Consider the following 140,831-nt stretch of genomic DNA (forward strand, 5'->3'; position numbering starts at 1 on the left):
CCATTTCCGTCCTCCCCATGCTCTGCAGCTTCTGCTCCCCTCCCTGCAGACCCAGAGGCTTCACTGTGCAGTCCACACATATTTGTGAGCACCCACTATGTGCCAGACAGGGGATATGACAGTAACACAATCAAGCCCCTACCCTTCCACTATAAATAAAAAAATAAACACACGTGTGAGGTGAGAGCGCTGGTGAGAGTTATGGAGAGAAATTAAGCAGGTAAAGGAGAAGGCATTAGTGGGCTCTTATACTGAGTCAGCTGGGCTCCTCTGAGTAGACAGCTGTGGGAACAACAGATTGAAAAGGAGCCTGGAAGGTGAGCATCTCCAACAGAGTAACTGTGATGCAAAGGCCCTGGGGCAGGTGTAGAGCCATGGGATCTAGGAACAGCAGTCTGGTTTGTACGGAAGAGAGAGAGGCCAGGGGCAGACAGCAGAAGAGGAGAGGTCGTGAGGGGGGTGTAGCCGAGCCAGGTCCCGTGGGCCATTCAGGACCCCTGCTCTGCCCTCTCCCAAGCTTGCCTGTCACACACACTGTCTTCATCTGACTTTCTCCATCCACTGGATTCCTTCTCCCGTAAGAGCCCTGGAAACCGCCTTTTCGTCCTGCCTTTCTGCCCTTTAACATTCTGTTTCTTGCTCCTCCTCTGCACTTCTGTGTGTCCTCTTCACTTCTGTTTTACTCTGTAACTTTATTATTAACAACTTTATATCCTAAGTGTCTTGGCCATCGCTCAGTTCCTGGTGAAATTCCACACCAGCGGGATGGGGTGGCGGGCGTGGAGGGAGGGAGATAGCGTATTTTTTGGAGTTTCAGGGCTCAGAATGAGGGTAGAAATCCCAGGTGGGAAAGGCCATCTCTGTGGGAAATCTTGTCATGGACACCTCTGCACATGGATAGTTAGTTCCCAGTGCTCACCAGGCTCAGAACTAACTACCTCTTTTACAAGTGGGCCCAGCCCTGCCCTACCCTCCCAGCCCCCTCTGGCAGTAGACGCGTGGGATTCCCTGAGGCTTTCTCAGTAACTCTCAGCAAGGAGTAAAACCAGCCATTTCTCCCAGCTTCTCCTGCCCTCCCAGCGCCAGGGCCTCCCTGGAGGGGACGCTCCAGCATGGAGCTGAATAGCCATGTGTTCAGGGAGCCTCTGCTCATCCACGATGGACCAGGCGTGGGGTCCAGGGAGCAGAGCAGGCCCAGGAGAAGCAGCGTGGGGAGCTAGACCAGCACCGGCCTTCCACATCTGCCTCTGGTCTAGTTCACTGCCTGCTGGCTGCCAGCCCTGCAGCACCTCGGGCCGTCTGCCCCTTCCTCACTCCAGCCCTCCACCTGCCAAGCATCAGGGGCTTCTAGAGACCTGCTCCTGCTAGTTTCCAAATCCTTATATCTGGTTCCCCTGGCTTAATCCCCACAACTGTAAACTTATTCATTTACTCAAAAAAGAAAAAAAAGAAAAAAAAAAATCACTGAGCACCTACGATAGTCCAGGCACCTTCTAGGCATTGGAGACACTGCAGTGAGCGAGACCGATGTGGGCTGACATCCCGGGAGAGGCAGGCGGGTGGGGAGAGGTTTCAGATAATAAACAAGAGCGTGTCAAGTTGAAACAAGCAGTATGATGAAAACAAAACAGTCCAATGTCACACAGAGTGACACTTTACGTTGTGTGACCAGCAATGCTTCACTGGAGGTGATATTGCAGCTGAGGCCTGAGTGAGGAGTGAGGGGGGGCCCAGCATCCAGGGAGGAAAGTGTCCCAACAGAGGGAACAGCAAGGGCAAAGGACTTAACGGTAGGAACAGACTAGGTGCCTATCGCCCCCACTTACAGACGAGGAAGCTGAGACTCAGAGGGGTTAAATCGCAGTCCAAGGTCACACAGAGGGAGCAGCAGAGCTGGGATCAACACCAGGCCCATCTGACTCCACAGCCTATTCTCGTCCCACTCTATTGCTCCTGCCCAAGAAAGGGCCACAAGGACGGTGATGCCAATGGAGGGCCCATCGTCCCGGGCACAGCGGCACCCCTGGATTCGGCCTCAGCCTTCCTGTCTGCCCCCATGGGTCATTCTAGCATCTTGAGTTTCCTCCTATTGCATGAGACCTCTTTGCGTTCACATGTGCGGTTCCTCTGCCTGCAACACCTTCCTCCTTTCCTTGATCAATTGTGACATTTTCTCCTGGCCTTTGAGGGGGAGCTTGTCACCAAAGCAAAGCATGTCACCAAAGCAAAGCCTGTCACCAAAGCAAAGCCTTCTGAAACACTCCAGAAATAAATGCTTCCTGCCCCGGACTTCCACAGCACGTGTCATTTCATTTCATTCATTCATCAAATATGTATTGTGGACACACTGTGTGCCAGAAGCTGAACAGCAATGCCAAAGCATGGAGAGAAGTGCCACAAGGCAAGGAGGGTGGGGGCTGTGGGAGCCACTGTGGGGACTGTCAGGCACCCAGGATCTTCCCCAGGCTGGGTCTCACTGCCTGAATCATCTGTCTGCTTGCCGATCTCCCTGATTCGGAATTTTAATTTCATCTGCACCCCTAGCACCTCAGCACAGTGTCAGGCACGCAGCAGACATGCATTTGGATTTTTATATCAATAAAGTAATTCCTTTTCACAGAGCACCTTCTATGTGCTCCGCCCTGTTCTAAACACTGGAAATACAATGTGAAGAAAGCAGACCCAGATCCCTGCCTTCATGAGGCTTACATCTAGTGGGGCTACAATGGAATTGAATGAATTATTTATCGATCTAGTTTATTAATTAATGTGCTGAGGAGAGCCCGAACAGGAGCAGGAAGTGCAGAGGCAATAGAATGTAGCAAAACTAGGTATGTGATGTAAGCAGAGTTCTCAATTCCTTCACTCCTCACACCCCGACACCCTCCAACCTGCTTCTCCCTCAGGGTGCCCCGTCTCCGTAAGGGACACCTATGCTCACTTACCTCCTCCCCAATCTCCCCACTGCCACACACTGGTTCGGGCCCCACTGTCTCTTCCTTGGAGCCCAGTGATGTCTGCCGTACTGTCTCTCTGCCTCCGGGTTTGGTTTTCACACCCCACATTCCACCAGCCTCCTCCAGGTTGTTTCTGATGCTCTGGCCTCCTTTCCGTGGCTCTTGTCTTAAACCATCTCCCATCATTAACTCTATATCAGCCCTGCTTAGTTAGCATTTCCCGCTAAGACTGGCCAGTCATCCTGCCCACATGCGCGCACTTCTGAACCTCTGCACATGCCGCTCCCTCGGCCTGGAATGCTCTTCCTCTTCTCAGCCCCCCTCCACTCGCTCACCCCACCATGGCCTAGCTGACTCCTTCTCATTCCTACATCTCAGCGTAACTGTCTAGTCCTCCCGATGTCCCTCACTCCCTATGTTGGGTTTGGTCTCCCTGCTCCGGGGATCCATAGCATCCCTCACCGAACTGTGGCTATTCCTTACTTGCCTGTTCCTCCTGCTTATCATCAGGTCCATGGAGAAAGTGACCATGTCTATCCTGCTCAGCATCCCCAGGAATCCAGATGGTACCTGACACATAGTAGTTGTTCAATTTGTTGAAACGAAAAAGTGACCATATGAGTAACTATGGGACTTGGAGCTTATAGAATTTAAAGCAGTGCAAAATGTTCAGATCGCTGCTGTTTCATATAACTTGATATATGACCCTCAAACTTGATACATGACCTCTCTGAGCCTCTGTTCAGTTATCTACAGGATAAGATAGTAATAGGCATTTGCAGGGTTCTTGGAAAGGTAGGTGTGAGAATCTGTGTGAAAACTCCGGGCACCTGGAAGTTAGTCCCTGAATACTTGCCAGATCTGTGGATGAGAAGGAAATAGACTTGGTGTAACACCCTTATTCAAAAAGCTCCTGTCTTGGGCCCAGACACAGCGGTAAAGACATGGGCTCTTAAGCTGGGCAGCTCCATTGGATGCCCAGCTCTGCCACTCACTTACTGGAAAACCAGTATTGGAGGAAGGGCCAATACTTGAAAACCATTATGTGACTCCGTTTCCTCATCTGTAAAATGGGAATAAAGATGGGATTCAGCTTAGGTCAGTGCCTGGAACATTAGTTATTGTCATTGCTTTTAACACGTAAGACAGACAACTGCACTGTACCAGGGGGTCCTGCGTGACAGATGAAGAGAGATTGTCAGAGAAGTTAAGCAACTGCACAAGGTCAGACAATGAGGAAATGTCAGCCTTGTGCTTCAAGGCCAGGTCTGCTGCTCCCAAATCCCATGTTATTTCCACTCCATCAAAAAAGGAGCTCAAAATAGGTCTGTGGCATTTCAGCTAATTTCCTCTAAGCCCTTACCAAGTAACCAACTGAGGGCACACAAAGCTGCTCCCCTAAGAGCATCCATTCAGCACTGCTAAGTAGGTGTGCCTGGTGGATCCAAACCGTCTAATGGGACTTGCACCAAGCCAGCCCCTCCCAGGGGGGCCTTGATTGGTCTGCAGAAGGGACCTAAGGAGCGGATCCAGGTTGGGAAGGGGAAGAGGAGTGGTACATGAGTTAGGTGGAAGAAGAAGCTGGAGACCAGTGTGGTCATAAGTGGGGGAAGGAGAAATGGGAGGAAACCACATTTATTGAGTGCCTACTACGCGCCAGGAATTTCACCTGTCTCCTACCATTTAACCTCTCTGTGACCGCTCAGCTGTTGTTTATCAAGCATCTGCCATGTATCAAGCCCTGCATTAGGTCCCAGAGGTATGATGGTGCATAAGACACAGCTATTGGCTGCAAAGGGCTCAAAAGTCGGTAGGAGAGATGACACATACATACACACTGAAGTGCTGCACGTGGAGGCCTGAGCAGGGCAGCAGCAGTGACAAGCAAAGAGCACCCGGGCATAACTTCAGGGGGGGAAAAGAAAGCAGGCACTAATGTGCCCGTTTTACGTGTTGTGAGACGGGGGTGCTAGGACGTGGATGCGTCTGCAGCTATGCAGTTACCAAGTAGCAGAGTCAAGCTACGCCCTCGGGTCTGTTGTGTCTCCAGAAGCCTCTTTCTCTCCGCACTGGCAGCCTAAAAGCTTTCACCCTCCTCTCCAACCCCCTTTCCTTTTCTTAATGATTATCTAGCCAGAAGATTAATCAAATGCTGCTAAAGCTGTGGCCACTGTCAGTGGCTAAGATGTCAGCAGCTTCTGTGGACAAACAGAAGCTTCTGAGCCTCTGTTACTGATTTCACTGGAGCCAAAGATTCGGGGGTTGGTGTGAAGGAGATGGGGAGATGAGAAGACGGTCTCTCTCTCCAGTTGGAAGGAATTTCTGGGACAGGTTAAAGGCAACCAAGGGGACAAGAGTAAGTGAGGACAGGCTTCCCAGGCTTATGTGACTATACCCAAGTCTGTCTCCACTGCCCCTAAAAGCCCTAGCCAACCTGAGACACCTTCCTGCTTGCCCCGCACTCTTTTCTCAAGGACAGGAGCCAAAATCACCCACCTGGACCACTGGCTGACCTTGCTAGGTTCCCTATGGAGTGGGATCCAGAGATCCGCCCCTCTTCCATCCCCATTCTCACAGCACAAGAAACGAACATGGAAGACACGCTGCATCTCCTCCACAGCTAGGATGGAATGCAACTGTGTCAGGACTGGAGACAGCCTGAAGTTCCAGAGGGTCAAACTGCATGAAAGTCCAGCAAACAAAGACATAAAGAAGAAATACTCATCCAGGCAGGTGGGAGGAGTGGAGCTGGGGCGAAGAGGACCGGCGTGGCAGCGGCAGCGGCGGTGGCGGCGGGCTGTCAGAGAGCAGTCTCGTGTTTTAGAAAGTCAGGAGGAACACCTGGGGAGTGTTCCCAGCTCCTCACCAGACCTCGCAGCCCACGTTTCCAGCACCGGGGAAAATCAAGCCTCATTGCCTCTGACTGTGCAGACCATTGGGGGTTGGGGCAGAGGAGAAGACTGCCATTCTCAGCCGAGTCTGCTTCTCTGGGGGGCCCGCACGGTCCTAGAACATCCACAGGCCCACCCGCTCTGGGAACAATGGCCAGGGCAGCGGCTAGAGGGGCACCAGTCCTGTGCAGAATTGGGAGAGGTGCCTGGAAAAGGGGCGAGTGTTGAGCAAGCGACATTGTTCCCTCTCAACCCCTCCCCCACATACAGCACCACAACATGGTGAAGCAGGTCGCCCTCTACTGACGAATCCCTACGGCCCCGCCCCTTACAATGCAACAGGAGCGACAGCTCTACTTGGGACGCGGAGGCAAACAAACACAGGAGCCTGTCAGAATGAGGAGACAGAGAAGTATGGCCCAAAAGGGGAAACGGGTCAAGGTTCTAGTGGGAGAACTAAGTGACGAGGAGATGGCCAACCTAACAGATGAGGAGATAGACAACCTAACATATGAAGAATTCAAAACACTGGTGATAAAGATGCTCACAGGCTTGACAGATATGCTTGTGTACAGCAAACGCATAAGAGAAGAAGTGAAGGCTATGCTAAGTGAAACAAAGGAAAATCCACACAAAACCAATGGTGAAGGGAGGAAACCAGGGTTTAAATCAATGATTTGGAACATACAGAAGAAAAAAAACAGTCAACCAGTGCAGAATGAGGAAGCAAGAATTGAAAAAAATGAGGAAAACTTCCCAAATTTTCCGAAGGAGATAGACATACAGGTCCGGGAAGCACGGAGGGTCCCTGGTGAGCTGAACCCAGAGGGGACCACACCAGGACACATCATGACTGAGATGCCAAAGGTGAAAGATAAAGACAGAGTCCTGGGGGCAGCAAGAGAGAGGCAGAGAGTTGCCTATAGGGGGGTGCCTATAGGACTATCAGCTGATTTCTCAGGGGACACTTTGCAGGCAGGAAGGGACTGGCAAGCAGTATTCAATGTGATGAAAAGCAACCTGCAAACAAGATTACTCTGTCCAGCAAGGCTATCATTTAGAATGGAAGGGCAGATGAAGTGCTTCCCAGACAAGGGAAAGCTAAAGGAGTTCATCATCACCAAGCCATTATTATATGAAATGTCAAAGAGACTTACTTAAGAAAAAGAAGATCAAAACTATGAACACTAAAATGACAACAAACTCACAACTATCAACAACTGAATCTAAAATATAAAAACAAAATCCAACGAAGCAAACCAGAATAGGAACAGAATCATAGGTATGGGGATCATTTGGAGGGTTACCAGCTGGAAGGGGGAGGGGGAGAAATGAGAAAATGGTGCAGGGACTAAGAAGCATAATCAGTTAATACAAACAGACAGGGGGAAGTTAAGAATAATATAGGGAAGGGTGAAGCCACAGAACTTATATGCCCGACCCATGGACATGAACTAAGGGGGGTGGGATTGCTGGAGGGAAGGGGGGTACCGGGCAGAGGGGAGCAAAGGGGGGAAAAAAAGGAACTACTGTAACAACGTAATCAATAAAATATACTAAAAAAAGAAAAGAAAAGAAACCAACATGAAGAAACTCTCAGTTTGCTAATGTAACTCTCTATAGAGCCTAAAGGTACCTCAGTAGGGGTTGCTGAAATCTTGGTTCTGTTCTCCAGACACCTCTCCGGGTGCCAGGAACACAGCAGTCACCCCTCCCAGGAGTCCCTCCCTTCTGAGAAAAGAACTGAGCGCGAGAGAAGAAAGTTTTACGCAGGGTGAAGAAACAGGCAGTTTTTGACACACACACAAAGCGAACGCACTGGCCATGTCTGCAGTTCAACTCTGAGCTGAGGGAAAGAAGTTAGGCAACACCAAAGAAAGCCTCATTTTATTTCGGACGTCTATTATATACTCTTTGAAAAATCATCAGATCACTGAGAAAGTGTCAAGTAAGAAAAAAAATGGAGAGAGAAGAAAGTATGGAATAATTGAATAATGAAATTACAACATCTCTAACCCCCAACTGACCCATCAGACTCACAGCTCTCTCTAGGCTCCTCCCCCCACCAAAAAAAATAAATAAATAAAATAAAAACAGCGCACCCTCCATCATGCCTCATGTGCTCTAACTCACTTCACTATGAAGCTGATCAGAGAAAAATGGAATCAGTAGCAGCAGGAATTTGATGTGCTTCTTTATCCAGGGTTCACGTTAAGGAAAAGCTGCCCATAGAGAAACAAGAAGTGACAGTGTAATTAACCCAGGATAAGGACTCTGCAGAGGAGGAGATGTGTTATGATGTGTCTCAGTGTTCACAGCAGGGAAGATTTTTCTCTCTTCCAATCCAGTTTATGAATGGCATGGGAAACTTAGGAAGAATTCACATTTCACCCACTTCCCCTACGAACATGTTTATCCTTAGGATGAAAATCATGGCCCAAGCCCCAGCCACCGGTCACCCTCCCGCACCTCTTCCGTGAATAATCTTTCCAAAATGTCTGCTTGTAGGAGGAAGATTTGGAATTTCACGGAAAACTACAGAGACACACACGGTGCACTGCACACGGCCACTTCGCCAAAGAGAGACAAAGAGACGAGAGAGGAACAACCAAAAGGAGACGCAGCTGATGTGCCAATAAAATAAAACCCCCAGCACAGCCAAGTGAAAGAGATGATTTGAAAAACACAGAAGGATCGTGTTTGTAATTACCCATCCACGTTATATTTTCCCCGCTCCCAGGCTGAGAAACGGCTGGTTGAAGTTTGGTGCCCATCTGATTGCGATGGGAGGGTTGTGTTTGAAGCTCTGGGCACGTAGAGATGGAATGAGAAAGAGGCTGAGCTGGAAGAAACACCACGGGGGAAGGGAGGGGAGGGGAGGGGGGAGGAAAGGGCGCGAGCTATCTCTAGCTACGCCTTCCTCTAAGCTCTGGGAGCCCAGGAGAGCGCACATTTTAGGATCTGGGAGAGGGGTAGAAAGAGGAAAGGCGGCCCCCGCTCTGCCCTGGCCTCTCTGCCCGCGAGGGGAGGGAGGACTCTGGCCCGCGCCCCCGGCCTGGCGGGCCGCCCTGCCAGCCCGGGCGCGCGCGGAGCGGGAGGCGCGGGGAGCTGTCCAGTTCAGCACCACCCGGTAATGCAGTAGGTGGGAGCGCCTCCGCCGGGGGCCGGGCCGGCAGGGAGCGTGGGGGGGCAGGGGGGCGGCCCTCCTGCAGCAAGACGCCGGCTCCCTTGTTTCCAGGAGCTTTGCAGATAGGGGGAGGGAAACCCGCCTCGAGTCTCCGGGAGAAACCCCTTCCCTCCCCCACTTCGCCAGCACTACCCCGCCGCCAACAACAATAACCGCCGCCGCCGCCCGTCCTGCCGCCGCTGCGCCCGCCCGCCCTGCTGCCTCCGCCGCCGCCGCCGCCGCCGCTGCCGGGGCAAAACCATGGAAGGCGAGACCCCCGCACCTGTTCAGCTGAGATCAAGGGCTTACGGAATACTGGGAAGTCTGGTCTGAAACGAAAGCGCCCGAGACCCCCCAAGGAAGAGAACTGGCGAAGCAAAGGATTTTCATGGCGCAGGCCGCAGAGACGGAAGGTTGCATCTCGGCTTTTACAATCTCTAACTGTCTAGGTCCCGACCATGCGAGATTGTGTTGAGAATGCGGCTGTTCCCTGGTTCCCTGTGGAAGCCATCGCCAAATTAGCTCTCACATATGGAAACTGGAGACCAGAATTTTAGGAAAAGAGATTAAGGCATCTCACTTGGGGGGGTGGGGGGTGTCTTTTTATTTTTTTCCTTTTTTAAAAAAAAAAATCACTGCAACTGGAACAGTTTCTGATCTCAAAAGGCAAGCCTCTCTTCCCGTGTGATCTTTATAATTTATACTCTTTTCCGTGAGCTTTCTTACCTCCCTTTTTTTATATCTCTCCACATTCTCTATTCACACATATATCCATTATATTAGTAGTGGAATTATTTTTATTTTATTTTTTTGCTTTAGTACTTGCACCCTCACACGCTCTCCCGAGAACCAGAAGTCGGTTGGGTGTTTATATAATGAAGAATTATGGGGCTGTTTGATCGAGGTGTTCAAATGCTTTTAACCACCGTTGGTGCTTTCGCTGCCTTCAGTCTGATGACCATAGCTGTGGGAACCGACTATTGGCTCTACTCCAGAGGGGTTTGCAAGACCAAAAGTGTCAGTGAGAATGAAACCAGCAAAAAGAACGAGGAAGTTATGACCCATTCTGGATTATGGAGAACCTGCTGCCTAGAAGGTATTTGATTTCCCATCTCCTCCCCCTCTCCATCCCCACCCTCTCCTTCCCACTCCCCCTCCCCACCCTCCTCCAGATAAGTCCCCTTTACATTCCACCATTTTCTTAGTTCACTCCTTCCACCACTGATCAAGGCCGCTTGGGTTAGTTTCAGAGGAAAGGAAATCAATAAGCAAAAACCATTCTCAACTCTCAAACCTCCCCCACCTCCCTTTCCCCAGACCTCTTCATTGTAATCATCTATGATGTGATTAAAGCAACAAGAGATTGTTTTTAAAAGTCAAATGTGCTCAGCCTACTTTGGAATCATTAGGATTTGCCATTTGATGTAGTCTTGCTATCTACGGGGGGGGGGGGGGGTAATTGCCTCTCAACACTGCTCCTCTTTTTATAATGAGGAAATCAAAAGGTTCTTCCTTTCCTCCTCCTCCTCCCCTTACTCTCCCGAAGTCCCAAACACATCATCATCTGCAAATCTTTTAAAAAAAAAATTGTTGTTTCTAAGAATCCTTTTTTGGTAAATCCTAATTATTCCAGGATCTCAAACTGAGTTCAAGAGCATTTCGTAATGTCTATGAGCCACACATATCGTTGGAGGTGACTGGCTGTGTGTGTATGTGTGTTTTAACATTTACGAAGTCTAAAAATACATACGTCTCTCACAGGAAACAAACCCAAGTTCTAATAAACAGCAATTCACTTGCAGCTTAGGCTGAGAACCAATTCACTTCCATGCAGAGTGACATGTATGTTACCCAGAAGTGAGTAAAGTCAGCATTGCAGCCAGTTGGGGAGTCCGACGTTGTACAGGGAGGCCAGGAGGAAGGCGAGGGCATGGGGAGGTCGGCGGGGGACAGGGGGGCAGAGGACGGAGAGCAGTGGGGCAGGGGTGTCAGCTGTTTGTCTCGATCTTGCAGGGTCATTGGGCCATGTGTGCCGATGTATGTGCTGTGGGCAAAGGGGTCCCCACGGTGGAAAGCCTGGGTGATCAGGGTGCAGACGAAGGCATGTGTTTCTGAGACACACTAATAAGCACTGAAAAAGACTCCTGCAGGTCATAAAACCTGCATTTAGCCACAGACTTTAATGGGAAGGACTGCATTTGAATGGTCACATATGTCTGTGTGTACAAGCTACAGCCATCCACAGAAGGACGTGCACAGAGAGATACATGCTTCCATGGGAAGAGAAGGTTTATGTGCTTTGCTTCTGATTTTAACCAATACCGAAGGCTGTTGGAGGCAGTGTCGGGAAGCAGGGACTGCAGGATTGTTTGTTAAGCTCAACATGGGATGGTGATGCAGGGAGTGGAAGCCAGGAGATGGGGGAGAAAAGAGGGAAATGGACAGGAGAGGGTGAAACGAATGCGACCCCAGGGTCTAACCCAAACCGAGCAAAAGCCGCTCTTTGGAAAATGGTTGTGTCTGGGAAAGAGGAGCAATTCTGCGCCCCCCCCCCCCAACATTCTTGATGCAAAAGGTTGAGTGATGGCTGAACATGTTTTGAATAGCTAAGTGACTTCATTGAGCGATGGTCTGTTTGACGCATACTGCATTTGGTGCCCTTTCTCAATCCAAACTGCTGCCTCCAACATAGTCTGCATAGCAGCTCTGTGCTGAATACTATATGCTCTTCCCCAGCCAGAGAATCAATATCAGGAAATTAATAGGGACTGTTTTAAACACACCCCTCCTTTAAAAAAATGAAGAGCTTTTCACGCAGCTAGTCATTACCGGCAGAAAGACTTCCATTTAATTAAACATTTATGGCAGACTTTTATTCCAAAGGAGAAGAAAAGCCAAGTGAATGAGGGCTGCTTTGGGGAAATGATCATAGTAGCAATTTGCCTCCCTTGGATTTTAGTCAGATGGATGGAGATAGGCGACCAAGAGAGGGGAGGGAGGGCAGGACATTCTTTTAGGAGAAGGATACCCAGAAACTGGTGACTTGGTATACATATACTTTCTCAAGAGGGTTATAGTTGCAGATTCTTCATAGTACGATCTCTTAAACGTTTAATAATCCCCAGAAGGCAAGAGGACTAGAGGGAGCTTTGGATCATTTGTGCATTAAAAGGCTTAAGTATTTTCATTAAAATTCCATCTGTTTGGTGTCCACATCCCCAAACATGCTGCCCAACCCCTCTGACGTTCTCTCCAAGCCACACACCCTCTCTTTCCCTGAATCATCCCCGAAAAGGTTACAATTTACAACACTTCCCAAGGATTGTGTGATGCCCACGGGAGCTGTGGGTTTGGCCCCCCGCCCCGGGGCATGGGGCCTCCAGGCAGTGAGGGGGCAGCTGGGCCAGGCTCCCTTCAGGACCAGAATTCCATTTTCACTTGTAGCCAAAGCCCAGGCAAGGAAGGGTGAGTGTTCAGGGCCCCCATTCAACCTGACCTTTAATTTCCACAGCCTCTGTCTATCTGGGGCTTTGAAGGGCCAGGACCCCCTTAGGAAGCTGGGCCTTGGCCACTTCAGCTGTGGTTTGGAGGTTTTAGGCCATTTATTTTCCAAGACTGCACTGATCTACGAAGACTGTATGTGCACTTATTTCTGGGGATGAGCAGAGACAGTTGTTGTGGGGCTTCTGTGCGCTTGCTTTTCTGAGCGTTTATGGTAGGGTCAGCTTTTATGGAAATCAAGTCATCCTCTTCAGTTTCCCTCAGCCTATGTTGTTGTGAGAAATCAGACTTGCAAAAAAGACCCTCATCACCCCTTTCTTGCACCTCCTGCCCATCCCCAAGAAGTTGTGAACAGATTTCCAACCTTCTCCCCAAGAGGCTGCCAATGACTCCAGATGAAAAACAACCCCGTCTTGCTTCTGATCTCTCCTGCTCTCTGACTTTCACTGGGCCTTTTTCTCTTGAGGGGGTTTTCTTTTTTCATTCGCTCCTTGATGAAAATAGGAGTCGGAAAATATTTCCTCGCCTCTCTTGCTTCTTTTGAAATGAATGAGTCTGGTGAAGAACGAGAAGGGACAGGACCACCTGTTAGGGGTAGACACGGTGGGAAGGGAGAGGAGTCAAGAAGAAACGACAAGCTTTATTTTCTTCCCTCTGCAGAGTCAGTAACAGCAGTGTCTCTGTGTGTGAACTTGAAACCCCTAGCAGGCTGGTGTCCTTTTGGGGACTGAGGGGGTTGGGGACGGTCTGCACGTGGATACAGGTAGGTGGCGAGGGATAGAAGTTATTGAACTTTTCACAAAAGCTGCGTAAAGAGCCTCTGAAAGGAGAGATGAGTTGGCTGTTTCAATAAGATCTACAAACAGGACCCTAGAACAGCTCGCTCCAAGCGAGGTGTCTGCGCTGCGCAGAAGCCTGCTGCCTAACGCTTTAACCTGTGTTGTTACCAAAAGGAATCATTGTCTTCAGGGGCAGCAAGGAACTCCCTCCTTGTGTTTCCTCTCTCCTGCCCCTTCCTACGCTGTCCCAGATGCGTGACTCCCCCCGAGGATTTTCAGCCCCGCAGAGGAGGAGGCTCCAGGGTACAACGTGGTCTGTAGCAGAAACGCACGTGCCTTCTCTCTCCCTCGCCCCCCTTTCCTTGCTGTGAGGCCCTGCCGAGACCGCTCTCTCTGTTCAGACTGTTAAATGCCTTCTGCTGATTTTCCGAGCTCCTCTTCCTTCTGTGGTCTCTCCCGTCTCTCCTTCCACACACTGCTTCTCCCGGAGGCTGCGCTGCCCTTCGCGTCCTGGGTCTCTTTGAGCAAGTCGTGTCTTGATTTTCCTAAATTGTCTTTTTCCAAGTTCGCCATTGCATGGCCTTTGCTAGGCCGGCGAAGAGGCAAGTGCTCCACGCTGGGTCTGGCTGCGTGTGTCTCTCTTGTTCTGAAGAAGGAAAGGCTACGTCTTGTATTTTGGGAAAGCCAACCAGTTGCCTTTCCCAGACACTCTTGCCTTTAAGTGTGGATGAGCTGAGTATGGAGTTATTCATGGGCCTTCATGCTGTGTACATATGGCTCTGTAATTCCCAAGATAAGTTGACCGTCTTTTGGCATTTTGCACACAGTAGGTGCATAAAAAATATGTATCAATAGATTGACTCAGAAGTTCTTCAAATTATTGAAATTAATTCAAACATCATAAGGACATGTGACTGTGACCATTGAGACTGAGAGAGAGGGATCAGGAAGTCAGGCTGATTTGTTTGTTCTTCCTGGAACCTTTTTTTATTTATTTAATAATAATGAGTCATAAGTTCATTATTGTAAAATAAGAGAATTCAAAAGGAGTCAGTCATTGGGGTTGCACAGCTCCTAATTGGCTGAAGAAAAATTACCAGTACATTCAGCCTCTACAGGGAAGGAAAAAATAACCCATTGATTTTCTTTCCTTTTCTGCTTTTAAAGTATATCAAAGGCCAGTTTGATCTTAATACTCACCAGAATAGACACTTCGGGCAGAGAGCAGATTTTCTGGACCATCCCTATTTAGCTTCCCCAGAACCTCTATCCTTTACCGAACTTTCCCACCGGTTCCCAGAACCCTGAGAGCACTTCCCAAGGTCTTGGATTCTGCTCAGCAGTTTTCCAGAGAACCAACATCCCAGCCATTCTCACCTTGGAATAAAGAACAAGATCTGCAAGTCCCAGGGTTCACGCTGCCCTCCCTGACCCGGCCTCCCTTTACAGGTGACCAGAATGAGGCACACGTGTGACACACATACCAGGGCACATGGGCAGCAAGCGGCAGGGCCAGCGCTTGAATCCGGGCCTCTTGTGCTCCACTCCCCGCCCCCCGCAAACCTCCAGCAGGCTCTGTGCACAGTCCCTGGCCTACTTGTACTTATCTTCATGGCTAGCATTGGCTGCTAGCCTGCACCCCATTGAGTGTCCCCACTGAGTGCCAGCCTGAGCATGTCAGGAAACCTGAGTTATGACCCACCTGACTCCCTGACATCCAGCCACCTGCATCATACAGGGTGACAGGTCTGTCCCCAATTCCCTCACTCCCATGAGGCTGAGAGAGTGCAACACTGAACTTCAGGTCAGACCCACCATGTCCCTCTTTGGCTTCACCCTTTCACTTTGGAAGTGTCCTCGATGTAAACCATCCACTGGTTTCATGTCTGCAGGCATTTTTCAGAAAATGGCAAATTTATGTCCCCTGTCTCTCATGGAAGTGTTCAGATGAAGCTTTGGGGAGTGGGGTGCAGTTGAAAGAATCCTGCAGCCATACAGACCTGGGTTCACGTTCAGCCCTGCAGCCTTCTGAGCTGTGTAATTAGGGGCGAGGCATTTCCCCTCCTCCAGCCTCAATTTCCCTTTCTGTAAAGATGAAATATAATGGGCCTTCTCACAGGGCAGTGGGCATTTTAGGAACTAAACAAAGGGATGTCTGTCACCTGCTTTCTGCTGACCACCTTGTTGGAAATTGCAATCAGCAACCCCCATCCCTTTCCCATCAGACACCCTCCTTACTGTTTTGCTTTTGTACAGAGTAGGCACCCTACACATTAACCCATGATCCTCGTGCACATCGGCATCACTAGGCTGTCAGCTCCACAAGGGCAGGGAGTTTTGTCTGTCCTGCTCATTGCTGTAGTCACAGCAACTATGACAGTGCAAGACGTCAACCCACCTTTGCTGCTGAATGAACAGATGACCACTGCCGGCCACGGGGTGGACGTTCAGAAATGGTGATCCCTTCGTATCCTCAAAGGATTGCTCTTTAAATTACATACAGTCAGCAGTGGGGGCAGAGGCCTCTTTTTCTTCCCTCCACATTCTAAAAAATAATGAGCCCAACACAGAGAAAGGGGGGAAAGAGGGAAGAAGGTGAGAACGGGACAGAAAGGGGGGCTCAGCACAAAGGAATGATAATTTAAAAAAAGATAATAATGATTAATAATAAAGGAAGTGGAGAGAAGATAAATGCCTGAGCAGGAAGTGCTGGGGGCTGCACATCCTCTAAATAGTTCCCGGCCATGTTTTTCTGCCTCCACATCATCTAGAGCGTCTGTCACCGAGATCCTTGGGGACAGCTCCCCATGAGTGTGCGCTTTCGGGCCAGGGGGGAAGGAGAAGATATACATCCAGACTGATAATGTGGGGAATTTTTTATTTTCTTTCAGAACCCAATATATTTTGGCCAAAAACCCATATTCAAATGAAATAGGCACTTTGAGTTTCCAAGTTCATTTACATCCACAAAAGCAGTCAATTTCTTCACTCATTTATTTTATTTATTAAATCTTTGCTGAACCCCTGTCAAGTGCCCAGTGCTGGGCCAGAGCCTGGAGTCACGATGGGAAATATCACCCTTCAGGGTCACTGCCCTCAGAGTCCTGAGAGCCTAACGGGAGAGACAGACCCCACTTCATGTAAACTCCCCAACGTATACACAGATGACACCTATGAGAAGCGCTCTCACAGTGGGGTCACGTGGGGCTGTGCGTCTATAATACTAAGATCGTATCTAGTCAGAGAAGGGCTCCCCGGGTATCTGAATGTGAATGCATATCTGGAGGATGAGTAGGAGTTAACTGGGTGGAGGAGAGACCAAGAAAGAACATTGCAGGGTGGAGGGCAGCAGGTGCAGAGATCAGAGAGGAAGAGAGTGAGGTCAGGGTGGCTGGAGAGTTGAGATGGAGGGAGGAAGTAGTGGGGGGTGGAGGGGTGTAGGAAGGGGGGTGCGGAGTAGTTAGGACCCAGAGGTGGGGACCTGTTAGTCTTGTTTAAGTTTTGCTGTTTGACTTCTGGCTTCTTCCTTATAAGCTGTGTGACCTTGAGCTAGTTCATTCTACTTCTGCGCCTCATTCGCAACATCTGCCTGATGGAGATGACAATGCCTGTGCCTACGGTGGTCGTGAGGCTTAGCGTACTGTCCCCTTCTCTTCCTTGTCATGCTTTCCACTTCCACCCCGGCCTGATGATGGCGGTGGTCTCTTTGGCCTCAAAGCTTCCCATGACAGCACAGAAAAGGGAGGAAATAGATTGATTCAGCTCCACTCAACAAAATTCAAAATATACTCAGTGGAAGTGTTTAGCCAATCCTGTGCTAAAAATAGGGAAGGCAGCGTTGCCCTGGCCAGGTGGCCCGGTTGGTTAGAGCACTGTCCCATACAGTGCAGGTCCATTCCCAGTCAGGGCACTAACAGCAGGCAACCAGCCAATCAATGTTTCTCTCCCACATCTCCCTCTCTGTCGCCCTTTCCCCCTCTCTCTCCCTCTCCCCCTCTCTTTCCTTCTTCCTCTCTCCCTCAAATCAATAAACATATCCTCAGGCGAGGATTAAAAAAATACAAAGAGGAAGTGGTGAACAAGCCCCCATCCTGCCAGCAGGGGGTCCCAAAGCACAGGCCTCTCACAGAACAGGTCCTCTTCATCCAAGACATGTGACTTAGCCTGTTGCCACCCTCCTCCAGATTCAGAGGGATTCCTGGCATCCTTTACGATCAGTTAGGATCACTGAGGATCCGGGCTGGAATCTGAATGAGGCTCAGTTAGATCCCCAGACTTTCTGGCAACGAGAATGAGAGCAGAGAATGAGAAAGTTTCCCGACGCCCAGAAATTGCATGTCAGCTTCTGTACGACTGTTGACAAGCTCCTGTGGCCTGGTATCCGGGTCCTTTCCCTGGGTATATAAAAACCTTTCTTCATCCAGTCCCCTCCCCTCTCGGTTCTAAGACACCATCAATTACAAAATGAACTATCTCCTGGAACAGCTTTCGGGAGAGGGGAAAATAAATTAATTTAATTGCAGAACACACTCTAACTTCAGAAACTTTGCAGCTTAAACTGTGTGCCTTAGAATCAAAGGAAGGTGGTAAGCTCTCTTGCTGGCAGAGAGAAATGCGGGCAGGGTGCTGAGGCAGCCCAAGGGATTCCTTTCGTGTGCAGCTGGCGCCTGTCCTGTGACTCAGGAAGCAGCAGGGAGAGGAGTGTGGTCTTCCCAGCACCTTGCTTGACAAGGAAAAGGGCAATAGTTGATTTTTGTTCAACAGCTGTTCCCTGAGCACTTGCCAGGTACTCCGTGAGCGTCTAGGACAGAGTCAAAGGCTCACTCTCGGCCCTCGAGGAACTCTTGGTCCAGTAGAGAAGACACAGCAGTGAACAGACGATGATGGTGGCACAGCATGAAGCATAAGCACAGGGGACTCTGGGAGCATCAAGGTGGGGCAGGGAGGGACGGCCGGGAAGAGGGAGTTCTGAAGGATGCACCACAGGGTGAGCAAGTAAGGAGAGGAAGAGCACTTCCGACAGGAGGAAGGGCACGTATGGAAACACAGACGCGCGAGCAGTCCAGTGTGGCTGGAATCGGGGAGAAGGGAGGCTGGGGGTAGCAGAGACAGGGTCCCAAAGGGGCGTAAGTGGCTCACAGAGCAGGATGTGTTTCAGCATGCGAGGGAGACCCAGAAAGCTGGTGAGCCAGGAAGGGTTACAGCTGGCTTTGCCCATCAGCAAGATCCCTGGACGTGAGGCCCTAAGGGAGGGAACCAGAGCCGGGGCTGGTGAGACTTACAGGGACAGGGCGACCGCAATCAGGAGGCTGTTGCAGTGACCGGGAGACTGGTACTAAGGCAGCTGTAGAAAGCGGCGGGTGAAGGGAAGAAGGGAGACATTTACAAGCGACGTACAATGGAGGTGCATCAGGACCCTGTTCTCTTCTCCTTTCCCTGCATAACGAGCCTCCGCTGAAACACAGCCCGTGTGCTAGGCCCGGGGGTTCAAAGATACAGAAAGTCCCTGCTCACATGTCACTTCCCAGGAGCCTTCCTGGCCACCCTAATCTATAGTTGCCCCCGGTCCCATTGCTCTCTTTTATTTCTTTCTTTAACATTGTGACATTGACTTCTTTTCTTTTTGGCATTTATCTGTTTATGATCTGTGTCCCCAAGCTCCATGAGGGCAGGGGTCATGTCTGCCTTGGCACAGAGAAGGCTTAGGAGCTACATGCTGAATGAATGACTAAAGAAAAAAAGTGGTATCTCCCCTCCCCTCAAGGAGCTCCCATCTGAGGAGGGAGGTGGGCTTTTATTTATTTTATTTTTTATCTTCACCCAAGGACATATTTTTTTTTAGAGAGAGAAACATTGATGTGAAAAAGAAGCATCAATTGGCTACCTCCCATACGCACCCAGACTGGGGATCGAACCCACAGCCCAGGCATGGGCCCTGACTGGGAATTAAACCCGCAGCCCTTCGGCTACAGGGCGATGCTCCAACCCACTGAGCCACACCGGCCAGGGCGAGGGAGGTGGGCTTTTAAGCAGAAACTGCAAGCAACCTGTTAACCAATCTTTCCTCCTAGGCTTGGCTGGAGCCATGTTCCTAGGAGGTGCAAGCGTTTCCCTTGCACCCCAAGTCTGGGATGCTTTCTGCGGGGGTCCCCCACAACCACAGCTTTGCCATAATGCTTTGGAAAGCCAATCAGCCACTGCAAGCCTGCTCCCTCCGGGGCAGCACTCAGCTCTCAGTCCAGACCCTTGTTAGTTATTGCCTGGCCCAGAGGTACTGACTTAGCAGGCCCTGGTCTGCCTCCGAGGGGCCACCGTGCCTTTTCCTTATTGACACTATATTTATTCACTCTTCCCTGAACTTCCCAGACCTTAGGTCGTCTTCCAGCTGCTAACGAGAATGCCAGGGATTGGGTACGAGATCCCAGGTGCACAGTGGTCGTGGCCTCATTGTATGGGGAATCGGCACTCTGCAATTTAAATACCCGAGTGCCAGCCTTGCTCTGGCCTTGCCCCCTGAGACATTTCTCCATTCCAAGTTTGCCCCATTGCCCTCCTTTCTCACTTTCTCTGCATAAAGGGTCATTCTTTTTTTTTTTTTTTTTTCTGTCACATTGTTCCCCCACCTGGATGTCTGTCTGCACATATCTTTTATCCTTCTTGAATTTTCCCAAAGGTTGAGAACTCTCCTCCTCACTATTCTTCCAATGTATTTTACAAAGAAGGAAACCCTAGAAAATGACCATTCTGACATCACTTCAATACTAAAAATAACTATGGTACTACTGCTACTACTACTACTACTACTACTACTACTAATAATAATAATAATAAATCATTTGTTGAGTGCTTTCTTTCTGCTAAGCACCCTTTTGGATGGCTTTCCAGAATTGGTTCTTAATCTTAACAATTCTGAAAGTATGTGTTGTGATACCCATTATCTCCATCTTAAGAGCTCAGAGAGGTTAAGTCACTTGCTCAACATCACACAGCAAGTGGCAGAGCTGGGGTTCAACCCAAGTCTATCCAACCCAAAAATCTGTGCACAGTCTTCTGTTATACTAATTATATTTACAATTTCCCCCTGCCCTCCAAATCTATCAGTAAATTTCTCGGAGAAGTTGAAGGCCAGGCTAAGCAGAAATTGCACTCTTTGCATGACAAAGTCTTCAAAAGTCTGAAGCTTGAATTAGGATATGCCCTTTACCCAGGACAGAGAGGGAAAAAGCAGAGGAGCTGCCGGTTTTCTCATTGCTATAAAAACAAAAGGATGCCTCAAATGCATGGACATCCCTCTCCCTGAAATTGGTGGAGAGGGAATGAGGGGTGAGAAACCACAGCCTCTGCCATCAAGGAGCTTGGGCTCTGGTGGGAGATACAGGGACACAGCTGGCATACCCAGGGGGGAGAGGCTGTTCCTGGGAGAGGTGGGAGAGGTGTGAGAGCGAGCGTGTGGGTGCTCAGGAAACCACACGAGGTTTCCAGTGCTGCTGGAGGAGCGGGGGTGGGAGGGAAGGGAGGGGAAGGTATCAGTACAGAAGGATGGGATTAGGCAGACAAGAAAGATCAGCCATGAAGACCGCATCATAGAGACAGTTACACCATGTAAGGAGGTCAGAGGAGAACGTGGAGAAGGAGATGATATGGTCAGTCTTGCATTTTAGAAAGGTGGCTGAGGAAGCCGCACGAAGTAGACATGGCAGGAAGAGGCGGGCGGAACAGGGGATCTGGTGAGGACATGACTGCTCTGCCCAGTGAGTGAGGAACCAGTGGACCCAGGGCAGCGGCCTGACGCCAGAGGATCCACAGGACCCAGGAATTGTCGCTTGTGTTGAGTAAGGTGTGACAGCGAGTGACCTTCCCAGAGACAAGGCAAAGAGGAGAAATTCAATCTTGGAGAGAGTGATTCCACACCTGAGTTCCCAGGGCCTCACCCAGTGCCTGGCACGTAGTAGGTGCTCAGTCAGTGTTTGCTGAATGAATGAATGAATGAATGAATATAGAAAAAAACCTTTGCATCTAAGATTAATTTTCACATTTAGCCTCAGGTTTTTCTCAGCAACATCAGGGTGAAAGTATGCGTTATATTCTAGCCAGGCTTGGAGCCCGTGGCCGCTTTGGTATCTGATGGCTTGGGTTCAAATCCCAACCTTATCAGTTACCAGCTATGTGACCTTGGACAAGGAATTTCACCACTCTAAGTCGATTTTCTCATGTGCAAAGTGCTTAGTAAGATGCCAGTCCAGAGTAAGCACTTGATAAATGCCAGGTGCTATTAGGACCAGTAGTGTGTTTATTACTGATTATACTACCAGCCGCAAATGGGGACCTGCAAGGGAGTTAGTTGTGTTTGGCCTGCAAATATTCTACAAATTGAAAACTTTCATATATATATATATATATATATATATATATATATATATATATATATATATTTATACATATAATCCCTATTCTGGATTTTCCTTGAAAAAAAAATTCAGATTTTTGTCACCCTGGGTCCCATTCCTGCTTGGTAATAATCAGCAGGAGTTGGGCAGCAGATGTCCCTTCAAGTGCGGCAGGTGCTCTGCAGCTGCCCAAAGTCCCCACAGCTCCTGAGGGTCTTACGTGGCTGCTTTCCTCCTTTGGCCTTCCTCTGGCCCCCGTAAGTGTCTGAGTTTGCAAAGCTCCTCTCTGCAATGACGAATTACAGGCGGAATCTTTGTCTTCCCAGGGCTGAGAACGTTAGCAGAACGACACCAGCCCAGGCAGGGCGTAGCAGCTAAGAGTGACTAAATCTGTGCGTCCGTAAATAAATGCACAAACACCCCGCAGTCCCATCCCTGAGCAGCACTTGTGGATAAGAACCAGTGGAGGGCTGGCTGCCTCCACTCCCTGGTACCGGGGAGTGCTTTTAAAGAGAGCCTCTCACCCATCTGATGCTCCCCTCACAGCTTCTCTGGCAGAGGCTGACATTTTCTGACCTTGACCCCAGTTTGGGAAATGCACCCTGTTGTGCAGAGCACATGGTGCTCTTTATTCAATAACTAAATGGCAGTCGCAGGAAGACAGTCTACACTGCCAGTGTCAGCTGAAGAGAAGAGGGTTGGGGGTATCGCTGGAAAATGGGGGATTCTCTACTCTGGATTTTTACCTCAGAAGAGCTCACAGAGAAGGAGGAATTTTGCTTTCTCGGTGGGAAAACCATTGGCCGCCAATTGCTCAGAAAGGATATGAGCTTACAAAATCGTGTAGTTTGATCGGGGAGAACGGTTGGATCTGATCCAATGTGACAATTTTTGAATGTTTGATATGGCAGGTTCTGTGCTAATTTGTGGGGCACAGAAAGAAGTCAGGGCTGCCCTGCCCCCGCCCCTCTCCAGCTGACATCGCTCATCCTCTTCCCAGGCTCTCTTGCCTGCCCAGTTGTTTTCTTCATCACACTTCCCGCTCCCCTGAAGACGTTTGCTTACAGTGTGCAGTGTTTCTCTCCCAGCCAGATTGTGCGTTCTGAGAGACCAGGGTCCTTGTCTGTCCTGTTTCTGCCATCGCCTCACGATGAGGCCAGCACCTGGCACGTGGTGGGTGCTTAGTAAGCGTTTGTCGGATGACAGAAGGCATGGTCCTGCTCTGAGGGAGGTCACGACCTAGAAGAAGAGACAGGCATGCACTGAGACCATTACCAGTGAGTTCAGCCTCTGAGAAGGGCGGGTGCCAAGGCCCGGCAAAAGCAACTCTCCTTGGACAGGTCAGCAACGGGCTCCCCCTGTACTGGGTTTTGGGGGATGAATAAGAATTTGGCAAGTAGAACAGAGGAGAAGGTACAAAGCAGACAAAGGAGATGAAATCACCTGAGGCTGCCCCCAAAAGGGTGAGGTCATGCAGGGAGCAGACCACTACAGGCCTGGAGCAGCACTTCCCAAACTTGAACGGGTACACTAGTCACCTGGGGATCTTGTTGAACTGCTGACGCAGAGGGCCCAGGTGGGACTGAGACTGTCTCTAGCTTCCAGGTGAGGCTGATGCCACAGGTGTGCGGGCCACACTCGGAGAAGCAAGGTTTTGGAGCACGGCCAGCGGGCTCTGGGGGATGTGGATTTAATCCTACCTCCGGGCCTCTTTCCTCGCCACTAAGATGAGGATGACGACCTTCCTCTCCCAGGTACTGAGTCAATTCAGAGCCCGTGAATTTGGTAAAGCCATTAGTCCAGTCCTGAGCACTTCCCACAGTACCTTTCAGCTGATATTGTTATTTATGGCTAACAGCGGTGACTACAGGTGTGAGGAAGGGACGATTTCCCCTGAGAGCTAATGTTGTTTGAAGGTCTCCCATGTATTGGGCCCTGTCCTAGGGCCCACATATATGTCACCTTCCTTAAGCCACACAGTACTCTAACATGGTGTTACCATGATTCTCCTTTTATTAGTAGGAAGCAGAGGGAGTGTATTAGTTTCCTGTTGCTGCTATAACAAACTACCACAAACTTAATGGTTTAAAGCAAACATAGACGTATTGTCTTACGGTTCTGTAGGTCAGAAGTCTGAATGGGTCTCACTGGGCTAAAATGGAGGTGTGGGCAGGGCTGAGTTCCTCCTAGAGGCTCTAGGGGAGACTTTGTTTCCTCGCCTCTTCCATCTGCTAGAAACGGCTTGTCCACCACATTCCTTGGCCAGGGGTCCCTCTCTCCATCTTCGGAGCCAGCAGCATGCGGCCGCCCTCTGACGCTGGCCCTTCTGCCTCCCTCCTCCATACTTAAGGACCCCTGTGAGTACCGTGGGCCCATCTGGATAATCCAGGCCAATCGCCCACCCAGGGTCAGCTGACTGGCAACCTTAATTCTATCTGCAACTTTAATTGTCCTCTGCTGTGCAGCTTACAGGGACTGGGCTGGGGACATCTTTGGCAGGCATTATTCTGCCCAGCACAGGAAGTGAGGGCTTAAAGAGCTCCCCTCAGGGAATTGAGAACTTGCATCAGGAAGGATTAGATTTGACTACAAGTAACAGAGAAAGAAAATTAAAGATGGCTTAAAGAAGACAAAAAGCTCCTCTCTCTCCAGTGAACCCATCTGGAGACATGAAGTGTGAGTCTGGTCTGGAGGATCCACAAACCGGCTAGCAGCAGGGCAGGCTCCTACCAGCTCCCTGCTCCACCATCCCTGCAGTGTGGCCTTTGTCCTCACGGTGCAGTGTGGCTGCCAGAGCTCCAGCTACTGCCTTCGCATGCCAGGCATCGAGGTGGAGAGGGCACAAAGAGACAAAGGCAAAGGACACCTGTCACCTGGCTCTTAAGGAGGTTTTCTGAGAGACGTCACACATTTTTGCTTTGGTCTTATTGGCCAGAAGTTTGCCACATGACCATTAACTATAAGAAAAGCTGAAAAGTATAATCTTTATTCCAGGTGGCCACATAACCCCTGGAAACTCAGAGGTTCTGTTGACACAGGAAAAGGAAAGCAAGATGGCAACTAGCTATTTACAGCAGGGTCCTTGAAAAAAGTTGTTTCATTCAAAGTGGCTTCATTATAACATCGATGAGGAAAAAAGCTGATCCTCCGCAGGGACCACCCCCTCTGGGGAGAACTCACTGAAACCCATGAGTAGTGTGTTCTCCCCACGTTTGCGTGGCTTTTCTCTGGATACTCTGGCTTCCTCCCACGTTCCAAAGATGTGAACGTTAGGAGCTTGGCATGTCTACGTTGTCCCAGTCTGAGTGGGTGTGGGTGTGGGTGTGGATGTGAGCGGCCCAGCGAGGAAAAGGCCTGTCCAGGGTAGGCTCCTGCCTTGCACTGTGAGCCGAGAGAGGCTCCTGCCACCCATAAGCCTGAACTGGAAGGAGCAGGTTGGAAAATAATTCTCTTACTTGTTTTTACTCATCTTTCTTAAATGTATATGTATGGTTTACATGTATCTCCATGTTTAATATCATCAAAAGTGTTTTGGGTCTTTGTTTAGAAGTTTGGTGATATTTTTGTGACCAGAAGTATGCCATAGGAATATAACTCTCGTTTTTATTAATTACCTGTGTTCAAACTGGTTTTGTTTTATGTCGCTTCACATAAAGTTGCGGTTTCCAAGAAGCTATCGATGACTTTAAGTGAGGACTTATGGATGCAGGGAGCTCAGCTCCTCTGAGCCCTCGCCTTAGGACTGGAGAACTTGAGGCCCAGAAAGGGAAGGGACTTGCAGGTGCTGTGGAGCCAGCTGGCACCAGTGCTGGACTGGAACCCAGCGCCTGCGTCCCAGGCCAGCCCCCAGCACAGTGCCGGAGACACAGTAGGAGCCTGTGGAACTCAGGGGTCCTGCCATCCCAGAGCTTCCCTCTGGACCACATGCTCTGCGGCTGCCCCTCAGGGCTGAGGAGATGCCACCCTTGCGCAGGGCCGGCTGCTCCCCTGGGTCCCTCTGTGCCCCTTCCTCCTGACTCACATCTCTGCTGGTGCCCTGGGCGGGCTCCCTGCTTCACTATCTGCCCCACAAAGTCACATAAAAAGGCAGTAGGATTTGGCAAAAGGGAACCCTCAAACGACACTGAGAAATGGGGCTTTTCCCTCCTCCATTTTCGCTCTGTGGCGGGACATCTGCTTTAGAGACGGGGCTTCATACCCGGGGAGGCTGTGGCAGGAAACAGTATCTATTGTCCTGGCGTCCACAGTGTTCACTCCGACCCGGTGAAGGGAGGTCAAGGCCGGAAGCCATGTGGCAACTCTTGCTTCTTCCCACAGCTGCAAAACCTGGAGAGCCCCGCCCTGGGGTGTCCACTGCCCCCGACAGTGCAGATGTGCACAAAGATGTGCACATCCGTGTGCTTTTCAGTTTTCAAGGCTGTCTCCTCAGCCAGCCAGTAAGGCCCCCGAGACAGGACAGTGTGAGATTTGCGCCTGTGCCCCACTGCCTGGCACACAACGGGAACTTGGTGAATAAATACTGGATTTGCCAATTCATCGGAATGAAATAACGATGGCACTGTCTGGCACATAGTAGGCTCTCGGCGAAATTGTTTCAGGAAAGAAGGCAGAAAAGATGAAAGGATGGATGGAGGAAGGGAGAGAAAAATTGGTTTGAGTGTTAGATTGCCTGGAAGCAGCGGCGTGGAGAAGGACTAGCAGAACCCCTCCCCCGATGACCGAGGTCACAGGAGAGCAGGAGCACCTGGCCTGGGAGGGCCGTTTCACAGGGCCTCCCCTCCAGCTTGAGAACACGGTGCCTTTCCAGCTTCCCCGTGGGCCTCATTGGTCACAGTACCCCGTACAAGGCAAGGATGTGGCCAGAGGCAGAACGGGGCGGGGGGGGGGGGAGCTAATGGGAGAGAAAGAGTAATGCATGTCTAAGTCATTGGCTTTTGAAGCCCTGGGAGAGCAGGCGACAGGGGTGGGAAAGGATGACCGGAGGCAGACGCTAAGCATAAGGACGTGGGGAGGAGGAGGGGTGTGAGCACAGAGAGGATGGGCAGAGGCTGCCAGGAGAGAGGGCAGATGCCTGGGCATGGGAGCCATCCCCTCTCGAAGCAGATGGAACGCGGGAGCCAGAGGGCTCGTGACAGTTGGTCAGAGCAAAGAGAAGCCGCAGCAGAATGCGGAGAGGCGACAGACACCCCCTTCCAGCCCCACAACACTGCCGAAGGAGAACTGGCTGAGGCCTACCAGGCAAGGGAATAAATCCTGTAGACGGGAGCAAGGAGGCCACAAAGCCTGTGGCCAGGACTCGGGCTAAAATTACAGGCTACGTGACGGGACCGCACACCCCAGCAGCCGGGACCATAGATTTTCCCTGGGATCCAACCACTTCCTGCCCTAGTTTCCTGCTGGGGTGATTGGGCAGCCCAATCCAGCAGAAAGAGCCCTGTTCGAGCATCAGATGGGCCTGGGTTCAAATCCCAACTAGCTCCGCAACCTCAGGCAGGTAATCTCGCTGAACCACCACTTCTTATCTGCCACAGAAACAGGAATAATGTTTGTTAAGCAGTGTGTTATCAAAATTAATAATCTGTATAAGGGACATGCACCCAGAGTAGGGGCTTGCTTGAAAGATGATTGCTGTTGTTTTAAATTGAGATTTCCCACCCTTCAGTCATTTGGCTGCCACCATCATTATTTTAGGCACATCCAGATACCACCTATATTGCTATTAATCAAACACATATCTTGAAATTGATCCCATTTTAGCCTCATCCTAAGCAATAACATTTAAGGAATCCCTGGTTTAATCTGTTAGTTCAATTTTTAACACACATTAAAAATACTCAGCTTAAATCTGTTTAAATGTTCATCCCTATGCCAGCTAGATTCATCACAGATACCACATGGTCCTCCATTCACTGTGCGAAAGCACCATTCTGACTAATACGCCATCCATCAGCTTTGAAAGAGATGGAGAGACGGGTGTCCCTCCATGGCCATTACTCACCAGCTTTCTTCTTTAGGTGATAAAGGGGCCCTGGGATGGAACTGAAGAGAGGGTCAGAGGCCAATCCACAGAAATCCCTTGGACTCCAAGAGTCTTTTCTGTGGCATCAGGAGCACTAGGCTCTTATAGTTAACAATTTGACCCATTCTTCCAGCTAGAAAGAACAGCGGTGTGGATGGCAGCCCTGGGACAGAGGGGGCATGAGGCTGCCTCCCTTGCTGATGTACTGGCTTGAACTAGAGAATTTTCCCTTTGTTTTCCTGCAGGGTCCTCAGGTGCCCCCCACTCCTCAGGACCACCAGAATAAGAGGAATTAGCTCTCTCCTCTGCATTTACCAGAGGTTAAAGGCTTTCTCTCTCTGCCCTACAGTCTTTCAAACATAGAGGAATTTGCCGCTAGTATGAAATGATACTACTTGGAAGAAGCTATGAGAGTTCTCAGTAAAGACTGTGCTGGGGGGCGCAGAGGGGGAGGGGGCGGAAAAACAGCTTCGTCCTAAAAATAATAACTGGCTCCCGTGGCAGGAGCGAGAGAAAGGATTTGGGGAACGTAGGAAGGGTTTGGAATAATGCGACCCACCAGCCCAAGAATGTCGAGGGTTAGGAATCCAGGGGTTGGGTCAGAGCAGAGAAATACAAGTATTTCCTTCTGCAGCTTTGGCTCTGACTTCCTGACTCAGCCACTTTGTTTCATGGGCTTCATGACCTGTCCACACCCCCCCCCCCGCCCTTGTCTATAAAGCACACGTTGAACTTGAAGTGTTGGACTTCACTCCAAGTGTGTTTCCAGCACTGTCTTGTTAGAACCTACACTACTAAGAAGAGACAGTTATTTCTTAAACGGTTAAACAAATCAACACATTATTAGAGATATAAACTAATTTCTGGGCATTAATGTGGGAGCCTGGAAATAAATCACAGCTGTGAACGGAGAGGCCAGGAGGCAGAGACAGGACGCCCGAAGGAGGAGGTGGGAGCGGCGTGCTTCCCCGTCGGAGGGGCCGGAGCTGTCATGAACTGGTTGGCTCTAAGAGCCCCCTTTGGGATGGCAGGCATGGGGGAAGTAAGCGATCTCGCAATGAAGCTGATGGGATTTTAATAGCCAGCCAGATGGCCTGAGGAAAAAAGGAAGATTTTTTTTTTTTTTCAAATGAGGGAAAACACTTCCATAGCTTCCCTTCAATTAAAACAAAGTGAGAACCCTCCGTGTCATGAAGACTTATCGCCATTATTAGTATTGTCAGTTTGGAGGTCTCCTTTTTAATAATTGCATAATTGAGCAACAATAATAAACGAGGGTAGTATTTTCAGATAAATTAGAGGGTGTAGCTATCCACTGACTTTCAGTGCAATTATTATTATTTTGGCTTCATTTGGTTCCACAATTTAATATTAATCCCAAATAATGGTGGTGGTGTTCTTATCTGGGCACTCAAGCATTTATCACTTATTGGATGTTTTCTCGGCCATCCTCCTAACAAATGCAGGTTCCATACAAGATGCCATGAGCAGCCAGCATTTCTCAAAATCTGTATCACAAACCATGGGAAGAAGAGGAAATACAAAGAGAGGGAGGCTTTCAAAAAGAAAGAAGATAGAGAGGGAAGGAAGAGAAGAAAACCAACGTCTATGGCACACTCTCCTATGTGCCAGTCATGTTTACTGTTACCTCAGAACTGTAGGCAGACTCTTTTAGGGCCCCCATGTTGCAGGTGAGGAAGGTGAGGAGCTGCACAGCTAACAGCTGCACAGCTGGGAGTCAGGTTTTAGACTCCTCCCCCGCCCTCCGCATGAGGCTTCCAGCCTTGCACCCCCTCCTCCCAGTATCACCGAGCTGTGGGAACCAGCTCCATCCGTGGAGATGAGCTGTCTCCAAGCGTTCCAGCTGTGAACAAGGGCCAGAGAATTCACCTGGGAATTCGGCCTCCTGTCCGCCGATGTCACACTTCCCTAATTCAATTATCGGATTCTCCTAGTGGCTGAGCACTGCAAGTATAAGCTGATGGTAGGGCAAAGGCTGATCCCCAAGAGCATGCAGTCTAGGCTTCCTTTGCCTGTACCAGAAATGCACACGGGAGAAAGACAGGAAGTGATATTGAACAGGAAACATACATGTACCGGACCCACGCCTTCCAAGGCTGGATGCTCCGGGAGCCACTATATGCACTTTGTTTTATCCAGTTTCCACAGTATTCCCTGTGTAGCAGTGACCCCCATTGCACAGCCGAGAGAGCCAGGCCCAAGAGAAGTTACATAGTTTTCTTCAGGTTAGTCACTGGTGGGGTTGGATTTAAACCCTGGTCCACCCAATGGACTCCAACCATTAAGGGTGAACTTTATGTCAGCGTCAGAGTCATAAATTTTGATAAAAGACAGAAGGAAGCAGTGGGAGAAATTAGGAATGTGACCCAAAAAGAGATGGAGAGTAAGTATGGCTGCCCACGGGCTGTGGGTTTCATTCCTTGCCTGCCCCAGAGCTGACACGCACATTCGGTAAGCATCCCCTGACTGGTGACCGCGCACACACGTCAAGGGGCCGAAGTGCCAGGTGCTGACCAGGGGTGCTGATTTACTGCCTTTCTGCCATTGGAGAGATTTTTGACTCTGAGTAAAGAGATGTACTCTTTTTTCCCCACGAAAGAGATAAAATAATTTAGTTGCTCTTTGCCGTGATGTTTCCAAATAGGGAAGGTCTGGTCTCTCTGTTGGGGCAGGTGGAAGCATCCTCTCTATTCTGAGCACCGGTTACCTTTAGGCTCTGAGCTCCACACCACCTGCAAGTGAGGGTGGAAGCGTGAAGAAATGGAAGAAGGGAAGAGCAGACACAATCAAAAATAGAATGAAAATGGCAGATAGATAATACATAGATTGATAGACATTGAACTTCTAGCTTATGAAGAAAACAGATAAAAGCTCTTATATAAAATAAAACATAGGAAATGACTTTCCCATTTTCATTCTTATTCTTGATAAAGGATAAATGTTTAAGGAGAAACATTGATAGGATAAGATTTGAAGAGGTAAAGGTCAGGGTCAGAGTTGTTCCAGTGCAGAGGTGGCGATGATGGTGTTAACATGAAGGCTGTGGGTGAAGGAGGTGGTGGTGATGATGATGAGGAAGGTGGCTCTGGCAGGGATGCTGCGGGTCACGTAGGTGAGGAAGAGGCAGGGATGAAGGTGAGGCCGTGGAGACAGTGATGACTGTGACGATAACAGAGATTGTCACCATAATAACTAACATATGGAACACTCTTGGCAGTGTCTGAAGCCTTTTAACTTGCATTATTTCGTTTTAGGGGAAAAACTGTTCACAGCAATGTGCTGGATTTGTCAAAACAACAACTACTTCTAATCTTAGCCCCACACCCTGCTGAGTGTCACCCCAGCTCAGCCAAGTTCAGAGAAAAGGAGGGACTGCCATGGGCCCTTTCTCCATCAAATGTAGGGGGACAGAGAGGGTGAAGGGTCACTGAGGAGACTAGGAAAGGGCTACAGAAGCCCTCTCCAGTCTCCCCTCAACCATTCACCCCCACCCCACGGTTACTCACTCAAATCAGTCCCCCAAATTGATAGTAGGCAATGCCCTTGTCACCTGATAGCTGATGAGTCGCTTCCATAAAATGTGTAAGCGATGGTAGTCTGGCTCCTAGTGATAAATAAGGGTCATTTGTGAGAACTGAAACATATTTACTTTTTAATTAGGTAGCAGCCCAGAATGAGCCGTCCACAGAGAGCGATCTACAGCCTCTTAAAGAGTCCACTCACATGGCCAGCGCGTGTCCCATGGCCGGTGCATTTGCTCTTTTCTTTGCTAATAAAGAACTTTATCCTTTGTCAATCTGCCACACTTCACCAGAACTACTCACACATCCCTTTTTTAAAAGAAAATTCAAAATGCTGACAGATAGGCTGCCCACAAAATGATTTCTTTAAAAATAACCTAATCACTGAATATCAGATCAAAACGGGCAGCTGTACATCTCCACTGGCCCTGTCAGGCGCTGCGGTAATTGCCTGCTCTGAGTTACGCTACGAGCTTTAATTGGCAATGCTGGCTGTGTCAGGGGGCTGGACATCCCAGCCGTGACACACACCGCGTGTCCTTGGGAAGAGGGGGTTGCGAGGAGATCGATGACCCCAGCAGGGCTGGAGAGTGAGACCATCAGGTCAGACTCCTGTGGATGTACCTGGGAAGGCTGAGGTTGGTTGGTATGCAGAAGCGAGGCTGCGTCTGCAGTGATTTTAGACAAGGAAGGGGCAGGTGTCCTGGCTGCAGGAAGAGAAGGTAACTTGTTCTGGCTCCGGTCCATCGGAGTGGCTGGCGGAGGGGCACAGGTGTGAATGACTTAGCATGGAGGTGAAAATTAGATCAGATCTGCAGTGGGGGGAGGCAGAGGGGGAATGTTATTGCATGTGCATGGGGAAGGATGGAGGCAAATTGGGTCACGTCTGTGTGGAAATGATGAGAGAATTGGGTCAGAACTGTGGGGGAGAAGGCTCAAGAATTGGGTCGAGTCTTTGGATAGAAGGGGGAATTGGGTCAAATGAGAACGTGTGTGGCAGGAGGGGAGTCGAAGGCGATAGAGAGAGTGGGCTGATTCTCTAAGATCAGAGCAGAAGGGGAAGGAGGAAGCTGCTTTGATGTACACAGGGGTTAAAAGTTGGGCTTCCGCATTATGGTCATTTCCCCTCAATTCCATTGACTTGCTGGCTCCCCTCATGTAAACGTTAGACAGATCAGGCTTTCTTTTTCCTGCCCCCAATTGCGTGTCATAAATCTCCACCAGGACAGGGTGTAATTCATTCTTCAGCACTTTGCAAGCCAACCCAAGTTGGCACTTGGGGAGGTAAAAATTCCGTAAGTTTGTTGTGGCCTCGTTTGACCCGCGCGACGAAAGCCTGGTGAGCAGCCGCCCTCCCTTTGGGTTTCAGCATGTCAATGAATTCAACACCCATTCTCTCTTCCTCCCAGCTGCTGGCATCCCTGCATGACCACCGCATGACTTGGAGCCTCAAAATGCATTTTGTAAATAAAAGCTGAGTAATAAGTTCATTTTCGCGGCCTCCAAACTGGCATTGTTCAAGTCCATGCAATCACCGGGCAAACCACAATAGTTCTCAGAATTGTAGCTAAAAGGAATCTTTTTTTTTAATTAATTTACTGAGCTCCTATTGGCTACATGGCTGAATACAACTATTCTCAAGGCAGAAACAGAACATGCAAGTCACAACTCTGCTGTGACAGACGCTCTACCGAGGAAATATATTAAATCCGCGGAACTTTATTATGCTTGAACAGGGCCACAGAATCAGTGTGTTTCTCTGCTAACTCCAGCTTCATTTATGCCCGTGTGGGTTAAGCAGGGCTTCTATTGATGCGTACAGGACATGCGTAACCTGCCGTGTCCTCTTGGGACCTACGTTGGAGTTATAATGAACCTGCTCACAAAGGGCCAAATTGGTTAAATCTGCATTTTGGCTTCTTCTGAGAGTTCCTTTCTATTGATACGGATCGCAGTGATTAATGAGATCAGCTTGTAATAGGCTCTGCAGTGTGTGGACCACTGTGACCCGCCCAGAGAGAGATGCTCAGGTAGGCAGTACCATGGTGAGGAAACCACCGTAACGTTCCCTGTGGACCAGAAAATGCTTAAGAAAGGAGTGACTGGCCAAGACATCAAAGCTTTCCATGCTTAAGGTGACATTTGGTGGAATTTTGGAATTACAGGGATAGATACCTGACAAATGTCCTTTTAAATCAAATGATTTGACTGGTTTTTCTTGACTCTTGGAATCTTTGAATGTCGAAGGATCTTGTAGATTCTGAAAGGTTTTGCCAGGAAATGAAGAGAGAGAGGAACTAAAAGGAAATCGTTCTCTCTGCAATTCAAATCAAACCTTATTTTCTTCCGCAGAGTTATTTTAAGTCATTCATTATGATTTTCCTCTGAAGCGGAGGCTGAGACTGTAAGATTGTTAGAACCAAAAAGAATGAAGAGGACACTGAAGTATTATTCCTGCTGCAATTTCAGATACATTTGGTGCTGACAAAAGATTTTTTAAAATACACACCTACACATGCACACACACTCACACATACTTCATATTACAAAAAGCAGGAAGAGAGACAAGTCTCCCACAGGCCTCGGAGGGAAATGAGGTCCCTGCCATTTTTCCAGGGCACTTGCTGAGGCTGACCCAGCAGATGTTCCCTGGGAGCGGGGTACAGGAAAGTATCGGAGGAAGAGGCAGAGAATCTGGGCTAAAGGTGGTCTGCGTCTTCTACTTCTGAGCTTTGTGACCTTGATCAGGGCTCTTCCTCTGAGCAGGCCTCCATTCCGTCCTCTGTAAAACAGAGGGAGCCCATAATACCGAACACTTGAGTAGCCAGCCACAGCCTACAAAGCCCCTTTGCCATAGCCCCTCTCATCCAGCTCTAAGGCCTGGGCTTCGTGGGGGACTGGGATCTGAGAGCTGAATAACTTAAAATGAGAGTGAGTCAGCAGGTGACTATAGGGCTGCCGCGCAGCCTCTCTGAGCCTCACATTTCTCGTTTGCAGAATGAGTGATGTCGCCCTTTTGGTGAGGTCCTGAGCTGGGAAATGGGCATGACACATGCCAGGGAAAATATAAATGATAGCAATTTGCATTGGGTACAGGTTACAGATACCATTCCCCTAAAGAGAGGGCCATGGTCCCAAGCAGAGAAAGATCTGTCACAGGTTTGGAGGGATTTCCAGGATATTAAAGAAAGGTCAAAGTGCAGACCACTGGTGTGAGGTTGCCGCCACATGGAGGGCAAGGTCAATGGTGTCTGTGAAAATTCATGTGGGGCAGCAACTATTGTGTGTCTGACCTTCTCAAGAGATAGTGTGGGGGAGCTCACTCCACAATGGTTGGGGTGGGGACCACACAGTGGTATCCCACAGGCCCAGTGTGTCCCATAAGCATCCCCTACTTACCAGCCACGTGAACACAAACCTACTTCACCTCTGGTTCTCCTAATATTACAGGTGGTGGCTGCACTAGCCTGTTCAGGTCATTGGGAGGATTCAGCTCCATCCATAGTGCAGGTAGCACACTATGTAAGAACAGTGGCTGCTACTGTCATCTTATTATTGTTGATCCTGACTATTGATGCTGGTAATAACAGAAATCAAAACCTGCCTTTCTCTCCCTCCCTCTCCCTCTTTCTCAAATATCTCCCTCCGGAAAGTGGAGAGGTGGGGCAGAATGCCACGTCACCAAAGGAACAGGTTGAAGGCAGGAGAGAGACCTAGCAGTGAGGGAGCTGTGAGTGGGCCCTTCGGCTCTCTGACTCTGCTGTGAGAGCCGGCCTTCAGCTGGCAGGGTGACCGTGGGAATCTGACACAGCCCAGCAGGCCGCATGGTTACCGGATGGGACAAATCTGAAGACCGTTATCCTTAGCAATCAAACTCGCCTTCTTAGAAGGTCTCCCAACTCTTTGAAAAAAGTCAACATAGAAAAGACAATGCGTGTCCTAGAAAGGAATTCACTCCCACCTAGCTTTAGAAACTGATCCGAGCTTACCTGTGGGGTTAGGGAGAAGAGGGGAAAGGACTGCTATTTTTTGATCCCTTGTCGTAAATTACTCTGTTCAGTCTCCCACCAGCTCTATGAGTAATGAGAGCGAGAACTGACTGAGCACTTCCTACATGCCAGGCACTGCTCTAAATGACTTACTTGTATGATCTCATTTTAATCCTCATGACAACCCTTTGAGAGAGTTATTATAATTAAACTTGTTCTGCAGATGAGGTAGCTGAGGCTCAAGGCCACACCCCTCTGCCCTGCAGCACAGTGGGGGGTTGAGGGGGGGCCGGGCGCTAAGAGCAGGGACCAGGCTAGAACTGCCCGCGTTCAATCCAGCTCTCTCAGTGGCTTGTGCTAGGTCTTGGTTTCCTCATCTGTAAAACAGGGGATGAAAAGGGCCCCTATCACAGGCGTGGTTTAAGACTCCAAAGAGAATGAGGTGAGTTTATGCCAGTCCATGCTGAGGAAGAGGTGAGGCCGCTTTGCCATGGTCGGCCGCGCCCGTGTGCAGAGGTGGCAGAGCCAAGACAGCAGCCTGGTCAGAGCCCACCATCCGGCACCATCAGCCAGGGCCAGCCTCAGCCTGCCGCTCTCAGCCGCAGCGCGGGGCCCAGGCAGGCAATCCTTTCACCCTCCAGGGCTGACTTGGCCAAACGCGGGCGCCACCAGGCCTCTTCCATCCGAGGGAGCGATGGCCGCCAGCTGCCCCAGCCCCGCGGACCACCAGCAATCAAGTACCATTGCAAAAGACTCACGGGGCCTCGTTAGCAGACCACCCTGTCCCCTCGCTGAGGGGCACCCCCCGTCCAGATGCACGCTGCCACCTCGCCTTCTTGCCTGAGTATTATCATTTCCGGGAAACCGCAAGTCCACACAACATATGCAAAACCTCTAGTCCTTCATAAGATGTAAAGCGAGCTGTTACGAGGGCTCAGTGTGGCGGCCGGACGTCCGCAGGGTCCAGAGCCCTTCTTTCCCACCTGCGCTCCCCCCGCTCCAGTTCTTTCCGGCGATGGTACAGGAGAAGGGTGGTAGCGCTTTGCATCCTCCCAGCACCTGCGGCCCAAACCTGCGCCCTCTCTCCTCTCCTGCCTCTCCGTCTGCTCACAGCGCCCGCGCGCGTCGGGGCTCTGCCTAGGAATGGGCCCTCCAGGGGGATGTCACTCCGACAGCATTAAAGAAGGCACACAAGACATGCGGGGCGGTGTTTGTAGGCGGGCTGCTGTCCACGTAGAAGTCTCCCCAATACTTCTGACATTGTTGGAGTTCTGAGAATCTGACTTCCAGGCTTTTCTATCTTCTCATCCCTGCAGCCTACTCAGATTGGCTTGCTCTCTGTCCTCTCACTGCACCCCCGGTCCCGCCCCGTTGTCTTTGTTTCCGTAGAGACTCGTTACCTCGCTCCTTCAACATACACCTATTAACATGCCATTGTATGTCCAGCTCTGTGGTTAGGGCCCAGCACAGACAGCGAGGTAGGCGCCGTCCTTAGCCCGCAAAGCCTGCAGGCAGGCAGTCCTCAAGTCTGCATCTCCGCCTCGGCGTGCACAAGTCACCTGGGGTCTGGGGAAGACACAGACTCAGATTCAGGAGGTCTGGGGTGGGGCGCAGCTCTGGAAAACCCACATATAAAAGGGCCTCTGATGGAGTATATTAACAGTGATGATGGGGGAGGAAGAGGGTTTGCTGGGAGCATGAGGAAGGAGGACTGGCCATGTGAACTGAAAACTAGACAGAAACTGAGAAACTGCTCCCAGGTTCAAGGTCACCGCAACAGGCTGGGGGGTGACATCCTAAGACCCAGCTAATTAGAGGAGCTGCCTCTGCACTGAGGCCGCCTGCTGGAAGACACCTCGGTGCTCTGGTTGCTCAGGTCCTCTGCTCCCCATCTGCCCTTCCACTCCCTACTCAGAACGTAGCCCGCCCTGTGCCCTGTCCTGGCTTCCCTTCCACACCTTCCCAACAGGTGTAGCTTCAAGGTCTCTGTTCCCCTTAGCTCTCTTACCTTGGTTCCAAGGAAATGTTTTTTACCCTTTCTGAGAATTTCATCTTTCTTCACGTCATTCCTTACTGCCCTTCTTTATGGCCTTTTGTCAAGATTACCTCTGTCTTAGATTCTTCTTAGATTCTTCTGAATCTGAATCTGATTCAAAGCTGACCCTGGCTGGTTTGGCTCAGTGGATTGAGCGTCGGCCTGCGAGCTAAGTGTCGCTGGTTCGATCTTCCAGTCAGGGCACATCAGAGAAGGAAAACTCTGACTCCAAAAAACCTCCGCTGCCTTGCGGCATACCTCTTCAGGGGAAAGGCTAAGGGAGTAAACCCCGACAGAAAATCCGGAGCCGGAGTCCCTAAGGCGGTTTGACGTTGTAGTCAACACCGGCAACTCCTGCGGCGCACCTGAAGTCAAGCTGTATTGACTCCGTCTTTCCCTTGGACCCTTCAGCTGCGAAGAGAGGGGGGGTCTGCTGCATGGGCAACAGCAGACCCTCCATATCACCCTGCCCAGGCTCTGTAGCTTCAGCTGCACTGGAGAGGACACTCCAGCGTCATCGCAAGATGTCGATTCAACACGGGAGGAGACAGATACCGTGTCACTCCCGAGTCGGACTGCACAACCATTCTCGGCGGTGCAGATAGACTCTTAAGAAGCTACACCATCGTCTCTCCAGACGGACGGCTGCCGACGACCTCTGTCTTAGCCCCTCCTAGCTCTGTTCTCCATCCCTGATCTCTTAGCTCCAAGAATATACTTCTTTTCTCTTCAAAAAGGCTGGTCACTTTGCCTACCAACAGAAGTTTCTTTCCTGGGTAAGGGGCTGGGAGAAACTGGAGTCCCCCCTTAATAGCAGAAGATCTAGGTCCCCTCTGGGCCTGGAAAGCTGATGGGGAGCTCTGTTCTGGAGAACAGGAAGTGGGGCATACAGCCCCACGGGGCATGCAGCTCCAGCCTGGCCTGTCACTTAGAGGGCAGGGGCTTCCAGGTATCCCAGCAGATACCATCAACCCTCACCCTAGGGTCCACAGAAAGGCTGGAAATGTATACATGTTCAGAACATCCCAAAAGCTGCATGTTGACCATTCAGGGCTTTACAGAAGAGTGAGATCCTAACACAGAGATTCACTTTAGATGCTGGGGGAGGTGACAGTTTTGAGCCTCTCTCTGGAACATGTCAGCCTGTAATAGCCCGTCAGTCACAGCCCTCATCAAGCAAATGCCAGTTCCAAGAGATAGGCCTCAGGAAAAGGTATGAATTATTTAAGCCAATCAGTTGTCAATGAGTGGAACAATTATGAGGGTCAAGTCCAAGGGGAGCACAGAGCGGTATTTTGCAGCCTGCTTGGAAACTGTCAGATTAATTTCTACTTATTTATTTCTGACCTTATAGAAAATGTATTACCACAAGGTCAAAACATCTCTCTCTTTCTCTGTGATTTTAGAACTTCAGAAGCAGAGGGATAGAGGCCAGCAGAGTAAAGAATATAAACAGTGGCCTGGCCTGACATTCTGTCTGCCTTGTCCTTTGGGCAAATGACTTAACTTTGCTGAGCCTCAGCTTCCCTTTCAGAGAAGTAGGTATGAGCTGTCCTGCTTGGAAAGAGTAGTCTGGACATTAAACCCATCATAAGGAAAGCCTATTACAAAAGCTCAATTACTTGGCATTACGATAATCATTCCTTTCATAATAGCTCAGCAAGACTGTCAGATTATGAAGATACAAACTTAAAAATAGATCCCTCTAAACCAGCCAACTAGTCAGAAGATGCTAAGCGCTATCACTGAATTTTATTTGTGATTGACAGTATAATTTGGATGGGAGGTTGGAATTGTGGAGCTTTGTGTTTCGAAAGATGAACTGGACCTGCTCTATCAGTTTTGCCCTTGATTCTCTTTTCGCCTTTGCCCTCCCCACAGCTGTCAATCAGGGTCTAGTCCACTATCCCAGTGCTGGTCATGGTATCTGGTACACAGTAGGTGTTTAATAAATGTTTCTGCTGCTTTTTTGAACTAACGAGGTTTGTAAGAATTTTATAGTTCAATGTTCTGTGGAAGCTGAGAGACAGAGAAGACTTGACCCCTGCATTCAAAAGTAGTTTTAATCTAAATATGGAAAGAACGTGATTGCATGAGCAGTCACACACATGCGCACACATGGACACACATGCGCGCCCACTCAACCACTGGACCGCCAAACATTCAAGCAGGTGGCATGGACTTTGCAACGGTTCAGAGAGAACTTAGTGGAAGAGTCTAGACAAAGCCATGTCTTGGAGGGTGCATGCGGGCTACAGACCTGAGGCAGGCGGCTGTGCTGGGGTGGGTGGGCACAGGGAGGACAGGAGCCTGGGTCGCCCTGGAGCTCTGGTTTGAGCCTGGGAAACCGCGTGCTCTGCATGACCAAAACGAGGTGCGAGAGTGGGAGGGGGAACAAGGGTGAGGAGGAAGACAGGGGCTGAGAGCCCAGCAGAGGCGGCAACAGCCCCCAAACAGGGAGCCTCAGCCCCCTCCCCTGTACCCTGGGAATAACGGTATCACCTGCCTCCTAGACTGGACAGAGATCCGAGGAGTCGTATACCTGAAAAGGTTAGGACAGCCCCGGGCATGGGGCAGGAGCTGGGCGTGCCTGCTGTCAGGCGGTGGTGTTGAACATTATCCTTGAAGATCTTGAGAGGTAATGGCGTGGATGAACTGTTTTAGGAAGCCCAGTCTGGCAAAGCAAAAAAACCCAAGATAATTACCAGATATTTAGGCCAGAAGAAAACTGATTAGCATAGCTCTGTAAGGCACACTTAACAACACCCAGTGACCTAATTTCTCGAAGGAGAAGCACGAACCCTTGTTTTATCCCTCCCGGTTCCAGAGGCGACTTGGTGGCAAAATGCCGTATTCCCTCCCCGGGTCTTTGTCCCGAAGGGTTTTTAACCAAGAAAATAAACTAAACAGCCTTTCAAGGTACTTAACATTTCCCCACCTCTAGGGATGTGCTTACTTTATAATAACAGGTCACGAGGGCCCCTTCTGGCTGGCACTTTTCTCTTTTTCTAACGGCTGGATCCATTCAGCAGCCACTGACTGAGGCATGCGGCTAAGTACTGGGCAGCCCTAGGGGTTCAGAAATGATGGGGCACGAGCCCTAACTGCTGAGTGGAGCCAACAGTCAGTGAACAGCTCCGAACAACGAAATCATGAGGGGGCAGGGCCAAAACCTAGAGGCACAAAGAGGAAGGAGTGAATTCTAGGGTGGACAAGGCATCAGAAAGTTCTGTCCAAGGCGGGAGCTGAGTCTTGAAGCGGATTCCATTGTTGTTTATGGGCGGGGTGGGGGTCCTAAGGGTGAAGGAGGACCAGCAAGGCCCAAAGGGACGGCAGAGCAAGGTGCTGGCAGGGGCTATTGATCACTGTGTCCGGTGAATGAATGTCAAAATATGCCTCTCCATTTCTCAGTCTGTGTGGGGATGCAGGGGTGGGCAGAGGGAGTGGTGATGCAGAAAACTAGAACTAGCAAAGAATGGACCGCAAAAGCCTCACATGCCAGCTAGGAGGTATGGCTTTCCTCTGAGGGCAACAGAGAGCCTGCACTCATGGGTTTTAAAAGGGGGCGTGGTATACACAGATTTAAAATAATGACAGAATCTCACATTAACTGAGCATTTACTATGTGCCAGGTGCTCTTCCAAGTGCTTTGTGCATATTGGCTCATTCAATCTTCATGACAACCATGAGTCTGGATATACTTCAATTGTCACTTAGAGATGAGGAAATGGATGTCCAAAATGGGCAAGTAATCTGCCCAGGGTCACAGAGCACAGGAAGGGCACACCGGGCTCCAAACCTAGGAAGCTTGGCTCCAGGGGCCCACACGCTAGTCACCAAGCTCCATTGTTGCTAGAAAAATCAGGTGAAGGTGGACCCTGGAGAGGAGCAAGGAGGTGTTTGAAATCAATCCAACAGGTCATCCAAGTGTTTACTGTCACTTGCTTTCACTACTCTCCTTCCTTCTAACAAATCTCTTCCCATCAGCCTCTCTGCCCCATCCTGGTGTCCTCCCAGTGGGACCCGCCCTCCCCTCCTCAGCAGCTCCTTCCGGGCACCAGCCTGATCTTTCAGGGCTTCCAGGCTCCCCATGCACCAGGCATCCCCTCATCAGAGCTAAGTTTTAAAATCAGGAATCACTTTTTCCTGGGTCTATTCTCTTTACCTTCCGGCCTGAAATGCATGCTCTTCTCCCTGGAAGTCCCTAGTTTAATTTTGCTTTCCTGTTCTGTAAACCCTAGGAGAGGATGCTTCGGAGAGAGCTCCGCGTTATTACAAGCCGTCTGGCAGACATAATCGAGTGAGGCGATGCTTTACCTGAGCACATTTCAACCGACTCTTCCCTGGGTTGCGCCCTCCCTCACAGCCCGGGCGTCTTAGCCACCTCTGAGCAGTCAGCAGAAAGAGAAGGGTCTGGAATGTAGGATCAGATCTTGGGTCCACAACCTAGTGTGTGGCCTTGGACGGGTTGACCTCCCTGAGAGTGGGGGGTTCCGGCGGTGTCCACGCCCTTTGCATGACAATACGGCTTTAGTGAGATCAGCCCTGTGACAGCCGGGCTCCGGGGGGGGGGGGGGGGGGGGGGGGGCTCTCCTACTAGAACACCAGAAGGAACCCTGGCGATCCACTGGCTCCCCGGCACCTAGAATAGCGCTTAGCACTGAGCAGGTGATCAAAAAGTACTTTTGAATGAATGAATGAATGAATGTCAATATATGCCTCTCCATGTCTCAGTCTGTGTGTGTGTGCGTGCCCCTGAAACTTTCTAGACTCTTAGGTCCTTATGGCAGAACTCTCTGTTCTGTTGCTCTCTCCTCAACCTGCCTTGTAACTCCCGACCTGCTCGCTTGGTGGGATTAGGTCTGCATAAAGTCAAGTCACAGATTATTTTGACCACCTTCATGCAGCGCCCGGCCATAAGGAAGGAGTGGGAAGAGGCTCCCAGCCAGGCAGCAGAGGAGCATGGTGAATGAAAGCGAGGGTGCTAGCTACCGGATGCTCTCCCTAATGAGCTCAGTGTGCCCCCTCCAAGGCTCAGCTTGTGCCTGGCCCTGCAACTGACAGCCTGGCTCCTCCTAAGCCTCTTCAGGGCATCGGTGCCCTTGGTTAAAAGTGGGCCCATGTGAGCGAGGCCCATGTCCTGAATTTTCCTTGTCTTTCAGCCCCTCCCCCCCCCCCCCCCCCACAGATGGGAGCTGGGTTAGGACTGCCTTTTTCTTGCCCAGGACACAGCAGGTCCCTGTGACGTGGCCCTGCTAGACTCTGAACAGTATCAGGTGATCATCTGAGGCGCCCAGGGATGCTGAGGACTGTGAGCGATGTGAAGTCTTTGGATGTCTGCTTCCCACAGCTCGCGGGAGAGGCCCCCTTGCGATGCATTAATAAAGATTAAAGGTCTTTCTAGTCCCTGTGATCTTCGCCATGTCAAAGGGAAAGAGCTGTTTTTCTATCCTTCTCTCTGTCATTTATTAATATTACAAGGTTTTGCTCTAAAAAGATTCAGGGTGCCTGGAGAAGATGGGTATTCTGCACACTTTAACATTCATGTCACTTTGTCATTTTGTTTCTTGCTTATATGGGTAACAGTCACCAGACATCCAATTTCCCTGATTTGGGGGAGAGTAGGTATTGCTCTTTCCTCCAAGAACCCCTTGGCATAAACTAAAGGCCTTGGAGTGGGGGGCCCCAAAGTAGATGGTTCATAGGGAGCAGAAGTAAGATTTAACAATTGAGGGTGAAATGCACCTATCGGTGAACTCCGGATTTCCTGAGCCCTCCCTCCCTCTGTGCCAGGTACCAGAACAGACGTGCACTGGCAGACCCGGGCAGGGGTCTCCTTTCACAGGGCTCACGCTTGTCGTAAGCCAGCGAGGAGGATGGGAACCTGCGATACTTGATTGAGATTTCCCCTTTTAAAAAAAAACTATTATTATTCTGGAAACACATTATGAGTGCTCAGGATTCATTCAACAACTACTGTTTGAATTCCTACATGGCATAGGGCCAGGCACCCCATGGCAGAATGTCCTGAGTTCAAATCCTGGCTCCTCGGCCTTGAAATGGAGGCTGGAACGCCTGTGTTGAAGTGCGTAGGGCACAATCTGAGTGCCTGGGTTAAGAGCCTCGTACGTGCCCTGGAGGCAGAAAGTGCTGAGTAAACTGAATCCACGATCACTTGTGCAGGGGGCGCCTGCCTGGGTAGAGGGGAGTCTAGGCTAAAGGGGTGCATGCCTCTGGTGTCTACACAGGAAGGAAGGCTTCCTGGAGGAGGAGACACCTGCACTGAGCCTTGAAGGACACACATGACTGAGTCAGGCAGAGGCCAGGAGACAGACGATCTGGGCAGAAAAGAACACAAAGGCAGAGAGAGGTGAGGATGGGCCTGGCGCGGCGGGCGACACGTGCAATTCAGTCAAGGTCCAGTTTGCAGGGCGGACGGGGGGCTGACTGCAGAGATGGGAGCAGGGCCCACGTAGGAAATGGGATAAATGCGTGACCCTGGGCAAGCTGCGCACCTCTGTGCCTCAGTTTTCCCGCCTGTCAAGTGAGGATGTCATAGCTGTAATTACAACACGGGGTAGCTTAGAATAGTGCCTTGTCTCCAAGAAGTAGAAGCTGTCTGGTCTCACAAAGACACTGGCAAGAGGGATGTTGCTGTCTCCATTTTCCAGGAAAAGACATTGAGGCTCAGAAAAGTTAAGCAACTAGGCCAAGGTCCTACAGGAAGTGAAGGTGGAAACAGTGCTCAAATCCAGTCACTCACAGTCCCAAGTCCATGAGGCCACTTGGGCCAAGGGGTTTGTGACAAGCTCTGGGCTGGGTTCCTTCACCCAGGGGACCATCGGTTTTAGTCCTGACATGCAGTGGAGGTGGTTCCAAAAACAACTCCTGCCTTGCCCAGAGATGCCACAGGCCTCCACAGAGGAGCACTCTGGCTAAATGTTAGGGACTTCAGGATGACATGTCACTGGTTAAGGAAGCTGCCGCTTAGGAACAGTACTCGGTTTTAAATTTCACACCCCAGGCCCCACGCTAAGTCCCTTAAACTGCAGACCACACAGGATCATCCTGACACCCGTGGGGTAGCTGCAGTTACCAACCCCATTCAGATGGGCGCTGGGGGAGTTGAGCGACCTGTCCCAGGGCCCTCCGCTCAGAAAGGGCAGGAGCGAATGCCATTGCCGCACTTTTTCCTCTTCATCATATAATCTCCACCTAGAGGCAAACTGTTTCAGTCTAAAATGTGTCCTCAGGAAGCCTGCTTGTAAATTTTGCTCCCCACCCTGCGCAAGGGGCAGGACAGAGCGAGCCACACATAGGCCATCATGTGTCCAAACGACTTGTCAGCCCAGCTCCTTGCTCCATTTCTTGACACTGGGTTCGGACAGGAGACTTAACCCAAGTCTGCTCTCAAACAGCGCACCTGGGAGGGTCTGAGCGCAAAGATCATTGATTTCACGGTCATGGGGCCTCTGGCCTAGGAGCGCAGTGCCCCGCAGAGGCCTGAGCTCGGAGCGTGGGTGCTGACGCAGATGCAGACATCAGCACATGGCCGGCAGCAGGGAGCGCTCCCCACGCACCTCGCCCTGTGCGGGGCTTTAACTATATCTCATTTAATCCTCATAACCCTGTGCTCTGTGACCATCTCCATTTTCCAGATGAGGAAACAGAAGCACAGAGAGAAGAAGTAATTGGCTCCAAGTCACACGACTAGTAAGAACTGAAAAGCGGCAGGTTTCAGAGAACCATGGGAGAGTGGGGAGCGCGTGGGCATTAGGATACGGCGGGCGTCTGGGTTATTCCCACTGGGCAGCCTCACCCCTGTGTTTATTTCCCACCCAACCCCTGGCGCCTCTTGTGGGTGAGAACTGCCGAGCCATCCGGGCACACAGCTGCCCCCCTCACCTGGGCGAGGTTCAGGGGAGGGGCCCCGGCTGGCAGCGGGAAGGAGGCAACCGTGCTGAAAGTGGCAACGTCTTTGTTTGTGTGGCAACTCTGTGCCATGTGCTCAATTCCGCTTGAATCGCGTTGGCAAGAATTTCAGGAGCAGCGTGGAGTTTCCTTGTGATTTTCCGAGACAGAAAGTGAGAATGGGCTGGATTAAAACCAGCAATCGAAAGCATCAGAAGGAAAACAATGCTGAGATGTGGCAGATGCTCCTGTGTGCTTTGCCTCCCAGGGCTGCTTCGGGGGGGGGGGGTGGGCTGCTTCCTCAGAAACTCGGTTTCCGGGGGTCCGGGTCCCCCCCGGCAAGTGGGGGATTTCCTCTTTGATTCAGAGGGAATTCAGCAAATATTTGCTGAGCAACAAATATTTGTTGTGCCAGGTCCCGCCCTGGGCACTGGGGAGCGGAGATGACTCAGGCACGTCCCTGCTGTGCAAGAGCTCACAGCCCAGGGAGGGACAGTGACACGTTCGCACACAATTGCATCAATAAAGCGGCCTGGGTGTGTGCTCGGCTGATCTGAGCGGCTAAGGCTTCTGCAGGTACCAGGAGCAGAGTCGTGAGGGGATTGTTCCAGTGTGTCCCCCAGAGGAGACTAGGCAGTCGGACCAAGCTGAGAGGTACAAGGCCACTAGGCCACTGTCCTCCCTGGAGCTTTGGTGGCAGGGAGCCAAGGCGAATGAGTCAGGCTCTTCTGGGGGACTGCTTACTCAGGCAGCCAGAGGCAAGAGAGCTGTGGGGGCCTCCTCTCAGGGGGGCAGGCTGGGAGAGGGGCTGCACGGGGGTTAGGTTACTAGAGGCATTCCCTCTACCTACTAGATTCCAGCAGTGGCAACAGCTGGAATTTCAAAGCAGGTCTGTCTGGTCCAGGAAGCAAAACCCACCCCAGGGCACAAGTTCCCTCCGTCCCCTCACCATCCTACTCCCACCTCCACCCCCTCCTCCAGAATCACCCCCACGTCCTGCTGCTTCGATCCCTCCCAGCTGAGCTGCTCCCACTCAGCCGGGTTCATAAGAAAGGACATGGATTTTGGAGTCAGGAAGACACCCTTACTCACTGAGCTTCAGTCTCCCCCTGTGTGTGATGCGGATGGGAGAGGCCTCTGGGAAGTAAGACGTGTGAAACAGTGAACACGGTGCTCACGGCAGAGCAGGTGTCCGACCAGCGTGGCCTCCCTCCCTCCTGTCCCTTTCTCCTCAGTGAGAAATGCCATCAGGATCCCTACGGTGGCCCGGGTTCCACCCCACATGGCCCCCACCCCACTTCCCACTCCCACGTGGCTCCGTCCGAACCTCTTTTCTGACGTGGGGCCAGAGCTCGTGCAGAAGGAAGACAAGTTGCTCGTCCTCAGGAGGATGGAACCCCGCCTTCCCACTTGCCTTAATAATGCATTAGGAACCTCTCTGCGGGCCTGTGTCTGCACCTGTTGGGGAGCAGCTGGAATTGTGGTTTCCGCCCCGACGATCTCTTAGCCTTTTGTAAGTTTCCTGCCCACTGTATCAGGCGGTGTTTCGTCTTCCGACTGGAATACCCTTTTGTAAAGAAGCCACGGGCCAGAGAGAAAAGGGTGGACGCACCTCCCCACCCAGCCCCTCCCACGCTGGGCTCCGTCTCCGTCTCTGGAGGAAGCCAGTCCTGACCCCCCCAACCTAAGGAGATCCCAGCCCCGCCGCCCCCTGTTTATTTGCGTCAATGCGCTGTCACAATCTGTGATTGTTCCTCTGCTTCGTTACTTGGTTCGCTGCTGACATCCCTCTCCCTCCCCCGCCCCACAGACTGGGAGCTGCATGAGAGCAGGAACATTCCTGTTTTGGCCCCTGGAGGACACCCAGGACAGAGCAGGGCTTGGCATGCAGTGGGTGCTGGATGCAAATATGTGAAAGAGGAAGACAGGCTTAGTTAGGTCTGAATCCAGCCCCACTAGACAGTAGCAAATTATCTCTAGTTTCTGAGCTTCGTTGTCCAGATGGGAGAGTAATAACCATTTCCGGAATTTTTAAGGTGCTCTCATATGGAACGCCCAGCATGTAATGAGTGCTCCTTTCTGCTCATCTTCCCTCCCCGAGGTCCCATAACAGTCTCCAGCAGTCAGTCCAGTGGTGCCTGCCCCTCTCTTCCCCTCTTTGGCAAGGGCAGCATGTCCCCTTAATGTCATGGGAGGAATCTGCCCTGACCTTGGGTCTTGGCCTGGTTTGAGATGCAAAGTCTAGGGCCCACCATCCTCCCACTCCAGGTTAGGATGTCTTCCCTTTACACCTGGCCACGCTTGAGTTCATGGGCAAATGTTTGTTCACTCGTGTGGCTTTGTAAAGCCTTTGTTCGTATTTGTTGTCCCTGTATCTGCTCTGTAAGGATTTTCCCCGACCTCGCTGGAAGCCTTATTGCAGACCAGTATATGCTGTAATACTCCGTCATGATACACTTATGTATGTGACAACCCAGAGGGATGTGCTGGACAGCCCCCTAGAAATGACAAGTCTATAGGCTCATCCCCCAAAACATGAAGTCCCTGCCAGCCCACGCTCTCACTGGACCTCTCTAGGGCCTTGGGCACACAGAACAGTTGGATGCGGACGAGGATTTGAGCTGCTTTGCTCCCCCCGGGGCGGCAGAACCACACCCCTCACTTTACCGCCTGCCTGGTTCACTAGGGCCCTGACCCCTCTGTGCCTGCCCAATATTTTGGAAGGTTGGGGCAGAGGGAACACACAAACCTCAGCATGTCCCCCTCAGCACAACACTGTCCATTCACAGGCTAATCTCATGTGTCCAGCAAAAAAAGTTTAAAGGTTTATAAAAATAAAAACTCTATACCGGTAAAAAGTAAAAGAAAAAGAAAAAAATTATAGGCACAGATCGTCAATCCAGTACCCAGCCGCACCCTATTTGGGAAGTAAAATCTTACAAAGCTCAGCTCCTCGGTCCAGAGAATATCCATCCAAGTGAAGGCAATCCCAGCCCCAGGTCCCCAGCCTGACTTCCGGACCAGTCTTCACACCCCTTCTCCTCCCAGGCAGAGGCTTCCCAAGCCCAGGCCCAGCTCCTCTGCCCTTGATACATGTGCCACATGAGTCTTCTGGGGGCAGTGACCCTTTTCCTTTGAGCTGGGTTCCGTAGGCCCCCAAGTCTAACCACAATGCATAATCTCCTCTTTGTCCATCCTCCGTGGCACTGAAGACATGGGTGTCCGGGCTGTCTTTTGCTCAGCTATCCTTCCATTCCCAGAGCCTGCCGCTCTCTTGTAAAGAAGGCAACAAAGCAAAAATTACACATTAATTCTTAACAATGAAGCGACAGACTCTTCACACGTAGACACAACCATCTCAGCAGGATCACAGCGAACATCAGACCGTGAGGCACGTGGCACATGGACAGGTCCTACCTACTATCTGTAAAAGCTCTCGACACATTCCACAGTGCCTGTCAAGCACTGACTTCGGGTGGCAGGTGACATGCCAGGTGCTAGAATGCAGCCACAGACAGAGCAAATCAAAAGCCACACCCTCACGAAAGGTCCCACGTCCTACTGAAGACCGCCAATAAACAAGTCAAAAAGCAGAATGGAGGTTGGATGGAGCCAAGTGCTATGGAGAAGAATGTAATGGGGCGGGGGTGGGGGGGGCAGGGAGGGGCAGGCAGTGGAGCAGCAGTTTGATCTGGGGAGGCCAGGGAAGGAAGGCCTCGGTGGGAGAGCCCAAAGCAAATAAGGGAAAGAGCCACAAGGATACCTGGGGTGGAGCCTCGCACAGCAGGAGAAATAGGAATGTGCTCTGTGCATTTGAGGAAGTCCAAGGAGACCAGGGCCCTGGAGCAAACTGGGGGAGGTCAGGTGGCAGCAGGGGCCGGAATGAAAGGACTTTCTTTGGCTTTTGCTCTGAGCGTGGCTGGAAGCCACTGGAAGGCTTTGAGTGGAGGAGGGTCAGGATGTGGTTGGTGGGTGGGGAACAGATCCCAGGGGCCGGAGTGGAAGTAGGGAGACCAGTCAGGAGGCCTTTACAACAGCCCCAGTGAGCAAGGATGGGGCTGGGGTTGCGAGGAGTAGAGGTGGTGAGAAGGGGTTGGATTCAGACTGTGTGCCGAAGGTAAAGCCAGCAGGCTTTGCTATGGGCTGCGCCTGGAGTCAAGGATGAGTCTAAGTTTGGGAGCCAACTTCATATCATCTGTAAACTCGCCAACGCATCCTTCGCCTCCCTGAATCACTTGTAAGAAAGAGAACTGCAAGGGCCCAACATCGTTTCCTGGGAACATTCATTTCCCAACCTAAATCAGCTCCCGGAAGTAATAACTCAGCGTCTATTTATTAGATCACTCTATTTTATACCGCCTAAATGTCTTCTGTCGTCCTCAGCATGAACCTATTAACGAAGTTTGAAAGACAAGTAAGTTGCACCCATTGGTAATTTCATTCATTGTCCAACAACACATTTCCTGAGTGCCTCGTGTGTGCCGGCGACTGTGGTCTTAGCTGTGGGCCGCATCTATAAGGACCAGCAAAACGTAGTTGGTTCCTATTCTCCGGAGCCTCATGGTCAAGGAAAGGAGCCAAAACACGTAAACTAACAAACTGCCGTGCAGGGAGGCGAGCGCTGAAATAGAACCGTGAACAAACTGGTGTGGGGACACCAAAAACCTAGACATTTGGTGGAGGAGTAGAGAAAGGCTTCACTTGATCCAGATTTTAATTACTTAACCAAGACCTCAGGTAGGATAGTTGATGCTCTCCTTACAGGAACTGTTTTACCCAAAGTCCAGTAGCCTGACCTTGTGTAACCCGGACAAATAATAGAACACTGCTCAGCAAAGAGTCCCATGTGAAGAAGCTAGTCAAAGAGTGATTAAATAGGAATTTAATCCAACCGCTACTCACGATCCCTAAAGAACACTAACGAGGACTCAACTCATAACCCACAGAAACGCCTCTCACTTCTGGAGCCTCCTACGCCAGTGCTGGAAATCTCCGGCCGCAGCCCCAGCATTCCGTTCGCTCCCCTCCCAGATCCCAGCTGCCTGTAGTCAGGATGCACTTGGGCTTCCTGTCCCCTTTCTGTCAGCCTCTCTGCTTCTTGCAACACTTTCCCCAATTCTGCACAACAAAGATCCGGACTAAGTTAGTCGGGATGAAGAGCAAGGTCCTCAAAGAGAAAAGTAGACTCTCCTTAGAGAATATGGGAAACACTGTTTATATGAGGCAGGTATGATCGCCTCTTGGCCTTATAGCTCGGTGCCATTACAATGCCCCTGAGGCTTGTCTGCCTCCTTGCCATGGGTGTGAAAACTAACAATCCAGTGAAGATCCAGCCTAAATTAATTGCTCTGCAGGGTATCCTGCCCCACATCCACTCATCCAGCAACATTACTGAGCACCTGGTACAGTGTTGGTGGCAGCTTACTGGCAACGGGATACAAAGATCTTAGAGGTGTGGTCTCTACTCTTCTGACTTTACAGCCCTGTGGGCAAAAGAGACATTAATCAAGAAGACACACTAATTACTGCCCAGTCACTGCCGTGATAAGTCTTACACAGAAGAGGCCCATGGCGGAGAGGATCCATGACATGAATAATGGGGAGATTTCATTGAGGGGTTCAGGAAAAGGGCTGAGGTCTGAGGTCTGAGGATGAGCAAGAGTTAGAGGGAGTGAAGGGTATTCTGGAAGCAGGGGTATAGAAGGATTTGCATGGAAAAAAACAAAAACAAAAACATCTTTACAAGGTCCAAAGAAGGCCAGGATGCTGCATTACAGTGAGGGAGGACAGGATGTGACAGAGAGGTGGACAGGGCCAGCTCAGGCGGGGCCTTGAGGTCACGCTAAAACTTTAACCTTTTTTGAGGTCTCTATGGGTAGAAGACAGTAACTATGGGGACTGATTGGAGGGGATGTACAGGGGCACTGGAGACCAGTTAGGATGTGCTTTACAAGGAGGCAACCAGGTAGCCTGGCCAAGGGCGGTGCAGAGAAAATGGAGAGGGGTGAAAAAATATATTTAAGAAATAAGCCCTGGCTGGTGTGGCTCAGTGGACTGAGCACCAGCCTGCAAACCGAAAGGTCGCTGCTTTCATTCCCAGTCAGGGCACAGGCCTGGGGTGCGGGCCAGGTCCCCAGTTGGGGGCGTGCGAGAGGCAACCAGTCAATGTTTCTCTCTCACATCGATGTTTCTCTCCCTTTCTTTCTCACTCCCCTCTCTCTAAAAATAAATAAATAAATAAATTTAAAAATAATAAATAAAATGGGTGGAACTTGAATATGGAAGTCCAGAGAGGATGATAAGGGTCAAGGATGACGCACAGATCTCTGGCTAGTTTAACTGAAAGAGCTCATTTAGTCACAAATATTTCTGAGTATCTGCCACATACCAGGCTCTGTGCTGGGCACCGGGGTTACCGTGATGGGCCAAAGAGACAAATGTCCTTGCCCTCACAGGGCTCGCTTTGTAGCAGGAAGAGACACAATTAACAACATACGTCCAATATATACCACGCTGCTTGGACCAGCTACATAATTTGTGGGACCAAGAACAGAATGAATTTGCAGAGTCCCTTGTCAAAGGAATATATTAAGAATTTTGAGACGGTGACACAGACCCTTGAGCCAAGCTCAGGGCCCTTCCAGACAAGGGGCCTGCGTGACTGCACAGGTTGTACACCCTTGAAGCGACTCCTATGCACCGCATGAAAACAAGTGCTGAGGAAAATTAATCAGGGAAGGGGGCTCGCCAGCATGTTTCTGGGGAAGGGGAGTTGCAAGTCCACAGAGTGGACAGGGAAGGTCTTAGTGAAAAGGCAATGCTCGAAGAAAAACCTGAGGAAAAGAGGGATCAAGTAACACCTAGGAAATGATAAACATCTAGAGAAAGGTGTCTTCCGTAGAGGGGACAGCCAGTGCAAAGGTCCTGAGGCGGAGCGTGCCTGCTACCAGGAGCCCGGGGTGGCTGGAATGGAGCAAGCAAGGCAGAAAGGAGGAGATGATGAGGCCCACGAGGTACCGGAGTGAGTGGGCAGCAGGTCGCATGGAACCTTACAGGCCACCGGAAGGATGTCAGCTTTGACTCAGAGTGAGGTGGGAGCCACTGGAGGGTTGGAGCGGAAGAGCTACCTAACCTGACCTGTGTCTTAGCATCATGACTCCAAATGCTGACTTGGGAATCTAATGAAGGGTTAGGGGTGGCAATGGGAGAGAGGATGAGAACAGAAACAGAGAGACGTGTTATAAAGCTCTTTCCATGGTCCAGGCAGGAGCTGGTGGCAGCTTGGACGGGGGCAGTCACAGGAGAAGCTGTGAGAAGGGGCCAGGGTTGGGCCATGTTCTGAAAGTAGGCCTGACCAGATTTGCTGGCCGATGGGAAATGGGTGTGAATTAGAGAGAAGTCAAGGGTGACTCTGTGTTTTCTGGCCTGGGCAGCTAACAGGGTGGAATTTCCGGAGAGGCAGAGGCTGAGGGAGGAACAGACTGGGGGCTGGAGGAGGTCAGGAGCTCAGCTGAGGACATGTCACATTTGAGGTGTCTGAAGTGAAGATATCCAGTTGAGAAGGCTCTGAGGTGCGTCAGTACGCAAATGAAAAAGGCAAGACCCAACCGGCAGAGAGTTTTGTAAGTCATGGAGGGGAGATGGGATATTTTTCTTGATAAAATGAGAAACCACAGAGGACTTTTAGGCACAATCTAACTTACTTCCAGAAGACTATACTGACAACTGAGGGGGAAATGGAGGGGAGGGTTGGAGGGGAGAAGACCTGTTGGGAAAACTTTGCACAGAAAATGATGGTCAAGATTAGGATGTTGGAGTTGGAAAACAGGAAGAGATTTGGAGCCAGACTTGCTGATGGATGTGATATGACTGGTATAGGAGAGAGAAGAAAAGCAAAGAGGGTCCCAGGGTTCTGTCCTGAGAGGATGGAGGGTGTACAGGGAGCACTCTACATTTTCTCCCTCTTTGCCCTCCTCTGCCCTTCCCACCCTCCCGCTCCCAGTCAGTCCCCACACTGTCGTCCGTGTCCATGGGTCATTCATACACGTTCTTTGACTAGTCCCTTCCCTTTCTTTCCACCATTATCCCCTCCCCTCTCCCCTCTGGTCACTATCAGTCTGTCCCGTGTTGCCACACCTGTGGTTCCATTTTGTTTGTTAGTTTATTTTGCTCATTAGATTCCTCTTGTAGGTGAAATCATATGGTATTTCTCTTTCTTCATTTATCAGTGAAATCAATAACCCGGAATCCACCCATGCGGAATGTCCTAGACCCCCATTGCTCTTGGTCACATGAAATAAATAACCCTTCCTCCCAAGGTTCCTGCTGGCATGTCTGCCTTGTCCCGCCATCACTGTTCACCTCTTACGTACCAGGACAACCTTATTCAGAGTGCCCCGAGCAAGTCCGCACTGGGAACATGTGCTTCCCTTTGCTTCAAGCTCTCTGCCCTTCTCCCCTTCTCCCTCTTCACCTTTCCATTTCCAGGAGCCCTGGGAGAACATTATCATTTCCCTGCGCAAGTAACAACTGTAATAGAATAACAATTTAAAAAATGATTAAAGAAGAAGAAGAACTGTCATTGAATACTTGTATGGTAATTTTTTCCATTGCTTGATTTGGAAATCATGTGCTCTTCTTACATTTTTTATTTGCACTTCATTATGAGCCTCTTGGATGCCTGCCATGACTTGATGGAATCAATTCATAAAGGGCTTAACTTATTTTTTTTAAAGATTTTATTTAGTTATTTTTAAAGAGAGGCAAAAGGAGGGAGAAGGAGAGGGAGAGAAGCATCCATGTAAGAGAGAAACATTGATCGGTTGCCTCTCATATGCACCCCTACATGGGAACTGAACGCACAGCCTAGGCGTGTGTCCTGTCAGGAAATCAGATCGGCAACTTTTCACTTTGTGGACGACTCTCCAACCAACTGAGCCACACTGGTCGGGACAGGGCTTAACTCACACTGGGGGAAGAATTGCCTCATTTATCAGGCTGATACCAAGGACTTGCTGATAGTAGACCTGGACAATGCTATTACCTGGCAGATGCACACCTTCCCAGTAGTTGGAAAATAGATGTTTGAGCGTATAGATTTCTCCTCTAGCTCCTGCTTTATTAGAAAAGTATCTTAAATTCATTCCAGAGGTATTCATTCATTCGTTCAACAAATTTTTTAAATTATTACTTTGTTCCAGGGGAACCTAAGCTCTGGGGATCAAATGGGGAGCAAACAACAGACTTAGACACACACACACAGTGCTAAGTGTGTGAAGAAAAAGCGTGGGGAGAGTGTGGAACCAGAGGTTTAGGTAGCCTGGTAATTAGGTGAAAGGAGAGGAAGAAAAGGGTGTTGTAGGCAGAGGTATCAGCATGTGCAAAGGTCCTGTGGCAAGAGAGCAAATTGAGATCATTAAGGACCAGGAAGGAAGGTAGAGTGACTAGAGCAAAGAAAGTGAAGCAAGACTTGTGGGGGATGAAACAAAGGCAGATGTTTACTTTTGTCCTTAAAACAATAGGAACTACTGATGGATCTTAAGAAACCAGAAATTAATGTGATAAGATTTGCATTTTATTTTATTTTCAATATTCTTTAATTCAACACTACTCCTAGGAATTTATCTTAAGGATATAATGACATATGGTACTGTTTCACATTAAAGAATATTCATTAATGTTATTTATAACAAAAATGAGATATATCCAGTCTTGACGTGGCTTCTTCTTCATATCCTCAGTTATAGGACTTCTGTTCAGCTAGGCTTCAGATGGTTATCCAGGTTGATGTTCTATAATTTAGCTGTAATTTTCATGTGGTCATGGGAGGAGGTGAGTAGCATATCCACCTACTTCACCATCTTGACCGGCTCTTAGACTGTGTGAGTTTTAATCCAGCACCTGCTAGATGGGCAAGTGACTTAAACCCCCTAGGCTAGCTCTGCTCCCCTGAATAAGAGCAGGGTGACTCTTGATAGATGGGGACACTAAGTGACTAGCAAAACCATGGCAGTGATTTTATGAAAAAATATCAACTATGAAGCTCAAAACGTATTTTTAAAAGTTGTACATGTATGTGTACAAGAACCAACTGGAAAAAATCATTTTACTGATGCCTCATTTCTGGGAGACTATAAAATATATTTTTCTCTGTAGACACAGATCTGTCCTCAGAGTAAGCGTGTCGGTGCACACCTGGAGAGAAGCTGCTGCTCGAGCCAGAATTCTGGGCCCGCCAGGAAGTGCCATGGCTTCTTTAGGAAGAAGGAAATCAGAACTCAGAGCCGCCCTGGCCGAGATGGCTTATGGCCTGCAGGTGGGAGGGGATCTGGACAAAGATCCTCCCTCGCTAAGGCTACTGACACTAGTCTGTGAGGCCAGGCCCCACACTGATGGCCATTCATGGGGCAGAAAGAACCTGCTATCCTGAGAAACAGCAGATCTCTGGCAAGGCATGAAAGAAGCAGCAACAGAGGAGCTTTCCCCTCTGTCATGAAAATATTAATTGCCAGATAGATGCCAGGGTGGCATTCCAAAGGCTGGTGGGGTCTCAGGGGCCAGATGGGGGTCACAGCAGGCAGACAGCAGAGAGACAGCAGCTGGGGGTGCTGGCTGCACGTTGCATCTCTTGGAAAGAATGAGCCAGACCTACAGCCTCAGTACTCAGGCCACTGCTCCCGGGGTAACTGTGGAGCATCTCAATAGGAGAGTATTCTGAGGACTTGATGCAGGGCTTTGCTGTGTTCTTGCGTGCTTTTTGTAGAAGGCCCAAGGAAGCAGGGCTTTGCTGTGGATTGGGTGTTCTCATGATGCGGGGGTAGTTCTGACTGAGCATCTGTATTCGTTTGCTCAGGCTGCCATAACAGAATAGCATAGCCTGGGGGGCTTAAACAACCGACGTTTATTTTCTCACAGTTCCGGAGGCCAGAAGTCCAAGGTCAAGGTGTCTGCAGGTTTGGCTTCTCCCGAGGCTTCTTTCCTTGGCTTGCGGAGGGTCGCTCTCCTGCTGTGTCCTCACATAGTTTTCCCAGCATGCCTGAGTGCCCCGATGTCTCCTAAGATTTGCCTTTTAAGTTGCCCCTCTGGCGACTGTGCAGATGAAGAGGTGAGAATGAGCGTGAGTGACCGAGGGCAGACCTGGGAGGGGGCCACTGCGGCTGTCCACGTGAGGGACGATGGTGGCCTGGGCTAGGCTGGTGAGGAGGGAGGGAGGGCAGCGGAAGGATCTGACAGGTAAATCAATAGGACTGAACGCGTTAAGTAAGTGACAGCATCCCTAAGAATTTAAAATGGAGATACGCCAGAATCATTTGGCTTATTGATCACTGGCAATATAGCTAACCCACTAGGAGCAAAAGCCATCCAGAGCTGCTGCGACAGTGACTGAGTGGCTGGAATAAATAGTAGCAATCAGACCACTATACCAAGGGCTATAAGAAAACATAAAATAAGGGGCCCTGCCCTCGGGAAGTAATACCCACCTCATTCATTCATTCCTTTATTGATTACTGTGTAAGAAGTCTCATAACATACAAAATGTTATGGGAGCCTAGAGGAGAATATCGATGTCTGCAGCTGGGAAAAATAGGGCAGGGGGAAGAAAAACATGGGGAGAGCTGCTGAGAACCCCAAACGGAATATAAGAGCGTAACACTAGGAAATCGAAGAGGTGTGTGTGGCATGAATGGAGCTCAGAGCGCCTGTTGGGGAGTGAGAAAACAACCATTAATCCAGGTGTGGGTTTTACATTTTTATTCCTATACAAGAGGCAATTATTTGCTCTTTCTTTAAAAAATGAAAACAGACTTCTTAGATTTTGTGAGATTTTTAAAAATAAATATATCTGATCGCAAATCAATTTTTGTGAGGTTAGACATGAAACTTGGCTGAGGAGCAGTGAAGAGTAGCAAGGATGGCATCCTTTTTTTTTTTAAGTATATATTTTATTGATCATGTTGTTACAGTTGTCCCAATTTCTTTTCTCTTTGCTCCCTTCTGCCCAGTACCTCCCTTCCCTCCAGCAGTCCCACCCCTTTTAGTTCATGTCCATGGGTCGTGCATATAATTCCTTGGCTTCACCCGTTCCTATATTATTCTTAACTTCCCCCTGTCTATTTTGTACCAACTGATTATGCTTCTTAATCCCTGCACGATTTCCCCATTTCTCTCCCTTCCCCCTCCCTGCTGATAACCCTCCAAATGACCCCCATACCTATGATTCTGTTCCTATTCTGGTTTGCTTAGTTGGATTTTGTTCTTATTTTTCTGATTCAGTTGTTGATAGTTGTGAATTTGTTGTCATTTTAATGTTCATAGTTTTGATCCTCTTTTTCTTAAATAAGTCCCTTTAACATTTCATATAATAATGGCTTGGTGATGATGAATGCCTTTAGCTTTATCTTATCTGGGAAGCACTTTATCTGCCCTTCCAGTCTAAAAGATAGCTTTGTTGGATAGAGTAATCTTGGTTGTAGGTCCTTGCTTTTCATCACATTGAATACTTCTTGCCAGTCCCTTCTTGCCTGCAAAGTTTCTTTTGAGAAATCAGCTGATAGTCCTATGGGCACCCCTTTGTAGGTAATTCTCTGCTTTTCTCTTGCTGCTTTTAAGAGTCTTTCTTTATCTTGAACCTTTGGCATTTTAATTATGATGTGTCTTGGTGTGGTCCTCTTTGAGTCTAGCTTGTTTGGGACTCTCTGTGCTTCCTGGGCTTGTATGTCTATTTCCTTCACCAAATTTGGGGAGTTTCCCTTCATTATTTTCTCACATAAGCTTTCAATTTCTTGCTCTTCCTCTTCTCTTTCTGGCACCCCTATGATTTGGATGTTGGCACGTTTAAACTTGTCCCAGAGGTTCCTAAGCCTCTCCTCATGTTTTTCAATTCTTGTTTCCTTATTTTGTACTGGTTGACTGTTTTTCTCTTCTTTATGTTCCAAATCATTGATTTGAACCCCAGTTTCCTTCCCTTCACCATTGGTTTTATGTGGATTTTTCTTCATTTCACTTAGCATAGCCTTCACTTCTTCCCTTATGGGTTTGCCATACTTAAGCATATCTGTCAAGCTTGTAAGCATCTTTATCACCAGTGTTTTGAACTCTACGTCTGTTAGGTTGGCCATCTCCTCGTTTGTTAGGTTGGCTATCTCCTTGTCACTTAGTTCTCCCACTGGACCCTTGATCTGTTCCCTGTTTTGGGCCATATTTCTCTCTCTCCTCATCTTGACAGACTCCCGTGTTTGTTTGTCTTTATGTCTTAGGTAGAGCTGTCGCACCTGTTATGTTGTAAGTGGTGGAGCCTTAGGTATTTGTCAGTACAGGGCAACCTGTTTCACCACGTTGCAGCGCTGTGTGTGTGGGAGGAGTCCAAGGGGAAACAATGCCGCTCAGCACTTGCCCTTTTCCAGGCACTTCTCCTGCTTCCCATATGGGGCTGGCACTTCTCTAGCTGTTGCCCTGGTTGTTGTTCGCAGAGTAGGTGGGTCTGCAGACATTCTAGGACTGTGGGGGCCCCTTAAACAAGCGGACTCTGCTGAGAGACTAGAAGTTTCTTCTTCTGCCTCAACCCCCACTGGTTTGCACAGTCAGAAGCAATGAGGATTTATTTTTCCTGGCACTGGAACTGTGAGCTGCGTGGTCTGATCTGGGGCTGGGAGTGCGCCCCAGGTGTCCATCCCTACATTTTAAAATGTGTGACTGTGCTTTCTGCCAGCCTGCCTCTGCCACTGCTGCCACCGCCACCACACTACATCCTCTCCACCCCAGCTCCACCCCTCCTACCTGTCTGGATGAGTATTTCTTCTTTATATCTTTGTTGGACTTCCATGCAGCTTGATTTTCTTGAACTTCTGGTTGTCTCTAGTTTTGAGATAGTTGTATTCCTTCTCAGTTGTGGTGGGAGATGCAGCGTGTCTGTCTACGCCTCCATCTTGGCTGGAAGTCTCCCGACAGCATTCTTATCTGACTCAGATTTCATCACCATTTGAGCAGCTTGCAAACAAAGTCTCATGTTCTTCCTCTGTCTAATGCTAAATTTTAATTCCAGTGTACTTGGGGTTTGTTTCTTTTCTTTTTTTCAGTATGCCAGGACTGATTTCATTATCTCAAAATTGAGATAGGAAATCAAAATATTAAAGGGAAGTGGGTAAATTTCTTCGAGTGGTCTACCATACCTCTAAAACAAGCATTTCTATGTTAAAGTAGGGGAAATAGTAAAGAAAAACAGAAATTCTTATATGACCATGGAAAGACATTTCTGAGATGTGAGCTTGCTATTAGTCATTTCGCACATTTTTTTAAAGATAAAATCAAATCAAGGAAAAATTTCTGATAGCTTTTTTGGTGGAGGTGACCAACACGTGGTTTTAATTGTTGGAGGTTATATCTGTCCCTAACTTCTTTTGTTTCTACTTCAAACTTTTATTTTAACCTAATGCTGCTCAAGTTTTATCCTAGATTAATGGGAGGAGTGTTCTATACAAAAAAATGACTCTTTAAAGGAAATTTTATGTAGAAATATGTATTTGACCTTTTTAAGTGTGGGTACACACAGTTTGCTCCTTACAGTGTTTCTTTTCATTTTCACATTTGTTCAAAGGTGGAAATAGTTGAATGATGGGGAGGATTCAAAACTAAGAGGAAATACTTTACAAACATTTCCCATAAAAAATCCTTGTAGTTCTAGAGATACAATGTCTCTATAAAGTGACTTAACATCCATAAATGCCATCTTACAAAGCAATAGTCCACTGCCATCAAAGAAAAAAAATATTCTCCATCTTTCTCTAAATAAGTAAACTTTGAAAACAATGACAGGCACATGTAATGATACAGGGACTTACATTTCTATAGCAACTTTCACCAGAGAATTTCCCAGTACTTTGCAAACAGTAATTAATTAGAGCCCCTAACATCCCTGTGAGGGAAACCAGAGATGTGGGTACACATTGAACAACCCCCAACACTGATCTGCTGTCACCTCTGGGGAGGATGAACAGCTGTTGTTTAAAAACTGTATAGCAAACAGAGTTCAAGATTTTAGAAAAGTATTGGACTTAGTATTCCAAGATGCAAGAAGAAATTGGATTTGGTGCAGGCTTTCCGTCTCGTTGTGTAAATGGGATAGAGAGGAATGAGAGCAAGATACTGTTTTCTGTGTCACCTGCCATTACTGTATCTCCTAAGGCTAGATCTACCCCATGGCATTGAGTGACTCTGCCAGGTTCATCATTCCAGAGATGACCTCATTACCAAGCTATTCTTCCCTAAGAAATGTAACTAACGTTCTTGAGAAGTACATAGATAGGACCTATGAATTGTCAGGTACTGTTTTAAGCATTTAGTAACTTCTAACTCATTTGATCCTCATAACAACTCTGTTCAGAGTTGGCATTATTACGACTACTACTACCACTTGATAAGTGAGAAAACTGAGGCATAGAAGTTTTAAGAAATGTTCCCAAGTTTACTCAGCTAGTGAGTAGCCGAGCCAGCCCAGTCTAGTTCCAGAGTCTGTGCTATATCCTTTACCCTATGCTACCTGTTAGGGTTGGCATCACCTGTAAATAAACTTGAATGCTTCCCGATTAGCATGTTTTCTCAACTTGATCCTGCATAGTATAGCCTTTTTCAAAGAGAGTTTTGTTTTTTTTGTTGTTGTTGTTGCAGTTTTCTTTCATGCGGTTACCAGGAGTAGTGACTCCGAGGTAAAAAGCTAATCTGAAAGGAAGAAAGCTAAGCTCCTCTTGCTTCAGCACCTTGGAGAGCGCCGCCCCCAATTTTTCTTCTCTTTCTTCCTGCCCCTCCCCCGCCCCGATTCCCCCCCCCACCCCCCACCCCCCGCAGTAGAGCAGCTCTTGGGACCCTAATGAGCTTCTATGATAACAGGGTGAGCCCCAGTACAGGCAAGAGCCGCGCTAAAAGGGATTTTTTTTAAATTACTTTCTCTCACTAATATCATACCTTTATGACATCAGAAAATGGGGGCAATTGCCAGACCAGTTTAACCCACGTCATCTTGAACCTGGGACCTAACAGCTCTGGTTTTCCCATCTTAGGCTCTTGAAATGTCTTGGGCCTAAAAGCTAATGAGTTTCATATTTAACATCCAATTTCCTCTTTTCTCCCTCCCAGATCCCTGGCAGAAGACTATCTCCCAGGGCACATAGGGTTCTGCCCAAGAACCACTGGAGTCCTTTCTCGGTTCTCCCTGCAGGAAAGGCAGCAAAGTTCGTGGTTAAGAGCACAGGCTCTGCATTCAGACTGCCTGAGAATTCATCTTTGCTCCGCCATGTTCCAGGTGTGGCAAAGTGCTTAGCTTTTTTAAACCCCAGTTTTTCCACCTGTAAAATGGGGCTAATCATGATCATCATGGTCGTAAGATTATTCTAAGGCTTTAATAAGAAAATATGAATAGATAACAGTTGATTATGATAAGAAATAGGGAAGTAGTATTGTCCCTTTCTGAACAATGAGATTCTTGTGACTAATATACTTACCCTCTGTGCTTCGGTTGTCAGGGATCTTTGGGCCAAAATTCCCACTCAGCATTGTCACTTCTGTAGGACCCTATGACTTGTCTCCTGGTATTTGTTTTCTTCTCTTTGGTGCTCACCCTCCCTTCTCGTTGACATATTCTTTGAGCCTGATTCTTTCTGTGATTTTATCATGTGTTATTTCAAATCACTGCGTGAGATGTCTAGATAGCTGTGGGTCATTAGAATATAAGCCCCAAGTGAGCAAAGAGTTCTGCTTGTTTTCTTTGTGGCTATAGGTCCAAAAGGCTGAGGCAGGAAAAGGCAATGGCATCTTCATGTAACTGTTGTTCAGACTAATCCCTTCACCGGGGCTTAATATAACCACTAACCCAATAGCTTTGCGCTGGTGCTCAGCTAGCTGCCACAACTTCCCCGATTACCCATGATTCCACCAGCCCTTGCCAGGCAGAGCAGCTGCAGAAGTTTCTGTGTCGAGACTGTTCACAGCGCAGCCTGTGTTTCCCCTGTTTTCTAAGGACAGGAAATGAGGAAACGGGGTAGGAGGCTGGCTGGGAAAATTCCTCTTTCTGAAGACAACTAATCTCAAGATCTCAGCTGCTATGGGCCCCTTCCCTAAAAAGCTAACAGGGTTTTACCAACTCGAGAGAAACAACCATAGTAAAATTAGTCAGAGACCCAGGGTGTGGGCGAAGCGGTGCCGTGTCTGTGGTGGGGGGAGTCCCCTGGGGAGGGCTGGATCCGGTGACACAGCCAGAGGCTTCACTGCTGCTGCCACTTGTGACAGATTATTAGGCAATGTGAATGAACTGGAGAGTTTTGAAGGGAGATGCAGTCAACCCCCGATCCAGATCACAGCAGCTAACACAGCCTCCAATTCCACTTAGGTTTCGTGAGTGCTTCCTATGTGCCAGGGCCAGGGAATGAATGGCTGGAGGCAGCAGATTTGCAGGTATTAGATTTTAGGAAAACAGAGCTGGAAAAGCTGATCCCACGTTTCCCTCTCTCCTTCATTTCCTCCCAGTGCTCGGTCAGCCCTGGTTGCAAGACTTGAACACCCTCCCAAGTTAGAATCAGCCTCCCTTCCGATTTTTGGAAGGAGTCCAGTCTACCCTCTTCTCTCTCTCAGCAGGTAGCGTACACACAGCCATGCTGAGCAGGCAGCGAATGCTCTCGCTTCTCTCCCTTCAGGAAAGCTCTCCGCTCTGGTCTTGTTACAAGAATCTTGCCTTTGAAGTCTCGCTGGGAATAAACACACGTTTCCGATAACTCTAAAGATTAAGCCAATGAAATAAAAATTCATTTTTGAGACATAAACTGTAAATGACCGGGATTTTCCACGGCGATAGTGGCACTTTGGTGGAGGCACGGCAGCCCTCAAGTTGACAGTAATTTGCTGCAGCGGGCCAGGCAGTCCTGAAGTCGTTCAATAGACAAGACATCATCAAATACCACATCTGAATTCTGTTCGTATTATTAGAATGAAAAGGGTAATGCAATTCAATTGCCTGGAGAATCGTCATACACAGAGACATAAACAGCGCTGGCCAGAGGCAAAATGGCTTAGCAAGTGAAGTCTGTCGACAGGGCCCCCGGCTCGCCTTCTTTGCCCTCCCAGCGCAGTCCTCCCTTTTACAAGACTCCCGTGGGAATTTAAATCAACATGTTACCCCGCCCAAGGGTATTTGCTTTTCAAGTGTTCTTTCTCGTTTGATAACGAGGGAATTAAAAACTCACATTTATCAAACACCTACAATGGATCAGGCACATTTTCACAAACGAGGTTAATCTTTGCTGCATACCATAGACTTGTTCATTCAAAAATACTTATTGACTATGTATACTGAGCCAGGCACTGTGCTGGGTACGGAAGATCCAACAGAGATCAAAAAGGCAGATCCTCCCCTCGTGGGCTCTGTAGCCTAATAGGAAGAAAGAAGCGAGAAACTAACAAATACATAAACATTTGTCAGGCAGTGATAAGGGCTATGCCATGAAATAAAGCCGGGTGAGGGATAGGGAATCACGGAGAGAGAATGTTACATGAGGCCGGACAGCCAGGGAGAGCTTCTCAGAGGACGTGACAGTTAAACAAAATGAACAAGCCATGTCGATTTCTGGGGAAACACATTCTGAGTTGAGGGCACAGCAAGTGCAAAGGCCCTGCGAGTGTCCCATGTGATCCAAGAAGGAGGCAAGTGGGAAAGAGCAGAGTGAATGAGGGGCAGAGACAGAGAAGAGAGGAACAGAGAGGAAGTGGGAGCCAGACATGGACGGGCTAGTAGGCTAGGATGAGGCGTTTTGCCCTGAGGGATGTCAGAATCCGTGGGAGGGTCTAAGAAAAGAGGCGGCCTTTGGGGACCTGGGTTGCAGAAGCTTGCTCTGCTGGGTGGAGCACAGCCTACATGGGAATGAGTGTGGAAACAAAGAGGCCCATTAGGGGACCATCACAAAAACGAAGGCAAGAAACGGAGGTGGGTTGGGAAAGGAGGGACCCCGGGGAGGGGATGCCGAATAGTCAGGCCATGCCCTCTGATGTGGGGGTTACAGTCCCCATCCTGCAGGAGAGCCAGCCGGGGTGCAGAGGGCAGGTGACTACCCCAGGCCGGTTGGTAAGCAGCCCAACTGCACAGGCCTGGCTCTCGTGGCCCTGCCGCAAGCTTCTCTGTTACCACGTGATGAAAGGCACTGGTTCCTGGGGGAGGATTTTACTCCTCAGAGGGCAGGAACAGAAGGATGAGGGGAGACTGGTGATTCTTCCGGTCCCTTGTAATCTCACCCCAGCCCTTGCTTTGAAAGGGTGCCACCAAGAATTAATAATAATAGTCAACACCTTTTAAGCTGTTACCGTAGACTCAGCAGTCTTCCAAGGGCTTCCCACTCGTAACGGCAACCATTCCTCACAGGAGCTCCCATGAAGGAATTACAGTTGCCATTCCCATTTCGTGGATGAGGGCACTGAAGCTCAGCTGCAGGCACTGGTCCAAGGTGACAGAGCTTGGATGTGAACCCTGGCAGTCCGGTTCCCAGAGTCAAGTCCCAACTCTTGAACATCATACTATTTCTTCCTTGAAGGGATGTTTACTTTTCAGTACTTTTGTGCTGGAATTTGGGCTTGGAGACTGGAGTTCACACAGCTGATACACATGTAAACCGACTCCCATTGACACGAACGTGGGGGACATTGGAGAGTGGCCAGGCAGGGGATAAATGGCCTCTCCTCAAGGGTGCTGCCAGGGACTTCCTGCCCAGGATGGAAGCCAATGAGATGGCCTCAGGGGCCCCATCCATCTCCAAGTGGTTGATAAGTCTGTCCCTGAATATCACTGGCTTGTCCATCCTGGGGCACAAGTCCGCCAGATGCCGAGAGAGAAGAGCTGACTAGTCGCTCATAAAACCATGACTGCCCACTCCCAGTTTGATGTGATGGATGACAGAGATGTTTCCAATCCTTCATTCTCCCCAATTGTAAGAGGAAAGGGGGAACGAGAAGTATAAGCTTACATGGGGAGCCCAAAGGTGGGAACAGCAATAAGAGCAGGGAAGGAGGAGTGGATAGGGGAAGGGCGGGCTCCCAAAGGACAGGCTGATCTATTCCGGGAAGAAGAGAGGGTGGTATGTACCCCTCAGGGAGAGAGAGAAATGGGGAAATGCTTGTTCTCAAAACCTCACAACCCACAGTCTCCCTAGAAGTCCCCCTTTGCTCTCATCCGCCCCCTTTACCCACTCTCTCCTCCAAAGCCTTCCCCTCTCTATTCACCTTGCCTCAGAGGCACTTACTCCCTTCTGGGAGCTTCCCAGTCCCCTGCTCTTAGGTAGAATTCACCTAACTCCTCTTTGCGCCCCACTCAAGTAATAAAGATAAACAAAAACAAAAACAACAACGAAACACCTGCTCTTTACTGAGCTTTAGCATCAAAACAGCCCTACGAGATGCCTACGATGATCTCCATCTTACGGATAAAATGCCCAGAGCTCAGCGAAGTGCGCAGAGTCACGTAGTTGGGTAACCCGAGGGCCAGGGATCCAGACCTGGGCCAGCCTGACTCAGAAACACAGACCTTTTCCCCACCTGTTCCCACATCGACCCCAGGCCCCTCTCAATGAGGGACTGGAGGGCTGGCACTTTTTCTCGCTCACTTTTGCACCCTCAGCACCGCCTTGGTGCTTAGCAAATATTGATGGAAATGATGCCCGGGGGAGCGCGTGGATGGAAACTGGGTTGTAACCACCTGGCTTTTACAAATACGCGCACGTGAACTCACATTGTCGGGGACAATGCCAGTGGTTTCTGAGAACTGTTTATCCATTTGACAAAAAAAAAAAAAAAAAAACAAAAAAAAAAACGTTTTTTTAAGTCGTATTGGAAACCCACTGAGTGCCAGGCAGTGTATAACATACAGGGGAAATTGTGGGAACAGACCATCCTGGTCACTAACTTTGAGAAGCTCATAAAATCAAGGAGGAGAAAAACCAAAAATAAGCAAACAGTCAGGAATGTCACAAAGGAAAACATATTTGCAAATTAGTAAAGAGTGATGAAGGAAGAGTGCGGGATGCCGAGGAGAGGGCTCTGGTTAGGACGGAGAACGTTCTCTGAGTGAGAATTATTATTTAAGGTTGAATAGAAGTCACCCAGGAGAAAAGTGTGGGGGTGGGGGGGGGCGTTTCAGGCAGAAGGCATGGCATCTGTGAAGGCCCTGAGGCAGGATGAAGGGCTTAAAGCCTTCCAGAAAGTACAGGAAGATTAGTGTGGACGGAGCCAAGAGTGGCAGAGACAGGAGACAGAGCACAGGGCACACGCGGGGCCTCACGGGCCTCATGAAATACTCAGGATTCTAGACTACTGGCCATGGGAACCCTCTGAGGGGTGTGAAGCAAGGGGATACCCTCCTTCAATCTGTTCATGCTACGTGGGCGATGGGAAGCAGTGACTGGTTAGGAGGCTACTGTCCTCAGGCAGATGAAAGCCACTTGGGTCGGGGGTGGTGAATAGAACTGGATGGATTTAAGATCCCTTCCAGGAGCAGGACACTGAACACAGAAGACGACATGGACATAACTCAGTCGTGTCCACAAATGGGCCCAGCATGTACTAAAGGCGGTGCAGGCTTGGAAGCAGCTGAGATTCTAATCCACAACCCACCTTTTATGGCTATGTAGCTTTAGAAAGGTCTTTGAAACTCTTGGAGCCTCAGTTTCCTCATCTGCAAAATGAGGACAAGAGAACCAGCCTTCCGGGAAAGTTGTCATTGAATGAGATAGTACCTGTGACAGTGTGTAGCCGAGTGACCTTCCCCCGACAAGTGAGCATCCCTTTGCCCCCTCCAGTCACCAGTAGTCTGACTTGTGAACAGCTCTCCAGCAATCATCTTTTAAAGAAAGAATTAATCCCCATATACTCCACGCAAAAAGGAAATGCGGGATGGCCTTACGACAGCCTGCCAACCTCATGCCACCAACACTTGTCACTGACCACAGCCTCTCATTGCTTTAGCAGTAACTCAATTACCGGTCCCTGGGCACCTTCAGGCACAAAGCTTCTCCCATGGGTCCCATTGTTTTCCTGAGAAGCCCAGGACACAGGTCAATTTCTCAGCCCGAATAAGAGCTTTTCGACACCTGACAGTAGCTATTGAGCATGTGCTAAGTACAGCCTTAAGGCCACCCGGGTTGACTCCCCAAGAGGAGGGCCTGGCCAGCAGAGAGGTGTGACGTGCGCTCTGGCATCAAAGCCTCACACAGCAGATGTTGCCCCCTTCCAACGCCAGCCCAATTATGATGTTAACGCCTGGACATTAATCCCTGGCTCCTTGCCAGCCAGGCTCTGCTCCGCTCTCTGCTTTAATAACAAGTCCTCTGGGGGATCAAGGAAGGGTCTTGGGGAAAACCATACTCTCAACGGCTCAGATTCAAAGCCCGACTTCGCTGCGTCACAGTGGAGGGCTGAAGATATCCGAGTATTTTCACAGTGTGAAAGGCAGCCCCAGTCACCACAGGGCAGTCGGCAAGGATTGTTGTTGCAACTAAGACCCAGAAAATTAAATGTCTTACTCAAGGAAATGAAATACATTCATGGGAGCTCCCTGAATACAAATTTGCTTTCCTGATACCCAGGTTTTTGAAGTGTGTTAAATAAACAGTAAGGTCCACAAGACTAGGGAAAATAGCTCAGTGTCTGGCACACAGTAAATATTTTTGGCATGAATGGCTAACTCTGACTCAAATTCAGTATCAGAACCATACAGTTTGACAGTCAGCAGTATAAAGGTAGACAATCCAATTATCAATGACAGTTTTTTTTTTAAATACCTGGTGCTTCACCATCTAGAATGCCCCTAAACCACTTTTTCCACAGAAGCAGGTCCCCGGGGAACCTGACAGAGGCAGGACCATGCAGGGCTTCCCGGAGGTGACTGAGTTGAGATCCAGGGCGTGTGCAGATGCGAGCCTGGCAATGGTGCATTTGGAGTAGGGGGTGTGGGTTTGGAAAGTGCATTCTGGGTAGAGAGAACAGCTGTGTGATGCCCTGTGGCCAGATCGCAGAGAAAGGTGGAGAACAGAATGAGATGAGGATGGAGAGACAGGCAAGGCTCAGACAGTGACATACTCAGTGGCCAAGTGAAGAATTTTGGTCTTGATTCTAAAATCAATGGGAAGTCATTGAAGCGTTCTGGGGGTGAGGAAGAGCAGGAGTAAGGCAATTGATCAGATGTGGTCTAGGAGAGGAGCCTAGGCTGCATGCAGGAAGGCCAGTCGGAAAGCAGAGCCACAGTCCAGGTGAAAGAAGGCAGCAGTTTAGACCAAGCAGGTAGGAGCAGAGACGAATAGAAGAGGGTAGATTTTTTAAAAGACTGAGGATCTAATGAATTAGACATCACAACTGGACATGGGGATGAGGGAGGGGGAATATCAAGGAAGATTCCCAGAATCCTGACTCTCACAACTGGAGAAGGTGAGGAGAAGATGCTGGAAGAGGGACACGTTGGAGGGCTGGAAAAAGAGTATGAATCATAAGCTCAAGTTTGGGAACATTGAGTCTGAGATGTCTCAGAGACATCCAAGTGCTGTTGGCCATTGGGGATATGGGAGTGGAGTCTGGAGAACTCAGAGCCAGAGACAGAAATGGAGATGCCACTGATGACCAGGTGGTAATGTAAGCTGTGGGCATCGATGGAATTTCCTAGGAATACACACCAAAGGATGCACCTTGATTTCCTTAAGCATTCTCTGCTATTGGACATTCCAGTTGTTTCTGATCTCTTGACATTATCAATGTCCCAGTAATAAATATCCTGGCCCTAACTTATAGCTTTATCCATATTCTAGGTTAATTTTCTAAATAGCTTGCCCTTCTAACATTGTTAGCAATGGAGAACTGCTAAGTGAATGGATATATCATGAATCCAGAATAAAACAGAAATTTTTTTTTGATAGCCCATTATTGGAGGTGGCCTATGTACTGCTCTCTTTCAATATCTGGTGGTTTATTGTCTTCCCTAACTAATCCAACCAAAGGGACTCTTCCTCTGAATTCTGGTGGCTAATGTCAGAGACACTGACTCCATTCTTGTCCTCCATAAGCTGGGTATTTTAGAATATATTTGAAACTGGAAAGCTGGAACTCTTTTGTACTTCTTGACATCCCCTTTGGGCCTAATACAATAAAACTCTGCACAGGGCCCATGTGTAATGACTATTGTAGATAAACTAACCGAGAAAGAGGATGGTAGGAACTACATTAATTAAACCTCTGCTACACACCAAGACCTGTTTTTGGAGCTTTAAACATAATGCATATATTCCAACCCTCCAAAAAATAATTTTTTAATAAAATTTTTTAAAAATTTATTTTAGAAAGAGAGGGAAAGAGAGGGAGAGAAACACTGATCAGTTGCCTCTCACACGCCTTCAACTGGGGACCTGGCCCACAACCCAGGCATGCACCCTGACCAGGAACCGAACTGGTGACCTTTTGGTTCACAGTCCGGTGCTGAATCCACTGAGCCACACCAGGCAGGGCAAAGCAAAAACAGAAAACAAAAACCAAAAAACACATTTTCCCCCATTATACAGAGATATTAGGATAATAGTAACTGATATAACCACTAAACCTCCAAATCCCGGGGGCTTAACACATAAAAGTTGATTTCTCACTCACTGGAAGTTCCCACAGGCAGCCCTACTCTAAGCATTGATCTGGGAGATAGGCCTTTTGATCTTGGGATTCCGGCATGTTCAGCACACAGCTTCTGGGGGTGCCGGGCTCCTCTGCATCAAACCAAAAGGGGAAAGAGCATGACAGAGGGGGCCTGCGAAAGGCTCTTTTGGACCATGCTTGGAAGTCGCATGCGTGGCATTCCACTGGCCAGAGCTCAGCCGTGATGTCACCCCTAAATGAGAGGAAGTCTGGGAAACAGAGTCCATCTGAATGCTAGTCTGCAGGGAAAACGGGTCTGGGCGATTCACAGCCATCTCTGCCAAGTGCCGGTAGAGTCCAAAACCCAGAGAGGTGAGGCAACTTTCCCAGTGATACTTGGTCTATGCACAGCAGAGGTAGGATCCACACCCCGGTCCATGTAACTCCGAAGTCCATGCTTTCTGCACCACACCTTACAAACTGACAGCAATCTTTGGGGTCCCATCCTTCCGGGGCCTCTGAGATGCACCTATTTGAATCACCTTGGCAATCGCTTGGTTTCACATATATTTTAACTTCAAAACACAGTGAGAGTGACAGATTCCCCCCCTAAAGCCAAGGTTCAGATGTAATTTGCAGATGCATCCTCCATTTCTTCCAACCTTGTTACTGGTGCCCCCCTTCACCAAGACCATCAACTTGCTGACGTGCCCTCACATTAGGTAGGCACATACTCCTGTTCTAAAGTCTCTGCCTTATAAATCTGACATATTCAGAGGCTGTGGCTTTTATGTAGAGTAAATTAAAGCTTTTAAAATGTCAGAATGTTGCTGTTTCATTTGACATTCTCACCATAGGTCAAACTGCCTCCAAAACAGACGTGTCTTAAATAGTTGTCTAACCATGTTGCTCAGGATGGCTTTGTGGGAAGTCTAGGACATCCAGGAGTGCGGTGATCTGAGGCCCGTGAGGATCAGTAATTCTGTTTGGATCTGTTCCCATGTGAGCAATTTACAGAGCATTCATTGTGCTATGGATCTTGGGTTTGCAAAATTGAAAGGAATCTTGGGCGGCCATTGGCTCTACCAAGCATAAGCTGTAGAGTCTTAAAGCAGGGGAAAAGTAATGCTTTTAGTAATAACAGCAGCAGTAACCCTCAATGAATGCATTCATTCTAACACTGTTGACTGAGAGCCCACTCTGTGCCTAACACCATTACGAAGGCTGGAGATAGAACTGTGCATAAAACTAGATCCCTGACCACATGAGGCTGCCATTCGAAAGGAGGGAAGAGCTCATGCACAAATAAATACATAATGCACTGAGCATGCTCAGTGCTGTGAAGACAGGTCAAGCAGAGAAGAAGCAGGCTGAGGAGGTGGGGGGTTGCTAGGTTATGCCGGGCGCTAGGGAAGATTTCTCTGAAACGGTGAGATTTGAACGAAGACCTGAAAAAAGGGAGGTAGTGAGCCTCTAGAGAGAGGGAACAGTAAGTCTGGCTTTCTCCGTAAGCAGCAAGATCAGCTGAAAGGCGCGGGGTGGGGGGTGGGGGTAGGAGCAGTGGCAGAGAGGCCTGGGAAAGGGCGCAGGTTGGGTAGAGCCTGTGGCCCGTGGTGAGGACGTTGGGCTTTTTACTTGGACTGAAATAAGGAGCCTTGAAGGCTAAGTATAGCTAGTGAAGAGGGGAGGTTGGAAGAGCAGGTCCTGGAGCGCCCCCCTGTCCAGCGTTCGGGAAGATGAGGAGGAGCCCGCAAAGAGCCTGAGAAGTCAGTCGAAGGGGCAGGAAGGGAACCAAGCGAGGGGCGCCGGAAGGCAAGCAGAGGATTCAAGGAGGGAGCGACTGACCCCATGGAAGGCCGCCGCTTCGTCCAACAAGGCTGGGCCAGAGCAGCAGGCCGGGCAAGGAGGGCTCACTGGTACCCACCTCATAGGCCCGGGGTGCGGGAGATCAGCACCTGATGGGAGAGAGGTCGCGAGAGGATGGGACAAGAAAAGGGGACCTCCCTCTCTCCCTCTCTCCCTCTCTCTCTCCCTTTCTCACCCCCTCTCTCCCTCCCTCTCTGTCTCCCTCCCTCTCTCCCTCTCCCTCTCTCTCTCTCTCTCTCTCTCTCTCTTGCTCTCTCTTCCTCCCTCTGACTATTTTCCAGGCACAGTATAGATTCTTGATATGAGTTTCCCAATTTAATTCACCTTGGGGGACAGTTGTTTTCTCCATTTTACAAGTGAGACTCAGGGAGATAATGCAGCTCATAAGTGTGAAAGCTGGATTTCGCCTTCCTGTGTGCCAGACCCCAAAGCTCCCATCTTCTTTCCTCTGAGCTGGTCCATGTCTCTTAAAGGTCATCTGGGGCAACCAACACAAAATGAGTTCCCACTTTTCAAAAATCTCAGAAAATAGGTCATTCGGCTTCTCTTTGAACAGCGTCTGAATCATTCTAACGGTGTGTCTCGCCTTCAGAGTCTTAAAGAGGTTCCATAACGCACTCCTGCGCACTACCACACTGGAGGGCGCATTATCCAAGGAAATTCTTCCTTTCATCACTCCACATCCTTCCTTGTTTTAAAAAAGAAGTCTTATCTGAGTAGCAAAACAATCCTATTCATACCAGCTCTCAGAGGAGTGTGAGCATTAGAGGCTTTGTCCATCTCACACCCTCGCGTGGGCTCCAGCCCTCGGCAGAAAGCCCGTGTGCCTCTGGAAACCTCCACCTGGATGTCCCACTGGCCCTTGTAGCTGCTTAGATGCCCCCAGCTGCACAGAAGAGAAACGGCAACCCAGACCGGCTTCACATTATGAAAATGGGGCTGCTCGCGTAACCGGGCAGCTCCAGCCTGTTGGCCTGGGTTTCTCATTATCCTCAGGGTGGGAGCAAGACAGCGACAGTGATTTAGGGCTCCCACCCTCCGAAGACAACCCCAGGCAAGCAGAAAATGTCGTTTCCAGGTGCTCTCTCGGGTAAAAGCAAGGCAACTGCTTCTCTGAAGCCCCCAGGGTACTGCTCCTCCCGTGTCATTGGCCCATGTTGGCCACGTGACCGTTCTCATACTAACCACTGGCCAGGCGTGGGTTACCTACCTAGACAGGCGAACCATCCCAGCACTGGGGGGCAGGGAGGCAACTGCGTACCAGTCAGTGTTCAGAGAGGAAGGAGGAAGAGCCGGGTGGGTACTAGGGAGCCAGTGGGCACCCACTGCACCGAAGTCCATAACGGAGCCCTCCTCCTCAGCCCTCCCTGGGCTCTGTACTGCATCGCACTCAATGGAAGCACCATCCATGAACGTACCACAGCCTAGAAAATAAAGAGTTCACCATCTCCCTCCTCTCACATGTATAATGAGTCACCGTGTTCCACGTCTTCTCCCCATTAAACAGCTCAAGAATCTGCCCACTTCTCTCCATTCCGCCATATGTCAGGCTCTAGCCAACTCTGCCGGGACTAATTACAGCATCTGAACTGGTCCCTCTGCTTCCTGCCTCATCCTTTCAAACAAACATCTATACTGGAAAGTCATCTCTCAGAAGATGAAATCTGACAGTGGTGCTCCTTCTCATAAAAGCTGTTATTTGCTACTGAAGCTTCAAGGCTGTGTCTGGCTCTCTCACGGGGCCAGTGGGAACCTTCATGACCTCTGCCTGCCCCTCCTGCCCTCTCTCACATTTTTCCATAAACTTACACTTACGCCATACTGAACCAGCCATAGGTCCCCAAATGCTTGCTATCCCCTGCTTCAAACAAACAAACAAACAAAAATTCCTCTTCCTCACCTCTATAAATGGCCACCATCTGCCTGCTGCTCAGGAAAAATGCCCTAGGAATTAGTTATCCGTGATCCTCTCTTTCCTTCTCCCATCACATCCAATCATACGTAATTCCACACTGTCACCTCCTGTCCACATTTACAACTACCACGTCAACCCCGGCCACCAAGGCCTCCCACCAGGTCTATCCCAATAGCTGGCCCGCTGCTCTCCCTCCACCCCTACCTCTTACAAACAATTCTTAAAGTCTTCACAAGGGCCGTTACGTGTTCTGGCCCCTGCCTTCCTCTCCACCACATCTCCGCCTTCCCCGCCCCCCACCCCCACCCCACTGCCCCTTCTTCTGGTCCTTACGGATACCAAGCTCGTTCCCACCGAAAAGACCTTACGCTTGTCATTCCCGCCACCTACAGTGTTCTTCCCAGGGCCTTTCCATCGCTGACTTCGGGCACACAGGGAAGGTCTTGGCTCTGAGATGGCCGCCCTGGCCTCCTTCATGCCCACGACATCCTCAGATCACGTTATACTTTCGTACGTTCTTTAGAACACATCACTCTTTGAAACCTTGTGGTCACTTGCTTGTTCATCGTCTGTTCCTCAAGAATGTAAGCTCTCTGAAGGCAGGGACATTGTCGTGTTCCTTTAGTTCTCTGGGATGGTGCCTGGGACACAGTGGGAGTTCAATATACAGGGTTGGGCAAAAGTAGGTTTACAGTTTTCATATGGAAAATAATACAATAATTAATAAGTAATAAATACAAGAATAAGTGCTGCATTTCATGTACTCACACTGTAAACCTACTTTTTCCCCACCCTCTGTATGTTGTAAGAATGAATGAACAAATGACTATTCCACCTGTCTGGCTTACATGCTTCTCATCACCTGGCTCCCTTTGCCTCTCTAACTCCTTTGTGTTCTTCAAACTCAGCTCTGCCAATCATCAGCGCGCACGTGTGTGCGCGCGCACACACACACACAGACACACACACACACACAGTTGCCTCTACTCTTACACAATGACCACCAGCATTTATGTCTATCCCCATACATAACACCCTGCATTACAGCTAGGGCACCTCCCTGCCATGGTCTGGGCTCCCTGGGGATGGGTCTCGGTTCTTCCAGTCTACATCACCCAGCTCACGGCCTGCCTAGGGAAGGCCCTCAGTGGCTCCCTGTTGAGTGAAGGAAGGGATGTATTCTTCTCCGATATTAGGGCTTTGATTATTCCTTAAGAGAGAAAAGTAGACCCATACTAGGCATTTCTCTCAGTCAGCCTCAAAGTTTGAGATTGGGGTGGGGCAGGGAGCATCCGAAATACCCTCCAAATGTCCCTTTAAGTCTTTACTCTTGCTGTAACTGGCTAACACTTCTCTGCATTATTTGGGAACCAAAGCCTTCCCCAACATTGTATTTCGGATTGGCTGCTATTCGTTTTGGCAGTTGTCAGATTTCTTTATTTATACCAAGCTCTCTCTGGGGCTTAGTTTACTGTAGCCTCTCAATCTAACACCTAGAAAGAAGAGAGACTGCCTTACTCATAAATCTTTTTTATTGAAGGAGTACCATGAAACAGACCTTCTTTCACCTCTCCACTCTCCCCTGAGATTTAAGGATTCTTGGTTTTTAGGATGATCTTTACCGCTCATTTGGAAAGGACAGAGCGGTAGGAGGCCGAAGAGGCTTATTAGCTCCCCCGGGTGGGACTGCTGGGCTTCCACTCTCCCTGCCAGTGGACCCAAATAGTGGAAGCTTTCAAGGGACCTCCTGACAGTCATACCCGTAAGACAGCAAGCTGAGGGAATTTACTATATGACACACATCCACAGAGCCAAAATTACAGGCCATTTTCTCCTACCTGCCCCTTCTGTTTGATTTCTGGCAGCTGTCCGTTGGTAAAACCACCAATTCCACTGGGAAAGCAAAACCCTAACTATAAATGAGGACTCTGGGGGCTCCTGCGGAGAGGAACTTTCTCTTGCTCATTTTAACTGATGGTTCCACTCATAAGAGATGGTGCTGAGTTGAGGCATTTGCAGGAAATGAATATTTCAGAATCTCAAATGAACACTCCCTCAGTCAGTCACTCCCGCCCCACTCGCCAGCATCCATCTAGGCTAGAATGTTGATTAAGGTCAACGGGAAATTGCTTAATACGCTGCTTCATTTTGTCTCTGTATGTACTAGTCACTGTGTATTTCAAAAACATCTCGTCCCCAAACATCTATCCTTTTTTAAAAATAGCACATAGTATTCTTTGACTCTATAAGCAAAACATGCTCGTTATGAAATCATTAGTAAAAACAGAAAAATATAAAGAAGACAATTAAAATAATTCACCCAGAAACAAATACTGATAACATTTTAAAAGAAATACTTAAATTTCTTTGTCTCTTTTTTTCTGTGAATATAAATATATATCTAATCAAGACTCATCATATTAGATATAATTTTATGTTCTCTTTTGTCTAAACATCCTATCAAAAACTTTCCCATAGTTCTTATTTTTGAAAATATGACTTTGAGTGAGCTAATCACGTTTTGCTAGTTCTAACATCCATCTTAGATCAGATAAACCCAAAGAATTATCAGCTACCCTATCACCCCCCAGTGACAAGTGAGTCCAAAATTCAACAGAGTTATTCATGTTAACTGCTTTCTGGTGGTCTCCATGGCAACTCACCAACAGGCAAGACTGAGGTGCATTTAAGGTTGCAAACCTGAAAATGTAGAGCTCAGAGCCCAGCCGGGGGCCATGGTCGTCTCTAGATTATGAGATTATGAGCTGTTTTCACTTCCTTTATTACCCTTTTCTGTACAGATTAAATTTGTTACCACAAGCATGCCTTGCTTTTAAAATTGGAAATAAACCATAATGCTATTTTCATTTGGAAGCAAACAATACCTAATGATATATTTACCCTGGTTTCTCATTCTGTTTCTGTGTACACACACACACACACACACACACACACACACAGTCACACACACACACACACTCACGGACATGCACGGCCAGGAGTCCCATTCCCACATCCCATTTTCTCCTGCCCATACTCCCCCCATCCCACCGCTCCTGGGTGGGCAGGGGTGAGAAAGAATAGGGGGCTTTCACTTGACTCCCCAGTCTCTTCCTGCCTGGCTCCAATCCACCCATCTCAAGCCTGATGCCAGACGGCAGCATTGCTCAGCAGAATAGAGACAAACTTTGATGGGAAATAGGCTTATGATGTCAGAAGGGCTCTGTCACTTCCTATCTGTTGACCCTGGCCAAGTCACTCAACCTCCCTGAACCTCAGTTTCATCTGTAAAATGAGGATGAGGATACCAGCTGGCAGGATTATACTGTGATTAAATGAAATCATCTCTGACAAATGCTTGCACCAAATAAATGTCTTCACCATCTGCCTTCAACACTGACCATCTTGAGGCCTTAGTTTGACTCTAAAACTATCAGTCCTTCCTTTCACCACGGCAGAGGCCAAACTCTCCTTGGCTATAGCTACAGATTCGTAATCAGCTGAGACTTTTCTGCTTGGACAAAGGGGCATGTCTTAATGTTGGAGCTGGAACCCTCACCACAGGCTGGGAATTTGGTTTCAAAAGCAAAACATGTAGACAAGAACCAAAATATGACTCCCCTCTCAGAAAGCTCTCTCTTGGTGGGCTGAGGTTCTCAGCTGCCTTTGTTGTGAAATCCACCAAAATCTTTCCTAAATAGTGTCTTCATCGATAAAGAAGGAAACAGACCAACAGAATCCTGACAGTGTCTATTTTTTAATCCCATATTTCATCCAATTAAAAAATATGAAGAAAGAGGAGGAGAGGGAGAAGGTGGAGAAGGGGGAAGGAAGAAGAGGATAAAAATGAGAAAGAGTGAATGAATGGATTAGATGCTTCTTTTAAAAGCCATAAACAGAAAGTAAGGAGGAAAGAAACAATAGCCAAGATGAAGTAGGTCGATACCGTCATTCTTTGCCACAGGAGCAAGCTTGGGCCAAGCATTCAAGTGACTTGTTCAGAGGCTAAAACAAGTCAGGATCAGAAATGAGATTAGAATGCGGAGCTCTTCGTTGGTCTGTAGCTAACACTGATTTTAAAGATGCTGATGCAAACTATAACCAGGTTTTCAGACAGCTAGCTCATCTGCTAAAATTTTCATGTTGGTGCCTTTAAATACGCAAGAAGCATTGCCTGTGACTGAAGAGCACTTTTTTTTTTTTTTCCTTTTCTCTAAGAAAACAACTAGAGGTAGAAAACCTCATATAGTTAAATTACTTTCAGAAGGTTTTACTAAAAATTATTTTTTAAACTCTAGTTAAAGATAAACACGGTTTCTCCAAAGCTGTGCTATTTTATCAAATCAAACAGAGCATAATACAGTTTCTTTTTAAGAACCCAGATTAGCCACTATCGTTGGTGATTATCTAATGCCATGTATTACAGTTGGCAGAATGGAGCAGCCTCCTAGACACGTTGAAACATTGTTCATTCCCTCTACAGTGTTTACTCAACACAGACTTTGTGAGAGGTGCTGTCTAGATCGTGGGGACACCAACCAAGGCAAATGAGGGGTACCAGTACCCTGTCCCGAAGGTCCCTGACCTTCAGCAAGGGAGTGGCCAGGTACACACGTAATTTTGAAGGCAGAATGTGGTCTCCAGATTGTACAACCAAGAAGGATTCATCTCAAACAACCCTCATTTAAAATGAGGCACAGAGAGCGGAAGGGACTTGCCCAAGGTTACACAGTGAGTTGGTGGACGAGCCAGAATGAGTTCTCAGATTCCATACCCAGTGCTCTTCCCTCTGTATAAAGAATAGATTTGGGTGTATTTTTTTAAATGTGTTGAATCCCACACCTACAATTGTGCAAAACCTAGTGGAACTGCACGTTTCGACACATTTTTAGAACTGTAGCTTCAAAGAATGTTTGACCCAGAAGGGGCCCTGTGTTCATAGTCAAGAGGGCACTTCAACCCAGAGCTACCAAATCAGAGTCTGGGGGTCAGTGTCTTTACTACTCTCCTGTTTTTTTAATTATAAGGGACTGTTCAGTTAGAAAGTCACAGAAGTAGAAAAGATGAGCCAGCTGGGCTGTGTGGGCTCAGGAAAGAAGTTACAGAGGCAAAAGAAGGGCCTTTGGAGCTCAGAGGAAAGACAAAAGTAACGCACCTGGGGGAAGAAGAGGGGAGAAGGCACAGGAGTGCTCCAGAGAGAGCGTGCCCCAGAACGGAGGCAGCCGGGGGCTTAAAGGTGCATGTCAGATCTGTCCCGGGCCACTAGGAACAGGTTCAGAGAGGGGCCAGCAGGGTGGAGGGGTGCCTGGGAATCAGGGGAAAGAGAAAGAAAGAGGCACAGGCAGACACCCAGGGGTGGTGGTCACTGGCATGGGCCGGGGAGGCAGACAGCCCTGTGCTCAAATCCTGGCTCTGACCCTCAAGCTGGGTGGCTTTGGGTGAGCGGCCTGTCCTGGCCAGGCCTGTTTCCTCGTCTGTAAAGGGACGCTTTGCATCCTCCTGCCTCAGAGGCTTGCCGCAAGAGCTCAGGGTGCTCAGGGGATGCCTGCGGTGCCTGGCACGCAGCAGTGCTACGTAGAGGAGAGCCGTGGCTCCCACAGCCAGGGCGGGCTGCGAAGGTGCCGAGAAACCTCTACCTGCTGCATGCCTCACCATGGGCCATCCCCACCCCACCCCCCACGTAGGGGCCTGGCATTATTCACAGGCGCTCCCTCGTTCGGAAATGACTCACGAGGTGTCTAGAATTCCAGATCGCTAATTCCAGGGAACCTGGTGCTTTGGCGCCTGAAGCTCAAGAAAGAGGAGCTTCCCACTCTGGGGACCTCCAAGGTTCCAAGGGCTGATGTGTCTTCATGATGTGGGATGAGGAGACACCAGGTAGGAGCAGCACAGCCCATCAGAAACATCGAGACCAGCTCTATCTTGGAGGCCCAGAGAAGTGGGGCGATCTGCCCATGGACCCAGAGTGTTAATGGGGCCACCCGGCACAGGCTCAGCCTCTCCATCCCCACGGGAGAGGTGACAGCAGGATTACCAAGAGAAGTCAGTGAAACTTTGCAGTAGAGCATTTGCACCATGACTGGCCCACAAATGCCTCAACAAATAATACTAACAGCAATTCACCTTATCGCCACCATCATCATCAGTATTATTATCATCAGTGTGTAAGCAATTCCCCAGCTTCTCAGTCTAGTTCCCTTTCAGTGGATTGAACCACATTCTCTCAGACTGTCTGGCTGTGTGAACCAACAGCTGACAAAGTCGTTGGCCAACTCTGGGCCAAGCACGGCTCCTCTAAGCCATGTGACACTCACAGGGAATGTTATAAGGTAGGTGCTCCTGTTAACCCACTTCCCAGGTGGGGAACCTGAGCACAAGGCCATTAAGTCACACACCTGAGATGACACCAGTGGAAGGAGCAGAGCTGTGATTTTTATGAGCGGTCTGGCCCCAGCACAGGGACGTCAAATGCGTACCCTTAACACTGCAAAACCTCCACGCCAGTTCGGCCTCTGTGTCATCTCCGAATTCTGCAGCTGAGTGAGAAAGATGTCTTACCTTGTCTTTTAAGTAAGTTAGTATCAGAGCAGGGTTGGTATACAGCAGGGGCTTAAAAATTGTTCATTCTTCCCCCTAGAGCTCCAGAGCTGAATGTCTCCTTTCACTGGGCATTTTTTGTCCCCAGGTCCCAGCCGTCGATGGCTTGTGTCTACACACATTGCTGAGTTCACCTTTCCTACTCTAAGGCTAAGGCAGTAAGTTTGAGACCGATAGCCCTCAGAGTGTGGCCCCCAGACTGTCAGCACCTGGGGAACTTGTTAAAAGGCAGAATCTCAGGCTTCGCCCCAAACTCGCTCAATCAGAAACTCTAGGGTTGGGGTGCCGCCATCTGTATTTCCACAAGCCCGCCAGGACACTCGGGCTCAGCGACCATTCAGAACTACTGACACGGTGCTCTGTGTCACACCTAATCTGTGCCCAGGGCATAGAAGGGTCTAAGGGAATGTAGGTTGAGCCACCTGGCCAGGTCTGAGTCCTGTCCCTCCACCGACTAGCTAAGCAGCCTCGGGCAAGTCCCTGTTTCGGTTTCCTGTCTATAAACAGGAAGTGACCGTAGAGCCTGCTTTGTCACTGTGGTTGGAGGGTTAGATGAAATCATAGATATAAAGCCCTGAGAAGAGTAAGCAGCAGCCGGCGAGTGCTCAGTAAATGTCACCTGCCGCTGCATTGTTGCTGTCACTGGCAAACACACGAACCAACAACCTGCGTATTTAACGTGGTGGAAAACGGTGTGGATCGCCTTACAAACAGGCAAGTTTGTCTTAAATGGCTGAAGCTCCAGTTGTCTTTTTAATTCACCTCTAGTCAAGAAATAGTTACTGAGCATCTATTATCTGCCAGTGCCTTTTCGATTCTGTGGTGCCAGGATGAATAAGACACTGTCCCAGGAGACAAATGCAATTGGGCTGCAGGGAGGGGAAGGGCAGGCATGTGTAACAGTGTGTGGGGGTTTGTGGGCTGGAAAGGGAAGGCTCCTGGAGCCTCTGTGTGTGTGTGTGTGTGTGTGTGTGTGTGTGTGTGTGTGCGCGCGCGCTCACGTACAGACTCTACTTAATCTTTAACTTTTTAATAAAAGGCACATATGGGCATTAGGGATGGAATTTATTCTGTTCTCCTGACTTCTTTATCAATTTCAAGAATAAGCTCAATACCTATGCAATATCATTACTCGTCATCCACCCAGGCACCAAGCTTAATCCACAAACAAAAGTCATCTTTGTCCCCAAATTGCTCTCATTTCATAACATGTAAAATTCTTAAAGACAAAATACGTGACCAGACAGACAGGTTTGGACTGGGTGGCAAATCCAGCAGCCAGGAGCAGGCTTGGTGAACACTGCTCTCATCAAGAGGGCTGGGCTTCGGAAAGTGAGGAGGGCTTCCCAAAAGAGGTGCAAGACAAGGAAAAAGACTTAGATGGTAAATATTCCTTCCTTTGGAGCTCCTACTGGCCTCTGACCAGATGCAAGAGAGAAGCTGGTGGATACTGTCACTGTGACCTCGCCCTAGCTGGGGGACTCCATGATGCAAGGCCCCACACTAAGGATTTAATATGCAAACCTCCCAAGAGCTCAGAACAAACCCAGTGGGTGGCCACACACTACCACTAGTACCATTTTACAGATGAACAGAAAGAGAGGCACAGCGAGGCTAATAACTTGCCCAGGGTCACACAGACAGTCATCGGTGTTGCTGGCATTGAAATCTGGGGAGCCTCACTCATAAGTCTATGCTCTTAGACATTCTACCCTATCATAGAACCAATGAACTGACACAGGGGTCAAAAGAGATTTTCTAGGTAGTGATTGTTTATTTGAAGGGAAGGAAAAAGATATTAGAATCCTTTTTCTCCAAGTGCATCTGGGTGAATACATTTCTCCCCCAACACTGCAAGCTTCGCTCTGGAGTGAGGGTTTTGCTATCACTTGGTTGAGAGTCATTCAATTGTCTCAAGAGGACCAGCTGCCTTGAGTCCTCATGCCAGTAAGGAGACTCTTCTCTGAACCACTTGCCCTCTTCAGACAGATTGGGAAGATTTGTGCTGAAAGGTGAGTGTCCAATTACTTGTCTTCGCTGGTCAAATATGAGCAAAGTCACAGAAGGCAGGGGAGGATTTCCCAGGGTGAAGTCCTGCCTAGACTGGCAGTCCAGGCACCGTGCGCTTGTATGCACACACTTCTGCGTGTTTTCTAGTTGATGATAATCTTTCAAAATCCACTTACGCATAACTGGCTTATACAGATCCTGGGGACACCATTTCAGCGCTGGATCCTGCCTTTGTGTTTACGCAAAGCAATGACCCTTAGTGACAGCATTTAACTTTTAACAGGTTGGCAAACATGTCCAGCTGCCACTAGCGTGGCAGGTGTGTCCAACTTTCAAGTGACAACAATCGGCCCTCGGGTTGAACTATTTTACATTATAAAGGCTAAATTGTCTTGCGGTCTGCAATGGAAAGCCAGACTCGTAGAATATCGCTTTCACTTCTTAAATTATTTAATAAACTGAGAGTTTGACTTTACATCGCAAACGTAGCGTCAGTGGGCAGGAAAGGTACTGCTTTAATTATCACAAACTAAGGAGACAGAAGTAACTGTGGATGGTGGGCTCTTGTGAACTGAGGTCAAAGGACAGGGTGGTGGTCTTTATGTCTGAGGGTCTTGAGATAATTCAACAGAGTAATCACTTGGCACATATTAGCCAAGGAATAATGAAGTCAAGGCAGGCTCCAGCAGAAAAATATCCATCACATGAAATCAATGTTGTTAATTTGAATTCGATTAGTATTGCAACTCCGTGTTTCCTTGGTAATTTTGTTTATATTTTACAGTTGTATATGTGCTCTAAGCTCTTACGCTGTGAGCATAAGAAATCTGTACCCAGCAATACGTTTTTACCTTTGAAACATCAGAGTGTTTTCAAACCTGTCATGCTGCAGGGCCATGAGAATTATGTATGTTTAATACACCCTGGCACTACTCAGGTTGGAGAAACCCAAACACAGTGAGATGAGCAGAGAATCGGGGCGCCTGACAGAACTTAGTTTAAATACTGGCTCTGTCACGTAGCCGCTGTGTGATCCTGGGCAATTCCCTATGAACCTTTCTGGGCCTCAGTTTCCTCATCTGAATGGGAACCATAACAACATTGGCATCACAAGTCAGCTGCAGGAATTAAAAAGAAGTTTGGAGGAAGGTGCCGGGCAGGTAGTCGGCAAATGTCCTGCCTTTTTCTCTAAGCTTTATCCCCATGTGCACACCGCTCGGTTGTTTCTCTATTTTCACAGGTTTAGGACAGGCCAGGGAAAGCAGTGACAACTCTTGCTTAGACATGTCCACTGCACTCTCCCTGGCTTGTCTGGACCAGAGGCAGACAAGCCCTGTTGGTCATCGGGAAGGCAGAGAGGCGGAGGGAGACCGAGCACACAGAGCTGCCACCTGTCTCCCCAGGAAGGGGAAAGCCAGGCAGCAGACCTGGCAGCAAACTGGGGCAGCCTCTGCAGCCTGGGGGGTGACAGAGCAGCAGCTGCCTCTGAGGGGCCCCTGCAGGCACACTTGGCTGCTTTCCTCTGGGTTCCACCCAGGTTCCAGCCCAGCTGAAGACACGGCCATATGGCAGCAGGCTCCTCTTTGGGAAGAAAGGGGAGATCGGTCCTTCCGAGACCCAAGGGAGCAAAGCCATAGAGGAGAGGCTGGCAGCGTCCCAGACCCAGAGTCCTAGAACCATCCAACAGGCTCCAGGTATCACCAGTACACAACTCAGAATCCACTGCCTGCCCCTCCCCCTCGGCCCTCAACTTCTGCCTAGGGTGCCATTTAGCCATATAAAATCAGAGACGGTCATTCACCACATGTTTGTTGATCAACCACTATGGCCAGGTAGACATGCTTGTACACTTGACAAGCAGCTGAAACATGCAGGGCTTCTAACTTTTAGATTGAGTCACCAGATGTAGAATGTGGCAGGTGTTCAACATAAATTATCTCAACTAATCTTCTGAGAAGTCTTCAAAAGCAGGAGCCATTATCCCACTCCACAGGTGAGCGAACAGCTCCGGGAGGTTAAGCAGAGAGTTGATGAAGACAAAGTTCCATCCTTGGACTGATTCCCAAGCTCACGTTTGTCCCACTGCTCCCTAGTGCCTTTTGAATTTAGGAGGGGAAAAGAGACTAATGTTTTATTGAACACCTACTAGGTGCCAGGGATAGGGATTTTCATAGATTTCTCCCTTTCATCTTCTTAATAAGTCCATGATGTAACCGCATGAAAAACACATAAGAAGTTCAAGGAATGACTTCTAATAAGGGAGGATTTCAGTAAAAGTTCAATATTAAAATGACTCAACAAGTATAAATAAGCATTTAAAGAGTCCCTAGTATGTGCCAGGCACTTCTTTAAGCACTTAACCAAATTAACTCCTTCACAGCAACTCTATGAGGAGTAAGCTTTTCTTATCTCCCTATCACAGATGAAGGAACCAAGGCAACAAGAGGTTAAGTAATTCAAGGACACTGTCACTCAGGGGATGCCAGATTTGGAGCCTTTAGGGCAATGGCTTTATTTTTCTAAGCCCTGGGTTAGGAAAATGGGAAATGAAAATTCCACCTATCACCAAGGCAATTCTGAGGAATAAATGGGGGATGAACATAAATACACTTTCTTACCTTTAAATGCAGTATGCCAGTAAGGTCTTTTTTTTTTATTTAACATACCTATTTGACATTATTTCTTTAGAAAGCAGAAGGCAAAAGCAGAGCTTAAATGTGAAGATTTATCCGTGCAATCCACAGGCGTTCACTGAGCACCTGCTATGTGCCACACCGTTTTAAACACCGGGGCTGCAACAGTGAACAGAACTGAGCCCTGGCCTTGTGGATCTTCCATTCTAACAAGGGAGACAATGAGTAAACACATAAGCAAATAAAAATGCACCTGGACATTAGCTAGTGATTAAATAAGAAAAAAAAAAATCCAGCTAAGGGAGCAGAGGACGACAGACGATTTTTGATCAGAGACCTGAATGCAGTGAGAGACGCAGGTGTGCGGACAGGGCAAGAGTGCTGCAGGCAAGGAGCTCTGGCGGGGGAGTCTGACGGTGGCTTTCAGGACCAGCTAGGAAGCCTGTGTGTCTACAGCAGAGTGACAGCTGAGTGTAGCGGTCAGCACAGGCTAAACCAGGCAGGGCCCTGAAGGTGTGATACCATGCGATACCCCAAAACGTACACGGTGGGCGGCAGTTCGTGCAGTTTGCTCATTGGTCTTCTCTGCGTGAGATCCCACCAATCACCGCACACCCTGTGCTCACGCCTTCCCTCCTAACCAATCCGATGGGGCCTTCTATGCTGTAATGGGCAGAAGGCTGGGAAAGCGTTCATTCAGTTCATTCGCTCCCCGGACACTCGCCGTAAGTGTAAATCAAGGCCCTCGCAGGGTGGTGGGGATACACTGGGTATAAAGTGTATAGATAGTCCCTGCTCCAGCTGCAGGCGTCCTCCAGTGCGGGAGACAGGCAGTAAACCGAGTCACAGCGCCTGGTGACAAAGGCCCTCGCGCCCAGCCTGGCACTGCTCGGGAGGCGAGGGGAGGCACAAGGGTGGCCGGGAAAGGAGGGCTGCGTTCTGCCTGCAGGCGCTGAAGCCCCTTCCCTTCTGCGCAGCAGGGCCAGGCCGTCTGTCGGCGCTGCCCATTCACATCACAGCCGGTACCGAGCCAGTGAATCATTGCAAACCACAGAAAAGCCCCCAACCCCCTGTGAGTCAATAGTGGCGATCGTTTCCCTCCACAAGCCTTTCACCAGCTACACTAACCCGGCGAAATTGATTGTGGCCTCGTGGCTCCCACTGCTTGTCGCTCCCAGCGCCCTGCCCACTCTCTGGCAAGGGCCAAGATGGTGCGCGGGCCCATCTGGAGACACAAGAAGGTGGCGAGGCTACCTTGTACCCACGGACGTGACGGTACACACAGGAGCTCTGTAAGGGGCTTACACTCCAGCGGGAGGGACAGGCACAGAAACAGCCCAACGCGCCGTCTCGGTGTGCGAGTGTGAGTGCTGTGGGAAACAGAAGGGGGGCCGACCCATCCTTTGGGGTGATGTGGGGAAAGGAACGAACCCCAAGGAAGGCTTCCTAGAGGATATCATGTGTAAACTGAGGGCATCCAGGGGGTGGGCAGAGAGGAAAGGGGGGAAGGAAGCACAGGCAGGAAGCACCTGCAAGAGCTGGAGAGAGGACTCAGCACCTCGGACTGTGGGAGTCAGAGCAGCTCAGGACGGTGGAAGCGTGGCTTCTGAGGATCAGTGAGACTGAGGATCCAGGCAGCAAAGTGTGATGGACCCTGCAGACCTTGCCAAAGAGGTTGGATCCTATCCTTAGGGACGGGGAGGCCTCAACGGTCTTTAAGCAGAGAAGAGGCAACCCAGATTTCACTTTTGGCGAATCGCAGTGGCCGCAGAGTGGAGAGCAGATTTGAAATGGATAAGAGGGAAACAGGGAAGCCGCTGGATGTTGGAGGGTGTTATAATAACACATGGAAGTCCTGTGGCTGTCTAAGGCATGAATGGCTCCAAACATGTTAAAGAACTGGCAAGGAGATGAGAGTGGGGGTGGAGAAGTAGAAATCAAGAGTGACTCCCACATGGGCAGCTTGGGAGAGCGGCTGGATGAAGGCGTGGTGTTATTAAGAGAGAGCCTCTGGAAGGAGGGTCTGGGCGGAAGGAGACAGTAAGTTGGGGCTGAGGTCCAGGTATCTGTGGAACATTTCATAGGGAGGTGAAAAAAGAGCACCTGGGTTGGAGACAAAGGCTCGTGGACCATCAGCAGGCAGAGGGAAATTACAGCCAGGAGGAACTTGTAGAGTGAAGAGAGAAGAGGGCCAAGGGGAGAACCCCCAGGACCCAAAAAGTACAGGATCATCAGAGGAAGAGGAGCTTGCAAAGGAGTCTGAGAATGAGCAGGAAGAACACCAGGCAACGGGGGCGGGGAGAGGGGTCCCAGACTCCAAGGGAAGAGGGCACATCGGTAGACTAGAGCGCTCGGCTGCGCGCAATGACGCCAACAGGGCGCGGCAGAGACCAGGGAAAATAGCGGGGACAAGGTTCAAAAGGCTTCCCATGCTAGCGCTCAGAAGAATAAAAGGTTTTGGAAACCTTTGAACGCTACTTTTTCATTACCCTCTGCTCTACATGAACATACAGGCGTGAAATCTAAGATTCATTTAGTGCAATGTTTCCCAAAGGGTGATCGAAAGACTGTCGCCCTGTGAGATAAAAGACACATGCACACAGGGTCTGTAGTTAAATAAGTTTCTAGGAAGGCTGTGCACTGTAGTTGCACTTTAGAGCCTGACGATGCAATTAGCATAGTAAAGGCTCTGAAAAGCCCTACAGTCATGAAGCCTGTTTAACCTCAGTTAACCCAAACGTTTCCCTGACTTATTCGGCAATGGAGCCCCATTATGGTCCCTCCCCTACTAGTATTTCTCCAGCTCGCATCGGCACGTTTGAGGAAATGTCTGCAGCTGGTAAACCACTGGTAAAAAGCATCCTCTCCCGAGCTTAAGACAAAAGACTTTCCTTGGTCTGGGTTCCCTAATTTACTCAGTGATTTAAAATATGTCGGGCGCCCACTAAGCAGTAGCACAGCCTGGAAGGTGGGAGACATGGTACATCTGGGGAAATGGGGCTGGGGACCCAGGCAGCAAAGTGTGATGGATCCTGCAGACCTTGCCAAAGCATTTGGATCCTATCCTTAGGGACAGGCAGGCTGCAAGGGCCTTTAGGCAGAGAAGAGGCAACCCAGATTTCACCTCTGGTGAATCACAGTGGCCACAGTGACTCGCCAGACCTGGGGAGAGCGTTCTTTGAACATGCGCTGTATGCTCCTGCGGAGGGAGGATATGGGTAACCAAACCACCTGGCAGACGCGGGCCAGTTGGGAAGGACGAGGAAAGAAGCCACCCCATGAGGTGGCCTTCTCTCATCCAAGAAGTGTGAGGTTTGGGGGACTGAGAACAGTACAGAAAACACTGGGTGCTGAGGGTGATGAAGAACACTGGTGAGGACCATTCTCAAAGTGGTTGTAGTCGCTACCACTTATTAAGCACCTATTACGTGCCAGACACTTTACATGGCAATAATATAATAATAGCCAACTTTTACTGCATTCCTGCTATGTACCCAGTACTCTCCGAAGTCTATTAGCTTACTTATCCTTCCAACCGACTCAGAAGATATTAATGATCTTATTCACCAAATAAGGAAACTGAGACACTAAGAGGTGACATTTCTTGCCCAAGGCGATGGCTTTTAGGTGGCAGGGCTGGGATTTGAACCTAGACAGTCTGCTCCAGATATTATCCTCTTAAATTCTATGTTCTACACCGTTTAAAAACGTCCCACTGATACCAAAGCTTGGATTTCTGACGTCTGAATCTAAAGTGCTAACCATTGTGCCCTGGAACTCCCACATTATTTATATTCTTTTATCTTCACAACAGCAGTTGAACTTAGGTGTTATTAACCCCGTTTACAGCGGAGGCTCAGAGTGTTCACACAGCTCATAGCCAGCTGCGCTAAGGCTCTTGAATTCGGGGGTGGGTGGGTCTGACTTCAAAGCTCGGGCTTCTAAATCTATAACCTCATGTCACCCAGACTGCTGTCATTTGTACAGGCTGAAATTGAACAATAGTCAGCATATTTCACAACTGCTGGGGCCAGGACCCTGACCAGGCAGAGTGGGGTACTGGCCAGGGTGCTGGAACAGCACCCTGGAGACACCCATGTGTCAGGCTCCGACACTTGAGTTGCTGGGCAGGGAGAAATGGGGGTGTGGGGGAGATCCTGGAGGAGAGGCCCACATGGCCAGTACCATGGGGGAAAGGGGCACTGGGGAGCGCTTGGACCGCGTGTCAGCCTTGGCTGGGACCGAAAACACAGCTGTTTGCGTTTCCAGTAGCCTTGACCTTCAATGTCCCTGAGTGCAGGACCAAGTCAGCTTAAAGACTGTTCCCCTGTCTAGGGTTGGCCTCCTCTGAGGAGTCCTCACCTGACCTGGGGTCATGACCTTCAGCATCAAATAGGTTAGATTCATTTGCACCATTTTAGTCACATGCCGCAGCCCCAGTCTGAGGAAACGCAGATTTCCAAGCACGAGAAGGGCTGGGATCTTTCATCACCTCTGCCAGAGCTGCCAAAAGCAGTGCCCTTGAGCCAGAATCTGCAGGCCTCAAAGCTGGGAGGCCCCATCCCAGCCAGGCAGCCCCTCCACGGTGTTAGAAATAGACACACACACACACACACACACACACACATGACCCTGAAGCAGCTCCTAACTGAAGGGCCTGCAAAGCCCTCTGTGCATTGTGGATCTAATTATGTTCTGACATCATATCAAATTGAATCCTGTTATTAAACATGCATCTTCAGATTCCAGAGTGTCACAACACCACATTGTCTTAAGTGACAGAAATGTGAATGGTGTTTGCCTTTCCAACAGCAACGAAAGTGCTGCTCTTAGCCACCAACGGTGGGCCAGAGGCACCGGCAGGGCAGGTCTCTCCAGAGCCGGCTTGCTCTTCCTCAATGGTTGGCAGAGGCCTGTGTCCCCTGGGAGCCTGCCTCCAATCTCTTCCACGCACAGCTTCGGCTAGAACAACCAGCTCCACCTCCCTCCTGATCTTTGTCCTCTCTGAGCTGTCTGGATCAGCTACAACCTCTCTCAGTGATTTTCCTCATCCCCCAAGAACCCTTTTGCTCCCGGGGACTGTGTTGGATGGGCAGAAGGTGGCCTGGCAGGCTCGTTTGCTCCTCTCTGAGTACAGGCTGGCTTTGGGGGGCCAGGGCTCACTGTATGCACGTTGCCACGCTCCCCTCAGCCCCTCCAGACTGTGAAGGCTTCACAGCAAAGAGTCTGACTTTTTCATCCTAATCTGCTTCCCTAGCTGAGTGTCTAGTGCAGAGAAGGCTGACAATGTGTTTTTAACCAATCAGTTAATCAATCATTAAGACCAAGTCTTGTCCTCGGCTTTATGGTTTGGAGAACTCTGCATTTTCCCCAAAGACAATCAAGTCCTCGGGCACTGACTCCTGTCAGTGAGACTCATGGGAGACCCACATTTCCATTTCTACAAGGGGTTCCTGAGGGAGGGATCTCTCTCATGGTGAGAGGGACAATGCTGAGGAAGCCACCAGCCCTGAAGGAGAGTTGCCTGTCTTCCCACCTGGGTGACCTTTTTTAAACACCTTAAGATACTAAGACTCTCATTCTGATCACTCACTTTTCTAGATATGTCAGGGCCAGCACTCTTGTGATAGTTACAACGATCACAGCAGATAATGTGTGCCGACAACTCACGACGCGCCGTCCTCAGAGCTTTACATAGATGTTAACTTAACCCTCACAAGACCCAGGAAAATAGGTAATACTTTACCCTCATCTTACAGTAAGGAAACTGAGGCCCAAGGCGATTAAGCAACATTCCCAAGGCTACACACCCCGGCCTTCTGACGGCATCTGTCCTGAGTGTCTATCAAAAAGAGCAGCTGATATTTTCACGCTCTCTGGGCCTCCCGCCCCTCGGCGGCAGAATGGGTCACGAGTAGAACTCACAGGGGGATTGGTGCGGTAGGAGAACCAGGTGAGACGTGAGGTGTCAGCACAGAGAGGACTTCTGAGAAACATCAGAGAGCGCCCCACATCCCCCGAGAGAGGACGGAAAATGGACGGTTCAGTCCCTGTCCTCAGTGCACACAGGATGGTATTAGGAAAATGGCACGTAAACTGGTGAACTTTGAAATAACAAGACAGGACAGCCATCCAAGAGCTGTCACAAGGCAGCCGGTGGTTAACTGCGAGATGAATGATTTTGGGGGGAAACGCAGAGTTGAAAGGAGGGAGAGACAGCTCTGAGCTGCAGGGATCAGGGAGGGCTCCTTAAACCCTAGCTTTCAGCGATGAAATTGCCCTCTTCCGCATCCCTAAAAGGCAGCCAGCCACCTCGTGCATGAACCCCTCCCGTGACAGGGAGCTCACTACCTTGGGAGGCAGTTCAGAAAACCACAACACTTGTCCAGGTACCAGTCTGACACCTTACGCTCCTCTTCACAGGCCAGACTAAGGGGAGCTACAAAATTGACGGAGGTGCTCCGTGTACCCACACGTCCCCGAGAACAGGTGCCTCCTTAAATTTGGACCGAAATGCCTCCCCTTGTCTGACTCTGCCCGTAGAATCCCACCCGTGGCTCCTAGTTCCCCTAACCCAGTAAAACGGGCCTTGTTTCAGGTGGAAAAGAGGAGGCAGCTTGGTTTGGCTGGGAGGGAGAGTGTGAGCAAAGGGGAGAGGCAGGGGGATGGGGAGAATGCTCTCTGAGGTCAGCGCAGCTGGGAGAGAGGAGCCAGAGCAGATCAGGTGGGCGGCTCTGGGTCCAACTGGACATAGCTGAGAACGTCTGGGTCTCAAGATGTCTGCTCTTCGTGCTACAGGCAATGGGCGTCTTGGAGACCTCTTCAGTGAAGGAGTTTGTTTGGCTTGGAAACAGGAGTGTGGTTAGGTGGATTCCCAGGCCTATAGATCCTTGTCGCACAGAACGTGTCCATCTGTGCATCAGTGGTGTAGATGCATTTGACCGCTTTGGCCTGGATCTCTGCCATGAAATTGAGTGTGCCTAAGCAGATTTAAAAAGTGAGCCAAACCGGGCCGGGGAAATCAATGGTCAGAAATTTAAGGTGGATTTTGCGAAGCAGGAAAGGCCACTGGCATTTTTTCATTCCATAGAGGAATCTGGGGACCATACTGCAGACCTTCATGCCATGCTGGTAGTAAGAAGTGTTTCTCAGAAGACAGTGACAGAGGGACACATCCCAGCAGCCAGGCCTTACGCCCTTTGTGCATGGAGTAGCAGGAGAGACGCTTTCTCTGCAGACATGTGTATTTTCCCAGCATTTCTTATGTGATGGGCATGGTGTTCATCCAGCATTCTTTGTACATTAGCCTATTTATTTTTACAACAACCTTACTTGCATTTTGCAAAGGAGAAGGTCAGACCTTAGAGAGGGAAAGTGACCTGCCTAAGGTCACACACTAGTGAGTGCCGGAGCAGCAGTTTTGTCCGGGATGGGAAAGTGTATACACGGAGCGACAGTGGTACGTCTGGCACAGACTCATTCACTGAAGGAGGGTTGTGCCAGCCAGCCCGCACCTCTGCGTAGCGTTTTGTCACTTACCAAGTGGGTTTACTAGCTCTCATTTCATCTATTGAATTACACCATCAGAGAAGCAGCACTGGCCCATTTCCCCATTTTACAGATAAATGATCTCAAATGACTGCACATCCATCCACTTCTGTCCACCCACACTGCACCTGCCTGCCAAGCCACCTCCAGCTCTCACCTGGACTATGTCTGTCACAGTGGTCCAGGCACGAGACCCTGATGGCTTTGAGGGGGCTTGTGGCTTCCAGTCTTCCCCGCCGGACTACTCCCCAGTCAGCCACCAGGGCCATCAGCTTAAAGCACAAGTCTGGTCATATTAATCCACTGCTTAACACCCCTCAAGGGCTCCCTGTTGTTCCTAAATTCATATTTTTAACGGCTTATTAGGCCCTAAATAATCAAACCACAGCTACTATCTTTTCCAATTGGTTACACACACACACACACACACACACACACACATCCAGATCAACCATCTGTCTTTCAGACAGACACACACTCTTGGCCTCAGGATCCCATCCTCTCTCTAGTTAAGCCTTGCTCTTCTCCCTAGCACCTCCGGGCCTTCCCTTCATCTGCCAACTTCTACTTATTCTTTGTGGCTCATCTGAGATGGGGCTTCTTCTGGGAAGCCTTCCGGGCAACCCACCTTCACCCAAACTGAGCCATGTAACCTCCCGCCCATCCTTCAGCGTCCTGCACACAGCACAGTGGTCATCTAAAAGCCCACTGTTCAGGGTCAAATCCCAGCTCCTTCATTCACACTGGCAGTGAAATCTTAGATGTAGTCCGTCACCTCTCTGTGCCTCCATTTCCACACCTTTCAAGGGGAGAAGATAATAAAAGGCTTTTGAGGAGGAAATGGAAAGTGCGTAGCCCGGGGCCGGGCCGACGGCTGCTTCTCCGAGGGGCCAGCCATCGCCACCCCTGCCCTTGCTGCTGTTTTCACTCTGGGCCACTGAAGCTCCTTATCTGTCCACGTGTCTCCTAGACCCATAGTTCTCGGGGACAGGGAATCCTGCTTTCTTGATCCCTTCCCTACTGCGGCATCTGGCTCCACCACCCTACCTGGTAGGCACGCAGTGAAGTTGAGGACTAGCTGTGACACCAAATGAGTCAAGATCACACAGTTAATAAACGGCAGGAAGAGGGCTGAGAGGCGCGCTCTCTCGCCGAGTGGCACGGCCATCTCTCCACTCTACCACAAGGCTTCTCAAGATGGATGAAGAGCTGTTGGCAGATGACAGTATTTATTCATTATCTGCCTACTCCTGGGGCTCTGGGGTTGACACAGTCATTTGAACAGTCTATTCTGTTGGGTCTAAATGTATCAGGTTCCCATTCTCCCTGGGCTTGTCTCCATCCGGGAGCTCTCTTGACACAGTGGAGTGTCACCGCCATTCTCTGACTGGTCGGTGAGCTTCTTGATGGCAGGGACTGTGTGTGTGACCCATCTGTGGCCCCCAGCATGGGGTCCAGCAATGGGAAATAGCACCTATCACATACCGAGCCCCTACTAGGTGCTAGGAACTGCACTAAGCCCTCTCAATGTGGTGCTTTATGCAATTCTCACAACCCTGGGGGATAGGTCTTTCTGTCTCCCATTTTACAGACAAGAAAACTGAGGGTCAGAGAAGTTTGGTGGTATAACTGGGATACGACCCCAGGTGACCCACCTCCAGACTCTGAGGCTAACCTCTGACCTTTGCTGCCTCTCTAGTAGCAGGAGTTGAATTAATTGATCTGTATATTGGGAAGGTTTCTTCATGGTCTACTTCATGGAGTATGTTTTAGTTTAGCTCATTATCTGTGCCAAGGGTCCTTAATCTCCTTGGGGACAGGCTTTCAATCACACTGTGTATGAAGCGGGTCTGAGGCTTTCCTGTCCCTGGGGGCCTACTCCAATGCCAGCACTATGGGGGTGGGGGGACACAGCCTTCAAGGCTGTGATGAAGGTGCCTTAAAGTTCAGAACCCAAATTCTTCCAAGTTCTCAGTCTTGGTGCGTTCAGGCCCATATCAATCCACCAACGCATGAACTCACCCCTCCCCGTGATGCCCACAGTCCCCAGTGGGGCCCTAACCACCATCTCCAGGGGGGCCTCCTTCCGAATCTCTAAGTACTGACGATGGACAATTGTCGTTCGCTAATTGTCATTCAGATCTATTACATCCTTCCTGTGTGAGGTCAAACCCATTATCCTACACCCCTTCCCAGCCCCCTTAGTCCAAGGCTGACGTACCCCGTCACATGCTCATTCTCAGCAATGCCCCCACCTACCTCGTTCCACAGGCACGGCCACAGCTGGCACTGAACAGTAGAAATGTTTATCCAGAACAAAGGGGTTGTGAGGAACGTTGAGACACTTTTTAATTAATTAATTCAGCTTTTCTATAGATATTTAATGAGCACCTGCTATATGCCAGCACCGAGGGGTCAATAAATTGCCTCCTTAAAAATATGTTGATATTAAATATATACTAAAAAAAACTATTTTAACATGTATGAGTTTGTTTCTTAGGATTAGGTTCAGCTACCAGATTTCCTTAAACTAAAAAAAATAGGTGGTTTACTTCTCTCTCCATCACATAACTCTAGAGATGAGACAGGCTGGTATGACTCCACGTAGCATGGCCCAGATGCCTTTGTCGGATTCTCCCATCATGCAGCTCTCCACTCTCAAAGTTGCATCATGGTCTGAGGTGGTAACGTCGGACCTCCACAGTCCACGTGCCAAGAGGAAAGAGCTGAGAAGGGCACATCCCACGAAGGACATTTCTCAGAAGTGGCTCCCACCACTTCCACTTACATCCCACTGCTCAGAACTTAGTCACATAGCCACCTCTGGCTTCAAGAGAGGCTGGGAAATAAAGTCTACCCGGTAGGAAGCCACATATCCAGGCAAAACGTGGGAAGACAGAGAGGACAGGGTACTAGGGCAGAGCCAGGAGGCTCTGTCATAGTGACCACCGAGAACAACAATCAAATGACCACCTGTGCATTTGGCGTCTGGCTGAGAAATGGAGCATCCCGATACGTTAGACCCTCTCTGCTACAACCCCCACCCCCACCCCCACGTTGCGTAACACCCTCCTGAATCCCATGTGTATCGTCATCTTGCTTGACTTGGCGGTTTCACCCCAGACTTAAGTATTTCTAAGCATCTATGGTCTAGTCGTACAGGTTTTTAACTTCCTGAAAATGGAGCCATACCACATGCATTTTCCTGCAGCGTGATTTTTTATGTTCAATGTTAGGTCTGTGGGATTCACCTGTGCTGACATAGGTAGCCGTAACCCACTCACGGGCACTGCTGACCCCATCATAGTAACATACTCCAAGGTATTATCATTCTTCTGACAGTAGAAATGCGGGCTGTTCCCAGTGTTTGGTTGTTACAAACATTCTATGTTCATCTCCTTGCGCATACATGCAAGTGTTCCTCTAAGGTAAATTTCTAAGGGAAATTGCTGGGTTGTGGGGTACACACATATTTTGATGTTGTCAAATAGGCTTTTAATAACAGAGGCGCAAAAATCTCCTGGTGCCCTGGGGATCCTAATAGTTGGCGTAATGTTCATCTGCTTAGGAGAATGGAATGGATACTACACTCCCTGCCCACGCACGTGTGCACACACACACCGAATCCATTTATTTGTCCATTTGTTCAATCAATATTTGTCATGGAGCCATTATCACTAACTTCAAGACATGCCATCAATGTAACAATGATTTTTCAGGAGAAAAGAGATACACTGCACTAAATGAACCCATCAATTTTAAGACACGTCCCAACCTTAGAAACATTGGAATTGCATGTGAGCATCTTAGGATCAAGGGACATGCAGTATGCTCAGGGACCTCTCCAGGAGAAAGTCTGCCCTTAAGGAGCGTTCAGACTTGCAGCCATGTGTTCCTACACAACCACGCCAGATCACAGAACACGATCAAAACAGATACAAAGCACTTGAAAGCCTCATGACCCAGCCCAAGCATGGTCCGCCAGGGACCCTGCAGTGCCAGCACTGCCTGCGAGCTGGCGAGAAATGCAGAGTCTCAGGCCCCACCCGCACCCACTGAGTCAGAATCCAGCTTCAGGTGCTACCCAGCTGATTCCCATGCTCATTAAAATCTAGAAGCACCGCATGGGAGCTATGGGAGGGGAAGAGTCTTTCCAGCTAAAGGCAACCAAGAAAGGCCTCCCAAAAGAGGTGTCATTTGAAGGAGAAAGTGAAGGAAGAACAACATTCATTGAACGCCTGCTCTGGGTTAGGAACGGACTAGGGGCCTTCACTTCTGTCATCTCGTTGAGTCCTCAGAATTGCCTCACGGGACAGACATTAATACAGTATCCCTTTTTTACAGCTAAGGAAACTGAGGCACAGACAGGTCACATAACCTGCTCACGGCCACACAGCATATAGCTAGGGGAGCCAGGCTTAGGAACCAGATCTTTCTGAGTCTGAAGTACAATCTCTTCCCCCACATCCCATGGAAGGAACTAAAGACGGGGCGGTGAAGCCAAAACGACAAGAATGAGGACGGGATGCCACTGGGGATTGTATGAGCACCAGCTCGCTGTGAGGTCGGGCCTTCCGGGGAGGTGAGAGGTCAGGGCGAACGGAAAGGGCAGACTCGGGGGAACGGGGAGAGAAGGGCAGCCACAACAGACGTCCTACCCCATTCTGGCCCCACCCAGTGTCTGCACAGGACCTAGCGCGTAGTAGGCATTCAAAACAATCCAATGAATGAACAAATGAACAGCAGGCTAATGAGCGAGCCACAGAGGCTGCTGTTTCTAACCCTCCAGCACAGGCGGGTGCCACAAGGTCCCCTGAATCCCTGCCTTCAGGGAGCGCCCTGCCCGCAAAGCAAGGAGCCAGGCGCAGAAAAGGTCTAAAATGCAGGGAAAGCAGCTCCCACCAAACCCTTCATCTGTTTCACTTAAGGAATTTCCGAGCCAGCCTCCTCCCTGTCCCTCGGCCCCTCCGCCCGCTCCCTCCCAGCTCCCGGGCTGCTTCTCTGACTCCTCTTGAAGAGTGGAAAATAAAACAGTGTCCGTGCAGCCCCTAATGACCAGGTTTATGAAGAGCTTATTGTATCTCAAAGACAGGAGACAGCAGCGGGTGCTGGGAGAGAGCAATGCGCTTTTTACAAAGCTGACGAAGCCTCCTCTTCTGCTCCTTGATACCTGCAAGCTGGCATTTCCAGTCTGAGGTGGTCACTTCCCGCAGGCAGAGCTGCGGCAGCCTTGGGCGCAGCCCTCCGCCTCTCTGCCTGGGCTGGGCCCGAAGTCACTAGGCTCTGGCCCGGCTCTGGGTGGCTGCGGCATCGCTGCCCTTCTGGGGCGGGGGTCAGCAGAGATTTCTGTGGTTGTGGGGCTCCGTGGCGGAATAACCGCTCATAGCTTAAGGTCCGAGAGTCTCCCCTACGCTCTCTCCTCGTCCTCCAAAGCCAGTGCCGGGGGTGGGAGTGGGGGGAGTGGGCAGTTTAAGCTGGGCCACAGGCCGCTGCCGGATGTGGTCCCTGTCCCTCTCCTGCCCTTCCTGCCTGCGCCCTCGCCCACCCTGCACTCTAAATAGAACCAATGTTTTTGAAGATCTCCAGTCCCACTGGGATGCTGAGTTCTCACACCACCGACCCCTCACACGGATGGCCTCCATCCAGCGGTGTGGCCGTGCATGTGTGACAACGGGCTCTCTGGGCAGTGAAGGGGACCTGGAGGTGTGCTGTTTGCCAGTTTCTGTGGTGCAAGTAAATATTCCCACTGTGGCTGACTCCAAGCTTCTAATGGAAGTTAAGGAAAGACACCAACAGTCGGCTTCCGTGAGCTCCAGCATTCTGCTACCTTCAGGCTTCCTGTTACCCCCAACTCTGACCTGGGGAGCTTTCTCTGACCCCTGAGACAGTCCGTTCCTCCCTTGTGCCCAGCACTTTCTGACTTTTCTCTTGCTGATCCCTCTTCCTAGAATCCCTTCTCACCCTTGGTCACTTCCTCAGCACACCGCAACACACACACACACACACACACACACGCACACACCCCACCTGGCTAACTCCTTCTCCACCTTCTGTAGCAGCCCCGCTGCCACTCCTCAGAAGGCCTGTGTCCACACTCACACACTCAGACACCAAGTTATTCACCTACTGTGTGCACCCAGACAGGTCTGCTCGGTCACAATGCATACCCTGCTACACCACAGCATCTGCTTTCTGTCCCCACATAGACTGCAAGGTCTGTGGGGACCGAAAGTATATTTCTTCCTCTGTCTTCAGCAGGCTGCACAGAGCGCAGAGCATACAGTTGGTACTCCATAAATGTCAGCTGAACAACCCTGCTCCTATTAGGCTTATATATCCCTCAGTTACAGTGGGTGAGACATTACATTCCAGGAAATTACATTGTGTTCTGTGCTTTCTGTCTTTCCCCCCAGACTGTGTGTCCCTGAAGGGCAGGGGTCAGGTTAGATTTCCCTCCACCACCCCAGGGACAGACACTTGGCCCTCAGACTCTATTTGCAGAGGAGGGGAGACTGCCTAAGAATGAAGCCAGCTGAGAGAAAAGCCGACACCAGATTTTTGAGCACCTGGATCCATCTCTGCCTGAAACCATACAAGCCCTGGGATTAACGACCACCAATCAAAAGGAAATACAGAACTCTAGGCTGGCATCAGGAAAACAAGAGAACATTACTCCTTTTTTTTGAGAGAGAGAGAGAGAGAGGAAGGGGGGTGCGGGCATCAATTTTTTTGTTGTTCCGCTTATTGATACATTCATTGGTTGATTCTTGTATGTGCCCTGCCCAGGGATCGAACCCACAACCTTGGCATATCAGGACAATGCTTTGACCCACTGAGCACCTGGCCAGGATGAAAGTACACCACTCCTCACAGTCGGTAGTGAGGTCTGTCGATACGGAGGTTCTACCAAATTTAAATTCCGCCAAAGGTGAGGGAGCGATGCTGGTGCCACCTGCCCCTCATGAGCCTCATCACCATATTAGTCAGACTGGGTCCAGGACCACAATGCCCCAAGTGCTCCTGGGGATTTCTTACCCCTCCAGCCACCCTCACAGCCTCGTTGCCACCATCAGCCTCAGAGGCCATTGGGACGCATCCCATTACCCATCCCGTTATGGCCTGGGACCCAGGTTACCTCAGTCACTCCTCACTACTGTTTGTCCCCTAACCCAACACAATCTCCAGCCTCCACCCACCCCCCAAGTCCTTGCCCTGGGCTGTCTGGAATTTTATCCCAATATCAGCAAAATCCCCCATATTCTCAATTTCTCTTCTTGCTCTGAAGGAGCCTGGCTCTCCCCGCTACATTCTCTTACATACATGGGGGCATTTCATGGCCCACACCCCTGGGCCTGGAGGTGACAGGACCCCCTTCGCTCCTCACTGCTGTTTCTGGACCATTCCTCAGTCTCTTCTCCAGACTCCCTGTCTCTGAAAGTCACTCGGCTTTTCTCTACCCGACACCCTAAGCTGCCAGGCACCCCGGGGCACAGCTCATTGTCTGAGGGTCTAGCACGGACCTGCCTCATGCCCCAGCCTCAGCCAGCAGGTACTAAGCCTGCCTTCGTGGTCGGGCTGGCCCGTGGTTACACACTGAAATCCTGCCTCTCACGCAAATCACCCCCAGTAAGTCCCGGGAAGAGAGCCGGGCCAGGGTGGCTCCTGGTGCATTTGACAGGCAGAGGGGGCGGGGGGGCTGGGGCTGAGCCCCCTCTCCTCTCCCTCCACCCCAAGGATGGGTGGGGGGTGAGCTCTGTGCCACAGACCCTGCAGGGCAGCAAACCCTGAGGCCCGGCCCAAGTACTTGTGCTCAAGGGCCCAAGGACAAACCCTTCCTACAGCCCCGAGGGCAGGGCCCGGCTGTCCTCACACCGCGCCCCAGTCTGAGGTTTCCCCTTCCTCTTGCCACCCCCACGTCCCACTCTCCCACTCCCAGCACCATCAACCCCCGCCTCCTGCGTCGCTGTTCCCACAGGAAGTCCTCCGACTGACCCTATGGGGAGAAAATTCAGTACTAACATTCAGTTCTCACTGAGATGAACGGCTCGCACTGTAGCCGAGAAGGGCCGGAAGCATCTGGTGGGGTTCCCTGTGCCGAACCATGAGCCCGACAGGGCCGTCATTGAGCTTGTGAGAGCCTCATCATTGAAAGACCACACCAATAATTTCTAAAAATCAACCAACAATTTCAGACTTATCAGAACAATTTGATGAATCATTTCCACTTCAACTTTTAACTTAGTTAGCAGTTTCATAAAAAACAAACTTTAGTTTTGTCTTGTGTATTAATTTGGGTGACCTTCCCAGTTGCTAAAGACCTTGAATGTCATTCCTACCTCCTTGCAACCTGAGCTGCCCCAGTTCATGGGTTTACACTTGACCCTGAGATTCCCAATAACCACATTCCACAATCTCAAGCTTTTGCATCCACTCCTGGACTCCTGTGCCCGACCCATTCAGCTCATTCCTGTGAGCGCCCGACCCTAACAATTCTCTGACCCCTGCCCTCGGCTTCTCGCTCACTGACGCACCATCATTTCACTGGCTCTTCCCCCAGCTTGGGGTCCGTTGGCTTTCACAGCCACTCCCTCGTCTTCCTGCTCTAACCTCACAGACCCCCATCCTGGTCAAAGGCGACCCTCCAGCTCCATAAACTGCAGTGATGCACTAAATGTGCCCTGAGAAAAAAGCACAGACTCTCACGAGAGACCCTGGAGCCACCAACATGCATACTTCATGTCTCAGGCCTGGTCCATTCTCTCTCCCACTGTCATGGAAAAAAATTGGACTCCGCTCCTTTTTCTCGAATATCCAAGCCTGCCTCCCATTCCTCATTCTCAGCTGATGGTCCTGCTTCCCATTTCATCAAGAAAATAGAAAAAGCAGAAGAGCAGTATCACAAGCTCCCACCATGTCTACCCACAGGTGTCCCCTGCCCTCCTGGCGCAGTGAACGAACGTACCACCCTCCACCCCATCAAAGGTCACTCTTGCACTTGTGTCCTGGACATCATACCCCCTTGCATTGCTCCTTCATTGTTCCCTCCTTTCTCTGGGTCAATTTTCCCTCTACTGGAACATTCCACCAGCATCACTCATGCCTTAATGTCTCCCCCGCCAACACGGAATAGCCAGCAGGGTGGTAGATACCCCACTAGCATAACGCAGGGGGGCAGAGGGAGGTAGAAGGAAGGAGACAACCAAGGATGTGGTGGGGGCTCCAAAAGCCAGACAAGCATGTGCAAAGGTCCTGTGGTAGGAAGGAAGGCCCAGATGGCATGTGCACAGAGAGGAGGTTGGTGGGAAGTGAGGTCAGGCAGAGTTGGGGTCAGGCCCTCTTAAAGATGTTGAACTTTTCCCTAAGAGCACTGGGAAGCTGTTGAGTATGTTAAGGTGGAGGTGGCTTAATCAGATGGACATTTTCAAAGGATCACTATGAAAACTCTGCAGAGAGGGATAAGAGTGGTACAAAATGACCAGTGGGGAAGCTACTGCAGTCTTCCAGGGAGGCAAGGACAGCGGCCTGGTGGTGGGTGATGCTGTCAATGGAGAGAAATGAACGGGTTTGAGGGGAACCAAGAAGCGAGCACAGCAGGATGTCGTGATGGATGGGACCGCAGGGAGCGGGAGGAGATGTTGGTGACGATGACTGGGCTCGGCCTCGCACAGAGAAGCTGTGGAGGGGCATTCGCTGAGCTGGCTGTTGTCTCCAGAAGACTGGCCTTGAGAGAAAGAGCATGAGTTCAGGTGTGGGCCTGCGGAGGGCACGGTGCCTTCAAGATATCTACCATGGAGACCTGCCTTGGGGTGGCGAACACACAGTGCAGTATACAGACGATGTGTTAGAGAACTGTACAGCTGAAGCCTATCTGATTTTACTAACCCGTGTGTGTTACCTCAATAAATTTAATTAAAAAAAGAAAAAGATATCTACCATGAGATGTCAAAGAGGCAGCTGAATATCCAGGCACAGACCTCACAGAGAGGCCCAGGCAGCTGATCACTTTGCACAGCCTCTCAACAAGCACCCATCCGCCCTTCTGTGCCAGGCCCCGCGCTGGGGGCCAGCGGTCAGTCCAGGGGTGGCTGCAGCGCAGGCTCACGCGGGGGCCAGCCAGGCTGCGCGGAGAGCAGGTGCGGGCGTGCAGCACCCAGAAGACAGATGTGGAGGCCCCACCTGTGAGCCCTGGGTTTGGGGTTGAGCATGGTCCCCGACTTGATAGGAGATCTGGGGCAGGTCAGGACCGCTCTCCGCACCCCACTTCCTGCTGGCTTCTTCATAAAGATGCCTGGCACAGAGTTGGCACTGACAGAATACCTGTCGGGTTGGGTTGAGAGAAAATGGAAGTGCCCTGCAAAGTGCTTTCAAATGCACTGATCTGTAATTTTAACAACAGGGAGGGTATTGTGTCCTCTTAGCAGCCGGTATGAAGACACTTCTCAGGAGAGAGGGCTGTGTGTTCGGAAAAGGGGTGAAGCTGCTAGGGGGAGGTGACAGCCTCCTGTTAATGGACCAAGTGGCAGCGAGGGCAGGGGGGAGATGTGCTCGGGATGCCAGAGAAGTGGGGAGACAACAAGGTCAGGGGGAGCAGAGAGCAAGAAGAGGGACTGCCCAGAACACCCAGAGAAGAGACCTGCCCTGTGGGAGCATTTTGGGTAAAACGCTGAGCTCCTGGGACCCTACAAACTGCTGTGGAGTTACCTAGAGCCCCAATACGCTCTGGGGAATTATTTTTCTTATAGAAGTTGGGAAAGGAGGTGAATTTGGTACAGACAGTAAATGGGAGGCAGTGGGGTGGCGGTCGACCATCTTTTCTGTAACATGTAGCCTATAATAATAGCTAGAAATACCTAAAATAGTTCTCTTCATGTAAGTATACCTGTGTCCTGTATATGCAGGTGTATATAACATAGGTTATATTATATACATATAATATACATATACCTATTATAATATACATATTATATATAATATATAATATAATATTATATAATATATAATACAGGTTTGTATTATAATGCTTTAAAGTTTTTAAGTAACTTCTATAGTACATAATAAAACCTTCTTTATGGGCCATGTAGCTCAGAATGCTACAGGAAAATAAATGCTAACATGTGCTGAGGACAGTATTAATTAGGTTATGTTAGCTACTGTCACAGAAAAATCCCAAATGTCCGTGGCTGAATATAGTCAAAGTCCATTTCCCTCTCGCTGCAATGCCCTAAAGCACGTTCACTAATGTGCCAGGCCTGTTCTGAGCACTTTATATATGTCAACTCATTTAATCTCCGTGGCAATCTGCAAAAGTAGAATTCCTATGACCTCCACTTTCAGGTGAGGAAACGGAGGCATCTCAGTGAGGCCGTGTGTGCAGCTCCCAAACCTGCCCGTCACCCCCTGCACCGTATCGCCCAGCACGGGTCCGATTATGCATTCGCTCAGGGAGCATCAGCCAACATTTGTTGTGGCCATGCTGGTGCTGGGGACACAAAATTCCTGCTGTCACGAAGCAGACAGGGCTCTAAATTCTGTTCTGCGCATCTGCTTTTACAGACATTGCATTGCATACCATAGCTTGCTCACATACTTAGTGACCGTGGTGGGGGTCTGCTGTGGCATTGGGCGGGGGTTTTCACCTCAGCCAGTTCTCACCTTCTCACTGAGCAAAGACTTAAGACTCAAAAGCCCTGATTCCATCATTTCCTGGCACAAGTACTTATTCAGTCACTCAGCCTCCCTGAGCCTCAGTCTCTTCACCTGTAAAATGGAGATAATACCCCCTCACAGGCCGATGGCAGAGCCAGAATGAGTCTAGTCCAAGAGCCTGGCAGAGGGCCCAGCCCCGGTGAGGGCTCATCATCCCCCCCCCCCCCAGCCCCCCGGACTTTGGAGCTGTAGGGGGCCGCTGCCGTGAATCCCATGCCGCTGCAGGTGGGATGCTGCTTTGCAAGCTTGTCTGAAGTGCTGTGGGAATGCTTGTCAGCACCAGTCTGGGGTCTGCCTTCTTTGGAAAGCACTCTGCTTTCTCCCATGCAAATTGCAGAGTGACTCCCAGCTGAGCCAAGGCTCAGAGATGGCCACACACAGCCGGTTCATGTTTCATCAGCCTCCGGCCTGGCCTAGGCTTGGTGGCAGTCCCCCAGCTCAGAAGCCTCTGGGCAGGAGAGAAAGGTTGGGCTTTGAAGTCTCTCTGCAGCACTGCTGGGGAGGCGGCTTGTTTTGATTCGCCAGAAGGATGTGCAAACAGACAAAGCAGGACCTTCCGTGAAGGGTGAGGGAGGGGGCCTGAGCCGGCTTCAGAAGAGTGAGGAGCCAGGAAGGGGTCAGTGGGCACTGAACCCCAGAAACTATGATGTCTCACATATCCTTTCTCCCCTTGTTTTCCAGGGAACTTCAAAGGTCTCTGCAAGCAAATTGATCACTTCCCAGAGGATGCAGATTATGAAGCTGACACAGCAGAATACTTCCTCCGTGAGTGCATGCAATTTCTCATCTCCTTCCTGGTAACAGTCCTGCCCTCCAACCTTCAGTTCGGAGGCCAAACCCCAGGACTAGCTAGAGATCCCTGTCTCAGCAGAGGGGAAGCAAAAGCTTCACCTCTCTCCTTTCCTCCTGTCCAGGGGGCCAAACCTTCTTGCATGCGGTGCCCTCTGCCTGCAGTACCTTTCCCTCCTTTCTTTGTCTGGCAAACTCCTACTCATCCTCAAGGTCTCAGCTGCAACACCACCTCTTCCAGGAAGTCCTCCGTGCCCCTGAACAGATTCCCAGAGCACAGCACTTTTATCACACTGTGGGATCCTTGTCTCCCTCATAGTCCTACCAACAGTGCCAGGCCAGGGGCTCTTCCTATCTTGTTTGTATTGTATTTTCAGTTCAGCACCCTCAGTAAATATTTCTTAAATAACTGAATGAAGAAACTCATCAGGCAGTGCCAGACTAGGACTTCTACTAAAACAATAAATGAGATCTTTTTTCTTCCCCCAGAAGTCAAGTCAAAGATAAATCCTGATGTAATAGCTGTGATCTTAAACCCACTTGAGACATATATATTATCAAGAGAAAGCATTTGGGTCCCAAAGAAAATTTCTCAAGAATTGGCAAAAAATAACAAGATGAATTGTTCCCTGAGAAAAGGATTTCCAAGAGAGGGGCTGAGGGTCCTTGACACCTGGGACAGCAAAGCCGCCCCCAGGCTCTGCTGGAAGCTCTCAGGCCCCCTCTTCTGGAGATCTGCCCTCCTGCTGGTAGCATCATCCCCCACCCCCGCCTGCTACTCGCCCCCCCCCACACACACACACAGCAGAGTGGTTAGCATTACCCTCAGATCACTTCTATGAAAAATGTAGGAGGCATTTTATTATATGGATCACCTGTCTCTTTCAATAATAACTCTTCACATCAAACCTAATTTCAGGTCAGCCTGAAAGCCTGTGGAACATGAGGTCAGCCAGGCAGCTGGGAAGAGAAAGGAAGGAAACGTGAAGTAATTTATAGATTTCTTTTTAAAGGGGGGAAAATATCTTACAAGGCTCATCTTCTTTTTTTTTTTTTTTTTTTTTAATGAATTCCTGCAGGACGCTGCTCTTAAATGGAATTCCTAAAGGGCCGTTTGGTTGTGTTCCCTGTTACCGTGTCTGGGGCTCCCGAAGGAGTCTGGCGATAGTGTGAAGGCAGATTGAGGACCTTCTGTATGCTAGACCCTGTGCTCAGGGCTGAGATTGACATGAATGAATGAGACACAGTCTGTGGCCCTCAGGAGACCACGCGGAGCAGAGCCCGGTGGGGAGGACCCTCAGAGAAATGGCAGGCCTGGCGGACCCGCCCAGCAGAGGTGCAGCCTGTGCATGGAGGCTGCAGGGGGAGCAGGGCTGAGTCCCACCAGAGCCACGCTGGTGGAGCCCAGCCACGGTTTAGTGCTTTATCAGCCACATGCCAAGTGCTTGCGGCAGAGACGGTCTTATTCTTTGCTATGGCTAGAAAAGCTCCTGGAGTACAGCAGATGCTCAATCGATGCTGTTTGTTAAATGAAGAAAATATATAGGCTTCTTCAGTGACTGTTCCCACCTATTTTATGCTTCCATGTTCTTATTCTTAAAGAGAGAAGAGCTTAGAGTGTTTCGTTCATTTTTGGGATCTCTGGACAAGACTTGAACATATATTAGCAGTGCAGGAGGATCCAAGGGTCTAAGCTGACTTAATCCAACAATACATTTTAGCATCTATAATAGGAGGTCAGCAAACTCTTTCTGTGAAAGGACAAACAGTAAATATTTTAGGCTTTGCAGGCTGGACAGTCTGTTTCAACTACTCAACTAACCCTGTGGCACAAAAGCGGCGTAGACAATACAGAAGCAAATTAGTGTGGCTGTGCTCCAGTGAAATGTAACTTTATTTACAAAAACAGGCAGCAGGCCACATTTGGCATAGTGTGCTGACCCCTGATCTAAAATATGCTAATCTTGGGCTAGACAATAGAATTTTTCAAAGCTGGAAAATGTGAGTTCCTATCATTATCTATTAAGCTCTAACCTGGTTGGCTAGAGAAGCTAGAATCATTTTTGAAGGCTCCTCTGCCCCACAGAGCAGGCAGAGCTGGGGCCCAGGGAGGTTTGCAGGGCTTCTCCTGAGGTGGGCGTGGCTGTGCCTAAAGTGGGCGGGGCTGAACCGAGTGGGCGGAGCTGGAGTCAGCTCTGGATTCGGTCTGTTAAACCTATCTGCAAGATGCACCTGCCACATGGGAAGCTGTGAGAGACAGGCAAGCAGCCCCTGACCCTGAGGGCTCACTGGAGACAGACCCATGAACGTAAAGTGTACGCCATGACATAGGCCAGCAGGAAGTGTGGGGCGCAAGGGAGCGTGGCTCCTCACCCAGCCTGGAGGAGGTCATTCCAGAAGGGTCCCTAGAGAAGGTGGCACCAAAGCTGAGACTTGCACTCTAGAAATATTCATTCATTCATTCATTCACTCATTCACTCCTGACCCACTCACTAAGCACTCACTCTGCTCAGGACACTGTGGTCAGTATGGGAGACCCCAAAAAAGTCGGGGCCTTCATGAGGGCTACATTTCAGTGGAAGAAGCAAGCAATAATCAAGTGTACAGACACCCACTGGATAGTTTCAGAGCACTGAGAAGGGATGGGTGAAGAGTGGAGAGTCAGGGGTGGGCAAAGGGCAGGGAGGGGTGTTACCCAGGTAGGTGATTAGGTCCGCTTCTCTAAATGAAGAAGGAACTAGGAGGACTCTGGGGAAGCAGATACCTGAGGAGGGAATGACGAGCGCAAAGGCCTTATTAAGGCGGGAACAAGGCAGTATGTTTGCAGGTCGAGCCCAGGGCACGAATGGATGGTGTCCCTGAGCAGAGGAGCCCAATCCTGTTGGGAAGAACGTGGATTTCACTGCAACTGTGACGGGAACCATGAGCAGAGGCACTGATTTGGAAGGTCAATGCTGGCTGCTGTAGCGGAAGCAGGGGATCATACAGGGACAATGATGAAGGTGGGGAGGCCAGGATGGGGCCGTAGCAGCCATCCCAGTAAGAGGTAGTTGTAGCTGTGGTGCTGGTGAGAAGTGAGGTGCTGAGCTGGGAGGCAGGGCTGACGGGACCAGGGGTGGCCAGATGATTGAGGACAGGCAGTGGGACAGGACACTGCTGGGTTTCCAGAGGACAGCAGAGGACTGTGAGGAGGAACAGGGGTGGGGGATCCAGGAAGGTGGAAAGGGGCTCAGCAAAGAGAGACGCCAGGGCCCTGTGTGCCAAGACCAGGCATCGCTGGCTCTGACCGTTCACACTCAGCCTGCCTCAGACTCGGAGGGGCAGGGCACGGGCAGAGAGCGCTCCAGGAAGGAGGCTGGAGCTCCTGCTGTCACCAAGGTCAGGGGGCGCAGTCCACTGGACTCTGCCCACCTAAGGCCAGGGTCTGTTCTGAACCACCTCTGACTCCCCAGTGCCCAGCACCGGGCCTAGCTTAGGGCCACACACTTCTGAAACGGACGGAAGCCTGAGCGTGTGTTAGTTGTGGGACTGCGGCCCTTGCCATAGCTTCAAGGAACTCTCCGGGTGCTCTTTCCTTGGGTCTTAACTGCCCAGCGGAAAGTTCAAGCGACAGCTCAGCCCTGCTCTGCCTTATGCCTTCACCTCTAAGAACCTAGTCTTCCCATTTGTAAAACAGGCCGCATCTGTGCGCTAATGAAAGGATTTCATGGTTTAGAGGCCAGAAAGATAAGGAGGCCTCAGGAGAGGAGGCTGAGGAGGGAGTCAATGAGGTGCCTGGTAACTCTCGCCATCCTTGATCCGGCAGCTGGAGGGAGGACATAGAGAGGAAAGAGAGAGAGAGTGCCCAGTGGGCTTGGCTGGACGGGAGTGCAGGGCTCATCTCCTGGGGTGGCAGAGAAGGTGGGGTCACTTGTTCTCAAGCCGGCAGGCTGAGCTCTGAGCATCGTTCAGCACCTCTTGAAGGGCCTGGCAGAAGGAAAGTGCCAGTTAACATGTATTGGGATGAATGAATGAGTGAATAAATGAATGCGTTTATTCCCCAATCCCCATAAATACTTGAGGAGTCCCACAGCTTCTCCTGGACATTGAGTCCAGGGGCTCCCTAGTGACAGGAAGGGACAGCTCGAACAGGCCCAGGTTATCACCCTGGGCCTCCCAACATCTGGGCCTGCAAAGCTGTGGCTAGTGCGGCCCTCAGTACGGCAAGCTTACCCAAGAGCCAGTGGTGACCAGAATTGTTTTTCCCAACCAGCTCTATGGGGCCATCGGATGTGTCTGCTGTGACACCTCCCTGTCCTTAACCCTCCTTACCAAAGCTCGAGGAGCATGGTGAAGAACGGAGGCAGTGGTGACTGGGGTGTGACTTCCTATGACTGTTCATGTGTCTGCGTGTCTGTCTTTATGCATGAGGGCAAGAGTCTGTGTTGTGTTCCGTGTCTCTGTGTCTGAATGTCTGTGAGTCTGGGTGTCTGTCTGTCTGAATGTGGAAGTGCCTATGTGTTTGCACGTATGTGCTTGTGTGCGTGTGGGTCCCTGCGTGGTAAATGTTTGTGTGTGTGTGTGTGTGTTCAAGAAAGGGGACTGGTATTTCCCAGCTGTCCCAATGTGATCTGAAACAGGGGAAGAGGATCAGAGGAAATGAGTTCCCTTCCAGTCGTGTATTAAGCACCTACTATATGCTAGACCCCAAATCCACTGTTTGCGGCCATGGGTAGCGCAGGACTGCAGGGTGGGGACAGGCTCTCCAGTGGGGGAGAGTCAGGGGTTGGAGGTGATGGGTTGAGCATCCGCCGCTGTCCCTGAGACACTACGTCCAGGGGGAGTGGAGGGGCTGGCACCCAGAGGTCACACTTGCACATGCACACACACACACAATGAAGGTTACTACAGCAAACACTTTTCCCAGAGCCAGAGTAAACAGAAGGGGAGGGGAGGGAGGGCTCTGGGCCGGGCCTGTCCTTCCCTGCCAACAGAGATCTCATTTGATTCACTTGAACTAGGAGCTGACACCTTCCCAGAGAGTCACTGACCACCCGAGTCAGTGGCCACCCAAGCAGGAGAAAAGTTCCCGGGGTAAGTTTAGACCAGGAACGACACCTATAAGTCAGGGAGGACTGGCATCAGGGTTATTGGGAGGAAGAATTTACTGAACATGGCCACCATGGGAGGCGGGAGAACATAACAGCAGGCTTTAGCACACACTGCCTGGGTTCCCGTCTGGCTCTGCCACTTTGGGGTTAACCCTCCTGGGCCTCAGACTCCTCGCAATGGGGACCCAATGGGGACGACGGTCATGTGTACCTTCCTAGGGCAGTAATGAGTCTTAAGGAGTCAATATAAGACAACTCTTCACACCAACCGGGACCATAGCAGGCATTAGCTCTCGCTAGGCATTGGCCATTATTGTTGCATATATTACACAGCGAAAAGTACAAAGGATACAGATTGAGCAGGGAAGGGAGAGGAAGGGCCAAGAAGAGGGCTTCAGTCTTCAGTGGGGTGGTCAGAAAGGTCCTCACCAGAAGGAGACCCAAAGCAGGTGAGGGAGCATGTCTGGTCCTGCAGGCACCCTGGGAAGGACATTCCAGGCAGGGGGAACAGCCAGTACAGTGTTGAAGCCGGCAGGCTGGGGACAGCCAGGAGGCCACGTGGTTAGGCGGAAGGCATAAGCAGGCAGGTAGGAGGCCAGGATTTGTAGGCCTCAGTCTTACTCTGACATGGGACCGTGGGACGGTTCTGAGCAGAGGGCGGTGAGGACGAACGTCCGTGCTATCAGCATCCCTCTGCTTCTGCCGGGGAACTGACTATGGGTGCTGAGCAGGAGCAGGGAGGCCAGAAGGCGATGATGGCCATAATCCAGGCTAGAAATGCAGGTGGGGGCCCGGGGCAGGAGCTGGGAAGGGGAGCAAGTAGGGGTCAGATTCTGGATGTATTTGAAGGCAGAGGACTTACGGACAGCCTGGATGGGGGCAGGTGAGAGAAGGAGAGGACTTGAGACACCTAAGAGTCCTGGCTGGGAGGCAGGGAGCAGTGCTGCCTTCTCTGAGGCAGGGAATGCTGGAGGGGGCTGGGCCACAGGGAGGTGACCACTGTGTTCTCTAACCTGCATGTCACGACTTCTGTTAGGGACTCTTCCCCCTCCCCCTGGACCCTAAGCAGCTGCAGAGAGGTTTCCCCACCCATCACCCAGCCCAGCAGAAGGCCTGTCCCAGGTCAGGCCCAGGAGATGTTTGCTGAATGAGTAGACGAGGACCCACCCTCCCTAGGGCCCTCTGGCATGTTCCCCCTCTCCACAGAATGAAGACAGAGGTGGAGATGGGTGCTGGATCTCAAGCTGAGCCAAAGCCAGCCTCAAAGAACCCCCCTTCTGCCTATCCCCCCTTCCCCATCCCCTTCTGCCATTCCCACCAGGCACTGAGGGGCTTCCTAGGTACCAGATGTGGGAAGTATGGGAAATACCAGGCGTCAAGGTCTGAGCTTGGGATTTACCGTGAAAAGGCCATAATTCAAGGTGAGGTCAGTTCCGTGGCCTTGGGCAAGTTACAGAACTTCTCTGAGCCTGGATGAATACCAGTCCCTTGGGGGACTCTGAGGATGTAATGAGACAAGGGCTAGCGTGGTGCTTTGGTAGGGCTCCCCAGCTGCCCCAGGGAACACATACGAGAAGTCCATCACTCCTCCTTCAAGCTGGAGTTCAGAAGCACGGCAACACATCCTCCCAGCTCCTGAAATGCTGGAGCTAGACGTACACACAGCCCCGTCCTCCCATTTTACAGGTGAGGAAATACCAAGGCCCAGGGAGGTAAATGACTTACCCCAGCCCAGTACACTTTCTGGGAGGCCACCTGCCTCCGGGAACGTTATGCAGGGCTGAGCGCACCTGCCCACTGTCCCAGCCCCGCAGCCCCTTCTAGCAAACTTGTTTAGAGACATTCCCACCAGAGGTCATCATGGTCAGCGTGGCTAAAACAGCTGTGACCAAACCATGCAGTTGGGGAACCTCCCCAGCTGTAACTGGTGCTCACTCACATCCATGCAGCCGGCGCCAGTGTTCACAAAACGGTGCCTGCCCTTCGCCAGCTCTGCACACGTCGGCAGTGTCTACTCTGTCCTTGCTCATTCATTTAAGTGCTGGCTGCAGCCACCCTGCTGACTTCACGAGCTAATCATGAGTCACAGCCTACACTTTAACCAACCCCAACGCAGGTAACCGCAGGCTGGGAGAAACAGCAACAATACGCTCTGCTGTGGGAGAAGCATTTCCCGGTGCGCGCGGGTACCAGGCGCAGTTCTAATCACTTAAAACGTGTTTACCCAGGACTCCTCACCGCAGCAGCCGTCTGGGAGAGGTGTCTGACCCTCCCTCTGCGGCACAGGGGGAAACTGAGGCTCGGGGGGCAGGCGACACTGGAGTGAGATACACCAGGCAGGCAGGCTGTCTCCTGAGCTCCTGCGGCTGCCCCCCAAGCGCAGAGACAACAGGCACTGGGAAAGCCCCAGGACCTGCACAGGTGGTGCTCCCAAAGGACGCTCACGGGGCTCCCACATTCCTTCCGTACGTAGCAAACATTCACTGTGCCAGGCCGGACACTTTTACACATTACTTTCGGTCATCTGCACAGCCCCCTAAGAGAAAGGCACCATTGGTGTCCCCGTTACGCACATGAGAAAGGGGAGGCACAGAGGCCACAAAGGCAGTGGGAGGGCCAGGATGGGACCCCAAGCCGTCCGCACCTGGAGCCCAACCACCGCTCTCGACTCCTCTTCCCGCGCCTCACCCACCATCTTCTTTTTCCTCTTCCACTTTCTCTGAGGTCTTTCTCTCCCCTCCAACCACACCTTCTCTCCCTCCTGCCTCCTCCTCTCCTTCTCTTTTCTTTTCTCTCCCCCACACACTCTCACCCGTACATGCTCGCACACTCGCACACACTCATTCACATACACATCCTCCCACTCACACACACTCACACTCATTCACAGACACATCCTCCCACTCACACACACTCACACTCATTCATATACACATCCTCACACTCACACACACACTCACTCTCATTCACACACACACACCCTCCCACTCCCACTCACACACACTCACACTCATTCACACACACATCTTCCCACTCTCACGCACACACTCACACTCATTCACATACACACCCTCCCACTCCCACTTGCACACTCACACTCATTCACACACATACCTTCCCACTCCCACTTACACACTCATTCACATACACATCCTCCCACTCCCACTCGCACACACTCACACTCATTCACACACACACCCTCCCACTCCCACTCGCACACCCTCCCACTCATTTTCACACACATCCTCCCACTCCCACTCACACACACACCCTCCCACTCACACACACACTCATTCACACACACCCTCCCACTCACACACACTCATTCACACACACCCTCCCACTCACACTCGCACACTCACTCATTTGCACACACATCCTCCCACTCACACACACATTCACACACACATCCTCTCACTCCCACTCGCACACTCACTCATTCGCACACACATCCTCCCACTCTCACACTTACCGCTCGCACACACTCACACACTCTCATTCACATACACGTCCTCATGCTCTCACACTCGCACACTCACACACACTCACACACGTGCACTCACGCGTGCATTTGCTGCAGCCCGTCCCTTCCCAGTCTCGGCCTGCCCACCCCATGGAGCACAGTGTGGAAGGAGGAGAGAGGGAGAGATGCCCGAGAGCCTGGATGCTCCTCCCAACCCAATGCGTCTGATTCGATCCTGATCCTGTTCAAATGGAGCAAATCCCAGATGGGGTAACAGGCATAAGGAGCTTACCACTGAGCCCGGAAAATCAGGAGCCCCCCCCTCCCTAGACCTGACTATGATGGCAGTTTTGAGTGAAGGCCACAGCTGGCCCAGGGAATAGGCGTGGCAGCGGCCTGGCCTGGCTGAGTGGGGGACACAGAACCTTGAAGATCACGTAGTCCAACCCCACCAGAGTGCAGACCTGGACCCAGAGAAGGCAAAGCCCACACTTGGGTTCCGTGGAGAGTCAGGCAAAGAGTGGGTGCCGGGCTGGCGTCTGCTGACCTCCCAGCACCCCACCCTCACAGAGCACCCCTCCTCCTTTGCCTGACTGAGTGAGGAAACTGCCAGGCCTTCCCGGTCAGGCGTCTGCCCTGTCCTCTGGCTGTGGCCACCATGAAGAGGGATTGGACAGCAGAATGGCCGTGCGTGCCAGGGCCCCCCCTGGGCACTAGACGGGGAAAGGGCCTGTCTGCAGGATTTGGTCAAAAGAGGATCGGCATGGAATTTACAGCTTAGGCCACCACACCCAGAAGGCAAGATGTCACTCCCTCCTGGGTACTTATGACACTTTTCATTTCTGTCACCAGCATAGAAAATAATAAATTGTTTATAACTTACCAACATTCTGGATTTTCAAAAGCTTCCAACGTCCTTCTTCCTATTTAATCACTGTAACCCTGTAAGATAGACCAAGTTTGAGTCTTCAGACCCTATTTTACAGACGAGGAAGTAGAGGCCCGGGGACACCACGGGATGTGCCCAAGGTCTTCCCAAGCCAGTCATGAAACACTGTTCTTCCAGGGGGACACCCCTCTGCGCTCAGCTCCGTGACCCTGCATTTACAGCTTCAGCCCAGACCTGCACGCCCAACTGCCCTCCACACCTCACGTGCCTACTCCCAGAACACCTCAAACTCAGCATGTCCCAAACCAAACCTTGACTCCCCGCCCCGCACTCCTTAGGCTTGATCCCCTCTCCATCTCACAAGCGGTTTTACCCACCCACCCAGCAATCTGTGACCTAGATGTCACCGTCAACGCCCCTCTCTCCTCCGCCCCTATCCACCCATCGCCAAGTCCTCATTCTCCTCTCCAACACCGCTCAAGCCCAGCCCCCTCTGCCCACACCCTCTGAACCCACCCTGGTCCTAGCACCGTCACCACTTGCCTGGGTGGCTGCAGCAGCCTACTCCCTGGTTCCCTGCAGGCGCCCTAAGCCCCTCTTCACCCATGTGCTTTTACAGATGCAAATCAGACTGCACGGGTCCTGCCTGCTTTAAGCCCTTTAACGTTTCCCATTGCTCTGGAGCATGACCCACGGGTCCTTGGTGACCACCAGCCCCTGCGTGGCCTGGCCCCAGCCTGCTTCACCTCCCCCGGTACCCTCCCCTCTGCCAGCCCCTCCAACAACTCCTCATGAGCCAGCTCCTTTCAATCCCCTGAACAAGCCATGCTTCCTCCAGCCCTTGCTCATGCTGCTTCCTCTCCCCGGAACACTCTCCACACCCTGCCTCTGTTCTGCCCAGTTAGCTTCTCCTTATCCATCAGAGGTCAGCCCCAATAGCACTGCCTCAGGGAAGTCCTCCCTGATGCCCACAGAGCTCAGAGGAGCCTCCGACAGGCATGTAGTATAGGGAGTGCGGTGGTTAGGCGCACCGAGTGCAGAGTCAGACTGCCTGGGTTCACAAACTGAGCTCCTCCATTTCTTCACGGGGTGACCTTGGACAAATGACTTGACCTTTCCATGCCCCCATTTTAGCCTGCATATAATAGGGGTAATTAAACTCCTTCATGGGGTTATTGTGAGTACTAATATGTACAGTGTTTAGAACGGTCCGAGCATACACTCAGCACTCAGTGAACATTAACCTGTCATGTGCCTTACTTCATGGTGTCATGTGCGTATCTTTCTTTCATAACACTATCCTGGTTGATAATTATCTATCTATGTTATTGTCTGATGACGTATATCTTCTTCATGAGAATGCGGGCTTTATAAAAACATGGACCAGGCCTATTTTTGCATTCCTCTGCCTTCCATGCCCAGCGCGGAGCCTGGCACAGTGGCTGGCTCTCAGTCTGTGCGTATTCACTGGACTCCCAGTTGTCAAGAGCAATGCATCTCCCTGCTCCAGACCATGCTCTCAGCCAGGAGTGGCCAAACTGCGACTAGTAGGCCAAATCTGGCCCACCAACTGTTTTTATAAATAAGGTTTTATTCGAACACAACCACGCTCATTTGTTAACATATTGTCTATGTCTGTTTTCATGCTATTGTGGCAAAGTTGAGTAGTTGCAACAGAGACCATAGGGCCAGAATACGTATTATCTGTCCCTTTATAGAAAAACCTTGCCAACATCTGCTTTAGGTATGCGTGATCTCCTGGAAGCCAAGGCCCATGATTTCATGGGTTAGTATGAGGGTTAAATGGGTTAATCCATGGGAGGCACTTAGAAGAGGGCCCAGGACATAGGAAGAGCTCCATCAGTATTAGTAGGTATTGTGTACTTCCATATGCTTACTCATAGGTCAATAAATAGTTGTTCATGAAACAAATCAGGTATTTTCTGCTTCCTGTGATAGATTTTGGCACTAAAACTATGCCAGCCCCAGTGCGAAGTCAGGACAATTCGTGGGGAAATTGTGCCTGGACTGAAGGGGGAGGGATATCAGAAATAATAAAAATTGTATGTTTTACTGTACTCCTTGTAAAAACAATGCAGATGTTATCCAATTTAATCCTTACAAACTTTCATGCACAAACAAATCTTATTATGAGGATCTTGTTAACATGTACATTCCAACTCAGGAGGTAGGCCCATGATAGGGCCTGAGAATCTGCATTTCAATCAAACTCCCCCATGACGCCTGCGCTGCTGGCACTCAGACTGCCCTTTGAGCAGCAGGACCTCCAACATTCCTGTGAGCTGGAGAGTATTACTGTTCCTCTCACTTTACGGGATGGGGAAACTGAGATTCAGAGAGCTCAACTCTTGTCCAAGGTCACACAGATAGTCAGGGACAAAGCCAGGATTGGAACTCAGGTGGGACTACCTGAAAAATCCCCCTTCTGATTCACTAGCTGGATGGCCTTGGGCGAGTTACTTTACTTCTCTGAACTTCAGTTTTCTCACCTGTCAGTTGGAGCTCAGAAACATGCCCCGAAGGGCTCTTGTGAGGATTAAATTATGTAATGTTTGTTAGGTGCACACTCAGCACCTGACAAATACTCTCTCTCTCCGGGGTGTTCAGTGAGTTCTCACCATCCCTGCTTGCTTACGAAGATGAGAATGTAGGTAGCTGTGAGTGTGCACACCTAAGCAGACACATGTCCGTGTTCAGGTGTCTGGGGGCGGAGGGATCAGGTTGGGGATACAGTGGAGCCTGGCACAGTGGCTGGCACTCCGTCTGTATGTATTCACTGGACTCCCAGTTGTCAAGAGCAATGCATCTCCCTGCTCCAGACCTTATCTTAGAAATGTCTTGCAGGGAGCGAACATCCACTCAGGTCTGGGGAGGAGGCAGTGCCATCTTGCCTGGAGGAGAAGGAGTGCTAAGAATGCAGAGTAACCCCACTATCCCGCACCCCATGTCCTCATTCTCTCACCCAGCTAGGGTTCACACCACGCATGCCCACCTGGACACTCTCATTCAGAAAATCTTTACTGTATGCCCTCAAAGACTTATCTAGGTGCATTATCAGAATCAACTCAGTCAATCCTCACAACAATTTTAGGAGGCAGACACTGTTACCATGCCCATTTTATAAATGAGGAAATTGAGGCAGAGACTTAAGACAATATACCCAAACTTATACAGCTAATAAATGCTAAAGCCACATTCAGATTCCAAATCCAGGCCATGTGGTTTCCTAACCACTGTACTGCACTGCCTCTTGATGTTCCCAAAGTATCACAAAGAGCAGATGAAGGAGCTAAAACCTCTGCCTCAGGATGTCAGTGAAGGCTTCATGGACAAGGGAACCTGGAGTGGGGTTTTGATGAATAAATAGAAGTTTGCTGAGTCTAAAAAGAGCAGGAAAAACATTCTAGTGAGAAAGCTCAGTATGTCAAAGTCAGAAGCATGCAATGACATGATACAGGAAATTCGCCATGGCTGGACAAGAGGGAATATAGGCATGAAGCTGGAACTGGGGAGGCCAAGTCACATGGGGCCCTGTAGGCCTCAAGGGGCACTGGAGTTTGGGCCTGTAGACACAGATGAGCCCCGGAAGGGCTGGGAGCTGGGCGGTGGCTTGCCCCCTCTCCCTCCTCCCTGGTATTGCTAAGCAACCTCCACTCTGGTCCTGTGTCCATAAAGCCTGTGTGCTGCCCTTCCCTCCCTCCTGCTCGCCTCAGTCTCACAGCCATGTTCTTTCTCTCCCTGACCCTCCACGTTCTGCAGGGGCCGTAAGGGCCTCGAGCATTTTCCCAATCCTGAGTGTGATTCTGCTTTTCATGGGTGGACTCTGCATCGCAGCCAGCGAGTTCTACAAGACTCGACACAACATCATCCTGAGCGCCGGCATCTTCTTCGTGTCTGCAGGTAACGGCCATGAAGCCAGACAGGCCAGAGCCCAGGTCTGCTAGCGGGGAGAAGGCTGAGGTTTGGGTGCTCAATGGCTGGGAGGACCCGGCGGAGAGAGGAGAGGGGGGAAGGGAGGAGTATCCAGGTCTAGCAACAGGTTGTATTGAGGGGAAGGCAGACTGTGCTCATCTCGTGCCTGAGTACCGCCCCTCCCCGCACAGCCCACTGAGTCCTCTGAAACATCCCAGGCCCTGTCCCTTAGCCCAGCAGCCTACCTTCCTCCCACTTCTCAGAAAAGGGCCCAAATCCCAGGGCCTTTTCAGGGTACTAAGCCTATCCTCACGTGCCCTCTCTCCTTACTACCCTACCCAGGTGAAAGCAGGCAGGCACCCCAAACCACTTTTTCAGTCCAGTTACATGACAAGTCACACTTGCTTCCAAATCCAGAAAAAGAACATGGGCTACAGCATGAGACATTTAATAAGAATGACTAACACTCAAGCGGCACTTCCCAGGTCCCAGGCTTTAACAGCTTTCACGTGCATCGATTCACTTAGTCCTCTCTGTGGCCCTACGAGAGCACGTCCTATCATTATCCCCATTCCACAGATCCAGCAACGCAGACTAAGGTTACCTTGCCAAAGGCTTTGAATCCAGGCAGTCTGCTTCCAGGAACCAGACCTAACCCCCTGCTACACTAGCTTCAAATCCCTGTGCAGCTTTGAGCAGGTTCCTTCACCTCTCTGTGACCCCCTTGCTCACTTGCAAACCCCCTGTAAAGCACTTAGCAGGGAAGACAGGTGGCAGATGCTCAATGAACAATATATATTATTACTGCTGCTCAGCAGCTGTGGAATGCCTCGCTCTTCTTTCCCCTCTTCCGTACCTTTCCATGAGCTCTTCCCTTTGTGGCTCGCTCCACATGGAATGACAGCATATTAGGGTGATGCTTGCCAACATCCCTATATACTCACCTACCCATGCACCGTGAGAGCAGCGGGCCATCCAACCGCCCCTGTCCTTGAATCCTGCCCAGGGCCCGGCTTCTGCTTGGAAACTAACACCCTTCTCTCTGGTTCTGCCCCGCCCAACCCCCCGCGCCCATCCCGTGCCCCGCAGGTCTGAGTAACATCATCGGCATCATAGTGTACATATCTGCCAATGCCGGAGACCCCTCCAAGAGCGACTCCAAAAAGAATAGTTACTCGTACGGCTGGTCCTTCTACTTCGGGGCCCTGTCCTTCATCATTGCCGAGATGGTCGGTGTGCTGGCCGTGCACATGTTTATCGACCGGCACAAACAGCTGCGGGCCACAGCCCGCGCCACGGACTACCTCCAGGCCTCCGCCATCACCCGCATCCCCAGCTACCGCTACCGCTACCAGCGCCGCAGCCGCTCCAGCTCCCGCTCCACCGAGCCCTCACACTCCAGGGACGCCTCCCCCGTGGGCCTCAAGGGCTTCAACACCCTGCCGTCCACGGAGATCTCCATGTACACCCTCAGCAGGGACCCCCTGAAGGCAGCCACCACGCCCACCGCCACCTACAACTCCGACAGGGATAACAGCTTCCTCCAAGTTCACAACTGTATCCAGAAGGAGAACAAAGACTCTCTCCACTCCAACACAGCCAACCGCCGGACCACCCCCGTATGAAGCCGCGGGACCTCGCCAGCGCCGCCTGCCTGCCTGCCTGCCGGGTCCCAGGCGGAGCCCGGAGTGGGGGTGCGGCCCCGCGGGGTGGGCCGGGGGTGGGGGGAGGGTGGGGGAAACAAAACCATCCACGGGGCGGGGGGGAAACCTTCCAAAAGCAAAAAAACAAAAAAAAGAGAAAAACATAAGTAAATTTAAAAAAAAAAAAAAAAAGGAACAAAATATATGAGGAACAAAGAAGCCAAACAACAGAAAATGTGAAAAACACATAAACAAGGAAAGGAAAAACAAACTTTTAAAAAAAGCAAGAGAGGATAAAAATTAAAAATAGAAAATAAATCTAAAAGAAAATGCATGATTTCCCATGTACCATTATTTTAACACTTAATAAAAACCAATTTAAATGAAAAAATAAATAAAAGGGAAGCAAGATAACATTAAAGCAAAAAACAGGAGAAGGAACAGACAGGAAGGGGAATGTTCTTTGCATTTAATCAGGGCTTTATGTTACTTGTTTGTTTTTTTACACTCGGGAGAGTTGTTTTTCTGTTCCCTTGACCCCAAGCAGGCTCTGCCTCCCTGGGGGAGTGGGGGGCGGGGGGAGGGGGGAGACTCGGAGGCCCCGGGGGCCAGGTGAGCCTCTTGGTCACTGCCAGGTCCCTGGAGCCTCTGGATGGGTGCCCCAGGAATGCTGGGCAAGCTCCTGGCTTGCAAGCCCGCTCCACCCAGCATCAATGGGGCGATTATAGGCCTCCAGGTGACCCAAGAGTCCTTGGTCCCTCCTGTCCGAAAGGTGCCTGGAGGGGGGTGCACTTGGGGCTTGCCCAGCCCCCAGGTTCCCAGTCCTTAATGGTCCTTAACCCACTGTGATGACTTCCTAGGCCTTGAGGGAAAGGAAGGAGAGGAGAGGACTGCCAGTGGCTTGCCGAGATGCCCAGAAACCCCGGAATCCTCAGGGTGAGCCTCTTGGGGTCACCACCCCAAGCTCCTGTCCTTGGGGGCAGGAGATCCCACCCCCCGGGGGATATAAAGCAGCTCTCCCTCCTCACCCCTCACCTCAGGGCCACTCGATGACCCTGAGGCAATGGTGGACCCCCAGACTCATAGGCTCCCCAGCCCCTTGGGAAGGGGGCTCACTGACCCTTTGGGGGTCCTTGGACTCACTGAAGCCCCTTCAGGGTTCAGTGGGTCCAACAATGACATTGCAAAAAGGTTTCTTTTTACAAAAGAAAAAGGAAAAAAAAGTGGTGATTTTTTTTTTAATAAAAAAAACCACAGACTATAAATAAATGTAAATATATAATAAGTGGATTTACTCGCAAGAAAATCAGATAGTATTTTTCTTTTAATTCTTTTCCAGCTTTAAACTGTGAAAACAAAAATATGGGGTGGGGTGGGGGACTTAAAATTTAGCAGGGAACTTGTAAAGAGAAAACAGAAAACAAATATACAAATCCATTTTTTTAAACTACTGTTTGTAAGAGATTAGAGCTGGGTTTATAGCAGGAGGGAGAGACAAAAGGCCCTAGGGAGCTGCAGAGAGTTCCTATGACGGAAGCTCTCTTCCTTATACCAGGAAGGTGCTGCTAATGTGGGCGAGAGAGAATCACGATGGAAGAGTCCAGAGTCTTCACGACGGAGATCGCATGCACACACACGTGCGCACACACGCACACACACACACACACACCGAGTCCTCAGAGTCCGGCGCTGGAACCGCTCACAGGGATACACGTGCCATCTAAACCCTGCCGTCCCCCTACAAAGCCATGGACAGCCACAGCTCCGTACTGGCTTGTATGCTCCCCCGCGTGCCCTCCCACCACATACACGCTCACCGCTTGCATGCATGGGAAGGGCACCAGTCTAGAATCCAGCTTTGAATTCTGGAATCCCTTGCTGTGTGGCCCCTCTGGGCCTCAGTTTCCCCCTGTGTAAGCATGTGGATTGACCCAGAAGAGTTCCAAAGGCCCATTCTTATTCTTGATGCCAATGACTTTTAAGATATGCCACCTACCCAGAGAAAGATGCAAGAGACAACCAAAATAGCTGCCATCCAGCCCCCAGACATTGAGAACATTTTCAAATTACTGGTCAGCTGCTCAGACACACACACACACACACACACACACACACATACACGCACACATACACGCACACCATATGCCTCCTCACTGTGCTCCCAAGCCCCTGCCCCCACATCCAACGTCAAAGCAAAAATTACACACATGAGCAAACGTATCCTGCCATTCAGACAGAGAGAGAAAAGGCACCAGGGGTCCCCAAAGCCACTCTGCATTCTGTGTCCCCTTTCTTAAATGCCATAACCCAGTCACAGAGAAGGAAGGGGGCTTCCTTGAGAGAAGAGATCAGTCACCACACTTCCTCCACTGTCTTTGAGGGTCAAAGAAAAAGAGGATCCTCTGAGGTTTGTTGAGAGTGATTAAGGCCAGGGGATGGAGAGGAGAGCTTTAGAGTTTGGTCCCATGGTGAGGACTAACCTCAAAAGTTAAACGTACTCCACAGACTAAGGTCTGGGGCATCCCATGTTGCTCCCCTTTCTCCCCAGAGGGACAAGGGCCAGTTCAGACTAAGCGAAACCCAACGGCTTTCCAAAGCTTGAATTCCAGCCCAGCCTGCCAATCACTCTGCTGAAGGAAGGGGGTCCTTGCTGCCATCTGCACACCTCGGTTTGCCTCTTTCTTGGCACTGCCCTGGCCTGGAGTTTCCTTAGCTCTGGGGAGTTGGGAGGAGTGGCTAGCAAGGTTTGGGGAGTTGCACACTCCCAGCTGCTCTTCCTGTCTTTTGTCTGGGAAAGAAAAGTTCTGTTCTCAGGTCAGCAGCAGCTGGAACCCTAAATTCAGCTTAAACCACAAGACAGAACATCTGGCAGCCCAGCCAGGAAGTTCACGGGAGGCCACAGGTCCCCGGGGCAGAGCAGCGGGCGATGCAACCCAGTGCTTCTCAGTCTGGGCAGAAATCATGATCTCTCCCTCCCCCACTTCAGCCTGGCCCTCCAGGCCCACCAGATTCAAACCTGAAAGGATCCAGGACTAGACGGAATGGTGAGGCCCCAAGAAAGCAACAAACAAGCAGGTGCTGTCCGAAGAGGAAAGCTGGCCCAATCCTCTGAGTTCTGGCAGAATGTTTGGGGTGGAAATCAGTGCTCCTTTCCAGGCCTCAAGGCCTGGGTCCTGAGTCCTCTTGAAAAAGGCTCTCTGGTGGGAGAAACCAGCTTGGCTGAGAAAGGGCTGAGGGCCCAGTGGGAAGAAGCTGGGATTGGGGCGGCCAGGGCACTGCTTGCCAGGGTGGACGATTGCTCATGTCCAGCTCAAACCAGTTCAAGAAACCAACCTCCATTTTATTTTCTTGGTGGGTCCTTTCTTTTTTTTTTTTCAGACTGTTAACAGAAAAATTTTAAAAAGCAGAAAACTAAAAAAAGAAAAAAAAAAAAAAGAAAAAAAATTCCTGGTACATGAAATAAAGATTTTTTTTATAGCTTGGTCCTCACTTCGATGGGTTTCTTTGCTTCCCCAACCCCTGACATCCCACTGAAAACAATCACAAAGTCACAGAGTCTCAGAGGTGAGGGATGGGAGGCTTAGAAGCCATGCAGCAGTCTCAGGTCAGGAGTCCCCTCGTAAGTGTTCCTGACTGATCCTGGCACTCCTCCAGCAACAGGGGGCTCACCCCCACCTGTGCTGGGCCGCACTCACTGGGGAAAGCCTCCTCTGCACAATGAACTTCAATCCACTCTTCCTTTGAATCCAGCAACACTGAATGAATCTCTTCCCTTTCAGCAGGTCCTCGGAAGATTGGGAGCAGGATATCCTTGCGTTTTCTGCCTTAAAATAAACCAGCCCCACTCAACACCACGCAGTCCAGGGTTTCAGTTTTCCCTGGGGAAAGTGCATGGCTGGAATGGACGGGCACTCAGATGAGTGGGGAGGGTCTGGGAAGGGGCCCTGGCGCTCTCCTGACTTGAAGAGCTGGGAAAGGCAAGATGAGGTGCGTTCCAGTGGCCTCAGGCTGCTGCCACAAAATACCACAGACTAGATGGCTTCGACAACAGACGTCTATTTCTACAGTTCTAGAAGCTGGGAAGTCCAAGATCAAGGTGCCAGAAGACAGGTTTCTGGTGAGAACTCTCTTGCTGGCTTGTAGATGGTGCCTTCTCTCAGAGAGAGAAGGAGTCCTGGTCTTTGTTTCTCTTTTTATAAGGACACTAATTCCATCATGGGAATTCTGCCCTCATGACCTCATTTAACTCGACCTCCCAAACACCCCACCTCTGGATATTATCACATTGGGGGTTAGAGCTTCAACAGATGTATTTTGGGAGGAACACAAAAATTCAGTCCATAACAGGATGCTTATAGAATTTGACCTTTGACAGTGAAGGAAGGCCTCATTCCAGGGCTGCTCAAGAGCTAGCTCTCCAATGCCCAGCCCTGGTCCGGCCAAGCTGCCAAGGTCAGCTATTGGAAGGAGGGCTGTACATGCCTCCCAAAATGCATTAAATACATTTAATTTAGTTCATTTTAACTGTAAAAAAAAACTCTCATACCAGATGGAATAGGAGGAAGGTATTTCAAAATCAAATTAAGATTTAAGAAGCAAACAGAAAAGCACCCATCTATTGGCAAACGGTAAAATATTTCTTCTCCTCCTAACACCTCCTGCGTCCACGTTTCTATCACCGTCCTTACTGAATTTATTACCCCTGACTCCGAGAGCAGGCATAAACTCACAACCAATGCCGTGACAAGCAGGAAAAAGAAGAGCTGGCCGAAGCATGTTTCAAATGAAAATATTATGATACATTGCTCTGAAAAGCAAAAGAAAAAAAAAAGCTTCATTTTGTCCTATTGACATCTCTAATCATAGACCTAAAAAAAGCATGGCCATCTCATTCACTACAGTGGCTGGAATCCACATGGCCCGGGTATTTTAATATTTTCATTTGGAGAGACTGGAGGTCACCTAGGAGCACCATCCAAGTCACCTTCGAAACAGCCAGAACAACACACAGCGATGGGGACAGGGGAGAGTCCCCAAAGCCACAACCCAAGTCCTGACGCAGACCGGGGCTTCTTCACAAGCTCCGGGAGGTCGGGTCTCTGGGAGGGCAGACACTGTCTAAGACACAGGGGAGGAAGCATAGTCACCGGGCAGCTCTCCTTGGGGTTCCAGAGAGAGGAGGTGGCACGCGCTGAACCACACAGACCTACGGGAAGGCCAGACCTGCGCTAGGCGACCCTGGAAAACTTTGCTCTAGAGTCGGCCAATGTTCAGAACCCCCACTCATTTCAGCCCAGGTTCTCAGGGACCAACAAGCAGCTCTCCCTCCAGACTCACCCCTAACATTTACAATCCCAGGACAAGAATACAAATGGAGGCCCACATACCCTAAATCTAAATATTTAACAACTAAAAATCAAACTTTAAAAGAATGCTCTATCCTTTTATCCTGATGGTTTCAATTTAGAAATCTTAACCTCCTCTGATTTCTGTACCCAGAAATGACAGCCTGAGGCAGGCCCATCCTAGGCCCTTGACCTTGGTACCTGGCACACAGCCCAGCTTCCCCTTCCCTTCCCACCTCCAGCTCCACTCAGCATGTGCAGGGCCTATCCCACAAAGGGGGTGCCCATCCCAGCCACCCAAAACAGCCACTCCTTGACCACCCCCTCAGGCCAGTCCAACTTCAAGACAGATGGGAGCCAGCCCTGGAATCTGCTTCAGGTCCCTTTGGGCAGAAATTCAAACCACAGGTCTAGAAGTGGGGTGTGGGCTCCAGGTGACCATACCCTGTTGGCATACAGACTCTCCCCCACGGGGAGGAGTTTGGTCAGAGGAGGGCCAGAGCAAGGGTCCCCACAGCCCAGGGCCCAAGGCAGGGGCCCCTCCTGCAGCACATGTCCACAGCACAGCCCTTCTCTGGCTGTGGATTGTAGATTCCAACACTCGGGGCCCAGCCCAAGGTGCTGACTCCCAGAGGATCGGGTAAGGAGCCGTCAAGCTCAGAAGACCTGTATCTTCTTGGGGGGGGGGGGGGCATGATTGGAGCCCAGAGGGGACAAGCAATGTGTCCAGACTTGCACTGTGAACCAGCCTCAAGGTTTCAGGCCGCAGCCTCCTGACCCCTCCACTGTCCCCAGCTACCCATTCTGAGGGAGGTTTGAAGCATTCCTTCCCACCCTGCATCCTTCCCACCCTGCATTCACCTCCCAGGCTGGGAGTCTCCCCCTCACAGCAGCGCTGACCTGACCAAACCCCAACAGCTCCACGAGTGTCTGGGGGGGGGGGGGGTGCGGCTGTCTCAGTGAGTGCCTAGATCTGCCTAACAAGGACCACCAGCTTGGACTGGCTTCCATGCGGACGGCGGAGGAAGCCGGCTGGTAGCCGCCCACCGCCTGCTGCCCTGGTGCCCAGGCTCTGAAAAGAGAAGCTGGGCCGGTGTGCAGACGTCGCCCAGGCCGGAAGAGCCCTGCCCGCCTGCCCTCCCCGCCGCGGGCAGACACAAGCCCAGCGGTGAGCTGGGGCTGCCCCCTGCGAGCATCTCTCCTCGGCGCTGTGTTCAGTGAGGCCACGCTGAAGCCTTGAAATGGGCCGTGGTGGGAGTGTCTACACCACCGAAACGGGCAAATGCTACAAACCAGGAATTTCTTTAATGAAGAACTGATTGTCAAACATTTACCAGCGTACCACTGCATAAATCTGTAGGTATGGCGTGTGATGTAGGCTTACTTACGCATACCTTTGAGACACATCCATAGCCCCCACATTGTGGCACATGTGTGTATATCGCACATATCCTTCCATGCAGACATGCTTGTACATGTGTGTGCACGCACATACGCACCTCTGGAATTAGATCCACCCACCCAAATACACTCGTTCAGTCTGTCGGCATTTACTGACCACGTCCACTCTACCAGGCCTTGATCTTGGTCCCAAGTGTACACACATTACAAACACATGGGCTTTCCTTCAGGAAGCTCCCAGGAGAGACAGAGCCGTGGAGAGGGAAACAGACAGTTGCTGAGAAGGATGACAAGGCCGCACAAAGGCGTGGAGAGGTGGGGGCACTAACACGGGGCCGGCCCACAAGGAGACGGGGCTTCAGCGAGGGTGTGCACACCCACCACACATCCCCACACAGTCAGTCTACACACACTTGTAGACCCATCTGTGCACTTACATGCACAGGCCGGCATACAGGAGTGTATACTATGTCACAGGTGCTTGCACCTGTGTGGACACATGTACCATATGTGCATGTGTATGCATATATGTATGGCGTACTCAGCCTAAAGCAGCGAGTCCAGTCTCGCTCTCTCTCTCTCTCTCTCTCTCTCTCTCGCGCTCTCACACGCTCTGGCTCTCCTTCTCCCCCTTCTCCTCTGTTTCCCCCCCTTTCTCCCCCTCCCACCTTGTTACCGGTCTCAGTCCCACCTCACCCACACGGATGTGCAAAGGATTCCAGGGGTAACACCAAGTGAACGGTGAGACCAGGCCCAGGCCCCTCTCAGCCACTAGCGCTCAGGGGGGAAGGGCAGAGAGCCACGGACGGGAGCAAGAACGCCCGGCGCGAAGGGGAGGAGGAGAGCGTCCCTTCCCATCCATCAAGTCAGGGGGTCCGGGTGACCTGTCAGGGCCCTTAAACCGTTCAAAATCACGGGGGATATGAAACTCGGACGCCGACGTCAGGCAGGACAGAGCCGGCTGTCAGAGGGTGACCCCAGGCGGCGAGGGGGCAGCCAGGGGAGGGAGGGGGCAGGACTTGAGCGGAAGCACTGTTTCTCTCACTCAGACGTTCCACGGCTCCCCAGGGCCCTCACAGTCAAGTCTTCACTGCGCTCCCTCGTCCGGGCCCTGGCCGGCTGTCTTACCACAGCAAACTGGGGTTTACTGGGAGCCCACCATGGGCCAGACACTGTCGAGTCATACACTGTCGCAGAACTACTTCCCCCTTGATGGACAAGGAAACTGGGCTCAGAGGAGCAGAAAGGTATGGGGCTTAAAAGAGTGGGGTCTGGAGTCACATTGCCAGGGTTCAGCCCTGGCTCCGGCCACTTCCTCGTAGCACGACCTTGGCCAAGTTACTCATGCCTCAGTTTCCTCATCCATAAAACGTTGTTATGTGGAGTACATGACCAATACAAAAGCATTATACCTGATACATAACAGTTTACAGCACGTGCCTCATAAGTGAACACTCAAGAATGGGCCATGGCATCAAGACACACTCCGGTGTGGCAGAGCTGTGTCCAGAGTCCTCATTCATACCTGCCACACTGTCCTGCCTTTGTCATCTACACGCACAACCACACACAGGGTCACCGGGGCATCAGAGGAGGCTGCACAGGGCACAGAGGGGCAAGGAGAAGGGAGGGGAAACTCTCCTTGGCATGGGCCGGGGGACCAGACGCGCAAAGGCAGAACCAGGAGAGGCTCCCACTTCTGGGTTGTAAAAGCCCTTGAGGGCTGAGGCTCGGGCTGTAACCTGCCCCTCACGGACACTCAAGACTGCTCTGATGCCTTTCATTCATCCATCCATTCATGCACCTATCCATCCACTCAGCTCCTGTGAGCTGCTGCTCTGTGCTCAATGCGGGGGGTAGCAGCTATCGAGACAGACACAGCTCTAGCCGCTTATACATCACGTTCCAGAGGGGAAGAGGGAAAATCAGCAAGTTAAGAATCAATTAATAATATAATCACACATCGTCATGAGTGCTATGAAGTAAATTCATTTCGAAAAGTAAAAAGTAGACTGCTTTTTAAAGTAGCAGGGCTTGACCTCTCCTTGGGTTACCGAAAACTTGGTGGTTTAAAACAATAAGCATTTTATTGTCTGCTCAGCTGGGCACTTCTGCTCCGCATGGGGATGACTGAAGCTGCGGTCACTCGGGGGCCTGCCTGGCCTGGAGCAGCCAAACTGGCTCCCTCAGACCCTATAGTCAACGTTCACTGTCGGCTGGGAGCTCTGCGGGGGCTGCTGACCTGAGCACCTTGTTTCTGCACCCCGCCGCCCGGCCCCTGTGGCCTCCCTGTGTGTCTTGGGCCCCTCACAGCATGGCGGCCGGGTTCCAGGTAGCACAAACTAAAAGCTGCCAGTCGTCGGAAGGCCTAGCCTTGGAAGTGTCAGCAAGTCCCCTCCACCATACTCTGCTGGTCAAAGCAAGTCCCAGGGCCAGTTCCGGGGGAGGAAACCTCCTGATGGGAGTAGCGGCAAACGTGGGAGAAACGAGGAAGTGCTAGGGGGGCGTCTTTGCAGGCTGCTATCACAGCCCCTTAAGCAACAGAGCCGTCAGGGGAGGCCTCGCTGAGATGCTGGCTTTCGACTAAAATTGGAAGGGTAAGGGGGCCAGACAAAAAGAGATGGGAGGGAAGGCAAGGTTCCCAGCAGAGGGAACAGCACATGCAAAGCTCTCTTCCTGCAGCAGGAAGGAAACTGGCCTATGAGTCGATCTAAAAGATACCCTTGGTGAGCAAAGGACAAGTGGCACAGGATGAGGTGGACAGGCGGGCAGAGCTGGGTCCTCATGGGACAGGCCTTTGGATTTTGTTCTAAGTACAGGGAGAGCCCCCCTGACCCAGACAGGACAGCAAAAATCACCCCTGAGCTCTCCATGGAGGATTCACTAAGCCAGAGCCAGGGCTAGACACTGTGGGGGCGCAGATATCAGCAAGGCTGGCCTCTTCCCCAGAGCTCAGTTTTATTTGAATTACTTACTTGTGATTTGCAATTTGCCCTTTTCCATTCAATGAACCTCTGTTTATACAGCCCCTTCTATGAGTGGAACAGCTCACAGTAAAAGACACAAAAAATAAAAAAGAATATTAGAGGTAGAAAACCAAGGCCATGGAAAGGAGGAAGCAATATGACAAAAAGGACAAGCTTCCTGGCAACAAGGCATAAAGGGAAACATCACAAACTCTGCGACTTGCATTGTCCAAGTCGACGCTTCCGTTGCTGTAGAGAAGAAAATTTTTTTCTTGCTCTCGTGCTCTCTGGAGAAGAGAGAAAACACACATGAAACAACCATTAACAACTCAAAGCTAAAAGTCGAAAAGGCCAAAAGAGCTCCCCAGGCAAAAACCAAGAAGGCAGCCTTAGAATCCTGGCGTCTCCAAGCGCTCGCCCTTTGAAAGGCAGCAGTACGGGGCACGCAGCAGAGCAAGGGCAGCGAAGTTAGACAGGCCTGTATCTGCCGCCCGGCGTCCTCCTGCCACCAGCTGTGTAACAGGAGGCAGGGACAGCCTCCTGGGGCCTGCATCCCTCATCTGCAAAATGGGTTCAATGACCCCTCTTCAGGGTAAGCGGCTGGGACGCTGAGGGGACGTTGAATGGGAAAGCTCCTCGCACAGCGCCTGCAGGTAGCTGGTGCTCCATGAGCAATAATAATCGTAGCTAGAGTCTACTGAGCTTCCCCTTGTGCCAGGCACTAATTAAGCACTTCATATTTTAATGCTAACAGCAACATTATGAGATAGATCCTATGATTATCCCCGTTTTACAAATGAAAAAACGAGGCTTGGGGAGATGAAGATATATGTGCAAGGCCACACAGCAAGAATGTGGTGGAGCTGGGACAGCCAGCCAGGAGGTCCGTTGGCTCCGGAGCGCGCGTCATCACCCCCCCACTAACCCACTTGTCCAGCAGTGCTTTCTCTTTCTCTTCAGCCCCCAGCACACACCCACTCAATGGGGTGCTCACTGCTGAATGGGAGCTCCCTCCTCCAAGGAGCCAAAATTCCTGCCTTGTTGGCTGACGTCACTCTCGCCTCCTTCCCATGCTTTGCCCCTCTTCTCGTCTTAGCTCTGTCCTGTAGAGCTCGCGAAAACCACACCAAACTTTCCTCCATGAGACAGCCCTTTAGAGGCCGTCGCTTCTGCAGAGGAGACCGGGAAAGGGTCAGCAGCAGGGAGGCTCAAAGCTGGCCGCAAGGAAGAGGAGATCCTTTCCCATGGGCTCCTCGACAGCAGAGCCAGGACGCACTTATCACTGGCCGGGCGCACGGCAAGGCCTAAAAATCTTATGAATTGAATAAAGGTGAATTGAATGGACTTGAACTGAGTTGAGTTGAATTGAATTGTACTGAACTGAATCTAAAGGTTGAACGGATGGAGGCTGAACAGATGGATAGGTGGCTAGTTGGTTGGATAAATGGAAAAACGAGGGGATTTTTAGATGCTAAGATGATGGATGGATAGGTGGATGGGTGGGAGCGGGCTCGGTGACCTAGCTAGCAGGAAAGCCTGGTTACTGAAAGCACAGAGGTAGGAGTGCCCGAAGTGTATTAAAGAAACACTGAAAATATCACTGCGACTGGGGCGGAGGGCTCATGCCAGGGAGAAAGAGAGAATAAGCACCCACGTTGGCCCTCCTCTAGGAACGGATGGAGGAGCTGGGAAGGGTGTTGCACAAGTTGTGCACTTGGTGGCTGCTGGGAAGGGAGGAGTTAACTGCAGGCGTCTCCCAGGCCAGCTGCGGGCAGAGTGACACTGACAGATTGCAGCGTGTCCTCCGCACTAATAACACTGCGGTGTCCTCCTCCTGCTGCTCCCCAGCCAGCTCCGGCTCCAGCGGATCAATACCAGGAGACGCACACCGGGAATCTTCAGCCAATTCTCTCCAACGCTTGGGCGCGTTACAGCACAGAACCACAGAGTAGAAAGGACCTTAGAGATCAGTTCATTCCCCAGACAGGGAGCTCCTTGGGCCAGGGATGGTGTCCCATTCACCTTGGCAGCCCCTGTCCCATCACAGAGCCAGGCAAGGACAAACCTCTCCAAAAGTTTGCTGAGTGGATCAACCTCCTGACCAATGCAGGAATCCTCACAAGAATAACTCTACAGTATGTGGTCCCTCAGGCCCCCACTTACATACCTCCAGTGACAGGAGACTCTCCATCTCCCCCAAGCAAACAGAGCCTTCCTTGATCTGATGATTAAAATTTTCTTCCCATATCATGCTAAGTGAAATAAGCCAGACAGAGAAAGACAAATACCACACTACGTGAAATCTAAAAAACAAAACAACAAAAACACACTCATAGAAATGGAGATCAAATTGATGGTCGCCAGAGGGGAGGGTTTGGGGGGATGGATGAAAAAGGTGAAGGGGAACATAGTCAATAAGATTTCAGTAAGTTTACACTGTAACAGATAACAACTAGGCATAGTGTAGTGGTCACATTATAGGGTATATTAGCGTCAAATCACTATATTTTACACCTGAGACTAAATATAATACTGTATGCCAACTATACTTAAATTTAAAAACTTTTCAGCCCTGGCTGGTGTGGCTCAGTGGGCTGAGCACCAACCTATGAAATGAAAGGTCACCAGTTCAATTCCCAGTCAGGGCACATGCCCAGGTTGCAGGCCAGAACCCCCGTTGGGGGCCGCGAGAGGCAACCGATCGATGTCTCTCTCGCACATCAATGTTTCTCTCACTCTTTCTCCCTCCCTTCCCCTCTCTCTAAAAGTAAATAAATCTTTTTTTAAAAATGTTTAATCATCGTCCCTATTTTGACTTAGCCTCCCTCCTCTTTATTTGTCCATGAACTTCGATTTTCCAAATTCTTCCTCTTTCTTAGCCACCTCACTTCCCCTCTTCCAAACCAAGCAGTAATTCAGTCCTCACCTCCTGGAGTGCAAGGTGCTGTAGACACGTGACTGAGGAGGAAGAAGAAGAGAATGTGCACCTATTGAACAGCGGCTCTAGGAGAACTATGTCAGAGATCTGCACATATTGTCTCATACCAGCCTCACTGATGTACTGTGAGGTAGGTGTTATTATCCCACCTCACAGAGCAGGACCCTGCAGCTCAGGGATGTTAAGTAAACTGCCCAGAGTCCCTCAGACACACAGTGGCAGAGCCGTGGCTGGAATCCAGGTCTGTGGGCTTCCACTGGGCCCCTGCAGCCGGGACACACAGCATGAATATTTCCTACACCTTGTTCTTGGCCTCAGATGAGGCTGGAAAGGACTTCACTGGTCCTCTAATCCCCAACCCCCAGGGGAAGTGGAGGGACTTGCTCAAGGTCACCAGAGCTAAGCGGCTGCCCAGATGGAGGACTCTTCCTCGGAGCTTGCCGCTTCCCTCCATCTCCCCAAACTGAGGACTGTGGCCTCCAGATAGAATTTCTCATGGAAGTAAACCAGGGCTCCTTAAAGAAATGGCTGATTCCAGGACTTGGGAAGGAAAAGTACAATATGAATCTGGAACATCCCGTTCTTCCACAAAGCCAGGAAGTTAGCTAAGACTACGAGGGCTGGGTCACAAGGCTCAGTGCCCAACTTGAAGGGGCTCCCATGAGCTGTAGAGGAAGCCATCTGAGCTTCCGAAAGAACGGAAGGATGCCAGAGAGCCCACTCATTATTTTCAAAACTGGTTTCAGAACAAAGAAAGGCGGCAATCAAACAAACAGTATTTGTTACATACTATTACACATATTACACACAGGCAAGATAGAGCGTGTAATATGTCAGCCCCACATCGGCTCCCCGGCCTGCCTAGGAGAGCCCTGCTGTGGACACTTGTCCGGGTGCAACCTTGAAACCTCCGGCCCGGGCCTCTCCCCAGCCCTTCCGCTCCCGCCGCCTGCCTTTCCCTCCACAGGCAGAGCGACCTGGGAAGCAAACCTCTGTGAGCTCTGACTGGCACCAAAGCCTGGAAAGAGACACGACTGGCCCTGAATCCCCCACGTGGGCCACACCTCCTGAACTCCTGAGTGCCAGAGGCTCAGCATGAGGCCTCAGACAGGGACCGTCCCTGCCCCGTGGGCCACCTCTGTCCCTCTTAGTGCACCTCCACCTGGCCACACGCCAGCCTGCAGTGGCAACCACTCCTCACCCCCACTCCATTTCTCTCCAGGCCACACTGGTCCTCAGTCCCTCCTCCCCATGCCCTCACCCTGAGTCCAGCCCTACACCATCACACACACACACACACGCCACCCCTTTCCCACCCACAAGCCCTTCTGCCCCTTGCTCAAACTAGAACTTAGTGGTAACATTCCTCAAGCTCATAAAAAAAGAAAGTCAGGATTCAGTCTCCTGCAGGCTGTTCCCAAAGCCCACGCTGGTGATTCACATGCGCTTGTCTATTCTTACCTTTGTGCTTGCTTGAGTCTGGATAGAAGATCTCTGGAAGAAAGCACAAGAAACTAGTAAGAGTGGTACCTTCTGGGAAGGAAGGGCTGAAAGCAGGGATGTCAAGAGCAGCCTCCCCGGGTACCTTTTGAATTTTGCAACATTTGCATGAAAAAAAAACTATATAAAATTAAAGAAAACATCCTTACTCCACCTTACTAGTTCTGTGACCATGGACAACTCCCTTAAGCATTCCAAGCCTCAGTGTACTCAGCAATAAAATGGGAGTGATAAGAGCACCGGCCTTGTAAGGCAGGTAAGCCAATGCCCAGGGAGCCTTGGCACCGCACGTGGCAAATAGTCAGGGCTCAGTAAATGGGAGTGGCGGTCTTCTCTTTGTCTGTCTTCACCCTGAAAGTCTGAGCTTCTTGACAGCAAAAACCACAGTGTTCAACTTAGAATATCAGAGCTCCAAAGTCTTGAAATGTTCCCCGACATCTACGGACACACGTCTCAGTGCTCAGGGAAGCACTCGAGGCCCCTCTCCGGCTGCCCCGCTGTTTTCCCAGCTGCACCTCTTCCCCATCTCCAAATGCACAAGGGCCCGCGACAGCTCTCGCTCCTGCGCACACCGCCGCCCCGGCACCTTCCCTCCACCTTCACGCTACTTTCTTTGCCTGGTAACTTGACAACTTGTCTCATCCTTCAAGAGCCTGAAAAGTGCCCTCCTCTGCGTAACCTGCCCCCTTGCCCCTGTGGACTCAGTCATGCTGGGGCACTTAGTACAGGCTTCTGAGCAAGGCCTGTATTGTTCAGTAATTGCCCTCTGTCTCCCCCTCTTCTCTGAACGCTCCAGGAGGACAGGGGCTGTGTTTTTAACCTCCATATCCCTAGCCTTTAGCATGGAGGAGGTACTTAAGAAATGTCTGTTAAATGAATACATGAATGAATGAACGAATAAATTATTCCTGACCACTTAGCCACCTGGCAGCTCTCGGAGTCATATTTGCGGTGAGTCACTCCTGTCCTGCCCAGCCTCATGGTGAAAACAGTGACTCTCTTTGCTGTCTCTTCCTGCAGCTCCACCCCAGAGGCTGCATCCCTCAGCATGAGAGCGCCCGGGGCCTACCAGGCTGGCCGGGGAGCTGCAGCTGGCGCACCGTTCAGCACTGCAGCTCCGGGGAGGCTCGGCAGCCTGCAGGGAGCCCCCTGCCTCTCTTCTCCCTGCTGCAGAGGTCTGCTGAAGCCCTCAACCAGGTGCTGTGCTAGGAGTGGGAACAGAAAGGCAAAAGACACGAACTCTGCCCTCATGGGCAAAGAACGGTGTGGAGGAGACGGATGTCTGGTCTACCCAACTCAATCACCACCTACGGTGCACGGAGTGCCTACCGACGTGCCAGTCTACTCTGTGCCTTTACACAAGCCCTGTCACTTCTCTGTGCCTCAGTTTCCTTCTCAAATGGGGATGGAAATACTCGCCTCATTTACTGCATCAGGATTGTTTGGCCATTGGAACCAGATGATGTCTGTAAATTGCTCAACTATGAATATCTGTACCAATGTTGTTGTCATTGTTATTTAAATATCTCAGTATAGCAATAACGAATAACTGAAGGCCTCTCCTCAGCAGCCACAGTGATTTGCACATAGTAGGTATTTAATTGACATCTGATGCATTGAAATCCAGTCCAAGTGCCAGTCATGACTTTTCATGCCTTGGCGAACAGCGCCATCCCGTGGCCAGAATTCAGAACACGTGGACCCGCTGGGAAACAGCAACCAGGCCTGGCAGGGGGCTACTGAGAGCATCCCCCAGAGGTCTTTTTAGGACAAATGCAAGAAAAGTCAGTGTGACACCACAAAACAAGGAGAAATTTCTTCACACACACCCCAAGGTAGTACAGGCTCAGAGTACAAATAGGTTTGACAGGGCTGGAAGCAACACTCCAGATTATTTCTCTACCAAGGGGTCTCTGGGAGCAGTCCAACCTTGTACTCGGGTCATCTGGCCTGACCCTGTGACATGGACGCAGCTGCTAACCCTTCATCTAAGCAGATTTGAACTTCACCCTGCCACTCACAAGCTGTGTGAACTTGAGCAGACCACCACCCTCTCTGAACTCTGGTTTTCTCATCTGTGCAATGAAGTTACAATCCCTGCATTGGCCACCTCAGAGAATTGTTGTGAAGGTCATCAGGTGGGGGAAGAAAAGCACAGCTAGTTCATAAATGGTAAAATGCTGTCGTCGTCGGCAGCCGTCCGTCTCGAGAGACGATGGTGTAGCTTCTTAAGTGTCTATCTGCACCGCCGAGAATGGCTGTGCAGTCCGACTCGGGAGTGACACGGCATCTGTCTCCTCCCGTGTTGAATCGACATCTTGCGATGACGCTGGAGTGTCCTCTCCAGTGGAGCTGAAGCTACAGAGCCTGGGCAGGGTGATATGGAGGGTCCGCTGTTGCCCATGCAGCAGACCCCCCCTCTCTTCGCAGCTGAAGGGTCCAAGGGAAAGACGGAGTCGATACAGCTTGGCTTCAGGTGCGCCGCAGGAGTTGCCGGTGTTGACTACAACGTCAAACCGCCTTAGGGACTCCGGCTCCGGATTTTCTGTCGGGGTTTACTCCCTTAGCCTTTCCCCAGAAGAGGTATGCCGCAAGGCAGCGGAGGTTTTTTGGAGTCAGAGTTTTCCTTCTCTGATGTACCCTGACTGGAAGATCGAACCAGCGACACTTAGCTCGCAGGCCGACGCTCGATCCACTGAGCTAAACCAGCCAGGGTTAGTATAATACTACTACCTAAATTATACACTGCATTGTAATTTTACCAGGTTTTCCATTAATGTCCTTTTTCTATTCCAGAATCCAATCCCTCATATCACATTGCATTCTGTCCTCATGACTCCTCATCCGTGTCTTCTCCAGTCTATGAAAATTTCTCAGTATTTATTGTAGAATATGCCTTAGCTTGGCTCTGTCTGGTGTTTTCTGATGATGAAGCTAAGACGATAGATTTTAGGTAGCACATCAGGGGGTCCATGATATCAACATGGCATTACTGGTGATGTTAACTTTGATCATGTCGTGATCTGCCTGGTAAAATGCTGTACACACATGATAAATGGTTATTGGTATAGTATTTCCAATAATAGCAATAACTGGCATTTATTGAGCTTCTCACAGTGCTAAAACCCTTTACCATGTTATCTTATTTGATCCCCCAAAAGCTATATGAAACAGGTACCTTTAGGAAGCCCGCATTACAAATGAGGACTCTGAGCTTTAAAGAAGTGTGAAATTTTGCCCAAAGACATACTCGACCAATAAGAAAGAAAGCCAAGTTTTGAACTCAGGGCAGAGGGACCCAAACTGAGGTAGTCAACAATGCTGCATCATCTCAATAGTTCCGGCCACCAAACAGGGACTTAAAGGTAGCCCCTGATACACAGTGGTAGGTGTCTTGAAGAAAATAAAAGATATTTTGACATTTCTCCTCTTTTTCACAGGAAATTCTGGTCATACACATTCCTACAAGGGGCTGGCAAAGCTAGATGAGGGGTCGGGTCCCCATCAAGGTCTCTGTCGAACAGATGGTACCAAAATCTGTTGGAAGAAGGGGGCTATTTTTCAACAATCATAATGACCCTCATATGTCTAGTCTTCTTGGACTTTTGAGTGTCTCCCTACCCATTTTCTCATTATTTGGCCCTTAGAACATTCCTTTGAAATCAGAATTCTTAGCTCTACTTTACAGACAAGGAAACTGAGGTGCAAAAGCTTAAATAACTTCTCCAAGGTCACATGCCAGTAAGTGGCAGCAATGGGACTCAAGTTCCAGATTCCAGAGTACAAATTCTCTGACCCTGAGGCCCATGCCTATTTCTGGTTGACAGTCCTGGTTCTAGACCTAGTTGTGCCAGCAGCTGGCTGTGTGGCCTCAGACAAGCCACTGAGCCTTGGTTGCTTTATGTCAAGAGATCCCTGCCAGCTCCGACTCTGTCCTCTGTTCATGTCCTTGAGTCATAAAGACAAGGGTGTTCAGCAGCGTCCACAGACTTTATAAAGAAGCAGCTGTGACTGCCTCCCTTGGGAAGCTTCTCCTGACTGCCAAGGCTGAGTTATTGTCCCGCATTGTGCTCCCACAGCACTCACGGCATTGCATTGTAATTTATCTGCAAATTCCCAGAGGGCCAGGCAGCAAACATACATGAACCCAAAGGTCAGAGGTGATGCAGTTGGGAGTAGTGGGGACTATGGCAAAGAGAGAGCCCCTGGCCTAGGAAGCAGCCCCTATTCAGCTCTAGCTTCTTATCATGGTGCAGTGAAACCAAGCAAGAAGCCAGCCCAGTATTGCTAGATAGGCTTTTTAAATGCAGGCAATATGTATTTCATGAATTACTTCACAGGTATTGCAGCCCCTCAATTAGCCACACCTACTTTCCCTACTTGAGAGCATCGCTGGATCTCTCTGAACCCTTAGTGACCAGCCCAGGGCCTTGATCCCCATAAGCGACCCGTGATTGCTTTTGAAATGTTGCAGATCTCGACCTGGTCAAAGCCCCCATGGGCTTCTGGTGAACACGCTAATCCAATTGGCAATGGATTAAGGGTTTACTGCTTTAAGCACTTAATTCTCACTATGTACAGACTACGATCCCATTCATTTTACAGGTAAGGAAGCCAAGGCTCAGACAGTCGCATGACTTGTCCAAGTGGTAACCTGGGAATCAAATTCAGGTTGTCTGTCTCCACTGATGTCTGCTTTTATTGCTGTGATGTCATTCTTCCCCAGGAGACCCCCTTAAATATCACCTGCAGTCACTTGGCCCCCAATGATCTCCAGGGACCTGCTAGGTATGAATTCCAATCCTAAAGACAGTGGGAGCCAGGGCATGTGGCACAAACAGAGGAGAACACCTGTGTTTCAGAAAGTGGACTTGAGGTCCAGCTCATGACTACATTGCTAGATCAAGCCAAAATCAGTGTTTACCTCTGTCTCTAGGACACTAAACCCCAGCTTCCAACAGAAGAAAATGTAGAGAGCAGAAAGAAAGGGCCAAGGAGAGACCTCAGTATTGCTCATCCTATTGAAAAGCCAAGCACTCTGGGGACTTCTGGTCAAGATGGCAGTGTAGGCAGACATGGCTCACCTCCTTGCACAACCACATCAAAATTACAATTAAAATAGAGAACCATCACTCAGAATCATCAGAAATCAAGTTGAATGGATGTCTGACAACTACAAAATCGAGTTGAATAGAAGTCTGACATCTATGGAATTAAAGAAACCACATCCATCCAAACTGGTAGGGGGCATGCAGATACACAACAGGCTGATCTCAGACCCACGTGCGGTGAATAAAGGTTTGGAAGGGATATCTCAGGAGTGAGGAGTCCCAGCCCCACACCAGGCCCCCCAGCCCAGGGTTCCAGCGCCAGGAAGATAAGTCCCCACAACTTCTGGCTGCCAAATCCAGTGGGGATTGAGATGGTGGAAGAAACTGCTGGAGCCCCAAGCAGTTCCTCTTAAAGAGCCCACACACAGACTCACCTGTTCAGACTCACTCCCTCTGAGCTCCAGCATCAGGGTAGCAGCTTGAAAGGCACCCATGGTATACAGAGAGAAACTAAAGTGCCTGCCATCAAAATGAGCAGAGGCCACTGTCCCTTTTCTACACCTTCCTACAGAGCCGGCAAATTGATGCCATACCTGAGCCTCCATCAGCCTGGCTAACACTGTTTGGCCTGCCCTGGAGATCCCCAGAGATTCTGCCCCACGAAACTAATGGGCCCACCCAAGCTGCTTTTCCATATGAATGGCTGGTCTTGGCTCAGGCTTCACAACTTCCTAAATCCTCTCAAATAAGCAACAGTTGGCTTCAGTAAGCCCCAGCCCAGCACTAGCAACAACCAGCTTAGACTCAGAGCTTGGCTTCACCTGGGAATCTCCAAGCCCACCTCAAGTAGCTGCCATCTCAGATTGCTTTACAGCTCAGATAGGGTGCCCCAGGCAAAACACAGGTAGGGGCTGACGTTGGCCTGTACCACCTGGGAAATCTCAGAGCCAGTGCACCCAGTGGAGCACCAGCACCCTGCCCCTGCACAGCTGATCCTCCATGGATGGTGGAGGTTGGTGGTCAGTGGTCACAGCCAGTCCTTGTAGTTGACTGGTCTGAGTAAGTCCCTCCCATCGACCTGCCAACAGCAATCAAGGCTCAACTACCAGAGGAGGGTGTACTCAGCCACATAAAGGACGCACCTGAAGTACCCAGCTTGGGTGATAGGGGAGGCTGTGCCACTGGACGCTATAGGACACCTATTACATTCGGCCAAACTACCAAGACGGAGTCAAAGCAGCTCTACCTAATATATAGAAACAAACACAGGGAGGCTGCCAAAACAAGGAGACAAAGAAACATGGCCTAAATGAAAGAACAGATCAAAACTCCTGAAAAAGAGCTAAACGAAATGGAGATAAGCAATCTATCAGATGCAGCATTCAAAACACTGGTTATAAGGATGCTCAAGGAACTTAATGAGGACCTCAACATCATAAAAAAATCCAGTCAGAAACCCAGGATACACTAATTAAAATAAAGAACAATTTACAGGGAAACAACAGTGAAATGGATGAAGACAGGAATCAAATCAATGATTTGGAACATAAGGAAACAAACAAAAAACGATCAATCAGAACAATAAGAAAAAAAAAATCCAAAAAAAAAAAAAAATGAGGATAGTATAAGCAGCCTCTGCAGCAACAACTTCAAGAGGTCTAACGTTCACATCACAGCGGTGCTAGAATGAGAAGAGAAAGAACAAGAAATTGGAAATCTGTTTGGAAAAATTATGAAAGAA

At 50.2% G+C, this 140,831-nt stretch overlaps 1 protein-coding gene across 1 annotated transcript; it reads left to right on the forward strand.

The window, feature by feature from the left end:
* Positions 1 to 9,267: 9,267 nt before the first annotated feature.
* On the forward strand, positions 9,268 to 119,943 carry CACNG2 (calcium voltage-gated channel auxiliary subunit gamma 2). Its single transcript, XM_090272503.1, has 4 exons — positions 9,268 to 10,110; positions 104,764 to 104,847; positions 118,094 to 118,234; positions 119,336 to 119,943. Exons 1-4 carry the CDS (start codon positions 9,900 to 9,902, stop codon positions 119,869 to 119,871), a joined length of 972 nt encoding a protein of 323 aa, XP_090128629.1. The 5' UTR covers positions 9,268 to 9,899; the 3' UTR covers positions 119,872 to 119,943.
* The last annotated feature ends 20,888 nt before the right edge of the window (positions 119,944 to 140,831 follow it).

This window comes from Furipterus horrens, unplaced genomic scaffold (assembly GCF_987537825.1).
Source record: "Furipterus horrens unplaced genomic scaffold, mFurHor1.1.pri manual_scaffold_4, whole genome shotgun sequence".
Classification (NCBI taxonomy): domain Eukaryota; kingdom Metazoa; phylum Chordata; class Mammalia; order Chiroptera; family Furipteridae; genus Furipterus; species Furipterus horrens.

Bases quoted from the DNA above. Each gene is read 5' to 3' on its own strand.
- CACNG2 (XM_090272503.1), top strand. From the start codon at position 9,900: ATGGGGCTGTTTGATCGAGGTGTTCAAATGCTTTTAACCACCGTTGGT. The intron at 10,111-104,763 runs GTATTTGATTTC...CTTGTTTTCCAG, and splicing joins GAGAACCTGCTGCCTAGAAG to GGAACTTCAAAGGTCTCTGC. The intron at 118,235-119,335 runs GTAACGGCCATG...CGTGCCCCGCAG, and splicing joins CATCTTCTTCGTGTCTGCAG to GTCTGAGTAACATCATCGGC.